Below are 120,147 nucleotides of genomic sequence, written 5' to 3'. Positions count from 1 at the left end.
AGAGAGTTGACCTTGGTTTGGTCAGCGACCATCACAGGTAAGAAGACAAGTAAATATTGAGCGTCCATAATGTTACCGTGTTATTGGAGTAGCCATGCATGTCGTGTTTCAGTTTATTGCAAAGACCAACGCATTGGATCAAGTATGCGATATTTTTTGATAAAAACGAAAAGTTTCACTTTTGCCAATATTTTCCCATTTATTTATCAACAACGTCGACGAATAACTAATTTTGTGTGAAAATGTGTCTATGCTTGTTTTCTGAATACACTATTTTCATCTGATAGTCTCGGTCATTGCACTCGGCAGTACCCCTTATGATGAAGAATAATAGGCCAAACGTTTGAATTGTGCCAAAACATTATGGTATGTTAATTACCTTTGTAGCCCAATGCAACTTTATCAGTTACTTGCTGGGAACGAGACATTGACATACTCATTTTTAGCGCAAAAGGCAAATTGTTAGGTGAGATATTGATTGCTAAATCTGTTTATTAGGGGCACGAAGAAAGTCAAAGTATAATTAATTACACTATCTTAACATAATTAACCACATCAAAAGGACAATGGGATTGCTTGCTTTTACATATAGCGATGAAAAGTGCACAATTACACGGTATTGTGAATCATAATACGTTTAGAATGCGAAGGGGAGGAGGAGGGGGGCGGGGGGCGGGGAGGGGGCTCTTGTGTGTATCTATACCTCAACAACCTCCATGAAGGAAAATAGGTCATTGTAATCTGACGAAATATCACAGTGTGATGATCCTAGTAACCAAATGCCATGACTGTTGTAAACCTGTTTAATCATTGTCACACAATGATACATTAATTTACTCTAACCTAGATGCATATCAAATTGACCGTAGATGAACGGAACTAATCAGCAACTAACATTTAATATATTAGACTCCAGCGATGTGTTAATTAAGTCATTGGCCGACTATATGGTATCCTGTGCAGGTATTAGCTTAGACACGTCGATGTACATACATGGTATTGCACCACCGGCGATGTTACGCCGTTCCAGGCGAGATTTTAATTAATCCATCGGAAACCAGCCTATGCCTGTAGGTTACGTTTCCCCCCTTCTTTACTGTTTGGAAAGATATCATTTATCTGGAAACCTAAACAATTGTAACTTGAAGAATGGATATTGTACTACAGCATGTTCCTGAATTGAATAAGATAAATACAAAAAAGTAAATAATAATTTGGAACTCAATAGCTAATAACGTTGTTTTCTTTTTTATTCTTTTATAAAGGCGCTAAAGTTATCATGGATTAGAAGGTTATACTCTAAAGCAAGTAAATGGCAACTAATCTTAGGCAGAAGTATTGATATAGGTATGTTAGCTAATTGCGGATCAGGATACATAAGAAAATGTGAAATGAAATGCAAAAACAAATTTTGGAAAGATGTGTTCAAATCTTGGGGATGCCTTAAAGAGGAAGAAGAGACATTTTTAGTAAATAGGAATTTTTCAATAATGAAAACACCCATCTGGTTTAATAAAAACTTAACAGTAAATAATAAAATGGTGTTTTATAAGAAATGGTATCAGAAGGGGATTTTTATAATCAATGATTTATTTAAATTGCCAAAATTAAATACTTTTTATACTTTTCAGGAATTTAAAGAAAAATACAATATCAATACCAACTTCCTTACATACCATGGTATAATAAACTCTATTAGGAAATACACTGCCCACAAGCATATAGAAAATGAAAATCTAACTTATCCATTAGTACCCATTCATTTAGAATTTTTTTTACAAATATTAAGGGCTCTAAAGACTTCTATAACATACTTTCTTTAAACAACAATATATCTACAGAAAAAAAGAAATGGAATATAATGTTTGAATTAGATGATGAAGTTACTAAAAGTTCTAAATTACAGTGGCTCCAATATAGAATAAACCAACATATATTAACCACTAATTCATATTTATTCAAAATCGGATTGACTGGTAGTCCAATCTGCTTCTTCTGTAAAACAGAATCAGAAACAATTGTACATCTATTATGGGAATGCAAAGAAGTACAGTCATTTTTTGATAACTTTGAATTTTTGCTAGATACGCTATTGATTCCATTTACTTTTAATAAAGAAACTTTCATTTTTGGCATGAGAAACAAGAAAAATATATATTATAAAACAGATAATCTTATATTACTCATTATCAAGCAGTACATCTATAGAACAAGATGTTTACAGCAAATTATATCAGTACAAGCACTGAAACTTACTATTAGAGATAATTACAATATTCAAAAATATGTTTTTATTGGTAAAGATAAGGGAAATATAGAAACATTTCATAATAGATGGAAAAAATGGGATAAACTTTTACAGACAACATCCAACTCTTGACAATACTTCTCAACAATTTTTTTTGTTTTTTATTTTGTATGTTATTAAGCACATTGCGATAATCTGTTATTATACGAAATGGCACCTCTCTCTCTCTCTCTCTCTCTCTCTCTCTCTCTCTCTTCTACATATTATGTACAAAAGTGTTTGCTTTTGTGTATGTTTGTGTGTGATGAGGGTGTGTGTGTGCGTTGATGTGTGTATTTGAAAGTGCAAAAGTCTATATTGTTGTGACTGCGAGTGTGTGTGAGAAAGAAAAAAAAATATTATGTTACACATATGTCATTGATTATGAATTGCACCTATGATGTGAATATTGCTGCTGCTGCTGCTGAAATGATAAAATTGTGAGTTTTATTGAGGGTGAATCAACATGATGATGATGCATGCTGATTGATGATGATGGTGGTGGTGAGGATGATGGTGATTGAATGATGATGATGATGATGATGATGGTGATTGAATGATGATGATGGTGATTGTGATGATGATGATGATGGTGATGATGATGATGATGATGATGATGATGATGAGTAGGATGATGATGATGATGATGATGATTGAATGATGATGATGATGTTGATGATGATGATGTTGATGATGACGGTGATTGAATGATGATGATGATGAGGATGATGATGATGATGATGACGATTGCTGTTTGATGAGGATTGATGATGGTGGTGGTGGTGAGAACGAGGATGATTATTGCAGATGAGGATGATGACTATTGAAGATGATTTGATGATGTGATGCTGATGATGATGATGATGATGATAATGATTGGATGGTGATGTTGATGATAAGGATGAGGAAGAGGATGATATGATGAGGATGATGAGGATGAAGATGAGTGTGAGTAGTTAGGATAATTGTTAAAAGATTATGGCAGTAGTGTGCAGGTGATATATTAAAATTATTGACTGTTAATGATATATGTGTTTTTGGAAAATAAAAAAAATTATAAAAAAAAAAATAACGTTGTGTCGTCTTTGTCGTCTTTGATACCATCATTGTCGAGTGTCGCCATTGGTAACGTCTTTGCCATTTTTTGTACCGTCTTGCCGCCTTTACCGTCTTTGGTACTGCCTTTACTACCAACTTTGGTACTGTCTTTGATACCGTCTTTGGTACCGTCTTGGCCGGTTTTTTAACCGCCTTTGTCGCATTTTTCATCTTTGGTACCGTCTTTACCGTCTTTAATACCGACTTTGGTGTCGTTTTTGCTGTCTGTGATATACGTCTTTGTCGTTTTCGTTATAGAATTTACCGTCTTTGTTTTTTCCTAAGCCTGCGATTTTACCGCCAAATACCTTTCAAGAAAGGTTTGGCAAAATTCAAATGGTGTTGCGTTGCAAAAAAATTGTCTGCAATGTTTTGGTGTCCTTTTGAGTCTACACCATTTTAATATTGCATTGCGAATTAAGTGTTATCAAAACAGTCGATATTTTATTTCGGCGTGGACAATGTTACTTGGCTGGTGCACGTGCGTGCGTTAAATCTGTTAATACCCCGCTAGAATGAATTAAATAAATCAACACTCTACTCTCTAAATCACTTTTTTATTGCATACGGCCCATCGCCAATGATTTTCACGACCAAACAGCACTAGAGAAGGACGCCCAATAAAAGAAACAAAACTCATCATGCTGAAAAATTCTAAAAACAAAGCAATTATGGAAATCCAACTGGTTGAAAAACTGATCATACTTATTATAAAGGTCTACAAATATAAATCAGGAAATTTGTTGATCGGAGGGGACACAGAACTCCATCACTTACTATAAAAAAAAAACGGGCGTGTAGACTGGTCGACCGGTGAATTATATCATAACACTATACCAAACCGTATATTGTCACCATTAACGGCTATAGGAAACCAGACCAAAGTCCAACCACACTGTGTATACAACTAATGATATACATGATGGAATGACAACTATGTCGGGGGGACGTAAAAGGTCCTAATATCTTCGAGGTAATAGCGCGACACATTTGGCTGACATTTATATCCACCGTATCGTAATTTGATGGCGATAATGAGTTCATAATATACAGGAGCCTGATCGATAAAAAGGCATGCAACTATAGTATGTTTTTTCTTTGATATAATACTATGGTTCCCTATGACGGATTTGGAAGGAGGCCCAGAGGTCCGATTACACCACACATTCCCAATCTCTAAAGTATGTCCTTCAGTAACAAATAGTCACGTGTCTGATCTTAATGGTGTCTATCGGTTTCATTATTAATCCCCAAACAGCAGTATTTGAGCTGAAAAAGGACTATTGCATTAGAAAAAAATTCTGCTTCCTCCGTTTGGCTTTCAACATAGTATGTCTCCTTCATGATTATTTAGATTTAATGCACTTCATATCAAATATAATGATCTTTTTTTTTTATTTTTCTTAGAAAATTTTAGAACACTACAGACTAGAAGCTTACGAAGTTGTCAAGGCTATGTGAAATTTGTGAATATGTCATAAACAAAAATGTCATGGGAAACTAATTTTTATTTGTTTTTAATGATACTCCCTAAACACGACAAACAATTGTTCTGTGCCTTCTTAATATGTTCATACAGTGATACATATTTTTTCAAAATAGTATACACGTTATTGTAACGGGCTGAATTCTAAAATGTCTAGGCATTTATTTTGATTAGAACTCTATACTGATACTTTTGATAAAAAGGACAAATAGGTTTCAATAGTAGTAGTGGGTATTTCAATAAAATATTGAAGTGATATAATTATGTCGAAATTGTAAATTTATTGATTGTTATTAGATAAAGACAAACTTATTCAATATATTATTGTCTACATGTATTAAAATTCGATTTGTTTGTATCTTATTATGACGTCTTATGTTTGCTGACGACAGTAAGTTTTTAAGTGTGTAAGAACGTTGTCTGAGTGCGAGCAGCTACAGAGCGACATATATAGAGTGTATGAATGGTGCTTAAGTTGTGGAAAATGGAAGGCAGTGTGAAGAAGTGCTGCCAGGTCATTTTTACAAATAAAAAGTGTATCGATTTTAATTACAGTATGAATGGGGAGAACCTGAAGAATGGAACGTGTGTGAAAGATCTTGGTTGATGGTTGACCTCTACGATGAGTTTTACCACACACATTAGACATACTGCTACCAAGTCCATGCGAATGCTTCGGTTTTATCAAGCGTACATGTAAACATTTTACTCAAGTGTCTGTTTTAAGGTCTTTATATATAAGTCTCGTGAGGAGCCAGCTAGAATACTGTTGTCAGATCTGGTCTCCTCACCAAACCTCTTCTTATCCACCAGATCGAAGCTGTTCAGCGCACGTTTTAGAAATTTTTATGTTTTAAGGCACATGTCGACTTCAATTCAATGTCTTACGCTGAAGTTTGTATTTTAATCTGCTGAGCCTGGAACATAGGCGAGCATTTTTAGACCCTGTTTTTCCTTTTCAAATGTGTAAATAGTGTAATTGACTATCCTTATTAAGTTGAGCAAATGTGTCTTTCAGTACCTGCTCGTAATCTACGATCATCTCGTTCCGTTCAGTTTTACTGTCAGAGAAGTCGCATAAATGTTAGAAAGCATAGTGTTTTAAACAGGATTCAATGTAATTTTAAATCTTTTGAGCTTCTTTCAGACTGTGATATGTTTTATTTGTCTCATGCTATGTTCAAAGAACGACTAAAGAATACTGTTTTCCACTAGCTTAATATAGTGTAAATATAAGTCTGTGTTTCATGCATAACTGACTGTGATATCTTATACTTATGTTGTATTTGTTATCCATTCTGTAAGTGGACCCTCGGGTCTGTAGAATTGGAAATAAATAAATAAACAAAATAAATAAATAATTATGCTGTGAACGCCTGCGCTCCATGTCAGACTGCACCAGCCTCTACACTCTGCTACAGTTGGGTGGTATATATAATTGAGGATAATACGTGTTAACAATACAAAGGACAACAAATTGGTGTAATGGTTAGTAAATCAATTGAATATCTATTATCCTATTATAACTGAATAGGTTAAACATACTCCTCAATATATAGAAATCTGCATTTGATGCGCATCACACATTTACTAGACACTACACATTGGACCTGATTAATGAGATGGTTTAAAGGGACATTCTTCATTTGAATAAGGTGTATGTTGCCAAAATGAAACTTAATGGTAAATATGTAATTTTCCCAGGAAGTAAAAATCATAATCTTTAAATCAAAACGGCAATTTTGTCCTCAAGGGAAACCAAAATGCTTCAAACACCAAATCATAAAAATTCTTGATTCGATCAGAAGTATTACTAATAACCGCAAAGGCAGACGGTATTTGTGTACGAAACGTCCCTTTTCTGTACATTTCGGCGATACTTTTATTACTGGTAGGCACACAAACTCATACAATCCTCATTCGGGCATATATTTTATCAATAGGAAATTTGCACGTTTCTGATGTCCGAGCGAAGGAATGGCCCTTTTATAGATTTTTTGTCATATACGAATTATACTAATTTACGTTGTATGTTCAGATACTTTATCTCGATGGTACTTTAGTCTGTTTGTATGTACTTGGTATAATTGATTTTTAAAATGTTCAGGATCAATGAAGTCGTGAGATTAACATTCACAAGGAAACTACGTGACAATGTTGCGAAAAGTGATCTGCATTCAGACAACACACTATCCTAAAGTGGGCCACGGAAACCGACACAAAATTATCCAATTTGTCAAAATGTCAATAGAACGGAAATGTATTAATCTAGACTTGCAACCATGCAGCAATGAATGACCGACTTATGATTTACGTCAATTATCATTAACATAAAACACATAAAAAAGCGGATTACAGGCATGTGTAACAGCTGTTGTTCCATTGCTCGAGCGGACGTGGAACAAAAGCGTGCTATAGGATACCGATATTGTCCAATCAAAATATATGTTACATTATATTATTGATGTCGTCGGTGAGTTAGATTGTAATTGTAGGCACATCTACAGGGGATAACGAACAGCATGTGTTGAAGTCTAGTACTCATTCACACAGAAACAAGGTGGACGAGACTACGGGGGTGGTACAGCTACTGTCAGATGGTTTCTGTAGTTTAAATGTAAAGATTGTTATACTGTATTAACATTGGATAAAACAAAAGCGATATGAGTTGCAAAAAGAAGCGTCGTTTGAATGTCTTAGCAGAAAGGTTACGTCCAGGTCTAAGCGAATCCGAAAGGAAATTTTTGGACGCTGCTGAGCTTGGTGATGAAGCCGTTGTGAGAAAGGTCCTAGAAAATGACGTCGTATCCCCTGATTGTGAGGACTCGCTGGGACGAACCGGCCTTGACCTTGCAATTTCATCTGGTAAAGAATCACTTGTTGTTTTCTTAGTTGGTAAGGTGTCCGGACCTAAAGTTCACCAAGGTCTTCTTTGTGCTGTTGGCAACAATAGGACAGAGCTCTGTGAAATTCTCTTACGTCATCAGATATATCGACGTCGCACTGTTGAATCCGATGTTCACCTTTATATGGACGAACCCGAGGAGTTACAAAACAGTAAACCACCGGAAATAGTGGAAAAGGATATAGAAACTCAGGGAGTTTCGAAAGTGGACAAGATGTTAAAAGAAGCACTAATGAGAGCGGCTATTAAGAATAACTTTCAGGTTGTACAAATGATAATGTTGAGGGCTGTTTCGTTAGAGATTCCCCATGACTACTTTTGTTCTTGTCGACAGTGTATAGACGATAGAGAGGGCGATTACATGGTATTCTGTAACAATCGTCTAGATACATTTAGGGCCCTGGCCAGTCCCGCCTACATCTCCCTGACGGAGGAGGATCCGATCATCGCATGCTTTCATCTCAGTAAAGGCTTCAAACGGCTTCAGATGATTGAGACAGAAAATCAGGTAGGGTTGTGCGTAGAGTTTTGTTAATTTAACTTCTTTCGTGTGAGATATATTTTGCAGGTGTACTAGGTATTGAAGAAAGCGAGATTATGCCAAGGTGCCTTAATGAAATCCTTCGTGATTAAATCGTTACATGAATAATGTTCACAGTTTCATAGTAGCTAATCATACATCGTAGCTTATCAATTTATAACATTGTGTTTTTACTGAAACAAATATCGTGATTTATATAGGAAAACTTTTCTGTATTCACGAGTTCTAAATTTTCGCGGTTTGATTTCATATCCTGTCAAAAGGTTATGTGTTTTCAAGACTAGGGGAAAAGAATTCTAACACTCGTGTCATAAAATCTGAAATATCAACTAATTGAAGATCTAACACATTAACCATACAGCTGTTTTTTAAAGGTCATATTGCAGTCTTGTTTTTGTCTCTTCATCATACATTGTATCTCATTCTGACATGACGTGTTCTACCCTTCTCTCTGCAGGGATTAACCTAAACAACCATTCTCATGTTAATTTCTGTAGATAATCCAAAATTATCATAAACTTGTCTCTTCCTACTTTGTATCACACCAATGTTTCCAACCAATTCGAGAGTACCAAATGGTTAAATTTCAGCAACAGTTGCTGTGTGTTAGTTTATTTATCTAGCATCACGACCCTCTAAAGAAGTCTTCATACAGTACCGCTCGCGATGTCGTGTTGTGTATAATTATTGTAGTAATGTTATATAATAAGTTAATTGCTGCATATAATTGCTTGGAAGTGGAGGTACTCTATCATGATCCAATACTTGCATCTATAACAATTCGCAATGACGAGTTTCTAATTGACATTTTGATCTGCAATTCAACGCGCAAAAAAGAACATTACAACTTATCCCTGTAAACGTCATTAACAGCTACCTTATGTTATAATAAGCATCTAGATAATTTCTCTAAACAAACACCGTATGCACATTTGTGTAAGCCTGGATCATGTTCAGAGACTGAAGCTTGTTTGTTGTAGCTAAAATAGCCACAGCTGGTCAACTACTGGGAGATGACCAGTGACTGAAAATAATGACTTCCTAATCTCATAATGTAGAGCCAGCCTCATATTAGTTAACCATACATATAGATTCACACACTATTGTATCAAAACAATTAAAATGTTAAAAGGACAAAAGGGGAAAAACCCATCTTACACAAATGTATTTATTTCCATGAAATAAATTATATTTGTGTAAGCCAGGATCATGTTCAGAGACTGAGGCTTGTTTGTTGCAAAAAGTTGACTCGCAAAGACAACAAAAAGTATATTGTTGTTAAAAGGTCATTTATTGAATGACTGATGAACTCTTGCGGGTCCACAATATATCATTATTCAACATGAATAATGTTTGATGTTATGGAAAAAACAGAGTGTATTTACTGAATATAATGATGTAGCAACAAAGATGGGGAACAAATGATGGCACCGATGATAAGCATTAGATACATGCAATGGACATGCAGTACATGTAGATGAATGTTCATCATCACCCCATACATTTGTATCTCATAAAATCCCGTATCGCAATACCAACATATTATATTATTCTAACATAACTTATTGACTTTACATAACAATGGGATTAGATAGTTTCTCAAACTTATCATTGTCTTCTCCGGTAAAATAGACATCATGTAATATAAAATTCACGTGATGGTAGAATAGATGCCATAAATGTGCAATATTCATAATCATGAATCAAACATTAATTTCTTTTTCCCCAAAAATATATCCATGCAGTAATCGAAATTGGTCTTCTCTCTATCGACCTCTGTCCGTTTGCTGTATCGTAATATTGTACAACGTATCATTATGCGTTGTACCGCAATACTAGTTTCTATAATGTTTGCCTTTCAACAGAAAACGTACCAGGAGCTAGACGAGCAATGCCAAACCTTTACCCTTGGTCTGATGGACAACTGTCGGTCTTCAGACGATGTCAAGTGTATCTTGTCCGGAGTCAGTGCCAGGACGGCGTTCTCTGACGATGAAGATGATGGAAACGATAAATCATTTCAGCTCAACAAGGACGATAGTTTCCCCCTTCTTTCTCTAGCAATGCGTATGGAACAAAAAAAGGTAATACAATCTAGATAATCAAATGGATGATTATAGCAGTATATTGATAGCTGTTGTATTAATAAACGTTTGTAATTTATTAAGTTGACCCAAGTAAGAACAAGTCGATTAATAATTTTAATGGTGATTGTTAGCGCAATATTGGCAGGATTATTTTTAATCTAAAACCGTAAATATTTTGTTTCATTATTTTCATTTTTTAGGCTGTATTGTTGGAAGTATCGCATACGTCTGTGTACATTGCATGGTTCGTAAGAGGCGTCCAACTTTGGGATATAATCTCTCTTCTTCGTTCCAAACAATGATCTTCCCTGTATCTCTCTTAGCGCTGTTTCACTTTTGGTTGGTCACGTTTTCGGAAACCATGCATTGAATGTTTGAAAATTACCATTACATTCCGTTTTTCCGTTTTCTAGTTAATCTAAAATGAGAAATGGAATAGGAACCGTTTTCTCCGGGTCTCTATGGATGTACATGAAAAGATCACAACCAGTATAGGACTTTTTTTTGTATGACGTTTTGGTTGCTACGCAGACATTTGACCAGTGAAGTGTACGAAACTTTAATCAAATCAAAAGATATATTCGGATAAACTATAACAGTATGTACATTGATACGGTAAAAATTGTACAGGTCGATTCGGATATACTATAACAGTATGTACATGTACATTAATGCGGTAAAAAAAAAGTGTACAGGTCGATTCGGCTCCACTTTGTTAAGAATGATTTGAATTTTGCCAGACATATTGTATAATTCAACATAATCCCCTTCAATATCTAACTATCTACACACTTTTGCCAGCTGTGTTTGAGGGCCCCAATGCCACTTTTATAGAACTCATTTTCTTGGCTGTCCAGAAAGTCATCCACTGCATGTATGACGTCATCATCGGATTGAAAGTTGATGCCTGAAATAGCTGTTTTCAGTTTTGGAAATAGATGAAAGTCTGATGAAGCGAGATCAGGTGAATAAGGCGGATGCTCAATCAATTTAAAGCTACAATCGTTAATGGCGGCCATGGCCATGACAGACTTGTGAACAGGAGCATTGTCCTGATAAAATAACACACCTTTAGTGAGCTTTCCGCGGCGCTTAAGTTTACTATTTTCCTGTAACTGCCTCAGAAGTCAAGCATAGCATGTGCCATTGATTGTTTGTCCCTTTTGGAGATAATCTATCGGCAGAATACTATCTACATCCCAGAAAACCAAGGCCATATCCTGTCAAGCTGATGGAACAGTCTCACTTCTTTGGCGGGGTAGAGCCAGGGTGCTTCCATTGTTTCGATTGTTGCTGGCCTCTGGGGTAAAATGATGGACCCAGGTTTCATCCATAGTGACAAATCTCTGAAGAAAGTTGGCAGGATCTTCCTCAAAAGGGTTAAGATTAGCATGCGATAATATGCGCCTGGTGTCCTTCTGATCAACTGTCAGAAGTCTTGGTACCCATTTTGCCAAAAACTTTTTCATTGCAAGATTGGAATATACTCTTTTCTGTGAAATGCCAACTCTACTGGCTATATAACTTTCTATGACTCGTCTGTCACTTATAACAATGTCATGAATTTTATTGACCATTTCTGGGGTTGCAACATTGACAGGCCTTCCAGGGCGGGAGTTATACTGAAGGCTCTGTCAGCCGCGCTTAAAATCCACCACCCACCTTTTCACTATAGCATATGAAGGGGAATTTGTCCCTGGTGTTGCTACCATATCATTATGGATATCCTTAGGTATTTAACCTTTAATTTGGGAATAATAGATCACTGCTCTTTCACCGATTTTGCCCATTTTGCACATTTAAGAGTGCTACCTCGTCGATATAAACTAACCAAATGAGACCAGTCCTATGGTACGCGGCCCTATATAGTCAGAGAATAGTAGGACATCCTTGAGTACCTCCTTCAATATGAGGCTAACAACATATCAATCAGTCCTCGTGTGTTACAATACGGGATACCTACTAGTATATAGCAGACTGTGAAATGATTGTAGATACTGCATTGTATTGTTTACTCTAAATGCCACTTTCATTAAGGACGACTTTTGGCCAGACTTACTACTGTTTACATGGTGACATGGTGCCCTTTGCGTAAAGACATGTACTCCGGATGTACATAATTATCGGATGATGTGAAATACAATATCCTTGGAATAGGTCAAAATTGTAATGTTAAACTTCACTTACTCGAATTTCCCTTTAATGAATTTTGTGCGTCTACCTCTGTATACGTTGTAGTTTTTAGACATGTCTTGATATCTCTATAAATGTAGTTTTTAGACATGTCTTACTATCTCTGTAAACGTTGTAGTTATAAGACATGTCTTACTATCTCTGTAAACGTTGTAGTTATAAGACATGTCTTACTATCTCTATAAACGTTGTAGTTATAAGACATGTCTTACTATCTCTGTAAACGTTGTAGTTTTAGACATATCTTGCTATCTCTGTAAACGTTGTAGTTTTAGACATGTCTTACTATCTCTGTAAACGTTGTATTTTTAGACATGTCTTACTATCTCTGTAAACGTTGTAGTTTTTAGACATGTCTTGCTATCTCTGTAAACGTTGTAGTTTTTAGACATGTATTGTTATCTCTGTAACCGATAACGTTTTTACACGTCTTGCTATCTCTGTAAACGATTAAGTTTTTACACATGTTTTGCTTCCCTTTCTAGATACTGTATATATTTAAGTGATTATCTTATTTTCACGCCCTGAAATTTGATAAACAATTTACATTGCAGCATAATACTCATGTTGATGGTATTGGTTTACCATGATTAGATTGTTCCTTTTTTATTTTGTTGGCATAATAATGATTTAGAAATAGACTATACAATAGACTAAAACATAATGATTAACTTGAATACATATTTTTATGATGCCATACCACACAGTGAAACAAAATCTAGATTGTACTATTATGATGAAACCGCAAAAAGATGCTTATTATATTTGTACACTCCGGTTTGTTGTTTGATCGCCTAGATAATATACAAGTAATATATGTATGTAAGTGAAGTAATAAGTATGCTTATTGTCACTCTGATATATTTTTGTTGTCTTATCAAAGTGTTGGTTCTGTAACGTTAGCATTGCTTTCTCTGCAGTTCGTGGGACACGTGAAATGTCAAGCTCAGGTCTCCGAGCTCTGGTTCAGTGGACTACAGATGCTTCGCTTACTTAACAGGTTTGAGTATCTGATGCTGGCAATACCCCTCGGGATCCTCCTCCTCCCGATACTCTCCCTCGTCTACGTTGTGGCGCCGTGGAGCAAGGTAAACACACACCAACCTACTATTTAATTATATTGTTACATACCGATGATACGTCAAAATTTGTTTAAAAGACAAAAAGATATTAACACATTAAATAAAATTAGAGTTAGTTCTACAGTGGAACGAAAATGAGTTATATTGAAGCATAATGCTGTTTCGTCCTTCTAGGACTCGTCAGTGATGTTAGGGATACCATACAGCCATTTCGTCCTTCCAGGACTCGTCAGAGATGCTAATAGCCTAAAGTGTTGTTGATAGGAGGAGACCAACAGTTACCAAATTCTGGATGATAATGTGTAAAAGACCCATAATTCCACATATTTTTGTAATCTTCAATATTACGGTTCAAAAATACAATTTTTAAATGAGTAACTATATTTTATCTAATTAAAATATGATAAACAACGTACAGAATCGTCATCCGGTAACTTGTTAGATGACATTTTATGAAGCAATTACATAACATTGATAAAAAATAAACTACTTTATATATTAAGGGCCGTTACATATCCTAATCCTTACATTTAGCCTAAGTGGGATTGCAAATTATAGTTCGAGTTTTCCGGTGACACTCATCCGCACTTTGCACTTTCGAAAATGCCAAAGAAATGGTTTTTACTGTTATACGGTATAATAGTATATATTTCATTCCACTTTTATCAGTCTAGAGGGGCCGGGTGGCCGAGTGGTTAAGGTGTCTCGACACTTTATCACTAGCCCTCCACTTCTGGGTTGCGAGTTCGATACCTACGTGGGTTAGTTGCCAGGTACTGACCGTAGGTCGGTGGTTTTTCTCCGGGCACTCCGGCTTTCCTCCGCCTCCAAAACCTGGCACATCCTTAAATGGCCCTGGCTATTAATAGGACGTTAAACAAAACAAACCAAAACCAAAAGAATCAGTCTACACAAGCCCCTCTAGTTCACTGTACAGTACACAGATACAAATATCCAATTAAGTGCTGGTCTTGTTTCACGAGTGTCCTCGACAGAAAAGTGTTATTGGTGTTAAGGTTGGAATCGTAGTTAGTCGACCTCTGTAAGTTCTGTAATGATTTCCTATGTTAAATATGTTGTGAAAAAATGTTCGTAAAAGTGGGTTAAAAAATCCTGCGAAAGAGATTTAATCTATGCCTGATGTATGTGTTGAACGTCATATCTTCTATCAAAACCATATTTCGATTTAAAACATTTGGGTGGTTTGAGGTATAAATTCAAATATTGGCTCTTTTGGATATTGCCTTTGTTGATAAAGAAACATGCCCTACCCTTGACTTTAATATATATAACATATATATTTAGGAGACCATTGCTATCAGATCGGATGGTTGTCGATTTTTTTTTCATTCATGTTAACGATCACGGTACGTTTACTTACAGGTGACAGTACTGTTAGACACACCTTTAATGCGATTCCTGAGTTACACCTGTTCCTACCTCTCGTTTCTGATTGTCATTTGTCTGTGTAAACTCAAGTTTAACACTGTGTGGCTCACCATTGCCTGTGACGAAACTGACCGCCTTGCCTACATTCTGATTGGCCTGGTGTTTCTGTGGATCCTTGGTAAGTGAGCTCTAGCTTGAAGAAACAGATATCGGTAGGTCAAACATCTTTATCATAATGACAAAAGGCATTGCATAACTAAATATGTATATCATCAAGTAGTTGAGAGTGAGAATCATAACGAAGATACAGTGCAGAAGATAAGGTAGATGACACTGTCGATGGTAAGGTGGATGATGAGATAGATGGTAATGAAGACGGCAATGTAGATTCTCATGATTTTTAGATGACAGTGTTGCTGATTCAGTAGATGACATGTAAGATGATAATGAAGATGAAAATGTAGATATATACCTGTCTATGCTATCTCGATTGACACATTACTTTCCAGTGTCCTAGCTTGACCACATGATTTTGTCGGGGAACCCCCTCTGTTTAGCGTTGATAATATCACCTGTATATTTTAAAAATAAGACAGTCAGCTTGTAAACGGGAACACAATGCATCCGGAGACCCAGTATGTCAACACCTGTTTTTTTACGTCGGATTCGGTTACGGATGTGGCAGATGTTATTTGAAAACTCAAGATCAATTTTCAATTATTAAAAAGTGCTATTTATCCTCAGCATTATACCAAATCATATGTGTAAGCAACAGGTATGGATAACATACGTACGCTTTTTCTTCGTTTGTCAATAAACACTTACCGACAAGGCAGCAGATTATGGTCATCGTCTAGATAGGCGCGGCTTGATTGAACATGTTGCATCTGCTATACATGTTGCTTCCCTAGCGAAATTCTAGTTATTCATTTTATCCGTTTGGCCATCTTTTGTTTTGTAACCGACGATGTAACCCTTTTCAACCGCAGCCGACTCACTTGGAAGCTCGCGACCATATTTGTATTAAGCAAACATTACATATATAATTTAAGTGAAATCCAATTGTCATTGCTCATAAGGTGATACACGTGATATATATGGAAGGGGGGATGGAACAAAACTGTTTTTCAACGTGATGTTGCGTTAATGTATCCATGCTTTTATTTTTACGAAGGATTGATTTGGGAAGAAGTTAAACAGATATACCGTGCCGGTGCACAAGACTATCTCCTTTCCATTTGGAACCTTGTCGATTCGTTCATGCTGACGTTCCTGTTTGCCTCATTCACGCTTGATGTGGTATTGCCCATCCGGATACGGCAGATGATTCACCATTATCAACCGACCATGAACACTTCCGGTTATCTCCTGAACATGACGATGCTACCTCTTTGTTACTCTAGTGGCGTCTACAATATGTCGACCTCATACGACTGCCAGGCTCCTGCCACGCTGGCAATGATGGGTAAGTCATGCATGATCGCCACACAAGTGATACAATTGCGAAGTTGTAGTTGGGCTGTTTCTTTATGTAGAGTCGAGATCTTATTGTGTAGTTTGAGTTGACGTGTTACATTTTGCATTTTGCGATGAAGCTGTTAAATATGCTGTGTGGTATAGTGCCGCTGTGGTATATTTTACATTGTGCGCTGACAGTATACAACTTGTTGTACTCTGTGTACTTTACATTATGGCTGTGGTATGTTTTTGATGTTTTGTTGACGCTGCAGGACATTTTGTATTAAGTGATGACGCTGTAGAATATTTATTGTGTTCCTCTGGCGTTTATTGATGACGCTGTAGAATATTTGTACGTTCCTCTGACGTTTATTGATGACGCTGTAGAACATTTAGTGCGTTCCTCTGACGTTTATTGATGACATTGTAGAATATTTGGTGCGTTCCTCTGACGTTTATTGATGACGATGTAGAATATTTGGTGCGTTCCTCTGACGGTTATTGATGACGCTGTAGAATATTTGGTGCGTTCCTCTGACGTTTATTGATGACGCTGTAGAATATTTAGTGCGTTCCTCTGACGTTTATTGATGACACTGTAGAATATTTGGTGCGTTCCTCTGACGTTTATTGATGACGCTGTAGAATATTTGGTGCGTTCCTCTGACGGTTATTGATGACGATGTAGAATATTTAGTGCGTTCCTCTGACGTTTATTGATGACGCTGTATAATATTTAGTGCGTTCCTCTGACGTTTATTGATGACGCTGTATAATATTTAGTGCGTTCATCTGACGCTACGTGATGATTCTGTAGAATCTGTAGAATATTTGGTGCGTTCCTTTGACGCTTAAGTGTATATTGTATTGAGTGATGACTGAGATAGTTTGTGTGTAATGTTGACTCTATGGTATATATAGTATTTTGCACTGAAGTTGAATTATGTTTTGAGGGAAAAAACGATTTTACAAACAAACTGAGTAATTACTGTATATAAAGTTAAGAACAGATTTAAATTGTCTGACGTATACTAAATGACACTATTGCAGCTGAGTTAGGGGATGGCATGTTAGGGTTTCGTAATTTCTAAAATGTCTAAGCTTCTATTAGATTCTTTTTACGTCATTGTGATTCCAAATATTCTATCAATTCAGTTTTCCCCATAAAGAAATATAACTGTACATAAACATGTATCTGTTGATATTGTCCCACTACATATGTAAGTCTTTGTAAACAGTCCAATACGTGATGTACGTGATCATCCCGTTTTCGTAATATTGATGAAATATTCTATTTTAGCCGAGTGGTCTCCTGTCTGGGTACCAGATCCGGAATTTCTGTCCGATGTCCTTTTCTCTGCTGGAATCATCCTTAGTATCAGTCGCATATCCTTTATTATGCCGGCCAATGAGACGTTTGGAACTATGCTGGTATCTTTCCAGAGGACATTCTTTGATCTCGTCAAGTTGTTCGCAATGTTTGTCCTTATTCTGCTGGCATTCACCTGCGGAATCGCTGGCCTCTACGCCGCGCATGCGTGCCAGACAGAAAGTTTTAAAGGGTTAGTAACCTTATGTCACTAAATCTATTCTTGTGACTATACGTCTTGTTGATCTTTATTTCATATCAACAAAAAAAAGCATGGTAGTGACATTCCTGCTTTCAAAACATTTTTATTTACAGGTCACCTTTGCCATCACCCCAAGTCTTAGCAACAACAAACACTTTGGAAGAATTCTATCATTACATATATGCATGTCTCTATCCAGCTATTCGCCGTTCGATTTTGGCGACAACGGCATTAGGTCTTGATTTAATTTTCATTTGATTAAATGACTGTTAAAAGGTTGCATATCCCTTGCTAGAACGGTCCGGTCAGGTCTTTAAAGGGCATCTTTATTCAGCCTCTTAATATGTTTGTAAATTTTCATTCATAAAAAATCAGCTGAGAGTGTACAATTAGAGAGGCCAGCCATATATAACCATGACTTTTTCATAGCATATTTATGTTTGTCAAAGAGTAGAGAGAGGAGGATTTTGGGATGTGCAGAAGTAGTTTTTAATAACCTTCACTTTTAATCATGTGCCCATGTGTTTGATACTTAATAGCACAAGTATATGTATAATTCCTGGAGCAGCAAGTTATTGTATACATCCTATGCACGATATTTTCCTTTAACAGGTTCACCGGGACATTATTCCTTTTAGTGTGGTCATTGCTAGGATTCGGTCCCGGAGAAGCACCAGACCTGCACTATGACGCTCCTATGACATCACTAACGAACAACCCTTCTCGTGGCACGTTAGTGGTTGCCCTTGGTTACATTCTGTACGGAATCTATGTGTTTGCGGCGCTTGTTGTACTCATGAATCTCCTCATCGCTGTAATGTCTAACACGTTCCAGGAAATCCAGGTCAGTGATCAAATGTCAAGGACGAATAAACGAATCAAAAAGTCCTCTCATTAACAGTTTGAAGTACATGTAGCAATTGAGCTCTCTCTTTCCATATATATGAGTTCACTTTATATAATGTGAATATGGATATCTTGTTGGACAGGATAATTAATTTCAGATTCACGTGATTTGACCAATCTTAATGTAAAGGTAGATTAATTTGCCAATACATTTTTCATTGTAAATGCCCATGAATTTCATGATACATGTATTAACATCAGATATAGGGCTTAATTCATGCATCTTTCGCGGATTTAATGTTGATGCACCTGTCCTGGCAATTAAGTTTTTACCGTTTTCACATTCCAACATTTTTAAACTATGCGTACTTTGTATATGCTTGGAATACATGTCGGCCTTTCATAGTTCGACAGCAGTTGGACATACCACGTGAAGGTATTTCACGATGATGAGTCAGGCCTCGTGACTCAATCGTGGTATTCTGCTTCCTGTTTGCAAATTCATATATGTGGTCCATCGGTCCTTTACAGTAAGCGGGAAAATGATCTCAAACAAAACTATGCAGCGTCATAATAGAGTCTTTGTTAGGCTTCACCATACATATACAGATGTACTTGGCAGGTATATTGATTAATGGGCCATTTAAAGTACAGTCAGTTCAGTTACTGCATCTCAACTGTTACATGGAATGTGACATATACAGTACTCGTTTTACCTATATGGAGTCATATTTCCTGTACAGACGGCAGAAGAGAAGTAAGGTCGGAGAGATAATACGAGAGCATTTAGTTATTAATAATGGGACATATTGCAGCATATCGCGACACCTGTTTACAGTCAATATTTTAGTTAATCTTTAGAGTCAATGAGAGTTATCGCCCTTAGCACGTGGTTCATAAATGAGTAGAGCATAAAGTGGTAAAATTTATGACTTTTACTATATTGTGGGGTGTGCGATTACTAACATACCAATACTTTCATTTCACGAAATGTATTTTGTCGTTAATGTGTATAGATTTAGATTATAGAAGTATATGTAAGCCTTAAAGCCACATACTCCCGAAGTTGAGCTTTTTACAGTTTTCGGACTTTCAGAAACTGAAAGAAAATGTGTATATATGAAAGTATACGGGGAATTCCCAAAAATAATAACTGTTGCAGCCGGACCATGTTTCTCTGAAAATTAGTCCCACAATGCAACGGCTGGTTTTTACAGTCCAAAATGGCGGAACGCCGAAAGCGTGGAACTGCGAAAACGCAGACAGATTCTGGCAAAATTTTGCCGGACGTCTTAGATTGCTGGTTAGCTTTTGAACATTGTCAACTTCACCGATCTAAAATTTTATCGATGTTTTGTTGTATGCATATTGCTACATTTTAAAAGTAAGTATTTAAATGTAAACTATGTTTGTTTATTTTGTTCAGTTATTACGCGAATATTCTGTTAATATGTTTAAACGAAAGCAAAGTTCACGTATGCTCGATATGTAAACAACGGCAATGTGCGTAGTTTATGTGCAGTGCACGTTGTTAAACCCTCGTTCTCGGCTCCGTGACAAATCTCGCGATAAATATAAATGCGGCAAGTTATTTTTATACACTGATGTCTCAAGGACTCCCCCGGTCAAGCTTCCAGGCCAGTGGTCATTTCAATATTAGGAGAGCGTGAATGAGCATCTTGGATTGCCATTATTACATATGTGCACCTAGAATTTTAGGTTGTTTTGGAGTATGTGGCTTTAAACATTCAAATGTTCATATATGCTTTTATTGATTGATGTGAAGTAGCCTTTCTTAAAGCCTTTTTAAAAATAAATCTACATAATATGAAAAAAAAAGTATGTAATTCTATTTCCCACAGGACGAAAGAGATGTGGAATGGAAGTTTGTAAGAACAGAATTGTGGCTGACGTTTATAGAGCCCGGATGTTGCGTTGCTCCGCCATTCAATGTTATACCAACTCCGCGTGATTTCTGTAAATTAGTCACCTCAATGAAAAAATTCTTCCGTCGACTTTTCCGGAGGTGTCATAAACCTGTACGGAGGAGTACAAAAAGAGAACGCTCGCTTAAGGTAAACATTATACCACGAAGTGAACACAGTATATTTTATTGTTCTAGAAGGATCTTATTCATAGAACACAACACTAAAGTTCGAGATGCGCTCAGAGCTTATACTTACTATTTGAGTTATTCATCTTTTATAGCCATCTAAAGATGAGTTTAGCTGATTTGTAAGGGACTTGGGCGTCCTACCGATTAAAGGAATCAGTGGAAATAAAAGTACACTATTTTATTACGTTAGTCTGGCAGCTGTATCAAGTAGCTATATCTTCCATGTTTTAAGTCTGTGATGTAGATTTTGTTGATTGTACTGCATTACGCTGTACTTATCAATCGTTGGTCAGCTCAGTGAAAAATCCCCGTTTCGTTGATGTCACGCTATAATTGGAAAGCGATCAGCTTAACCCTTTCAGAATAAGAACTCTTCAATTTAGAGGGTAAATGTCATAAAAGTACACATAAAGAATATTGATACGCCAATGAGGGCGTTCAGACCACGTGATAAATAGTGGTCCGACAAGTCTTTAGTGTTTTAAACGAGTGTAACCAGTAAATCAATGGGTTTCGTTTTTTTTTTGTTTTTTTTGTTTATATATATAGCTTAGAAACACAAATGACGAAGGAAGACAACTTTTTGACGCGTGCCCTGACCGGGCCTCGAACTCACGATCTACGGCACCCAATCGCCTAGCCAGAAATACCCACAGCCTATACCGCTGCGCCACATCGGCGTTGTTAAAAAAGAACGTTTCAATGGCACAGTGATGGTCGGCCCGATACCCTGACATGATCATTGTGGAAGTCGTCTATAAGATGATATAGAATACCTGGATCGCAATGTATTTACATACATGGATACGAATTGTACATATATTATATATATTTCTCTCGGTACAACCGCGACAGGAAATTCAAATCTTTATCTTCGGATCACCAACACATAGTGTATATGATACATTGTGCTAATAAATAGATATAGCTTAGAAACACAAATGACGAAGGAAGACAACTTTTTGACTCGTGCCCTGACCGGGCCTCGAACTCACGATCTACGGCACCCAATCGCCTAGCCAGAAATATCCGCAGCCTATATATATATATATATATAAACAGTTCAGGTGTGCGTAGCATGTAATTTGTGCGACAGCAAGCTTAAAAGAGTATCGACCTACGAGTGATAAGTGTAGCGTAGTGTAGACTGGCCACCAACCCCTCAGTTGTATCTTTTGAAATTATTGCTCAGCTCAATTGTCTTTTTTTCTAGATATTCTCCTCCTAGAGTCAAAAATCATCAAGCTCAATTCTATGTTTAATTTCGATATTCTAGAGACAGGAGCCAGTCTAAGCGTAGTACAATCAATCGTGGATAGCCAACGATGTACTGTCACTTCATCGGTCATATACAAAACATTCAAACCTTGTTATCTCGAACTCTGAAGACCTGCTTAAATCGAAGTAAAAAATAAGTTGCAACAGTAAAACAGAATCTACATTTATATAGAATATACTCGGTTACCTCGAATATTCGGGATAACTCCGAATTTTAATGACCCTGCTGAACTCAAGATAACGGGGTTCGACTATCAATCCTTGTAATAATCCAAGGAACGTCTGTTTGCTTGGATCCTGTACCTATATTATACAAGGCCGTCGTTGTTACTTACGAGATCCTTAATACATATACACGTATATTAGTAATCGTTTTAAAGATGAAATTTAAGATACTATTTTAAATGTACTTCCTGCTTGTGTTTGATACATTGATCAATTAAAGTCTAATGTTCTTCCCCATAGAAACTACAGGAAAAGATTGAACTAGAAGAAGCTCAGTGTACCGCCCGTCAGGTAAGTCCTGTTTGTCTTTTAAACTGTTATGTAGTATATGTTACCACGTGATTTATCCTCGATGTACCGCCCGTCAGGTAAGCCCCGCTTGTCTTTAAACTGTTATGTGGTATATGTTACCACGTAATTTATCCTCGGTGTACCGCCCGTCAGGTAAGTCTTGTTTGTCTTTTAAACTGTTATGTAGTATATGTTACCACGTAATTTATCCTCGGTGTACCACCCGTGAGGTAAGTCCCGTTTGTCTTTAAACTGTTATATAGTATATGTTACCACGTAATTTATCCTCGGTGTACCACCCGTCAGGTAAGTCCCGCTTGTCTTTAAACTGTTATATAATATATGTTACCACGTAATTTATCCTCGGTGTACCACCCGTCAGGTAAGTCCCGCTTGTCTTTAAACTGTTATATAGTACATATGTTACCACGTAATTTATCCTCGGTGTACCACCCGTCAGGTAAGTCCCGCTTGTCTTTAAACTGTTATATAGTATATGTTACCACGTAATTTATCCTCGGTGTACCGCCCGTCAGGTAAGCCCCGCTTGTCTTTAAACTGTTATATAGTATATGTTACCACGTAATTTATCCTCGGTGTACCACCCGTCAGGTAAGTCCCGCTTGTCTTTAAACTGTTATTTAGTATATGTTACCACGTAATTTATCCTCGGTGTACCACCCGTCAGGTAAGTCCCGCTTGTCTTAAAAACTGTTATGTGGTATATGTTACCACGTAATTTATCCTCGGTGTACCACCCGTCAGGTAAGTCTTTTGTTTGTCTTTTAAACTGTTATGTAGTATATGTTACCACGTAATTTATCCTCGATGTACCACCCGTCAGGTATGTCCCGCTTGTCTTTAAACTGTTATATAGTATATGTTACCACGTAATTTATCCTCGGTGTACCGCCCGTCAGGTAAGTCCCGCTTGTCTTTAAACTGTTATGTGGTATATGTTACCACGTAATTTATCCTCGGTGTACCACCCGTCAGGTAAGTCCCGCTTGTCTTTAAACTGTTATATAGTACATATGTTACCACGTAATTTATCCTCGGTGTACCACCCGTCAGGTAAGTCCCGCTTGTCTTTAAACTGTTATATAGTATATGTTACCACGTAATTTATCCTCGGTGTACCACCCGTCAGGTAAGTCCCGCTTGTCTTTAAACTGTTATGTGGTATATGCTATCACGTAATTAATCCCTGATATTCCACGGGTTGCGGTTACTTTAGCTCTCTGCACCTCCGTAATTTGTCGTGGCGAAATCGAAGGGACATAGCTGGCTATTTAATTGTTGTCAGAAAAAAGCCCAATTGCCTTGCTGATGTATTTCGTTTGAAAGTCCCAGAGGAGTGACAACCTAATCCATAATCTGAAATTCGTTTCGTAACAAAGATCAAACTAATGGTATTATTTTTATCAACAATATGGTGGTGATTGAGCCTTCAATCTTGTCGTGGAATATCCCTGGGAGAGTGAACGTAACATATAACGCATGGAGGATGCTGCTGGATTCTACCCTTCATATCATGGATCACACATTTTCCCCTTCGCATGCTGATCATGCTTTGCAAAGGGATCTAACACTCATTTCATGCTATATTACTCATTTTTCCTCAGCTTTCAAATCTCCTTGAATATCATGAGAAAATCTGTACAATTGTAGGATTTGAAAAAAACATCACTTTTTTGGAATTCCAATTGGGAAGTTCAGTAAAATCGAAATCGGCCAAAATGTCCATCGATTAGGTTTTTGTTCTGGTAACAGCCATATGTTGTAATTTCTTGTCGTCTTACATTATTTACATGTCACTGGTAGCATGATACTTGGTTCAATAACTTTGTAGCAAAAGCTGGCTGATGTAATATACCACTGGTGTCAAAGATTGGTATGGAAAAACCAGACAAGTATGATAACATTTGAAATGTTTGCAATAGAAATGACAGCTCAGTTTGGGTCTCGTTAATAACCATATATTTAATTTGACTGTACATGATACTAGAAATCCAAAGAGTGCCGTACAAATGCTACTTGGTACAGCAGAAACAACTTGCTTTAATACATCTAATGCACATGTATGAAATTTTTGGAAAAATCTTTTTATCATTATTATTATCTCTTAATAGGTTTTTGGTTCTCCTTACACCAGTATTATATTGTCTAGAATTCTGCATCGGGTTTTGGGTTGACACAACATGAAAGCTTAACAAACAAATCAATACAATACCTTCTAATGACGAAGGTTTCCTCTTGCTGTTTATAGGGCGTTGGGTGCAATGTTTTATATGTATCTGAAGCAGTGATTTGTTCACGCCGTGTTGACATCATGCCTTATCACAACACGCACCCAACAACACGTGTTTTATGACTCTAGTCAACACTAACTAGTTTATGACGTATCTAAGCAGACATCAATATATGTAGTATGTTTTGTATTGGGTATAATCTACGTTATAATAAAAAAAAAAACGCCACAATTGCCAATGCAATGATATTGGTATATTTACATTTGAACCGCATGCTTCCTATGTAAGTAAAGCAATTATCGTTGCCTGTTATATTGTCGTGAACTAAAATGAATATGAATGAGGACGTGGGATTATGGCAAGTCACGTTTGACTCTCGTTTTGACGAGAATCTGTAGAAAACGTAATGCCTGCATTTAATCCCATTGGCACTTGTAAAATAATGGTTTCTCTAAATCGACTGTTCATTGTATCATCTACAATACGTCAATGAAAATAAGTTTATCGTGTAAAAACATTTAACGTACCAATCCAGGAAACCGTTCACTAATACGAATTAATTTTATTAGACAGAGAGTAGATAAAACCAGTAACAATGGATTCTAACATATGTATACGACGCCCCCTGTGTATTGTAACGTAGTAAAGTATCTGGAAATAAATCCGTATACATTGTTTCTTAAGCATGGCAAAACATAGTTTTACTGCATTGCACGCTGAATCAGTGCATCAATCCTTCCTTTCCGAAACAGCAGGCAAATATACACAACTTAATATCGTGTTCAAACGTGCAGTAACGAAGTATTCAGCCGGACTAAAGGATTAGGCTAAATTAGGTATAGATCGATTTTTCGCTATCACGAACATATCTTGCACCATAAAAACCGACTGATTTAATATTGCTATTAGTCCAACTACCACGTCCATGTTCATTTGTTACTATGTATAAAGAGACGGCTTCAGTCGAAGAGCTTGTTTGTTTGTTTAAGTGTATAAGGAATTTATAAGTTTGTTGGAATGTACAATGTATTTGAATAAATTTTGCTTGTTAAAGTTGGGTTAAGTGTGTATTGCATTTGTTTCCATTTGTTTGTTATAGTTAATGATGCGATGGCATACTTTTATGTTTTTATTGTTTATAACAGCTTGCTTGTACTTGCATTGTACGTTTTTGTATTTATAAATTTCCGGAAGTAGGTATTGTCAACAAGATAAGGAACTAGAGAAATAAATCTACAGACAGACTTCATTCGTGATCGTCTAGATGTATGTGGATGTAAATAGGACTTAAAGGGGCATTCCTTCATTCGCACATTAGAAACATGCACAATTTCTATTGATGAAATCTTCGTCCGAACGATGATTACATGAGTGTTTGTGCCTACATGTAATGCAATTTTCGTCGAAATAGAAATGCGTATCTTATACAAATACCGTATGTCTTTGTGGTGATTAGCAATACTACGGGTCGAATTAAGAATTTCCATGACTTAATACTCGAAGAACTATGGTTTATCTTGAGAGTAAAAGTACATGTTTTCCAGTAAGTTTAATTTTGACGACCTCAACTTTATACAATCGTCTGAATGTCCCTTTAATAAGTCAGGGGAAATGGGACTAATTTGTGATTATATTCAGGGCTAAATATCGACAAAAACACTATGGTATTGACAAAACTAGCCGCATTCTCTGTAATATTGGAGAGGAAAGCACGTGTTACTGCAGCAATGAATTAACACAATAACCATCAATCAATGAAATATGCAAATATACTGTGATTAATAAATGAGCGGAAAGCGCTTTTTGATGTTTTTTCTTCAATATTTTCTTGACTAACATCCTAATTTCGGACTTGACTAAGAAGGTCAAATCATATCTGAAATACTTTGACATCAATTATTCATCATACTGAACATCTTATCAATTCATATTAATAATATTCACTTACGACATTTACACGGTCCCTGTAGACAAAGCGTTGTTAATATTGGGTTGTTGACCTCTATCCCTAACAGAATGTGATGTGTACACTGGTCAGAAGATACATCCTGGAATCTGAGAGGGAGAAGATGGAGGAGGGAGAAGGTATAGTCCATACATGATCTGTTAATAAAACGAACTCATACAATGTTAATGCTTGTTGAGGATAATCTCAACTATGGAGCGCGATTTAGTTACGTATACACGTTCTCTGAAAATAAATAAATAATTATAATAGATGAATCGATGTTAATAATCAGTGTATTTCGGTAATATTGGCGGGGATCAAATTTCGCTGTATTCCCGGTCATTAAACACATCGCAAAATATAAATATAGAAATAAATTCGAAATGAATACAATACATATATAAGTGTTCACTATAGAATGTTAACATGGCGGGTTTGCACGAAATCCAATATCCGTCAAATTGATTCGACTGTGACAACCGCGAAATATTAACCCCTCAAAATTTTACAAATTTACAGTATTTTGAAATCTAAAACCATTGAGGTCGAATTTGTGACAAGGTAATGCTCTCTAAATCAGCGCTAAGTTTGATAATCAACAGGTATTTCTTGTTGGTTATGTTTTTCTAAACGAATGTCAATTCTTACAAATGTAATTTTCATAGGTATTGTCTCTTCTGTTTGATCACGTCTGAGCACGTACATCTTTACCTTGAATCCTAAATGGCAATGCATTATTCATCCTTTCAGAACTTTTTAATCGGATTACATTCAATCCATTGTATATAATCCGTGCGGTATAGCCCGGGCCATAGATTTGTGATCTGAATTCGCGTACATTCATCAAAGACTAAATTATCTATATTTCCCTATTGTCATTTTTGTGGCAGATGCTGCAGAAGATAAACTAAGGCGCTTGATAGAAAATGTCGCTAGCAAGCTTGACGAGAGAATTGATTACATAGACACCCATCTACAGAACGTCGCTGATAGTGTGAACAACGTTCAGAAAGGCGGAATGAACATACAAACCATGCAGAAATCTGAAATCGACCTCACCCAAACTGTAAGTCAAACACTCGGGTTTCTGATAAGTTGTGACCAATGTGGTGCTTATATATCATATTTGTACAATTGCGTTACGAAATTGCAGTAGAAACACATTTGTTTTCCTTTCATATCCTATTGCGATGTTCAAAATCCATAACCCTTTTTTTTGTAGAATGACATCAATGAAATTGATTTTTTTCCCTCTCCTTTTCAATACATTATACATTTATAATGCCTTCCATTTCTTCGATTTATATGTATACTATATATCTGAAATTGATTTAACAGTTACAATTATAAAAAAAAATCATCTTTTCTTTTAATACTTTAATAAATGTTTATCCATTTATTATTTTTTTTTTTTTTTTTTGTGTACTCAAAGTTTAGCCCATAATCAAATTTTCACATATTACCGCAAAAATGAATTGGCTCACTAACAATGCTCTTCTTAGAAAACAATATACAGAAACTCATTATCACAATCATAATTTAGGGAAGGCATTCAACGTGAATAGCGCTAAGATAAGATATATTTACGTATATAGTTTGTAGCAACTGGGTTTTTTTTGGGGGGGGGGGGGGGGGGGGGGGGTTTAATGTTTTTTTTTTATTTTGATGTGTTGTTATCGTATCTACATTTTGTTCGTTTGGAATATAGTCTTAAAATATCATCTATATGATTTAGTTTAAAGGGTCCTATATCTATAGAGTAAGGAGTTTTTGGTCCTATATCTATAGAGTCAGGAGGTTTTTTTGTTTTTTGTTTTTTGTTTTTTGTTGTTTTTTTTTTTGCCTATACCTGTAAAGTCAGAAGTTGTTTCTATCCTATATCTATAGAGTCAGGAGTTTTTTCTGTTCTATATATAGAGAGTCAGGAGTTTTCTAAATCCTATATCTATCGAGTCAGGAGTTGTTACTGTCCTATATCTATAGTCTGGAGTTTTTTCTGTTCTATATAGAGAGAGCCAGGAGTTTTCTAAATCCTATATCTATTTAGTCAGGAGTTGTTTCTATCCTATATGTATTGAGTCAGGAGTTGTTACTGTCCTATATCTATAGTCTGGAGTTGTTACTGTCCTATATCTATAGTCTGGAGTTGTTACTGTCCTATATCTATTGAGTCAGGAGTTGTTACTGTCCTATATATATAGTCTGGATTTTTTTCTGTCCAAATCTATAGAGTCGGAGTTATTCCTTTCCTATAAATCTAGAGTTAGATTTTTTTAAGTATATCTACAGAATTATTGGTTTTTACTTTCCTATATCTATAGAGTCAGGAGTTATTCCTTTCCTATATCTCTGGAGTTAGATTTTTTTAAGTATATCTACAGAGTTTTTGGTTTTTACTCTCCTATATCTTTAGAATCAGGAGTTATTCCTTTCCTATATCTCTAGAGTTAGATTTTTTAAGTATATCTACAGAGTGATTGGTTTTTACTCTCATATATCTATATAATAAAGTGTTGTTACTGGTACACTGTACAGTGACGTGTACTGACTCCTCTATGGTAACACTGTTACAGCTAATCGACACTCACGAAGGCTACCAGAAGATGGTCCGTGAGATGTGGGAGGACGGGAAATCTTTCCGTGATTCGAAGATGGAGGCAATCCGTGCCATGAGAGAAGAACGTCTGAAACTGATCGAGGATATGAAGGCAGCGGAGGCCCAGTCTCTAGAGGACAATATCATTGACGCTTACGATGAAGCCGACTATATCCCGAGGACGACAATTAACTGATCCAGTACACTTCTGTATTGAAGAAGAATAATTTTCCAGATCCCTTGAAAGATTTCAGATAAACAGCATATTGTTACATCTTGTATGAAAATAGCACAAACTCGTGTCCAGATGTTAACGTTATTTTTTCCCAGAAATGAAATGTATTATAATCATTTAGATTCAAGCCAAGGAGATACTGCTTCTCACGGATTGTTACTTTCGGGGATGTTCCAGTTCTGAAAATCACAAAAAAACATGGATTACGCTGAGAAATTATGCTCGACCTAAAACAGTGAATGAATCGAAGAATTAATTAAGGGATTACAGAAAGACGAAGAGTTTTTAGAATGCAGACGCTAGGATCATATTATATGATTAAAGTGACATCAGTGACAAACTGTCCTTTCTATTGATAATTTCCAAATATTTTATATGATGTTTTATTACATTTATACGAACAGAACGCTATACTTTATATAATTTTCGGTAATACATAACTGTAGTTCTAGTCTGTTAAGCTATTAAGTTAGTTGTTAATTGGTATACAATGCAGGAGGTAAATACCGGGAAACGTATAAAAAGTGGAAATGATTTGTACCTATATCAACGACTGGAAGCGAAGGGCATCACGCGACGACTTAGGATGACCCTCGACTGGAATCACCCTTTCCTTAGGTGAAATCAGATGTATATTAATAATAACCCCATATTTAAAATGTAATCTATGTATAGACTATTGCAATGTATCTAAGATCATATTGCTTAGCCTAAGAGTAAATGTTGGATTTTTTCCTTGCGTCGAAAAATCTTTGACTTGAGGCCAGCAAAACAGAGGGCTATATATATACATAATGGAACAATTGCCAACAATATCCGTCTTACTCTTTGTATTGTTTATTGTTAAATATACATGTTATATATATATTATCGTTGCCAGAGCGTGGATGTCTCGACAATTGGACCGATCATACTTAGTGTCTCGTTCGTCGTTATTACCTCATTGCATATTGATGAAATTGTATCGATTTTAGGTTGATACATAGTGCATCATACAAACACATATGCGTAATGCTGTCCTTATAAGTATGAATCTTACTTACTTAACAAAAATTGCAATCCATATTAGACTTAAATTGACCACCCTGTCAGCCCGGATAGAAGCGTAATATGGAGGAAACTAAAACACCAGGAGAAAACCCACGTGATCGGTCATGTGACCTCGGTACTATTTCAATCAGGGAATCGAACAACGATCGCATTGGTGAGTACATTACCACTGTGCTACACAATCACTCTAAACCCAAGACATATAGATCAATATATAGATAGATATAATAAGTCACGAATAAGGCTTATATCAAATGTACCGTTATGATCTGGCATATATATGCAATTTTAATATATTCTATGAGACATTTTTTCGTATTTATCATCTACCGTGACAGATATAGTCACCATGGGGTCAAAAATGGGATTTGATATCTAATATCAATTACAGTTTCATAACTTAATGTTTCATGGTAATGAAATCACACACGACTAGGATTATGAATGTGCTACTCAGTGGGAGTGTAATGTTTAAGTTATCGTCTGGAAAAAATGCTGACAAAGAGTTATCCTGTGGTTATGTAAATGTATTAGTGTGTGTATCAGACATTACACCACCAAACACATACTCTAAAATCCCGTTATCTGAGTCTGGTAAAATTGTACACATGACTCCACAAATGTAATTAATATAAGTACCATACATCTCTATTTACTTTTGACAGACACACAAACCTGCATGTCCTATAACACATTGTATACGTTCTGATTGGAGGAAAACCACACGACATCGCCGCAGTACGCAACATATTAATTGTCATTAACTCCATCTGTCGTAAACTGTGTTTTTTATAAATTTGAAACGAATGACATTATCGCGCTTCACTATGTCTGCTGTAATTTACGAACTAATCCTTGTTTTAAAATCAATAAAATGTGTTTATTGTCTCAGTGTTTGTCTGGTGCTACAAACATTGATTGTATTACTACACGAAACATCCATTCAAGGTCTGCATAAGAACATTTTCTTTGTACAAACAATAAAAATAGTTCAAACTTACAAACTCTCTTTAGTAAAGAACAGTCATAGTTACTTTGAGTGAGGTAATGTTAATACACCACATACAATAATAACACACATAGTAATATACTGACATATTAACCGAACTATAAGTCACACTCAAAATCCATAAAATGAAAGGAAAATGTAAACATATATATTGACATGGAGACTCATGAAAAAGTAAAAGAAACAGATCAGGTGTTCCGATAGAGTGAGCGTCTTCTATTTCAATGACAACACTCAAATCAAAGTTAAGATAGAATCTCAAATGAAATTTAGGGTGGTTACAATGAAGCCAATAGAAATATAAACAAGCACGTCTGACTTCATATGACATACCTCTCCGCTGAAAGATTATTTCGTTGTTTTATATGGAATTATAGCAAAACGTCATGAAGTACTGTTTTGCTGGAATCGTTCAAGATAATCAAATTACCACAGAACATGCAAATGAATAGTGCCTTTCAATATTAATTTAGTAACCGATAGAAAATATGGCGAATGATTAATGTGTGTGTAACTCGTATATCTGTTACCAGGGTTACGTGTCTCATTCGTATATGTGTCACAAAGGTAATGTGTCTCACCCGTATATTTGTTACCAAGGTAATGTGTCTCAACCGTATATCTATTACCAGGAAAATAAAATTTTCCGTATATGTAAATTTGTTACCAAGGTAATGTGTTTTACCCGCATATCTATTACCAAGGTGATGTTTCTCATCCGTAAATCTGTTACCAAGGTAATGTTTCTCATCCATATATCTGTTACCAAGGTAATGTTTCTCATCCGTATATCTGTTACCAAGGTGATGTTTCTCATCCATATATCTGTTACCAAGGTAATGCTTCTCATCCATATATCTGTTACCAAGGTGATGTTTCTCATCCGTATATCTGTTACCAAGGTAATGTTTCTCATCCATATATCTGTTACCAAGGTGATGTTTCTCATCCATATATCTGTTACCAAGGTAATGCTTCTCATCCATATATCTGTTACCAAGGTGATGTTTCTCATCCGTAAATATGTTACCAAGGTAATGTGTTTCACCCGTATATATGTTTCCAAGGTAATGTGTTTCACCCTTAACTATATCTGTTACCAAGGTAATGTGTTTCAGCCGTATATCCGATCTAAATTTTTATATATTAAAGAGGAGATCCACCAATTGATATTTTTTCTTTTGATTAAGACGTTACAATATAGGATAAATTACAGAATGCAAATCCTGAAATAAGATGCCGAATCATAGTTATATTGTGCACAGGACTTCACGAAACAGTTATATCTATAAACTGAACTATTCCCTACCGTTCCAGTTTTGCCATACGATGCACCATATAAGACAATCAGTCAGCTTTCATTTTTATTGTACATGCACTACCTTTCATGACTATGTAATGAATTAGGTCTGTATAGTACAAAAACATACACGCGAAAAACACCTTTTACATATAATGAATATGAAAAGCACCATACAGCAGTTTTGTTCTTCTAGGACTCATCAGTGATGCTAGGGACTAAAACAGAGGAAATCCATACAAAAATGTAAAAGGCGGATCTTTATACTGTATAGAAGTTAAATTTCAAGGGGCCAACAATTCTCATTTATCCCAATTGGACCTAGGGGAATTAAACCTCCGCGAAATATATTGGCCTTAAGTTCCTTTGTTCAACAGGACATTACATTAAAGCTTGCGTAATATAATGATTGCGGCTAACATGGTATAGAAAGGAAATTAGTTCAGGCCACAATACTTTTTTTATTATCATTAATTATCGTTTCGTTTAATACAGATAGAGTTGTGTGGTAGTTCAGCAGGGATGTCCAAGACCAACACAAAGGACTAAACACAACTAAGCGAAGTCGAGGAATATAGAAATATAAATGATTTAATCATCCTGTTCTGGAGCTTTGAGTTAAGTATGAATTTCTCCTTTTTGTTTATTTATATAATTAGACGCCACATATAGGAACAGCAGTCGAAGTTTTTTTTTTTTTTTTTTTTTTTTTAGTTTTCATAGAAAGAAAGGTCGTTACATAAAGTCGTTAGTTCTCATATAAGGAAAGGTCGTTACATAAAGTCGTTAGTTCTCATATAAGGAAAGGTCGTTACATAAAGTCGTTAGTTCTCATATAAGGAAAGGTCGTCACATAAACTCGTTAGAAATCCCACATAAGGAATGGTCGACAGGCCAAGCCATTAGTTCCCATATCAGGAAGGATCAATGCATCATATCATTAGTCCCCATACATATATATTGAAGGGTCGATACGTCACGGCATTACTTCCCATGTCGGGAAGGATCGACACATCAATTAGTTACTTCCCAAGTAAGGTAGGGTCGACACATCAAATCGTTAGTTCTCTCGTGTAAGGAAGGGTCGTCACATCAAATCTTAGTTCTCTCATGTAAGGAAGGGTCGGCACATCAAGTCGTTAGTTCTCTCATGTAAGGAAAGGTCGACACATCAAGTCGTTAGTTACCATATAAGGAAAGGTCGACACATCAAGTCGTTAGTTACCATATAAGGAAAGGTCGACACATCAAGTCGTTAGTTGCCATATAAGGAAAGGTCGACACATCAAGTCGTTAGTTGCCATATAAGGAAAGGTCGACACATCAAGTCGTTAGTTCTCACAAGTAAGGAAGGGTCGGCACATCAAATCGTTAGTTCTCACAAGTAAGGAATGGTCGACACATCAAATCGTTAGTTCTCTCAAATATGGAATGGCCGACACATCAAATCGTTAGTTCTCTCAAGTATAGAAAGGTCGACACATCAAACCGTTAGTTTTCTCAAGTATGGAAGGGTCGACACATCAAACCGTTAGTTCTCATATAAGGAAGGGTCGGCACATCAAATCGTTAGTTGCCAAGTAAGGAAGGGTCGACACATCAAACCGTTAGTTCTCTCAAGTATAGAAAGGTCGACACATCAAACCGTTAGTTCTCATATAAGGAAGGGTCGGCACATCAAGTCGTTAGTTGCCATATAAGGAAAGGTCGACACATCAAGTCGTTAGTTCTCACAAGTAAGGAAGGGTCGGCACATCAAGTCGTTAGTTCTCATGTAAGGAAGGGTCGATACATCAAATCGTTAGTTCTCTCAATTAAGGAAAGGTCGTCACATCAAATCGTTAGTTGCCATATAAGGGAGGGTCGACACATCAAATCGTTAGTTGCCATATAAGTAAAGGTCGACACATCAAATCGTTAGCTGCCATATAAGGAAGGGTCGACACATCGAGTCGTTATTTCTCCAACATAAGGAAAGATCGCTGTTTTAAGTCGTAAATGCCCATATAGGGAAGTATCGCCTTATTTAGTCGTTAGTTCACTTATAAGGATATATCTAAACGACAATTAGTCACTTAACATATTAGGAAGGGTCGTCATATCAATCATTTCGATCAGAAAACTGTTTTAGACCTCAACTATCTTAGACATGCTTGTTTTCGAGAAAATTCATTTGAATTCTGCATATGTTCCTTCACTCGAGATGTTCTGGAAAATCTCCACCCATCAGCCGACTAGACACACGAGCGTTTGTGTCAACCCTCGATCGATACGGTGGAGTTGGCCTTTCACAGAGACATCTCTACAGACCTAAGAAAAATAAATGCTAAATTTCCAGTGTATCAATCTCGAGTGGGAACTGGTTCAGGGTGGCTGACATGAACCAGCTGTGATCATGGTGTTTTGTTGTGTTCCATTCCATTTGTTCATCCTCCGTTTTTGATACATTGCTACTGAAAACCTGTACGGAATATACGGATTTGGATCGGTTGTGAGATTTATATATATATCGACTATCGGATATCTGTCGGCAGATCTCCAAAAAATGATTGCTCCTGAAAAAGTGTGATAAGTGAGGCGGTGTGACATTCGGGGATTGTGTGTTTATCTTAGTAAGCTGTTTGGTGGCAAAAGGAAAACGTTTTAATCATTAATGACTTAGGATTTCACCATTAACGAAGCTTTGTTTGAAGACTTACCTAAGGAGCTTTCAACTAATTTAGTAAAAACACATTTTATAATAGTTCTAGGATTGCTTTGGTGCAATATGATACACGAATTATCGTGACGATACAAGGACACGGATAGTGAGAAACATTTGTTTAAGCGACTGACCGTTCCTAAATCAAAGGTAAGCCACACTACACTGATTAACCTTATACACCGCCTATAATGAACATCTTTGTTTGTCTGCCACGCAGCATCTTGAAAATTGAGCGTTTTAAAATCAATTGCTTTTCGTATCAATTTCAATTGGTCAGCACTTTAGTGCGATAGTATCCTGCTTTTAATGTATAGATAGCTATGCTGCAGCAGGACGGACTGATACAGATTAGTTCATGTCTTCAGTCGGACTCTACAGAACGGATTGTATGAAGACACATAAAAAGGCGCGATATTATATTCATGGTTTGATTAAGTCTCCTTGGCGGTGTCAAGCGGGTTCGATTGAAAATTCTCCGAGGAGACATCTGGGAGGGAGGAATGCGTTGAGGAAATCCATACTATCTCGGGATTTTTGATTGTGAGAGTGTAGCTGTCTCGTGAAACCGCATCAAATCTGCTATACTAATTCCAACTTTTTTTCATTATATAAAATATACCGGGTGCATTGACAATTGATTTATCTAATTGGCTCGTAGTACAGGATTTAATGTGACATATCATCAATTTTATACAATTTAATATATAGAAAGTGCAATGTCGAAGATAATAAACATTTTTTTCTATGTATCTGAACATTTGTGGCATTTTGACGGAGTGTACATTAATAAAATACATTCTATTGACGGACATGGACGTTATGGAGGTTATAACTATTGTAAATGTATGATAGTAACTTACATAGCACTCTGGTTTGGCTATAGTCTACCACAATAATGACAGAGTTACGACAGGTGACGAGCCAGGGGAGTCGTGCCCATTAGATATAGTGGTTTCCTAGACATAACTCGCTATTGTGGAATATCACCACCAGCCATATCTACTCCTACAAATTATTATACACGTTATATAGCAGCTCCAGACTTGTATAGTCATTAATATCGTATTATCTCTCTACAGACATGATTGTATAGAGATTTATCAAATTGTTATAGTTAACTATATCGTGATCAAATGGTACTCCTAATGGTTACTCTCGCATGTATCACATGTAAATGTCATTGTCAAAGATATAGGGATCGTGTTACCCCAAAATATTTAAATGATTTATAGAGATAGGTTTATTCGGAACACATCGTGTTCAATTGAGTACTTATCGTTAATCAGAGCTAAGATATACCATCGGGACACCACACACATTACTATATAGTTCAGAAAGGGAATAAATAAGAATGATTAAGGATATGGTTTTGAATAGGGAGCCAATCATGGTGTCCAATTAAGTTAAATCACACATTAGATATAGGATTGACATAGATGTGAGTCTTCTTGTTGGTTATGTTAACATTTTCATGAAATTGTATAGCGCGTGCGCATAATACATCAAGTCATTGTCAAATTATTGCTTTCAAAGACAGGTAAAAATCACAGGAAACATCAGAAGAAGTAAATTATCAATGTAACATGACAGCTACCAATTTTCCTGGCTCTTTTTCAATTATATCCATACAAATCTATATTTTGCATTTTTTTGCTTTCGTTGTATCGATTTTGAGTTAGAATTACGGTTTCGTTTAAATGTCGCCCTTCCACAATATTTTTTTGCAGAATTTTTTCAAAAACCCTCACAAACAAGGATATACTTAGTTGTGCGATTTTGAGTTAGAATTACGGTTTCGTTTAAATGTCGCCCTTCTACATTTTTTTTTTTTTTTTTGCAGAACTGTTTTTTTAAAGTCTCACAAAAAAGGATATACTTAGTTGTGCGATTTTAGACGTCAAGGTTAAGTCTCAGATCGCAAAGCTGATATCTAACCAACTATGAGCTTAAGGATATCTAAGAACATCTAAAATGGTGATTAATTCATATTACATCCAGACAATTATCGTTTTACGGGAAAACATTTTCAGTTGAAGACAAATTTATAGGAATAATATGAGAATGGATTTTATCGGTTTTTTTATTGAGATCCTCCTTCGCCTCACAGGCATCAACGCTTTAAGCCCTTAGCATTACTGACGAGTCCTAGAATATAAAAAAACACAACGGTACGATGCTGGTTAAATCTTGTTTGGCTCTACACTATCAGCTCTCGGTTTGTATTGTAAGGTTCTAACACCTGTGGTGTTTTTGCCAAAGACTTTAAATTAGCTTACTTACCATATTGATGGCCGGTGTGTTCGAACATGTTTTATTACACATGGCCCTACGTGCGTGTAGACAAGAGGAGTTCTCTGTCAAATAGGCGTTTTTTCCTATGAGACAGAATAGGTTCGAGGTTCGAATTAGGTTAGTTTAGATTGAACTATGTTTCATTATAGTAACTTGGACATGTTCACCTGTCAGGCATTCCATTGATAAGTTAACAATCACAAGCGTCCTGTCATCATTCCATTGATAAGTTAACAATCACAAGCGTCCTGTCATCATTCCATTGATAAGTTAACAATCACAAGCGTCCTGTCATCATTCCATTGATAAGTTAACAATCACAAGCGTCCTGTCATCATTCCATTGATAAGTTAACAATCACAAGCGTCCTGTCATCATTCCATTGATAAGTTAACAATCACAAGCGTCCTGTCATCATTCCATTGATAAGTTAACAATCACAAGCGTCCTGTCATCCACATATCAACGAATACTACATGTACATCAACGACTATCAACTTGAGGTAACAAATCAATAAACATATATCTACTGTCAAAAGTTATAAGGAGTAGGGCGTTAAAATAGTTAGAAAACAATGTAAGATATGTGTGTGTCACATGATCTTGTGTTTGAGTCACGTGATCAGATGTCTAAGTGACATGATCAGATGTTTGAGTCACATTGTCACATTTGTGTGTCATATGATCAGATGTTTGTGTCAAATAATTCATTTTTTTTATTAAATCTCTCACATATATATACATGTATATATATATATTTAAAAAGAATAAAAACACACTGCTGTGTATATATATATATATATCTAACACAAACACCTAAATTGATAATCAATGCATGATTCTGACGATATCATTGAACGCTCACATACTTCACATAGAAGATTTGCATGCTTCCTCTAGAATATGTTTTATCTAAATATATACCAGAATATAAAGGAAATCGGTTACATCTACATTCAATCCTCTCAGAATAATAAAATAACTATAAGCCGCTGGTGATTCTAGGCGGAGGTAATAACAAGATCGTATTAAATCTCAAGTTGCCTATCAAAACTAGTATTGGCCAACGATATTGTAGAACTAGACGTTAACCCTACTAATCCTCGAATGGATGACTTTTGTTGAAGACAGACTCGAATAAAATCATGACGTCATGTCGACAGTCGGTACATTTTTATGTCTTATGAATACTCACATGAGAATTAGACTGCTCTTCGCTGTCTTTGGAACCGAGATCTCACTGAGAATGATCATGGATATTAGACATATTTTATAGTTAAAGCGGTATTTATGTGTGCGTGGATTCACAGAGATGATCACGAAAAATTAGGTCTCGTGTATAGCTATTTAAAGACCCATTATGGAGAGCTTTCAGATCAGCGATACAAATTATTGAAAATGACATATTACAAGTATGCATTGGTATGCTGCATTGTATAATATAACTAACTTGACAACTAAAATGAAAACATATGTTTTACTTAAGCATTATCTGTTTTATTTGACATTTATTTGCTGATAATGCCAACTGGACAAAGACAAATTTGATGAAGCACACTAGCCTTTGTCATGTGGCATTATCTGCCCATACCTACCAACTAAAAGCAGTTCAATGCTTATATTTACTACACGCGATTTAAAAAAAAACAATCACTTAATTAAAGGGATTCAAGTTTCCTCGCCATTCTCGGCTGTGAGCCTGTTAACAGCTCTAACATGTGGTTCCGCGTAAAAAATACTCCCAGACAAGAATATCAATGCAATAGAAATATTTAATGTACATTTTTAAATCAACATTATGAAAATACCAAAATTAACTGTCCATCTAGTTTACTTTAATTATTAATGCGCCGGTTGGCAGTTTATTAGATGTTAATGCTCAACTACTGTTGGTAAGGTTATATAGTGAAAATATCATACGAGTGGTTAATATTATTTTTAAAACGTATTACATTGAAAGTTTAGTCATATAACAACATTGTTCATTTAAGGATATACTTCAAGAAGCACATGTGCAGTACACACATTTACTCTTATGGTATCATACAGACTTACGATTCTTGATGGTCAAAGGCCAATGTGGTCAAGCGCAGTATTAAGGCCACTCCGCTATAAAGACCAATTGTACTCAGATCCACAGGGGGTCTTAATGAAGAGTTTCACTGAATATTCCGAATTCCAACCCTATGTGAAAAATACATGTGTTTGGACGTGAAGACATAAAGCACAATTAGAGACAGTACATAATTACAACGTTTAACTGATAGAAAAAATTCTAGTGTTTCTAGTGCTTTGTCGAAATGATAAATTACAAGTATGCATTTGTAAACGTTACAGTCTTGTAAAGGATAGTCAAAGTCGATCTAGCACATATTTAAGTAAAGAGGGGGAGACAGTCTAACCCTGAACTCAGTTGATTTGGTCAATATTGGATATTACATATTGTCAAAAGAATACCAAGCTTGTGTGTACATTCCGAAACAGTGTTGTTGCTAATTAGAAGCGCCAAGCGATTATAAAAGAAAGAACCCCTTGGGAAATATGTTATTGTGTTTTATAAAGTTAAGCAATCTAGGTCTAGTTTGAGAAATTACATTAAAACATGCAGTGATTTGTAATATAACGGAAGTTGAAAAATGCTCAAATAAACTTTTTTGTGTTTATATTGTTAGCTTCCATTGACAAAGATGACCATCACTGCTGTTTGTAAACGAGATTGCTACAATTTCTTGATGTTTTCATTACGTAAACATTCTAAGTGTAAAATGTATCTTCCTAAAGCAACTATATTTGGTGCATTGTTTTATTTTAACGATGAAATTGTTTTCGTTTTCAAAAGTCAAACTGATCAACGATTGTCTATTAAAACTGTGATGATTCCCATCTGGTCTTTGTGTACTTTACTTCTGGTGGAATGTAATTTGTACCAACACCACTGTACAAATTCCTCGCCTACAGTTACTGTATTTATTTGGTAGGAACATTTCTGATTGGAAACGCCTCTAGGTGTTATCTGTCTTTGGGCGCCTACAGATTTTTCTCCTCTGATTAGATACTCAGGCTATGTTAGACATACTCTCATTGGAGGATGATAAGGTTATAGAAACGGTTCCCGTACAGCTCCCTATGTAATGAATATAATACATTTTATAGTACATATGTCTTCAGAATGCTTTTACTTGAAATTAATCTCGAACAAAAGTTTTCCATCTTGAGCGTGTAATATCAGCGTATCAAACACTTTTAGAGTGTTGGGCGTACATTAATGATAGACTCAAAATTGATCATATCAATCAAAGCGAGATTGTAAAAGCCTACCATTAGAGGCCAGATACAATGACAACAGATGTAATGCGTATCAACATAAAACAATAGCATAGACACAGTGAGAATCACGTGACATAAAAAAAGATCGTTGTATCAATACGTTAGCTCTAAGACGAATTCAGTCTGCCAACAATGGAATGTATATCTGTTATGTACATGGCTAGTTACGCGAAATACTCTGCCACTTTTATACGAGTGCAGGTCACAGATCGATGTATCTATTTCAGTAAGGAAAAGTTCAAAAACACCCTAGGATACGGTTAACACTGTATATTACTGTAATTGCCTGTTCCTTTAGTTATATTTTTAAATTCTTTGAGTGACCATAATACAGGCTAGCTCGCGCTATTAAAATTGTACTATTGTAAAAGTGGAGCATACAAGTCACCTAACTGTCTCTCGCTCCTGTGAATCATGCGTAGAATTACCTTTTAGGGAGCAAGAGTTTTTCGCTAGTTCGAGAGTTCGAGAGTTTATTTATTAGCCACTATAAACTATAGGGCATTGAGATATGTCATTAAGGTGATAGATTGTGTGGGAGACTATAAGATTGCAAGTTTAAAGGGAGCTTATTTATAATACATATTAATAACTGAATAATTCTGTAACAATTAACTGTGTTGAATAAAATATGTTTCATGTATCTCTGTAATGCGATTGAAGTACTAGTCTAAACACTGCAACATAAGTCAATTTTAACGTACACCCACCGTACAAATAGAGGTTTAATCTGGACAATAGGTCAAATACTGGCTAAGTGACAATCTCAAATGAGAGTTAGGGTGGTGACAATGAAGTACAAAGCATATCAACAAGCATTGAGTCTATATGACATCATATCTCACAAAGAAATAGAATACTTCTTAATGTCGACCACACAACTTTTACATAGTGTCCATCAACCTGCATCTCGCAAACCTTGTACAACTACGCCGTCAAGTAACACATATTTTATATCACTGATGGCCATTTTTATCTAGAAAAAGCCACAACATTAGATAATATATAACCGTGGATTAGTTAGAGATTATAACAGTAAACCATGATTACAAAAGCAGATCTAGATTCTTCACTGGTAAGAACTGACATAGAGTCTTTCTCATTGAGATACGCTGTTAGAAAGCTTTTTGGCTCAGGGGATGATCAGTTTTGGAGAACGCTCTAAAGCTATAATTTCGCTGTTTTACATTATAAACATACATAGTTAACTAGCCTGATCAGATTAATCTTTGTGAGTCTTTTCCTGAGCGAGATATTATCGTCTTCATTATTGTATACTTATACAGTATTTTCGTGATGTAGCCTCTTTTTGAACGTTTGTCCATTTGTAGATGGTCATCACTGACCTCACTAATCATTCCCATAGCAACAACCATTGTTCAGTGGTTGACCATAATTCGAGCCATTTTGGGCTATTTCCTGGTAATTCTGACGATGTTTAACTCAACTGGGACTAGCAATGATCTGTTTATCACGGAGAGGCTATGTTTCTAGATTATTGTATTGATGATGGGTTCTCTCACGAAGACAGTATTCTGAAAAAGAAAATGATGCAGATGGATGCTTGGTAATTGCTATCTTGCTCAATCTTGTTGGTCGGGAGGAAACCGGCGTACCCGAAAATCCAACATGGTCAAACCGCTGATAACCCATAACGTTTCACGCAGTTAAATGGAATGAATTAGTGTGAAATCACATTCTCTCGTGGTTAGCCTGCTCGGTGGCGTTGCGCAGATTAAAATCAGTTCAGGCAGGGATCGGGCGGGGGCAGGTGTTTGAAAACTCATTATTGTATGAATTGATGGAGGTATGCGTAGACATTTAATGATTTCTTACTTTTGTGTGTGTGTGTGTGTGTGTTTATTGAACAGGTTGGTGTATTTAAAAGACTTTATTTTCTGTTGTTTTGTATTTCAATAATGAACATTTGCGTGATAAAGTTATCATCGGTTCGTTGTGGAACAGCATGTCTGGGTTTGTTGTTCAGTGCCACCTGGACGGTGGCTTATGGGAGATATCTTTTCACGTGCGATCGGGGACATCCTCAATGAACGACGGGTTCGATAACGCTGTTTTCCATACTGAAAAGTACAGATTGTGTATCGACTAGCTAGTACCAAACTACTAAGTACAGTGGATGGAATGAAGCCAATACAGATATCAGAGTGATTTATTCATGTTACTTATCTCAGAAGGTGCTTGTTTATTGTCATATATAACCTATCAGTCGAAGTTATACTGAGATGCTCGTCATTACTCGCGTGTTTAGTTTTTTTCCAAAACACGAAACGGAAATATACATGTATGCTGTGACGCCATGTAGTGTGATGCATCTTCAGCTTGAGAAATCAAAACGAAAGTATTTTCAGGAAGTGGTCAAGTCTATCATATCGAAATGTATGTAATGAAAACAAAAAGAACAAAGCTGACTGTGTGTGTAAGTACAGTCGATTTAGTTCCACGTAATCAGCAGGTTTTGTTTGGTTTGGTTTGGTGTGCTTGTTAAACGTTCTATCAACAGCTAAGTCATTTCAGGACGGTTTTCCCCATGTGAGAGATGCGTGCGTGTAGTGAGTGTGTATGTTTTGGGAGGCTGCGGTATGTTCGTGTCTTGCCGACATTATAGTGCCACCTCACTGAATCGTACTTCCAGACAACCAGCAGGATACCCCACCTCGTCACATTATACTAACAACAGGCGAACGGAACCTGTATTAGCCTATATAGCTTAAATAGATGTTTTACATAACATATAGTCCTTCCCGTTTTCATTTTTCATTATAGTAAATAGAGAGAGAAAAAAATGGGCGTTTCAATGACTTTAGATTACTAACTTATGGAGGATTCATAAGCTCTATTTCAATTACAGAAAATAAACGTCAACCTAACCAAACAGAGCTACACTCATAAATAAGCCTATCTGCTGTAGCAGTGCTCGCAACAGACAAAGCATTAGTAGACATTAAGCTAGATAGCAGTGCTATTTGATAGGGATATTAAAACACAAAAATCAATAGAAAATGAATATTCCCTCATAGATTTCCAGGTGACACATCGCTGATGTGGACTTGATTTAACTGAAGGGCGATATATCTATTCCTCGAAAATGTCGACATTGTATAGCCCCTGATGTTCAGGTGACACATCGAGGATGTGGACTGGATCTGACTGGGGGCGATCTGTCCTATTCCTAGAAAGTGTCGACATAGTTAGCCCCTGATGTGACTGGATCTGACTGGGGGGCGATCTGTCCTATTCCTAGAAAATGTCGACATTGTTAGCCCCTGACGTGACACATCGCGGATGTGACTGAATCTAGCTGACGGGCGATATGTCCTATTCCTAGAAAATGTCGACATTGTATAGCCCTGATGATTAGGGGGATGGCTTTAGACAGCCACAGAGGAAAGCATTTCAGGACATTAGTGTCGGTTTGACTAAGTACTCCTTCGAATAATAAAATGTTCTAAATGCCGTTCACCTAAATAACATTATCACATTATTACAAACGAAACCAATGTACCCTTCATTTACACAAACGCATATTCATTGTCATTTAGTTAACCTAAAACAAGTGTACCATATATCTGAACTAAAACAATATACCACAGAAAATATACATTAATGATAAAATCTGAAAGAATTTGCCATTACTACGAGTATTCACTTGACATACACAATATACCCTTCATATTACAAATATACAATCGATCAACTTAGAAACTATATACCATTGCTATGAGGGGGCCGCGGTGGCCGAGTGGTTAAGGTGTCCCGACACTTTAACACTAGCCCTCCACCTCTGGGTTGCAAGTTCGAAACCTACGTGGGGCAGTTGCCAGGTACTGACTTAGGCCGGTGGTTTTTCTCCTGGTACTCCGGCTTTCCTCCACCTCCAAAACCTGGCACGTCCTTAAATGACCCTGACTGTTAATAGGACGTTAAACAAAAAAGAAACCAAACCACCCATTGCTATGAACTACACAATACATGTATACTACAAATATAAACAATATACCCTGGTAATACTTGACACCCACACACCCTTGTGCTCCGATTCGGATATACTGCTTGCTTCCTAAAGGTTGCAAAAGAAAGTTGACAACCGAAAACAATGCATCATTGTTATGATTATACACGGTTTATCAAAACTTTAACGATAAACCATTGATATAAACAAAAACCATTAACATCAACTAAAACATTATTCCGTTGATGTTAACTAAAAACAAACATGTCGTGACGTCAATGGGGTATAACAAAACAGTTATCGACTGGGTTTTTGGCAACAAATGATTTGTTGGACCCTCCCACAAACTGTTGTCCTCGGCCTTCGGCCTTCAACAAATCATCTGTTGCCCGAAAACCCCAGTCAACAACTGTACACTTTTGATGTAAACTAAACAATATACGGTTGATGTAAATAAAAACGATCAATTAAAACAAAAACCTTTCATATAAATTAAAAGACCAATATAGCGTTAATGGACATTAAAATAATATACCTTTGACGTGAATAAAAACAAAAACCGTTTATGGAAATTAAAACAATATACTTTGGATGTTATTAAAAACCAATATACATTTGATGTGAATAAAATCAGTATTCTGTTTATTGAAATTAAAACAATATACTTTGGCGGTAGAAAAACCAATATACTATCTATTGAAATTAAAACAATATACCTTAGCGATAAATAAAACAATATACTGTTTATGGAAATTAAAACAGTGCTTTATTGATAAAATCTTAAACAAACTTCTGTTGATAAAGTTGATGTTAAACAAAACGATGTCGCTGATGGAAATTAAAATGAATTACCATTGATATAAATTAAAATAACATACCTTTGACGTAAATTAAAACATCGTACTAATAGTAAAATAAACGATAGGAGTAAAATAGACACTAGATATTGTCCCGATCACATTGTTAAGTTTATCTTACTATCAATCACTTAAGGGCAAAGAAACAAAAACATCCCCACATATCATACATCAGGTTTACAGCTCTCCCCCATAGGACATTACATGCTACAGTATACCAGCATCCGTTACAATTAGGTGAATAATGAATCTGTAGGGTGATGAAAGTACAGAGGTACCAGCCATGGAAAAACATTAGGAAAAAATCAATTATCAAAGTACACTGTATTTAAAAAGTGATCATGTGACAGAAGATAAGTACATTACGTACGTAGAATGAAAATAACAACGAAAAGAACATATCAAAGCATGTATATTGGAAAGAAAACCTATGTTAATAAAAGATTTGATGGTTTACTTTGTGTAAAAACATTGTATTATTGGTGAGCAGTTTAGGTGGTAAATTTCATGAACATTACAACCAGCCCCTAAATAGAGTGAAAAGCCAAAATAATGAATCTCCATTAACTTTAATCATTATGTTCTGTTACGATTAAGACCAGTTAGCTTTGTCTATGATATGGGATACTGTGGTTTATTTTGTTTAACATCCTATTAACAGCGAGCCTCATGTAAGAACGTGCCAGGTTTTGGAGGTGGAGAAAAGCCGTAGTACCCGGAGAAAAACTACCGGCGTACGGTCAGTACCTGGCAACTGCCCCATGTGGGTTTCGAACTCGCGGCCAAGAGTTAGAGGGCTAGTGATAAAGTGTCGGGACACCTTAACCACTCATAATAATACATACAGATATCTAGATAATAATACTTACGGATATATTGACAATAATTCATAAAGTACATGTATAATGTTATTTATATTAAATATTGTAATAATCTCTAATTTCACAAGACATATATTTTCACCATTTTTGCAGAGGAATCATTGTAAATTGAAATATCTAAAGATGATTTGTTCCGACGTGAGTATTTCAGGAGCAACAACTACTACTGAATTAACTGGAATATATTATATATGGAAATACGAATTCGCAAAATAATGAGTATGTACCTAACAAAAGACCAGATTTATAACTTACATACTAAGGATACGCTATTCGTGCGCAGACAGTTATACGGATTTACCCTCTAAGATATTTTAATTACACATTGCTCTTTTCTAGCATAGCAAAAATTCTATGTGGTTTAAGTTACCGTAAATGGAACAAAACAATGATCGATGGATTTATAATATTCTTCAAATAAGGCGCCATCCAACTTCTGATTGTTCTCCACACTCTATCATCATCATAAGATTCCATCGTCATAAAATTGGGGGATTGCTGTTATTACCTTTTTTTTTCCTTTTTTTCTTTTTTTAATTTTGTTTTTATGATCTTGAAAAAACGGATCATATTGTCAGATTTCATGTCCATGTAAACAGCAACAGGACTGATAATAAACTATATTGTCCATGCATATAGATTTTCAACTATTGACGTCTCCCATGCACCATGAGCTTCCTAACGACTGCAGGGAATATAAAGAGGAACTGTTATCATGAACATTCGGATAAACCATTCTGAGAAGCAAATTTTGAATTGAATTAAATTTTTAAATAAAAAAGACAGTATAATATATACTTACTGTTCCCTGAATGTCCATGGACTCGCAAATCGATTGCGACGAACGGGATATATACAAACCTGACAACCAGATCACCCGTTTTGCAGCATTTAAAAATGTTTCGGTGGAAAAAGAAGCTAGTTCGCATTTCTAATGATGTTGTAGTTCGCATTGGCAGTACAGTTGTCATTAAAGTATTCAGTGTCGTATATCGCTATGTCAACGTTATATATCGCGTTGTCAATGCTGTTGTATATCGCGTTAACGTTGTCAGTGTTGTTGTATATCGCTATGTCAGTGTTGTTGTATATCGCGTTGTCAATGTTGTTGTATATCGCGTTGTCAATGTTGTTGTATATCGCGTTGTCTGTGTTGTTGTATATCGCGTTGTCAGTGTTGTTGTATATCGCGTTGTCAATGTTGTTGTATATCGCGTTGTCTGTGTTGTTGTATATCGCGTTGTCAATGTTGTTGTATATCGCGTTGTCAATGTTGTTGTATATCGCGTTGTCTGTGTTGTTGTATATCGCGTTGTCAATGTTGTTGTATATCGCGTTGTCAGTGTTGTTGTATATCGCGTTGTCAGTGTTGTTGTATATCGCGTTGTCAGTGTTGTTGTATATCGCGTTGTCAGTGTTGTTGTATATCGCGTTGTCAGTGTTGTTGTATATCGCGTTGTCAATGTTGTTGTATATCGCGTTGTCAGTGGTGTTGTATATCGCGTTGTCAATGTTGTTGTATATCGCGTTGTCAATGTTGTTGTATATCGCGTTGTCAATGTTGTTGTATATCGCGTTGTCAATGTTGTTGTATATCGCGTTGTCAATGTTGTTGTATATCGCGTTGTCAATGTTGTATATCGCGTTGTCAATGTTGTTGTATATCGCGTTGTCAGTGTTGTTGTATATCGCGTTGTCAGTGTTGTTGTATATCGCGTTGTCAGTGTTGTTGTATATCGCGTTGTCAATGTTGTATATCGCGTTGTCAGTGTTGTTGTATATCGCGTTGTCAATGTTGTTGTATATCGCGTTGTCAGTGGTGTTGTATATCGCGTTGTCAGTGTTGTTGTATATCGCGTTGTCAATGTTGTTGTATATTGCGTTGTCAGTGGTGTTGTATATCGCGTTGTCAATATTGTTGTATATCGCGTTGTCAATGTTGTTGTATATCGCGTTGTCAGTGTTGTTGTATATCGCGTTGTCAGTGTTGTTGTATATCGCGTTGTCAGTGTTGTTGTATATCGCGTTGTCAGTGTTGTTGTATATCACGTTGTCAGTGTTGTTGTATATCGCGTTGTCAGTGTTGTTGTATATCGCGTTGTCAGTGTTGTTGTATATCGCGTTGTCTGTGTTGTTGTATATCGCGTTGTCAATGTTGTTGTATATCGCGTTGTCAGTGTTGTTGTATATCGCGTTGTCAATGTTGTTGTATATCGCGTTGTCAGTGTTGTTGTATATCGCGTTGTCAATGTTGTTGTATATCGCGTTGTCAATGTTGTTGTATATCGCGTTGTCAGTGTTGTTGTATATCGCGTTGTCAATATTGTTGTATATCGCGTTGTCAATGTTGTTGTATATCGCGTTGTCAATATTGTTGTATATCGCGTTGTCTGTGTTGTTGTATATCGCGTTGTCAGTGTTGTTGTATATCGCGTTGTCAGTGTTGTTGTATATCGCGTTGTCAATGTTGTTGTATATCGCGTTGTCAATGTTGTTGTATATCGCGTTGTCAGTGTTGTTGTATATCGCGTTGTCAGTGTTGTTGTATATCGCGTTGTCTGTGTTGTTGTATATGGCGTTGTCAATGTTGTTGTATATCGCGTTGTCTGTGTTGTTGTATATGGCGTTGTCAATGTTGTTGTATATCGCGTTGTCAATGTTGTTGTATATCGCTATGTCAGTGTTGTTGTATATGGCGTTGTCAATGTTGTTGTATATCGCGTTGTCAATGTTGTTGTATATCGCGTTGTCTGTGTTGTTGTATATGGCGTTGTCAATGTTGTTGTATATCGCGTTGTCAATGTTGTTGTATATCGCGTTGTCAATGTTGTTGTATATCGCGTTGTCTGTGTTGTTGTATATCGCGTTGTCAGTGTTGTTGTATATCGCTATGTCAGTGTTGTTGTATATCGCGTTGTCTGTGTTGTTGTATATTGCGTTGCCAATGGTATTGTGTATCGTTCTATATTGCGTTGTAAATACTGTTGTATTTTGCGCTTACAAAACCGGTTCAAAATTGCTTCGGCAATACCATTATAATCCACGCTGTTTATGGTATTGTTTGTCACTATGTCAAAGATTTTGTACTACCTGTTTGAGATGCTGTTGTATTTCACATTCAATTATTTGACCGCGTTGGACAATCACTGTGTTACGTCGCGTTGGACTATCACTGTTCTACGTCAAGTTGTTCTACCACTGTCTAACCAAGCGTTGGAAAATCGCCGTTTTACGTGGCTTAAGGCTACCACTGTCTTACCAAGCGTTGATCTACCACTGGTTTACGAAGTGTTGGTCTATCACTGGTTTACGTCACGTTGGACTATCACTGGTTTACGTCACGTTGGACTATCACTGGTTTGCGTCGCGTTGGACTATCACTGGTTTACGTCGCGTTGGACTATCACTGGTTAACGTCGCGTTGTACTATCACTGGTTTACGTCGCGTTGGACTATCACTGGTTTACGTCACGTTGATCTACCACTGGTTTACGTCGCGTTGGACTATCACTGGTTTACGTCGCGTTGGACTATCACTGGTTTACGTCGCGTTGATCTACCACTGGTTTACGTCGCGTTAATCTATCACTGGTTTACGTCGCGTTGATCTACCACTGGTTTACGTCGCGTTGGGCTATCACCGGTTTACGTCGCGTTGGACTATCACTGGTTTACGTCACGTTGGGCTATCACCGGTTTACGTCGCGTTGATCTACCACTGGTTTACGTCGCGTTGGACTATAACTGGTTTACGTCGCGTTGGACTATAACTGGTTTACGTCGCGTTGATCTATCACTGGTTTACGTCGCGTTGGACTACCACTGGTTTACGTCGCGTTGATCTACCACTGGTTTACGTCGCGTTGATCTATCACTGGTTTACGTCGCGTTGGACTATCACTGGTTTACGTCACGTTGGACTATCACTGGTTTACGTCGCGTTGTATCTATCACTGGTTTACGTCACGTTGGACTATCACTGGTTTACGTCGCGTTGGACTATCACTGGTTTACGTCACGTTGGACTATCACTGGTTTACGTCGCGTTCGGACTATCACTGGTTTACGTCGCGTTGGACTATCACTGGTTTACGTCGCGTTGGACTATCACTGGTTTACGTCGCGTTGATCTATCACTGGTTTACGTCGCGTTGGACTATCACTGGTTTACGTCACGTTGGACTATCACTGGTTTACGTCGCGTTGTACTATCACTGGTTTACGTCACGTTGGACTACCACTGGTTTACGTCGGGTTGGACTATCACTGGTTTACGTCACGTTGGACTATCACTGGTTTACGTCGCGTTCGGCTATCACTGGTTTACGTCGCGTTGGACTATCACTGGTTTACGTCGGGTTGGACTATCACTGGTTTACGTCGCGTTGGGCTATCACTGGTTTACGTCGCGTTGGACTATCACTGGTTTACGTCGCGTTGTACTATCACTGGTTTACGTCGCGTTGTACTATCACTGGTTTACGTCGCGTTGATCTACCACTGGTTTACGTCGCGTTGATCTACCACTGGTTTACGTCACGTTGGGCTATCACTGGTTGACGTCACGTTGGACTACCACTGGTTTACGTCACGTTGGACTATCACTGGTTTACGTCACGTTGGACTATCACTGGTTTACGTCACGTTGGACTACCACTAGTTTACGTCGCGTTGGACTATCACTGGTTTAGGTTGCGTTGGACTATCACTGGTTTACGTCGTGTTGGACTATCACTGGTTTACGTCGCGTTGGACTACCACTGGTTTACGTCACGTTGGACTATCACTGGTTTACGTCACGTTGGACTATCACTAGTTTACGTCGCGTTGGACTATCACTGGTTTAGGTTGCGTTGGACTATCACTGGTTTACGTCGTGTTGGACTATCACTGGTTTACGTCGCGTTGGACTATCACTGCCTTAGGTCGCGTTGGACCACCACTGCCTTAGGTCGCGTTGGTCGATCACTGTTATAACGTGGCGTTGGTCGATGGTCTTTATAACGTGGCGTTGGTCTGTCGCTGGTGTTTTGTACGTTGCGTTGTCAATGGTGTTGTAATTCATTTTGGTAAAAAATATAGGCACGCATAATAGTGTTAATGTATCACCTTAAACTAATTAAACTGTATCTCTCAACGTTATATATACCATAACTATCACTGCTTGATAGAAATATACCATTATGAATTCGTGTTTATTTCAAACAACCAGTCATATTCAACATAGCATTGTCAGGCTTCAGTATTCTGTTGTCAGTCTATTTTACATCCGACAATCTACACCATTTCATTATCAGGCGTTGTATGACTGTATGCATTCCCTTGACAATCGATCATTCTCTAAATACACATTAAATAGTTTGCATGGCTTTCTACATGCCGATGTTACGTATAAATTCAATATATAATCGTTCAGCTTCAGTATGAATCTCTTTATACCTTGACAAATGACGGTATTAACAAAACACAGTCAAACCTCGTTATCTCAAATTCAGTGTGAGTCATAACAAACTTCGAGATATCGCGAGTGTCCGATGTTATTTTAGATATAATCTTCAAGACAGGAAATTAATTTTTACTCCGACTTAGGCATATATGTCGAGTGTTCGAGATATCGTAGTCGGACAGTGTATATTTATCATAGTACTCCGCACATCGACTTGATAATCGAGCCTGCTCGACGTTCTATTGCTTTGTTTAGTATCAGTCTGTATACCCATTACCGGAATGTTATGTGTTGATGTAGTATGATGACTGTGGCCATCTCCTTGACAACCGAACATATACCCATCATAAATACCAATCAAACAGCAGGCATTCCCGCGGACATTAACATTTGAGTACACCGGTTTGTATCGACTGATATCGAAATGTGGTGATCATTGATTGTCTCTAATCCTTGTAGTGGTATGTTTGGAACATTGGCTATGTATAACGTGTAAGACATTTCTTTCATATTTGATTTAAATACCTGTTCATATTGAAAAGTTTAATTTCTGTGTACAATGAAGAATATGTCTTTTTTCTGACTAGTATACCTTTAATCCCTTGTACATGATATTACTACATCGTGGGTCATGTGACTGAACTCAAGGATACACAGCTATCTTGAAATGTGCTGATTATTAAAATCAATTTGATGAGCCAATATTTTTTAACTTTGATTAATGATTTTCCTTTGGTTGCATCGTCACCGGATATTGGCACATTTCATTTGTGACAACTAATGAATTCGTGTCTCATAGATACTTGTATAAAACATACCAAATCCAACATTCAGGCTTATTTGTATCTTAATTTGCAAAATGGTATCTAATCGTTACATTTCCTATATTGTTACACTATGTATTTAATTATTTACCCCCGTTTTATTGTCGTAACGCACGTGGATATGTATTATTAATCACGGTATTTCGTGACAATCATTAATCTTTTCAGTTTCATTTTTCAGAATCCCTCCAACCTTGCGATTCACCACGTGAGCACTTACGGAAAAACTCGACAAGAGCAGACTTAGAACAGGGTAAGCTTCCATAACACTGCCGGCACGCGTCACCATGGTGATAGATGGTGAGGAGGCCTACGACACTCACTGTTTAATGTAACATTGACGTTCTATACGGAGGTCAAAACAGTAGGGTTCAGTGGAGACTACTTAAATTATACAAAGTATGCTACACATATTTACATCAAACAGAGTGTGACCAAATATGGATATAACCTGTTTCAGCGATGTGTTTTACTTTTACAACCTTATAAATCTGCATTCAATTTAATGCCAATATAGAATTGTTCTCCGGCATGCAGTCTTATTTGGAGGTTCATAATTGAAACGTCTACTGTGTATGCTTCGTTTTTCATCATCTATAATGAAAGTTGGCTGTCTGTCAGTCACTGACAGAAGCTTTATAAAAACTTCAATTGCGTACATACGGACAACCGTATCTTCGGATCTTAATGGAAATGACATGTTGTCTGTTTGTTTTCTAATGAAACCATGTCGACATGGTTTTCAAAGATAACTGCTGTTTAGAAATGATGAAACAAAGAAACTGCACTCATTTGCGTTTGTGAAATATAATTACGACATTGCCAAACTTAATTTAACTTGGAAACATATAAAAATTACTCTACACCATTAGAAGTGTTTCTGAATCACAACTAACAGAAACGATTGATTTCAAGCTTAACAAAGTACACACAAACTAGATTTGAATCGTTGTAGTGGATTCGTCTTCCCGGAATCAGGACCGGCAGACTGAACATCAGATAATTGAACTCAACAAGTTTTGGTTTTGTAAATATTTTCAACGCAATGACGATTGTGAGGCCTTTACAACAATGACAGGGGTGTCTATGTCAACATGCCAGTCTTTCTTGTGGATGAAACAGAGACTTGACTTCATGACGATGTTCGCCTTCACTATTGGAAGGGAAATTGAGTCTGTTGTATCTAATTAACCACATCGCTATTTTCATACCAAACTTAGTTGTGACGTCAGTTGTTCCTCATACAAGTAAAACATTCTGATACAGGTGACATGTTGTGCTAATGACAAAGTGTAGACAGCCCTATTACGTAAATGTAGATACATTGACATCAAGCAACACCAGTTCTTTTTTCTAGTTCTATGGATTTATCCGAACATGTGACCATTAGAACCTGGCTGACTGATTGACAGGGAGCTGTATAAACAATTAACTGGCAATACTCCCCCGTGGTATGTATGCTGACATACACGCGCACTGCTTCACATTGTGCCGTTGATGTTTATCTGTATTTCAATTAATGAAACGTGAATTACTGACAATGACATTAAAACGCTGACGTGGAAGCTGTGTTATCGAATAGGCATCCTCCAGTGGATCGGTCATTGAAGAATGACTTCCCCGCTAGTCCCGTGTTTGATTAACCTTGACGGAATAGCTTTTGTCTCACGCGCCAAGAGGTGACCTTCCGGATTTGCCAGTAAAGGCTATCTATTGAATTGTTTTCTCGTCATCAAAAACTAGCTTCTTCGATTGTGTGCAAATTAGCTGTTCCTTAACAATTCCGCTGAATACGATTGGGGACATATGACGTGTTGATCTATTGCTGTCCACTGGACCTTAACTCTAGATATGGATGACATTTACATGTAAACTTGTGATGCGGAATAATTCGGTTGTGTTAATAGGAAGTCCAGCTGAAACAACGATTTCTACTTAAAACCGAGACTGTGGTCTCTTCACACCTTGGGTACAAATGTCGGGTTGTAGTTTAGATAGACAAATGCATCAGCCAAACACATTTCTTAACATAAACGGTGACCCTGTCGTTATAAATATAAGTGGGACGGTTTACCACCTCAAACGTGGAACCTTCCGCCGTCTTCCGCCATCTTGCTTAGAAAAGGCTATAAAAATAGAGAGCGACGTGCATGAAGAGTATTACATTGAGGGTCATGCCCAGTGTTTCAGCGCCATTTTATGGTATTTCACTCATGGAGAACTGCACATGCCTACTTCTGTCTGCCCGGCAGTCTTCAGCAGGGAACTACAATTCTGGAAGATCGACCCTAAACGATTATCGCGATGCTGCAACATGAGGTTCATATCATTCTTCTCCGACCAGGCGTTGCTGAAGTCAATGGAGGAGGTAGAAACAAAGAACGCCCTTATAGACAAAGGTATCCACCTTAGTAACACCAAGTGGGAGAGATTTAGGAAAAAGGTCTGGGACATTTTGGACGACCCGACATCCTCTACAACGGCGAAGGTAAGGTTTCATTCCTGGGATGTATGTTTGGATTGCATTCAATAATTTCAATCTTCATTAGTTAAATAACTTGTTGAGCAACTTTTTTTTTAATAGTATCTAAGAAAGATGAAATCTTGATGATGATTCCAAGTCCAATAGTAGGTTTTTTGGTTTTTGTTTTTTGTTTTTTTGAAAATGTAGCATAAAACTATCCAATAAATGAGGATTTGAACGAATAGCTGGCAAACACAGGCAATTATGCATTTAAATCAGTCATAGTAGCCGTTGCGTAGCCAGATGATACGAAATGCAGTATACAAACTAGTCTGCAATTTATATATATGCGGTCTATCGCAAGAAGGAAGACCTCAAAAGTAGATTTGTTTACAACTGGGTACCTAAGTGTATAACTTATCTTATCGTCACTGTAATATCTTACCTACGTGTATCAGTTCCCTGATGGTCACTGTAATATCTTACCTACGTGTATCGGTTCTCTGATTGTCACTGTTATATCTTACCTACGTGTATCAGTTCCCTGATTGTCACTGTTATATCTTACCTACGTGTATCAGTTCTCTGATTGTCACTGTGATATCTTACCTACGTGTATCAGTTCTCTGATTGTCACTGTTATATCTTACCTACGTGTATCAGTTCTCTGATTGTCACTGTTATATCTTACCTACGTGTATCAGTTCCCTGATTGTCACTGTAATATCTTACCTACGTGTATCAGTTCTCTGATTGTCACTGTAATATCTTACCTACGTGTATCAGTTCTCTGATTGTCACTGTAATATCTTACCTACGTGTATCAGTTCCATGGCTGTCACTGTAATATCTTACCTACGTGTATCAGTTCTCTGATTGTCACTGTAATATCTTACCTACGTGTATCAGTTCTATGATTGACACTGTAATATCTTACCTACGTGTATCAGTTCTCTGATTGTCACTGTAATATCTTACCTACGTGTATCAGTTCTCTGATTGTCAATGTAATATCTTACCTACGTGTATCAGTTCTCTGATTGTCACTGTAATATCTTACCTACGTGTATCAGTTCTCTGATTGTCACTGTAATATCTTACCTACGTGTATCAGTTCTCTGATTGTCACTGTAATATCTTACCTACGTGTATCAGTTCTCTGATTGTCACTGTATATCTTACCTACGTGTATCAGTTCTCTGATTGTCACTGTAATATCTTACCTACGTGTATCAGTTCTCTGATTGTCACTGTAATATCTTACCTACGTGTATCAGTTCTCTGATTGTCACTGTAATATCTTACCTACGTGTATCAGTTCTCTGATTGTCACTGTAATATCTTACCTACGTGTATCAGTTCTCTGATTGTCACTGTAATATCTTACCTACGTGTATCAGTTCTCTGATTGTCACTGTAATATCTTACCTACGTGTATCAGTTCTCTGATTGTCACTGTAATATCTTACCTACGTGTATCAGTTCTCTGATTGTCACTGTAATATCTTACCTACGTGTATCAGTTCTCTGATTGTCACTGTAATATCTTACCTACGTGTATCAGTTCTCTGATTGTCACTGTAATATCTTACCTACGTGTATCAGTTCTCTGATTGTCACTGTAATATCTTACCTACGTGTATCAGTTCTCTGATTGTCACTGTAATATCTTACCTACGTGTATCAGTTCTCTGATTGTCACTGTAATATCTTACCTACGTGTATCAGTTCTCTGATTGTCACTGTAATATCTTACCTACGTGTATCAGTTCTCTGATTGTCACTGTAATATCTTACCTACGTGTATCAGTTCTCTGATTGTCACTGTAATATCTTACCTACGTGTATCAGTTCTCTGATTGTCACTGTAATATCTTACCTACGTGTATCAGTTCTCTGATTGTCACTGTAATATCTTACCTACGTGTATCAGTTCTCTGATTGTCACTGTAATATCTTACCTACGTGTATCAGTTCTCTGATTGTCACTGTAATATCTTACCTACGTGTATCAGTTCTCTGATTGTCACTGTAATATCTTACCTACGTGTATCAGTTCTCTGATTGTCACTGTAATATCTTACCTACGTGTATCAGTTCTCTGATTGTCACTGTAATATCTTACCTACGTGTATCAGTTCTCTGATTGTCACTGTAATATCTTACCTACGTGTATCAGTTCTCTGATTGTCACTGTAATATCTTACCTACGTGTATCAGTTCTCTGATTGTCACTGTAATATCTTACCTACGTGTATCAGTTCTCTAATTGTCACTGTTATATCTTACCTACGTGTATCAGTTCTCTGGTTGTCACTGTAATATCTTACCTACGTGTATCAGTTCTCTGATTGTCACTGTAATATCTTACCTACGTGTATCAGTTCTCTGAGTGTCACTGTAATATCTTACCTACGTGTATCAGTTCTCTGATTGTCACTGTAATATCTTACCTACGTGTATCAGTTCTCTGATTGTCACTGTAATATCTTACCTACGTGTATCGGTTCTCTGATCGTCACTGTAATATCTTACCTACGTGTATCAGTTCCATGACTGTCACTGTAATTTCTTACTTTGTACTTGTGTTAACCGTTCTTTGTACTGTTTGCGGTGTACTTCAAGCTCGTGTTAACAGTACTTTGTACTTGTGTTTATACTTAGTACTTACGTTTGTACTTTTTAATTATGTTAACTTTGTACTTATCATTGTACTTGTGTTAACCTTACAAAACATTACTCTCTGCTCTACACAAATCGTACTCATACATGTACTCAAACCTTTCCTTTGCATTATACGCGTCTTCTTGGATCTTATCTGGAAGGCAGAGATAAATCCGTACACATGATTGATAGCTTACTTACAGTACATGTAGACGTCATCTTCGAATGAAAGCGAGGTTAATAGTCTGGCACTGGGTACGCTTGCGTGTCAATACATAATGCATGCATGAGCTTGCGAGAAAAGCCGTCTGATCGTAAATACTGGGCTGTTTTGTTTAAATATTTTTGGCAAGTGCATTCTTTTATATCCAAACATCCCTGAATATTTCATGAAGTGTTTTCGCAAGACTTACTTATGATTAAGTTAGTATTTATAAGATCGACATACCTATCTAAGGAAGCGTTGTTACCTTGACATATGTTAGATAAAAACATTGACGTGTGGTTAGATATAAAACATTGACGTGTGTTAGATAAAAACATTGACGTGTGTTAGACAAAACATTGATGTGTGTTAGATAAAACATCGATGTGTGTTAGATAAAACATTGATGTGTGTTAGATAAAAACATTGACATGTGCCATTTCTAAATTTACCTTTGACGTTTTATATATTTAGACTCTACGCATCCCTCTGTTGGCTTTGCGCCCATGCGTTGTCGTAATGCGCCTAAGTGATGTATTTATTCTTTCATTATTGATTTATTCGTCAAAGTGTTAGATAGAGATATGTGTAGCCATATTCGTCCCTATGCTTTCTTTGTTATACGCCCATGATTGGACTGCGTTGACTTCAGTTGACATAATAGATATCGACGTTCTGACCTGATGACCAAAGATATTAAGATTAGTCAGTGTCAATAATCAAAATCAAAAACGAAAAATATCAAACATCTAACCTTTGAATACCCCGGCACCATCAAAAGCGTTGCTAAAATTTGTTGTTATTCATGATGCAATTAGGCATTCCATAATGGACATATATCCGAAAGACTACAAAAAGAAGGTTATAAGGTAATTGCTCAATAGACAAAAGTGAGTTTAGTGAACCTCACTCTCAATGTCAACCTCTGTGATCGGGTCGTAAAATGTTCTCTCACTCCATCAGTAATTCTCCACCTTCGCGCTCTTCTGATACCGGCGCAGCACATTTTATGTTCTCCCTCATAACATTCATCCGAACATAACATAATTAAACTCAAATGAATAACACAAACATAAATGGGATAACAGCTCGTTGCTCATTTATTCACATAAAACAACAATGTCAACACCCTCTTACACATAACAAAAACAACCTATAACCCTGCTTACAGGCATATTACCTACGGCTATAATTACTCTATTTTCGAGCAAAAATGACAGGATAACTTTAAAGAAGAAACTATCCACGCAACAATAAATCAATGTACGTGGTTATGTGGTGAGCAACGAACTCGAAAGAGCGCACTATCCACGTGCGTGCCTTATATAGCCTTACATCACGTGATATCCACCCCGATGTCCACCAAGGTGCGCTATGCACACGAATACATATGTACTTAAGGAAACAACCGAATTTAATTTCATATACAGCAGCATGCAGCTAATCCGCCTTCACGCTCTTCTGATACCGGCGCAGCGCCACCTTATACAGCAGTATGCATGTTATCCACCTTCGCGCTCTTCAGATACCAGCGCAACGCAAACCTTTATACAGCGGCATGCCGCTTACCCGCCTTCGCGCACTTCTGATACCTCCATAGCGCCACCTTGTAGCCTTCGACTCCGTTAATCTTCTCCGCGGTATTAATGTACCTCCTAATTTTTTTTTTTAAAGGCATCCATTCTTAGACTTGGCTAGGATTCATGACAATCCATTCTTTTCATTTCTTTATGTTTTGATACCAAACATAATCATTTCATTTGGCGCCACGTTTCCTTACGCTCCACTGGGACACGATAAAATCGTAGTGAACCCGGATCTTAGATTGCATTTAAAAAGCACGTGTAATATCGGCTTTTGTGTTGAATTGTCAATATCAGTTAGAACGGTACACGTAATGTGTGTTGTCTGAAAAAAACTAGAAAATCGGCGCGTAAAATAGATTGTAGAAGTGGGGTGAGTGTGAATTACATGTAAAACATACAATGCGGGTGTGGATGAATTAATGACAAGGGAAAAAAACCTAATTCAATATAAACTTTGAAACAGATGACTGCGGGCTCTATAATCCAAGCGATAGCTTGTCTGAGGAATTATACGGGAATCAGATTCTATTTGGTGATGGAGAGGATTTGCGGTCAGCTAGAATGGCAGAGTTCGCACGGGAACATCATCCGTTTGATTAAGTAATATTCGACAAGATGTGCGAATACAAAATTACGGCTATCCACAAGGGATGTCCGATTTGATCGTTTTGGCAGACCCTGGTAGAATGATGGAGCGGCTAGACGGAGTACATGTATGTGTTTCTGGCCAAGGGTAATTAGACTGGCTAGTGGTCGGAGACTGGACAGTAGTCAGAGACTACAGAATGGTCAGAGGCTACAGCCTACTATTTAAGATAGCCAACTGCATTCTGAGTGTAATGCTAGTCTTATTAGAGTTGTTTTGAGTATTTATATACAAAGGCATATGTACAGAGTATCCCAGACGAGCTCAGTACCTTTATGACATTTGTGATTTACATGATAAACTTTTATCTCATATCGTAACTACACAGTTATGCATGACGTTAAATTGGTCCTCTATCATGTCCTACATGCAATAGAAAAATCTAGAAACAGGCGCTGAAATAAAACTCAACGAAATAGACAAACAGCAAGGCACAAAAACTGTTAAAATTTGTAGTTAGATACATTCACCTTACTCTTGTAGTACAGAATTATCATGAAAGATGGGTTGTTTTTTTTTTTTTTCTTTTTTTTTTTGTTTTTTTTTTGCTTTTGTTTACTAGTTACTTTAGATTAATATGAAGTAAAAATTGCTCTACCAATTATTTATGGAAGACAGAGGTTGTTTTTGCAAAGATAAGAGTGCTTTACTAGAGAAAGATAGATTGCATGTGCTATGATGTCACTTACTGATGGACCTACCACGTGACCTGTATCCCGGGATATCATTACACCTGGCCTTGTTTGGAAATGGTCCAGTACGATTATGGCGCTAGAATTTAGTCGTATTTCTCAACTTCTCACAGCAGATAGCTATAACTAACAAGGATACCGTACAATTTTTTCTCACTAGAAATACTTCCTTACTAAAACATATATGTAGTTATATATGCAGTATACCGAATTCTTTAAATATGTACTCAATGTTCTTTTGAAATGCAATATTGAAAATTCATTTTAAATTATAAAATTAAGTAAAAATATGAAGTTTATTTAATTATCTTTTGGTTATCCGCATTCAGGTTTTCGGCATTTCTGTTGATCTATGTCGAGTTTGGTTTTCGGTCGCCTCCTATCATTAACACAAAATGCCTTTATAACTGACGAGACTTGCACTAACAACATAATACCTTGGAGTTTTATATACCGCAGCAACATAGCCATGTCAAAGCGGTTCACAAAGACGAACAAACGGATGTATGGTGCAGAAATCTAATTCATTTTAGCTCTATATCTCTCATTTTTTTCCCCATAAAGCTGCTATTACATGGAATCTTTTGTACAATTCGTATATAACATCCATATACAATCAATTGTTTCGCCCTTCTATAAATCTTTGCTGAGTCTTAGAGCCAAAAGTTTGAAAATCATGAAAACTACTTTAGGAAAAATTGATATTGGTTTAATGGGATAAATATAGAAAGGGGAGGTCCAGTCACTTCATAATGTAATCAATTTGGTAATTAGTGATATTGTATAAAATAGTTTCTATCCCTCGTACCATTACTTGTCATTGTGTGCAGGATTCCGACACTGGGAAATGAAAGTTCATCATTGTTTTCTTACCTATCTTAATGTCAAGCAAGAGGACCATGGGATTATTAACAACTCAACTCTGTGACAGTTAGCAGCACTAGTATCTCTCTACACCACGCATCATAATACCTTTGAGATATACAGATTCTCTAGTTACTAAGGAAAAACAGTTCAGCGTTGACGTCATAAAACGTGAGTTCATCGAACTGTTAAGTATTGACTGTACGTATCCGCAAAATTTCTCGGAGATGACCGCCCCGGATAACTCATTGATGATCTCATAGACATGCGCATTAACTTACTTCCGCTCAAGATATATAATACGAACTTGATTGTAAATATAGTAATTCCGGAACTAAGGGTCGACATCATTAAATGATGACCCTGCATGTCCAGCGTTGTCCCAATGATTCAGGCCATCTATCTGCTAAGTATACTGCTAGGGGCGGATGATACTCCCTGCTATATGAAAATGCCAAATTACTCGGATCCGGCCCGATATATACATGTAGATAACGCATATAAATCGAAAGAACATATATCTGTACACTACCTTACCATTCCAATAAACATGAAATCAAACATTTATATGTAGTATAATCAGATTTCTACCTATGTGTCAGATTCCATTGGCATGTTTAAAATGCCCACTGTAAAAATTCACGTGATGTTATTCTCGTTGAAGTTATGCATTTTAGCCCGAGTGACGTGAAATCTCGCGAGACTTTACTCTGAGGTAGAAAAGAAAGTTGATGAATATATCTACCACAACCTGTGACAGCTGAGATACAGTACCTATGTAAGGTAGTATACAGATAATTGTTCTTCCTATATATGTACGCTTTTCGATAAACTCGTTACGTCTGAATAGTGAAAAACAATCTCAGACGTGCGCTCCCAGGCGATTTTAGAGTTTTCATGTAGCAAGAAATTATTACTATCATTCGCCCCTAGCGGGAAGATTGTCAGAATCATTGGGGCTATTCCAGCTGTACTATATAGCGCACAAATCACGCATTCTGTGAAAATTGAATGTTCCTCGACAATTGCTTGGAAGAGAAAAAATGTTGCGATTTCGCCGAAATATATTCAGTCATGTAGATATCAAGCTTGAAAAGTGCAAGTTTCGCCGAAATATATTCATTCATGTAGATGTCACTATGAAAAACGTTGTCAGCCTGATATGAATTACATTCGAGCCTTCCAAGGTACGGGAGATTAAGTATTTATGGCACAAGTTACAAATAAAGACGACATCAATCTAGTCAACACTGACAAAATACTCCTAATTATCCTCTTTATACGTTCGTAGCAAATAGTTTACATATGTTATATATGAAAAAAAATATGTGAACATTATAATATTTTTTTCATAAATAACTTCCTTCGTGGAAATAAGAAAATGGCAAAATGTAATAGCACCACTATTGAGAAGGTAAATTCCGGATTTCTCTTCCGGGTTTTGCTTGGTTTTTTTTTATTATTCTATGTCGTTTATCCGCTTATGACTGTGTGAAGCCATACTCTCTGTTCATTGCTCGCGTTAGATGGAATATCTAGAGATACATGAAGCCAAAGAGGATTTACGGATGACGCGAGCCAGCTGCGTGTCGGTTTCAATATCGATTACAATCAGAAATATACGACTTCTTTGAACAAACAATCTGTCTAGATGGTATTTCAGTTGACTTGACAGGGGGTGAAACACAGACTTTGGGTTTGTAAGTATGCCAAGAACGGTCATTATGGCTACTACGTATGTACATTATACGCGGAATGCCTCTCGATCGCTGGAAAATCGACCAGAATCCCGGGAAAATATGTCATGCTATGTCGTGTGAAGCAAGAGATATGATTTAGTAAGCCGATCAGGTTGTTTATCAGCATTTGACGAAGCAGATTAAATAATTTTATTGAGAGGCTCAGCAAATTTACGTTACTATGGAGAAAAGTATCAAGTACGGTAGCTGTTTTTTGTGGGGGGTTTTTTGTGGGGTTTTTTTGTGTTTTTTTTGTGTGTTTTTTTTTTTTTTTTTGTTAATTTTTTTATTCAAAACTCTGAAAATGAAGACTTATTTGACCATATAATGGCATATTTCTGCAACGGTGTTCATAAAATCGTGTTGCAGTATCACGATTTTTTGTGATGCTTGTAGCTATTGCGACAGTAATATTATTTTGTTTTACTAATGTGACTTTTAATGAGCTAAATTAAGCTCATGTCGATATAATGAATCAATATCTCTATAATAATGATTTGACTAGACAGGTGGTAATTATTAATCTCGACATGTGTAAAAGTCGGGTTAGCTAAACAAAATTAACGACTTGTCGAAATAGTAATGTCAAAAAGTGTTACAGTAACGTAGCCTAAAATAACACGAAGATAGAGATGACCACGATGAGGAAATGATTAATTGATCTCCTTGTGAAGTATATATCACGTATCTCTTACAGAGAGTCTTTCATTATTATTATAGGGAAATGAACACGGGACACTTTAATAAATCCTATGTATTTTATATCCCTGTTTTATTCGATAATCAAACGCTAGACTTATCACCTTGCGCATACTGTCAGTTTCACTAAGCGAATTAATTGTCAAATAATTTCACATTCACGTTAAAACCATTTTGTTAGTTCTATGCTTCTGCAGAAAACAAAGTTGATGAGAATGAAGATAAGAGTCCCCTTTCATTATATTTTTCAACGATGCCGATTCTGACTAAGCTGAGATTTTGTAATGATATAAAGATAGACTCAATATCTATAATATTTATAAGCAATTATTCTCTAGCATGATTCACTCTCCATCTATAATGATGATTACAACAGAACACAGTCGTAGTAATTTACCAAATTATACTGCAATGCTTTTAATTATCAATCAAATACATATAACGTGTCACCATGTCCCAACCACGAGCATAGTTATTCAAAAGATGATTGGTTTAATTACTTCATTAGTGAAAATCTCAATTCCCCTTTCCTTCAAAATCTGTATGTTTGAACTCTTTAAAATTGGCCGGCACGAAGAGAATGATGTGTGTTATAGTTTTATACATTTTGATCAAGTTAGTTAATTTATAAGGATTTCAAAAATGTTGTTAAACTGTGACTTACCTGAATCCTTTTGAACAACTTGGACCATGTTTGCAAAAATTATTTTCTAACAAATCATGCAGTGTCATTAATGTGCAATGCACTCTGATATACATCGTAATAAAATGTATTTATTTCTTTATCAGATCCATCATATCCATGAAGCAACATGTTAATCCAATTATACAATATAGCAGCATTATAAACTAGTCAATATCTTTGGGATATATCGGTTATATACCTTGTAACTAGGTACTTAACAAAGTCGGTAAAAAGGTAGGCAAATTGGAGAACGGTTTAAATTGTGTTTGGCTACTCATATGAAATGAAATGTCAATATATTTTCTTGAATGAAAAGACGTTCTGGCTACTCAGACGCGAGCGTTAATACAGAATGTACAAATGTACAGCCAGAGGGGAGATACCACGTACAGGAGGTATTGTAAGGAAATACATTATTTACGTATTCAACTAATTTGGTTAATTAACAATACAATCAGAACACACAACTAATTAAAAAAAATATTGTAGAATGCGTACAACTATTGTTAATGTCCATGGGAATAGGGATGCGCTTTCAAGAGCAGCCAGTATCCTATGTAAGCCTGACAATGTTCGAGTATTTCAACATTGTAAATATGGCAGTGTGCTTTATGTGTTCCGATGGCGGCGTTGGGATGTTGTCCTATCTGACGCGGTTAACATTTCCACTTTCTCGTATGATAAAATGCGACAGCGAGCCCTGTGTTTGTATTCTCGCTCTCTCGCGTTTCGGTCGAAAGAACGAGAATTGAATGTTTGTCACCAACGGCGGACTATTGTGGCCTGAGTATAGCAACCTCACCGAAACCCTGGTGTGAGTTTGCGGAAGTCATGTGGCTTACGTATACATTAATCTAGATTGAATCCATATTCCGTCTACCAATATTTTAATTCCATATTGCAGAGAGGATGTAAATATCATGTGCAGCAGATACATTTACCGTGAGAACGTCGATAGTTTGTCCATCCACACAGAGCTGTAGGATTAGTTACGTTATTCTGAACCGGTTTCCAATATGGAGTGAATAAATACATGTAACTGTTTTTATTTTTAATCATGTTTAAGCAAATATAATTTCACACCAAGGTGTCACTGAAAATCTGTTATACAAATGTATCTGCAGTCAAAGGATTGTACAAAAGAAACAACAAATTAGCATCTTTATATATGGATTCAGCACATGTTCAACAATGATGGTAGATAAATATCCTTCAGCGGTTTTGTCCTTTATTAATCTTAGATAACTGCTAGGAAATGATGGCATTAAATAAACAATAAATAGTTTGTTTTAAAGGGTTGCTACAAAAAATCCTGGCGCCTATTTTCCTCCTCCTGTCGCTACAATACATACGAGAGTGGAAATCTTATTATTTGACAATTCTAATTTGCGGTAGAATGTTAAGCTCGAGTACAAGGAAAATCTGCCTAACTCATTCGCTATGACGTGTTACCGTTTTCCCTGGGGTTCTTCCGTCGCTACATTTACCCTATCGATCGAAGTCATTTTATCATACTTTGTTTTGTATCTTGTGACGTCAATGGATCAAGCACGCTTCCCACGACCACACGACCTCTGGGAAGGCTTAAATCGCATCGTGTAGGCTTCTACTCCTGATCCCGTTATATTAGATAGTCGACCCTGTCTTTTGTTATTTCAACGTTCCCCATTTCCCTTAAGCATTCTTGTGCTAATTGTTCATTTTCTCGCTGTCTACAGAAATACCAGCAACATGTTAGTAGCATATGTACTTTATATGCATGTAGAAATTTAAACAGGTGGTGTTATTTGAAAGGCTCATCATGAAAGTACATATATGTACACTGCCGCACCGTTTTTGTGTTGTATAATTCCATAACCTAACAAATATGATTAGATTAGTTCTTAAATGTGTACTTAACTGTAAACCATCCCTGTGAAAAGGTACTTTTTTTCTATGAAATGATTTATTATTACGCTGCTGTATCAGCCAATCAGAATCGATACAAACAGCGACGTCATTTTGTACTACCAGAGGGGCAGCAATGGGTGGTTGGTTAAGTTTTCCTGACAATTGATCACTAGCCCTCCACCTCTGGGTTGCGAGGTCGAAACCCACATTGCCTGATACTGACCGTAGGCCGGTGGTTTTTCTCCGGGTACTCCGGCTTTCCTCCACCTCCAAAACCTGGCACGTCCTTAAATAAACCTGGCTGTTAATAGGACGTTAAACAAGACAAACCAAACTAAACCAATTGTACTACCATTTAAAAAAAAAAGTAAGGAATACTAATGTATAAAACGAATATAACTCAAATCGATAGAAGATGACAGAATATAAGTTAAGGAAATATTAACAAAGCGGTAAATGAAAAACACATGTAAAATAAGACCTGGCAATCCAAAAGAGAAAGCGTCGCATGCTTGATTGTTGGCATCGACCAACAACCTTGTAAATGAGAGTCACAACTAACTGATATTAGGCCTTTTCGCATCTTCAACAACATCATCGGGCATAACAACGTGTATATATATCGTCGATATAAAAACAGCATATCTTCCAACGACGTTATGATGAAGACCTTGTTTTCCACATCAGCCTGTACTTTAAAAATATTTTATTCTATTTTATCTCGTTGTTTGTCTACATTTACCGCGGAAATCGTGATATCATTTGCAACCAACCCTTGTAAGTTTGTCATGATTATATTTTGACATTCTCTTTGGACTTGCGTTTAACAATTTTGTCTTGTGACTATAACATTTCAGAGTGATTTTGATTGAAAAATTACTCAGAGGAGGTCCTGTCATCCTTGTACCAAAAGAAATAAAACGAAAATAGACTACGGTGGCATATTTAAATTACAAACACATTTTGCAATGAAGCTCAGTAATTTCAGATAATTTTCGTGTACAACCAAGGCAAGGCTGGTTAGACGATGTTGGTATCAAAACCAAAGACCGATATTTCGGTAGAGTATGTGTATTATCATAGTATTGAGTAAATTCGCTGCAACGAACAAAAAATGAAAGAAGACCTCGGTTTATTTCTATTGTATTCTATTATTCATATTATCTTACAAGTTTAACATTCGATATATCAATGATCTAAAATTGTGTTTTTATTATTCCAAGATTTCGTTTTGTCAATTACTCTGCATTGTTGCCATTGGAGTACTGACTGTTATGTACAGAACAACCCTGCTACTGATGTTACCGATAAAAAGCCTTGTATGATATAGACTATCAATCGTAACCTTTTTATATTTCACTGCATTATGAAATCTGGAATGTATCTATAAAAAAAACTCGTTATAAATTGCTTCCAAACTTTCCATTTAGATATGACATCAGAAATAATACATCATCTTGGCGCCAGATCTGCATGTGTGTTTTTTGTTTTTGTTTTTATTAGAAAACCAGGATATTTCTGCTGCTCGTGCTTCAAGCTCGTCAAAATGATAAGCAATTTTGTTGTACTTTGAATTTCAGTTATGCGTCCTCTGTCAATATCATCGCACCTTACCCCACGTTTTTGAGATAATGTTTTGTTGGGAGATTCCAGAGGAGAGAAATATATCATGAAGAAACAGAAAATATTGTACCAACACACGCAAGTGATTACTACATTTAATTTGAATGTTATTTAAATGAAAGATTATTGTATGTCAAAAATAACATCTAAGTTATCATTTAGCCCTTCTGTGACTCGTCAGTCTGATCAAAAGCTTAAAGAAACCGAAACTTTTTCTTTCTTTTTAATGACTTCACAATGCATTTTTATGTCTGAATTAGTCCTAGTTATCGCGATTCTTTTGAAAATGGACAATTTTAACAAATCCTGCTGGTTGAAGTTAAATGTGTTCTTATTACTCTGTTACTACACGGATAACACGATTATCGATTATAATTTAATGCTTGCACTATTTTTGCGAAAGGTTATCATTATATTGTTTATTGATGATAAAAATAGAAATAATTCTCGAATTTGTGAAATACTGAATATAAACTAATAGTTGAATTGTAAAAAAGGAAAAGTAGCGCCGTGAACCTTGGGAGAGATCGATCCATTTCTAGCAAATTCTGCATTAGTTCAACGCTTATAGTTTGGCTCCACGAATCCTACTACTGTTCTCAAGAGTCTGATTGAGCCTGATGTGATCTAATTAGATCGTTTTTTCTAAAGGAAACTGACATTATTAGATCTATAGTATATTCCATACAACTTTATCCTGGCCTTATCACGTCACAGTAACACTGGCATTGTTCCATTCTTTTCACTGTCCCCATTCAATGTAAATTCGTGATGTCTTTGTAATTGTACTGAACAGCCGACAGCGGCTCCCGATTCGGCCATTCACCATGACAAGTTAGATTTGTTTATCATTTTATTTGAAAAAGAACAGTTATATCAGAAGCGTAGTCAGCTGTACGATACTCCTCACATTAAGTTAATACAGGAAGTAAGAGATATACTTACTTACATTGTCAGATATTTCGGGACTACGGTAGGACTTCATTCAATATACACATCAAATGGTTGAAGCAACTGTCTTTCTTCCGTAGCGTGTTCTTAGTTTATCGATTATTTGTTGAAAACGTTAATCAAAGGTGTGTCTTTTACGTTTATTTAGAATATATAGCCAATGTAATTTTCTCATACATATTGTTTGTTTTATATCTTAAAAATAAACATAGATATCTTTCTAATTGAACATTGAGATATTTGTTGATAATTTCACCCCACCATATATGTATGTACAAGTATATATGCAAGTTTGAATCTTTGGTTTTTAATCTGGAATGAGTTTTGTTACCTGTCGCATTGGTTTGTTTGTGCACTTTTCACAAAATTACACGATGGATTTTTCGGTATACAATAACATTTATGGATACGCCTTACGATCAAATTATTGGTTTCTAGCCTGGTTCTTATTTTGAGAGCGTGACATTATATTGGTTTGACTGAGGTATTTATGGTCAAAGTCGTCGCTACTGCAGAAAACGCATTATGCTTCCAGACCAGGGTTATTATCTTTATATCATTTAAATAGTCCAGGTTCAAGTTTCTCTGTTAATTTTTTCATCGTTTAACCTCTTGAGAGTTCAAACGACGGCGTTGTCTTAACAAGTCGGTGTTATCTTGCTGTTTTCGACATTGAGGATGGCATTATTCAATCAAGGGTATACTAAAGTCAAATGGCTTGGGTGACAGACATCTGGAATTAAATCATAGAACATTTATTGTTGAGGGTGTATGTATGTGTTCAGTTGTGTTATGTCTTCCAGACGTTTGTATCAGTCGCGTTGAACGCTTCCGTCTGTCTATGGTAAAGTAGACACGGTGTCAACGAGTGCATCTGATATGTACGTATGTTGCGGTATACATAATTGATGTCATTGTACTATTTGTGGGAGTGGGAACGACGTACAGTTGCTACGTTGATGCATGTTCTTGTTTCTACTAGGTTTCACATCAACATTGATCACGTTCATTTCGAATTCCTAAGCAAAATGAATAGTAAACGTCACTCAATCCACTCAATCCAAATCAAATGTCAACGTTTACGTATTACAGTGCACAGGTTGTGTTGGGTGGTATTATTGCATGATGTGTTAATTGTTTCGAAACGTTTTTACACGACTAAGTCGGGATGAAAACATAATGATGTTGTGCATTTTCTTTATCTTTATTGTCATCATATTTGTAAGTTCCAATAATGCAGTTACTATATCTACTGACAATTGATAACACCCCCAGCTGTGAGAGGTTACACAAGGAGTGGTTTTAATTTGTGGTAAACGATTCAACTCGAGTAATAAAAAATGGAACATGTTCTTTAAACCTCGAATCATTTGTCACTTTGAAAAACAGCTAAGAGTCAGCTTATAACCCTCCACATCAAACAACCACGAGTGGTGCTATCTGTTTCTCAACAACAAAATGCCGGAAACCAAATCGAACATGACGTGCATTGAATAATTAACATGCATTTGCTTACAATGTTTAAAGTTGCACACAGTCAGTTTATATTCACAAATTCTGTCTCTTTCACTTCAAAGTTTCAAATCCATTCATTCTGAATCGACAGCATGCCAAATGTGTCTGAGTTGGACGTGCTTGAACTTGTAATCATACTGTCAGTATATGCAAAACACCAACCCGATATCGCATGTGCGTTATGTCATCTGTTTGACAAATATAACATTTTCACTTCGCTCCGCCTCAATGAAACTAGATAACTCAGATTACTTCATTTCCCGCTGAATACTTTGGGTCGCGCGCTTCTGTTCTGAAAGACGAATAACTTTTCTTCCTTCGTGTAAATACACTGTTGGCATTGGCGATCTAGTTTTGTACCGCCTCAAACTTGAATGCATTTTCATTTTGTGAACGGTTAAACAAATGCCAGTGTAATAAAATAAAATGGTACATGAACTGCTTTGCAGTTCTCTTCATTTGCACGAGGTTAACTTCCCTTTATCAATTCATGCAACCAACAAAATTGACAATCAACCCTTAAATAAAAACTCCGGTAATCGCCAACGTTGTTGTTATATAATATGGTCAGCTCGTTCAACCAGTTGTGTCAGAGTGCACTTACACAACCTAACATCGGAACAGACACAATATATACATTTTTTACAGAATTTGAATATATGCATCAACAATGTTTAATCGGACAAATGCCGTTCTCAAATACGAGAATCTAAGATCATGTGGCACAAGCCATAAAGCTGTTTAGAGCAACCGATAACACAGATTATAATATGCCTCTGTGTCTGTACTTTTGTAGCAGTGTGTGGTGCAGGTACATTATCACAAGTACGGTAATCCTTTAACGTATAGGATCTGTGGTATTTCCCCTAAATCTTCACGTGTTTTAATTTCATCACAACGACACATGTAGAATATCACTACGACATTTTTAATATGGCTGGAGTGTTTCCTTAATTTTCATTGACCAATTCCCGTTTTCCTCACATGTACACATTATTGAGTAGACCTGTTTGTGCTAAAAATAGCCCAGCTGCGAAATTCCAAAGGCATTGCCGACTTGTTCGTGCTATTGCTTCCAATAACGTGTTAATGGTGAAAACAAACGATTGTTCGGCATCACTTTGTTTATAATATGGCAGACTAGATACCCCAACAACGTTTCGCTACAATAAACGAAGAGAAAGATATGTTGAAGAAAAAAGACTTGTTGAACACACGGAAAAGTACTATAGGTGCAACAAGACTATTCTGGCCATATTTAAGTTTCAAAGGTCAGTCTGCATGCCGACATTGAAAATTTTAGTCAACATGATTTGGACAGGATTGAGCCACTGAATTTTTTCATTCATTTTAGTTGGCCATATTACAAAACAGTTTGTGTTCGGTGTACATGAGACGTTACTGACCTGCGGCCTCGATGAACAAACCCTTGACCAGGTCCTTATAGTCTCATGTACACCTCCACAAAAGGCAATAATTGTACAATGTAGAATATCACTACGACATAATGTGGAATGAGAGAGGTGACAATGTCCAATATTACCTTATGTAATACGTTTATGACAATAAAAACAAAACAATGTAAGGTATTTTTAATTTATCTATTCACCTTCAAAGTCATCTCTCTGAAAAAGAGATGCAGTTTTCAGATTAATGTCGCAGATCCTATGACCTTGAAGTAGCAATGCTGTTTATCTTACTTCTTTAGAAATTGTGCTTAGACTGTATTAATTATTATTGTTTTAAGTTAAATTTACGGATATTTTATAGTTTACAACTATGGTTCATTGTAATTGTAATTGAACAGTAGTTTCATGAATGATTTACAAAAGCAACCCAGAGGTGGAAGACTAGTGTTTAAGTGTCGGGACACCTTAACCACTCGGCCACCGCGGCCCCAGAGTTCGAAAACTACGTGGGGCAGTTGCCAGGTACTGACTGTATGCCGGTGGTTTTTCTCCGGGTACTCCGTCTATCCTCAACCTCCTAAACCAGGCACGTCCTTAAATGACCCTGGCTGTTAATAGGACGTTAAACCAAAACAAACCAAAATTTACAAAAGACATACTGCTGAACATGATCCTACAAATATGAATCATAATATATTATATTGCAAATGATATTTAACTGTCAAATATCTAAATATTTCCTGTAACCTAATCTTATTATGACCTTAAGAATGTTGGAAAATAGATACAAATAATTCCTTATATATCAATTATGTTAAATATAAACTCCATCATACGTACGTTTGGTCCATCTAGGAATCGTCAGTGAAGCTAAGGGTCAAAGTGTGGGAATCCAGAAACGAGGGCGAACTAAGCAGATGTTCAAATATTGTAGGGAATACATTAACCCATCAATTTCGTAATGTATGGGAATGCTATTTTAGACGAACATGCAATGCAGATGTATATTCTAAATTGGTGCAGCATGAGGAACAGTGGCCTACTTCCTGGACTTAATGTCAATCAGTTGAATTGACCAACCAGTGATATAAAACGTATTTCCTCTCTTTTTTTCATCCCTAAATATTTGCAAATATTCACTATATATTTATTTCCTCTGACATTTTGTAACATGTGTTACCTGGTCCAAAACAAATTTTTAACATGACTCTGTATATTACTGATATAATTGTATTTATCATGTATATAGACTAGGAAGCAGGATCAGATATAAATGGTGTTAAAATGGAAACTGCATCATGTTTAATTTTACGTTGATTTTGAGAACAAGTTGGACAACACACATTCTAGCCCCGGGCTAAAGCTATCGACACGTTCCGTCTCCTTTCTCCGACAAACTTATTTCAGCACCATCTGCTTTTGTATCAAACCTTTTTAAAACGGCCATAAACTAAAATTGCCATGTCATTATTTCTATGCTTAAATGTCCCAACATGATTATAAAAGTCACCGAGAAATACTTGTAATTAACACTTTGACCCAGATGAGAGAAAATGGTAATCACCCTTCTTATTCCCCAAAGCTTCGTCTGTTCTCTATGACTCCACATTGACGAAAATAGCACTGTAAAAATAGATGATCGTAAAATGTTGATATATCCATGTGTTTGGTTTGGAAGTCAAATATTAAACCTGGCCTACCCTTCAATTAAATTCCATTGTCACCACATGGAAATGTCAACATATTGGGAAGGTGAAAGCATATGTAAGCATCCTTCCTTTCTATATACCGAGAGTGTTTTTCTTTTCTGACGGGATATTTAAGAAACTATATTTAATTATATAAATTCCACATTCATACAGGTGTAGCTTGAGTGGATTTCGAGACTTGTATCCCTTAGTTAGAAATGCGTGTTGTTGTATTGATGAAAGTGTTTTATCAAATCATAAAAAGAAATAATTGTTGTCTTGTGTATATTGGTGTGTCCAAAATGTATAGTTTATGTAGCATGAACGTTTTGATCTAGTGTTGGAGTATTGTGAGGGATAATGCTTGAGTACCTACATTGTATATTGAAATTGTGATTTTATGCTCATCTTTGTAAATCATTTAGACTGCAAAAGCGTGTTTGCTTTTATTTGTGAACGTAGCAAGTATGTGTGGGGAAAGCTGACAGGCAGTTTAGTTATATAGTTGAAAGTTTGTTGTTATTCATGTATGTAGTTTGGAAGTTTGTTTTATTCTGTGGTCCTATTTATTTTTCAGTAGCTGTGTATTTTCATGTATGTTAATGAATAAAACAGAGCATGTTTTGTGTCTAATACCTCCTGTTTTTTTACTACAATGTATGTACTTTTAAATGAACTAAATTGGGTTGAATGTAAAATTGAACATGTAACAATAATGTAATTCTATAAGTGTAACATTAGTAATAAGTTATATTTTAATTACTATTCACTCTAGCAAAAGGAAGATTAGATGTGCAAGAATCTTATGTCACCGGTGTAAATTACGTTTTAGTAAGGAGAAGTGTTCCATTCTTGCAAAAGGATTTATTCATTATAAAAACGATGAGAACGACCAGTCGGAAAGTCCGATACAAGTGGAAATGGAGCATATCAATAAAGCTTCTTCAAAGAATTCTATAGAAAAAAATTATGAAGTTGGCAATATAATGTACTAGGAATATTTCATTGTGTCTTCGTATTACGACAAATACAGATCATTCTTATGGCTAACATTTTGATATCTACTAACTTGTGCTGTGCACCCGTATAAGCTACCTTCATTCATGAGGACACTAAATATGTACCAAAAAGAAAGACATTATTCATCGGAAATTAATTTCTTCTGTAATGTTTTACAAATGAGCAAACAATCTGAGGAACTTCTGTGGACATTTCAAATTGTGGTGTTAAACTCAACATAAATAAACTAGCTGCAGCAAACCACCATACAATGTCGTAAGAACGCATTATCCCTCGTACACCAATAAAACTTGCTTTCCGCAGACCATATACCACTCTGCACAGACAAACTCTCATCACCAAATCTCGGAGACCCGTACAACCTTAACAGTCTGGACTTCCCATTTCTATATCTCGAACTCTGGTATGTTGCACAATTGTCTCAGCAGAGAAAATGTAACCCGCCCGAGTGGAAATTTGCCTGTCTTATATAAAAAATAGTTGAAAGTTTCAACTTAGATTTCATAAATACAATATATGTGATAAATAGAATCTTACATTTGTTGCTATAAAATATGAAATTTACTAAACTTGTTAAAAATACTCATATGCCACTCGCCTAAAGGCTCGTGGCATATACAATTATTGAACTGGTTTAATAAATTCTATATTACATAGCCATGAGTGTAAGATTCTCTTTTTTAACACTGAGTCAAGTCTGTTTTGAGTTCCCTGACTTCCCGTTTAACCACACTTTCGGCCCCTAACATTGTATTCAGTATTTGGTCATAGTACAAGTACATGATGGCAATACATAAGAAATGTAACCAATGTTGCATTACCAAAGTGACCTCATTGGGAAAACATGGCTAATGAATATGGAAATATATTCTAAGAAATTTACATTTTAATATAAAAAATGATCATTGTCCTTAGACATTCTTACCACTATGAAAAAAAGTTCAATGTGACGGTATATCTCCCCACATAGTGTTTCATACTGTCTTTACAGAAAGTGGAAGAGCTTTTAACTGTAATTTGGAAGTTGTTTTGGTAGAACCGTCGTTGTGTTGTATGCTATACCCCTATTAAAGCCCTCCATACATAAGCAGTACTTTCAACCAAGGCTTTACTGTTATGCTACGACTCATTATTCTGCTTCCAACGTGAGTCTGCTGGACAAATCGTTAGTAACCTTGGTTTTATATCTCTCGCGCACGCCACCGCACGTGACCTTCTGTCCAGCGAAATCATCCGTGCAAGGAAGGATTTTTTCATCTGCGTATATCTTTGTAACAATCCCTTCTGTTGTCGTTGGCTAATGTAACATATATGAGGCTGACATGTGTGTTGTTATAGAAACATGTCGGCTAAACCGAGGGTTATTCTGTAATGGTGATACCCTTAATCTCAATGGACATATGAATAAAAATAAAAGAATAGAAAAAATGGTATGTTTCATGTTTATTATGAAACTTTTTGTGTTTTTGTATCGTCAATTCCATTCCAGAGGAAAATCTAACCAGAATAATGGTTTCATTATCTGATAGCACTGCCGGCACAATGCATATCTGTAGTATGTTTCCCCTTTGATCCAAAATAAGTAAAATTGCGATAAAGTTACGAGCTTCTGTCTAGTTAAATGTCGTTGCATTGATATACATATCTAAGCAATTAATCCAAGTAGCCGATATGCAGAAAGAGTCAAATGCATCATACCTTTAAAAGGCGCTATCGGGCGGATGTGGAACAGCTTGTTTTGATTAATAAGATCTTTGTATTGAATGTGAACAGTAGGATGCAATATGCAGTCGGTAAATACACATTCACAATATTATCTATTTCCCGTGTGCAACCGTAGGTTTATTAACGTTGTGTCATTGACACAAACATATGGATTGGTTTGGAGAGTCATGAACAAGTACGAGACGGAACAGGTGCTTCGCAAGAGTAAGCGTCTTTGGTTTCATCGATGACACCTGCCTACAAACCTTTGTCAAATCCGAGTTTAGTCACAATCTTAAATCAGAGTTATTGTGGTGACGACTGAACCACTAGGAATATCTACAAGTATCAAACACGTCTAAATCTATATCGTGTAAGCAAATGTGGTCATTATGTCCATCGAAAAACGTTCCCATGGTCATCATCATTTGCATCTCACGAATCATTGTGTTGTTTTATCTCCGTCAGTAGACGACATGTCACAGAATGCATTCATTGTTTAAATTCGATATGTTCTGTGTCTGTCGCCCTTTTTGTTATAAAATTTTGTCCCAGATCATTTCTATCCATACATACTAGAAATGTATTAGTGCCTACCTTTCTTGATTTCATGCAGTTATATAACACAATCATATTGAATACAGTATTGTGCATACATATAATATATTATTTGTTATATGTTGTAGGCCTACGTTGGTATCTCGGCCTGCTTCATCATAATTTCAATATTTGTGCTATGTGCTAGTACACATCCCGCCTTCCAGAGAGAACTGGAGATATCTGAATGGAAGGAGTACTACAAGAGTGAACCTGGGAAATTTGACGAAATGTTCGAAAACAAGAAAGTTGCCGTTGCCAAACCGACACTCCCACCGGAAAGGTCTGGAAACTCCGACAGCCCAAATACTAAAGTACGTGACAAAACAGGAAGTGACGAATCTCAATCCCGAGAGATTTCAGGAAGTGCACAAACCCCGATTCGGGAGAAACGTGACAGCCACGATGCCGAACAAACAGGAAATAAAACAATGTTGACTAATCAAATAACAAATTTTAATAAATCCTTGCCAACGAATTTACATTCTCGGTACCACTTTCTCGACATAGTCGATTATGTGATGGTGACATATTTTTCGCTCGAGTTTGCGCTCCGTTTGCTCTTCTGTCCCGTAAAAAGACGATTCTTTAAATCTATTTTAAATATTGTTGATATCGTCGCTTTATCGTCCGAATGTCTTATAATGATATTTGAAACAATTTTCCCGAAGGAACGATTCACAAGTTTTTCTTTACTTGATATTGTAGAATGTATACAGATTGCTCGAGTTTTTCGATTATTTCGTCTTATCAAAAACTTCATAGGGTTCCGTGTACTTGTGTATTCCATAAAAGCCAGTTTTGCTAATATGATGTTAATGGTCTTCCTGCTAATGGTGGCTGCGTTAATATTTTCAACCTCCGTATTTTACCTCGACCGGGACCAGTTTCCATCGATACCAGACGCCATCTGGTGGGCTATCATTACCATGACAACAGTTGGCTACGGCGATATGCACCCTGGGAATATGGCGGGTAAAATAATAGGCTGTCTTTGCGCAGTTTCCGGTGTGTTTGTATTAGCCGTTCTTATCCCCGTTCTTGTTACTAACTTTCTACTATTTATCGGTTTCGCTCGCATTCCACAAAGAGATAAGGACGGACTTGCGTCTATGGTGAGGAAAGAATACGAAATAAGAGAATTCCATAACACCAAGGCAAAGGTCAGAGTTCAACTCTCGTGCCCATAGCGAGAATCGGTAACACCTTCTGGTGTCAGGGAATATGCAAATGAAAGCTGTAACGAAATAAATACCAAGTGGTTATTATATGTCATGTCGTCTTCATTGGCCTAAATTTAATTTATATCTTGTAGATAACTTAAATAATTCGCAAGTTTTGATGTTAACATCACGTTCACCGTATAAAAATATAAGTTTGAAAAAATGTACAAGAAAATGTATTGTACGAGTATGTGATGTTAAAGGTGTACTGTTCGTTAGCTGGACACATATATATCGGTACACGTGTACTTTACCTCATATTCAAACAGGTCAAGGTCACTCGTAACTAAAATATATATGACGGGAATGACTACAAGTGTTTTAGGATAATTTCATAAAGCATATCACGACTGCTCCTTAGAGATGACGGGAGAAATGTAAGATTACAGTGTGTTTTCGAGAGATTGTCGCAAGTGCCTACAGTTGTTTTGGTAGTCGCGTGACCTTGACCTTGTAATTGTTGAACAGTTGTATCGAGATGACAAAACTGGAGATTCATCTGCATATTTCCTCCGTGTTTTAACATTGTTTTATCAAATATCTTCTTATCAGGTATGCAATTTCAATTTTAACAATTTTAGATGTTGTCTTTTTAATACTGTTTACATGTACATTTGTATGTGGGAACGGATCCAGGATAATGATTGGTTGAGACGCCGAATTGAATAAGTTTGTGTCAATTTTCCGTCGCAATAATAACAAATATTAAATCGTTTCATTCGCTCAAAGGCACAAATGGCAATAAGTGCCTCTAAAACAAGATGAAAAATAATTTGGAACCACTCTCCTGGATCCGTGTCCGATATCGTGGAGTTTGGTATAGTATTATATGTTATGTAGAACCTATCAATTGTATCGTTAGAAACCAAACTACGCTGCAGCCACGTTCACAAAATATTGGTCAATATTGGAATGTGGCAGAACATAAGGATATAATTAGTATTGAACCTTGTTTTCATGACTACAACAGAACCTCATTAGACCGGACAAATACATGTTCAGCGAAACCCTATTTAGACATGAACATGTGCGTTATTCTGGAAGAACACTGTAGACACCAAGAAATATGGATCGCACATATTCGAACGATAGTTTTTCCTTAATCCGAATGTACACATTCGAATATCATCAGCCAAAACTAAAGAGTTAGATAACTTAATTCAGAATAGAAATTAAAGATCCGAAATGCACAATATGACCTATTTGATAAGGACAAATAGAAGAGATAAGTTGCTCCGAATATAAGACGAAACTTTGTTGCTTCGGAGATCTCGGAGGTTCAGACAAATCAGGTAGAAACGCGTTTGGCCGTACATACAGACAAAATATCACTATCTATTAAAAACTGCAAAGAATCGTTTACTTTACGATACTATAATTTTTTTGTCTGATGATAATATATATCTGTTTTACTCGGCCGTATAACAAGAATACTTGTAAATATCGAAGTGTACAGGTGATCTTATTCAGAAGGATTTCCGGTATTTACCTTCTAACCGCATTCGAATCTTGGGGTTTTAAAATCTACACCTTATCAAATGTAGATGTACATTTTCAGATGGATGTGCCTCGGCAATCCGATAACACGAGTATTGGACGAATACCGGGCAGAGAACATGCAAAAGGCCATATTCAGCCATTTTTATAAATATTTAAATGTGAAATTTTATTGGGATGGGAGGACAAGCCTAGAGCATATACTATATTTAATTTATCTCCCGTTTTATACTTGTAGTGAACCAACGTGACAGTTTTTTATTACGTAGTTTAATAGTCATACATTTTCTTTGAACTGAGCTGCTTTATAATAAATCAAGGCAAACTTCGGGTTAATAAATACCCATATTGACCTCAGAACATGCCAATAAATGTATAGCATTACATTGTGTACAATGTTATGTTTTCAAAGGGCCAGACCCCGGTAACTATATGTATTATACAAGTGCATTTTCTCTAACAAGTGCTCAGTTTACTATATATGCAATTATCTTCTCTGATTGTACATAAATGTAATACAATTAAAACATCTCAAAAATCTTTAAGGTATTTTTTTTAATTTTCATTTTGTTATTAAAAACAATGGAATGAAACAAATGACATTCAGTTTCCTTCATTTACCTAAGACTTTCATATAGAAAACTTTTATTCATATTATCACAGACAAAACACCAAATTGAATATCATACATATTAATTCCCAATTCCTCATAAACCAGCTAATTATAGTTGACTTAACACAGACCAAATACAGCACTTTATCCTGCAACTGCCACCGCATTGTCGGAATACACCCACCGTATATATTTTTGCTGTATACGGCAGTGACGGAAAACAGCTGTATTTTGGAATCTTAGCACGTGCGTCAGTTCGACTGACCTATTTCAAAGTGAAACTACGTTTGAAAGGCGAACATATTTCTGTCATTTTTGACACCGTTTCACTTCAAAATGATTATTTTTTATTAATATTTTATGACTGTTGCAGGATAAATAGAATACATGGTCAGTGTCTTAAAATATAAGCTGTATTTTTGGCTCGGGACAGAAAGACAAAAGTGGCTCGCTAAGGCTCGCCACTTTTGTCTTTCTTTACCCTCGCCAAAATACAGCTTATATTTAAAGACACTGACCATGTATTCTCTATGTATAGACAAGTACATTCAGACTTTAAACTCTCATCACTATCAGAGACTCACACACCAGAAACAAACTTATATATACATGTATTCCATTAATCTCCCATTTCTATATCCTACATTCTCACAAAACATATAAACAAAACATCTTTATAGCATCACATGTTATTTACAAAATTCTTACAGATTCAATAGCACATCCGTCATAAGGGTTTATATAATCAATCTTAGTGTAAAAGTGTAAAACATTTATATATCTCATAAAAACAGCTCAGAGATTTGTGGAGGCACCCCAGAAATATATAAAAAAAAATCCTCGTTTTGCATAAAAAAAAACATGTATTTCATTAAAACACATCAGAAATTAGATAAAACAATACTCCTTAAATCCTATTCATTAAAACACATTACAGACTCATTAAACATTTAATACATATCTGAGACTAGCAATAACACCCCTATCAGATTCATCTCAACGCACACCTGGTATATTTAATACATACATTATCATGAAAATCGTTGAAACACATTACGGGCTCCTTAGCGCACTTCATAGCAGACTGAAAATCACTATATCAGTAAAAAAAATCTCAGAAAACAAAACATGCATTCATTAAAAAAGCACCAAAGCTTAAGAGCAGTTCGTTAACTCATATATGGCATATTGCTTATCACAAATGAGCTTAATATGGCAAAATAAATTCAAAAGTAAATGGCTGTCGTTATTCTAGCGATTCTTTGTTTGTTTTTGTTTTTGTTTACCTTAACGTACTTATTGATATACGGAACAAGAAAATCAAACATGGTAATTTTCAAAATGCAATTGTACTGATAATAAGTTTTTAAACCAATTCATAACGGCGCGAATTGATTTAATGAACGATATACACATGTAAACTTGTACATTTACAGTGTATGGCATGTGCTTAATTTCCTTTAAATTTAAAATACTTTATTACAATAACGATAGTTTTTATTCCCAGCAACAGCATCATTTACGACCGAATATTTCAATCTACTGTCATACATTAAAACACACCTGGTGGGGAACGTCAATCAAACAAACGTTCAGACTACTACTATTTCACAGTTTAAAAAAAAATGTAATTAATAAACAACTTAGATTATTTACCATTAACATTTCATACGAATTAACGACATACAGAGATTGACAAATCCTATCATATATTTATGTTATTCTCAAAGACATTAACGGTTGGTCCAGATCATGGAATTACATATGTATAAAGACAACAAGTCAAAGTCCCTGGCGTCCTTGTTCAATTCTGAAGTTGGAGCGATACACTGGTCCCTGAGATGAACACTGGACCCTATCCGAGATAATTGTCACGAAACTGTATAACTATGAGAACTGGCCATATATATTGCACTGTTTGTCATCAGAACATAGTCCTGACTATCCTTGTCAAACTGGATGTTTGGACAAAGCACACATTACAGCCCCGGCTGTTGTCACAGCTATCCCCAGTAATAGTAAACACAGATTCCTTCGGCCCTGACATAAAGAAACATTAGATTAATTTATTTCTCATTATAAAACCAACTTTATGTATAGAACATACAACTGGTGGCCAACTCAATGGTCTACAGAACACAATTAATACACATTTTGTTCACTGCATTTATACATGAGAAGAGGCTTCAGCATTGACATACATGTATTTGATAAACTTATATAAATTTCTCAACTTTATTACATTTGTACAATTCATTACAAAAAACCCCTAAAACGTTCACTCTTTCACAGCTGTATTGACCGAGTAGACTTTATCGCCGAGTGCTTCATTCTGGACACGTCGCCAGGATTACATAGTGAAACGTATCCTTTCAGCTCTATCTATATATCTCATCTGCCAGTTCTCAATGTACAGTAATATTTTATCGAAATGCATATGATAAAGATAAATTGATAAATAATTCCACAGGAAAATAAATATCATCATGTTTGTATGTTATATATATGTTTTATATACTTCATTGTAAATGAAAGTAGATCTTATATTTATCAATATTTCATTCACACAAGATCCATACACTGTAACAATAAAACCGCTGTATATCCGAATTGCTGGCAATCGAGGACTGTTTTCATAAAATTCTACACAATTTTGTTACATATTTCATTCCTTTCATTTTTATGAATTTACTAGCATTATTCGAATGAAAAAGGGTTTGCTATATAACAATGAGACAAAAGTAGCAATTACTCTCAATAAAAAAAGATTATAATATAAAGGTATTCTATTTTCTACAATAACACTAATCCTATTTTCCCAACCACCAAAATAACAGAACGATTACCAATGTGTTCATATTAAAATTTAACTTGTTTTCCCGTTAATTTCCAACAATAAGACTTGCTACTATCAGACTTGACAGTTCCCACAAAAATACATTTCCCTCATGCTTAATATAATTCCCCGCGATGAAACAGACATCCATTGCCCATGCTCAATCGCGCACTTATCTCCTACAAGAAGATACCCCTTACCCGTCTATATCCGGCCTTACCTTGATTTCCCGGAAGAAGACCACACCAACTGAGGCGTTAATGACGATTGGCACAGTCGTCATTATTGGAAAGGAGACAGATTCCGATAGCGTGTCATTGACGAGAAACCATAGAGAGCTTGCTGTTCCCCACAGTAGTCCGGTCACAAGTCCAGGGAAGCTAGCTCGGGGGTAGACTCGAGGGATATTCCTCATCACAAGGCAGTACATGGAGAAATAAAATGTATTTCCGACGAATAGGCCACACATTGTGGCAAAAGCGTAGTCCATTCCTGTCCGAGTCATAAACAATATGTCAGTTTGTAGAGGTTAAAGAGATACAATGATTTCTATACACTGCAATAGTCTACAAAACATGTTGTCCATCAACACACCTTCAGGGAACATTTGACAGAACTCATTGTTTCAAGAACATGAAATTTAACTTTATAAATCTCATACCGTTGTCGATTGATTCAATAATACCCATATTTTCATATGAAATTCATATTTTTGGACTTCATTTTTTCCAATATCAAGTGAGAATGGATTTTCAGGTAATGGATTTTTGATACAATGTATTTGAACTCGACGATACATTGTTAGAACTACTACAAACACGAATAAAGAAACTTGCCAGTACAATATTACATTACAAGTGTAACACATAAGTAGCAGAATGCTTTACTAAAATTAGTACACAAGGTATACATTTCAAAATAACGAAGGTAAAATAACTCGTTTCCATTGCTGTCCTTGCCTTTTATATGGCTGCTGACATGACACATCCCGGGTTCAAGTATCAAGGAGTTTTTGAAGGAACGATTAGATGCAGAAAACTAATACCTCCAATACAGATAATATGACAAGCATACAAGATAGGTAACTCGGACACCTCGGGCAACAACACGTCTGCATGATCAACCACTGACAGAGAGTAAGGCTGCTGAGGAGACTTTTAGCTGACTAATAATGACCTGGGTTTTTTTCTATTTAGATAATATAATTCAAAGCAACAATGCGCGAAATGCTTCAAAATTATTTATGGAACTCAAGTCAAAATCATCCCTTGGGTTTGAATTACCATACGTCTACGTCACGTCTGCGCTTGATTTGATTAAGATGTACGTACCAAACTGACTGGAATGTTTATATGCCTGCTGGACGTAAATAGATGGTGTATACGTCTGGCCATACAACACTCCCGATACCACAGACATGGCGATTCCTCTACAACAGAATACAGGCATTTAATAGTCTTTTGGAAAAATCTTGAATATAACACTGATATGCAAAAATACCCCATTTACTAAAAGTTCATTTTAGATACGACAACATTACAATGGACTCCCTTAATTACGACAACATTACAATGGTCTCCTAAAATCACGACAACATTACAATGGTCTCCCTAAATCACGACAACATTACAATGGACTCCCTAAATTACGACAACATTACAATGGACTCCCTAAATTACGACAACATTACAATGGACTCCCTAAATTACGACAACATTACAATGGACTCCCTAAATTACGACAACATTACAATGGACTCCCTAAATTACGACAACATTACAATGGACTCCCTAAATTACGACAACATTACAATGGTCTCCTTAAATCACGACAACATTACAATGGACTCCCTAAATCACGACAACATTACAATGGACTCCCTAAATTACGACAACATTACAATGGACTCCTAAAATCATAACAACATTACAATGGTCTCCTAAAATCAATTAAGTCGTCTTCTGTTTCCTATTAATAATTAACTCTGAGAATGCAAACAAACAATCAACATCTTTTTTCCATTCCATTAGGACCAAGAAAGATGGAGATGAGAGATTAAGCGGTGAAGAATTTGTATCACAGAATTACGCTCCTCTCACCCAATCTGCCAATGGAAAATGATTTATGAATAAAGCAGTATTAAACATTGATAAAATCAAAATCGAAATTTTTAAAATATTTTATGATTGTGTGTTTAACAAATTAACTCACATTATTTTCTTCTTAATGGGAGGCAATTTGTCAACAAATATCGTCACTTCCTCTGTGCGTTTGGCAGTAGCGGGTAATAACAAGCACTCCTCTGACGGAGACATCGCAGACGTTGAGTTGTTAATGGGCTGTAATAAAACATACTAACATAAAACGGGGAAATTGTTGTCAGCAAAAATAAAAATACTTGAACACAATTAATTTCAATGGCATATACTCATAAACAGATAATATAACAAATCTGCGGGTATCAAGTTCAACGTTTTAGACTGAGGTTCCGATTTTATTGTTAAAAGGAACAGAAAATTCCTCAGCTTAAAATTTTTCACATGGAAGCACCACTGTATTTAAGGAAATCATCTTTGTTAAGGAATCTGCCTTAGTTCTGTAATGCATTCTTATGGAGAAAATAAGCTAAGGAATATTGATGAGACAGGGGTCTGGTCTCAATATGAACACAATGACATGTGTACATTGTTCGGTAAGGCTTAATTGTTTTTTTGTTTTTTGGGTTTTTTTTTTTTTCATTTTGTCAATACCAACAAATAACAACTTCATAATTATATAACATACTCTTGAATTTACTGTTCTTGAAAATGCTGTGTATGATTATGTACCCTACATGTATATCATAAATAAGTGTTAACCAGATACCACACGATAGATACTTACACTAAACGTATTGTATTGTCCAGCGCACACAGTTGGGGAGGTTGTCTGATCAGCCTTTTTTGCTTTGCGTATATCAGGTTTTAAGAACGAAAATATCACAGCACTGCGAAAACAAAACATACAATTAAATAATGTAAACAATACAAAAACACAAATTTTCGAGTTAAGTAAACAAATACCACTCCAGGAAGGCCATACACAAACAACTACAATAGCAAGTAAACAATAATTGTTTGGATTATAAACAAAGTTTCATTACAATGTTAACGCATATCAAATGCAATGCAAACACAGATTTATTGCAATGTAAACAAACATTCATTGCAATGTAAACAATCATTCATTGCAATGTAAACAAACAGTCATTGCAGTGTAAACACAGACTGACTGCAATGTAATCACAGACTAACTGCAATGTAAACAGACTGACTGTAATGTAAACACAGACTAACTGCAATGTTAACAGACTGACTGTAATGTAAACACAGACTGACTGTAATGTAAACATAGATTGACTGCACTGTAAACACAGACTGACTGCAATGTTAACATAGACTGACTGCAATGTTAACAGACTGACTGTAATGTAAACAGACTGACTGTAATGTAAACATAGACTGACTGTAATGTAAACATAGACTGACTGTAATGTAATCATAGACTGACTGCAATGTAAACAGACTGACTGTAATGTAAACAGACTGACTGTAATGTAAACACAGACTGACTGTAACGTAAACATAGACTGACTGTAACGTAAATATTCTGACTATAATGTAAACACAGACTGACTGTAACGTAAATATTCTGACTGTAATGTAAACACACTGACTGTAATGTAAACATAGATTGACTGCAATATAAGCATAGACTGACTGTAACGTAAACATAGACTGACTTCAATGTAAACACAGACTGACTGTAATGTAAACACAGACTGACTGCAATGTAAACACAGACTGACTGTAACGTAAACATAGACTGACTGTAATGTAAACACAGACTGACTGTAATGTAAACATAGATTGACTGTAATGTAAACATAGATTGACTGCAATGTAAACATAGATTGACTGCAATGTAAACATAGACTGACTGCAATGTAAACATAGACTGACTGCAATGTAAACATAGACTGACTGTAACGTAAACATAGACTGACTGTAATGTAAACACAGACTGACTGTAACGTAAACATAGACTGACTGTAACGTAAACACAGACTGACTGTAATGTAAACATAGTTTGACTGTAATGTAAACATAGATTGACTGTAATGTAAACATAGACTGACTGCAATGTAAACAGACTGACTGTAATGTAAACAGAGACTGACTGCAATTTAAACATAGACTGACTGTAATGTAAACATAGACTGACTGCAATGTAAACAGACTGACTGTAATGTAAACATAGACTGACTCTAATGTAAACACAGACTGACTGTAATGTAAACAGACTGACTGTAATGTAAACAGAGACTGACTGCAATGTAAACAGACTGACTGTAATGTATACACAGATTGACTGCAATGTAAACATAGACTGACTGCAATGTAAACATAGACTGACTGCAATGTAAAAACAGACTGACTGTAATGTAAAAATAGATTGACTGCAATGTAAACTCAGACTGACTGTAATGTAAACATAGATTGACTGCAATGTAAACACAGACTGACTATAATGTAAACATAGACTGACTGTAATGTAAACAGATTGGCTGTAATGTAAACATAGACTGACTTTAATGTAAACACAGACTGACTTTAATGTAAACATAGACTGACTGCAATGTAAACATAGACTGACTGTAATGTAAACATAGACTGACTGCAATGTAAACATAGATTGACTGCAATGTAAACATAGACTGACTGTAATGTAAACACAGACTGACTGTAATGTAAATATAGATTGACTGCAATGCACAACTAAATTTTCAAAATATTTCCAATTATTCATATCTAGTTTCTTGGCACGACTCAACAAGTAACTTGGATATTTGATTTTTTATCTCATTAATAGAAAAACAAATTTCAATACAGACAGTAAATTACCAACTAAATCTTACCTGGTAATACAGAAGATAACGCCTCCATAGTTGAGAAGTATAGAATCGGGCACTTCCTTCTGTATACCAAACAAACCGAACCTGTAACGAAAACTTCCGGAATCAATCATAATTATCTTCAACCTACAGTCACTGACGTTGATATGAGATTGGACATCGCATAGGAACTGAAACAGGTGTGAAAACTTGTATCTTAAAAATGTTGAAAAGTGTGATAGTTCCTATCGACCTCTAGTATCCCTAACGTTACATTCGATGAAGCAGAAGACGCTTGCTCTTTTGGAGCACCAGGGGTTAATTTCCTCGTACTTTTTTCTAAATGCTAACAAAACTCTTTTACCGTCAAGATTATCTTTCTTCAAAAATGAACTGCTAAACATCTATATAAATAAACAGATAAGATAAACGTAATTACTCTTTAAATTATTAATTGAATATTATAATACATGTATATATCGAATAAGTCCGAAAAAGAAAACATCACGCGAGCTATTTCCAGATATAACGTGACCATTAATCGTATCCACGAAATTTCAGAGGATGCGTTCATGAACGATCTGCAAGACAGAATAACTAATCGAGAACGCAACCAATTTACTTTGAAAATGGTAATCCCGGAAGTGACCGGTACCTACCTGCCTGTAGCCCAGCCACTCAACATGTTACAGATCCCCCACACACACATGCCTTGAGCCATACCCACCGCCTTCACGATCGGCACCATGAACAGATTGGCTAGAACATGTAACAACAAATCATTAGTTAGTTCGGGTCATAAGTGATACTGTGACAGGATTGTTCAAAAAAACATCATTTATAGGTCGTTAAGTTTTCGTTACTTTATTTTCATTAATTTATTTATCTTTACGATTATATCATTCCAACTCATTAGCAGTTGTTGTTGTTGTTGTTGTTATTGTTGTTGTTATTGTTGTTGTTGTTGTTGTTGTTTACACGAGTCTTCTTTCGCACACAGAATGACTGAGTAAAGCATTGGATAGAACGAATATTCATACCCTGTCTACACTACTCTCCGAGGGCGAAACCGTCCGTCCCTCCGTCCGTCCGTCGTATAAAGCTACGTTATCACAGCTCTAGACATTAGGGAGAAATACTCACATCCAACTCTACCATTTTGTTTCATGTGTTTATATATAGACACGTACCTGTGATCCATACAACGCCACCTAGCATCACGATCGGGTAAAAAGTAGCCTCGCTTCGGAATAGCTGGACGATGACGCCGATTAGGAGAGCTCCATGAGAAAACATGAGTTGGAAATATAAACCTGGTAAACAAATAAATACAATTACAGTTGTAGTTGAATTGTACCCGAGAACAAATCATATTACTTCGTCTAACAGGAATTAACACCTAGGTTAGTAATGTAGTGTTTGTCTATTTTATAGAGTTTATAACAACTATCATTGGATCTAAGGGGGGGCTATCTATGTACTTTCTTAAATTTATGCAATGCTTTCATTTTAAGTTAAGGAATTGGTATAAGGTTATGAGTATTAATGACATGCTCTCCATCTATATACAAAGAAGTTGTCACGAGTCAGAAACTGTACATATCCTAATTTGCTCGGGTTGAACATCAGCTATGAAAGGCTCGCATCCGTTGTGTTTTGTCGTTGTGACAAACACATCTGATGCGACAAAGATAGTATAGTTCTCTGGAAACCCTAGATTCATACTGCTGAAGAGAATGTCAGACGCAATACACTGCAATACCATATTGAATTCTCAAGATATAGGGCCATGTACGCATGATCAAGTCATCCTCGAGGAGAAGAATACACATTCTTCGTGAAAGGAACCAGAAGAAAGGGGAAACCGAGCAAAGAATGTATTGTTTTGAAAATCACCAGTACAGGTCGTCTCCAGTTTAGAAGTGTTCCTTTCCCCACTCAGTCTTTCCTTTCTAATCTCGAAGCGAAGAAGAGGTAAACCAAACTAAATTTCAATTATACTTTGAGATCCAGGAAGTCCAGAAAGCATTTCATGTCCCGAAATTCTACTTCACCTGTTATACCTTGACGGTATCCTTGGAACACAGTAGAGACTGTTAGACATCTACAAGGTATACTGAGTATTGAGAGACCACTTCAAAGCTTAATTTTTTATGAGTATTGTCAAAACATTCTCCAATTTTACATCGTCACGACGTCGCATTTTTAAGGTACATAAACCAGGTACTACTTCGATTGGGAGAAAACATGGCATCATACCAAAGTCACGGACATACAAGGTACGCTTCGTAAAGAGATTCTGGTACAGCATCAATAGCGGGAAGTGGTACATTAACGTCAATCCTTCTCTTCGTGTTACGGTAGAACCAATTCTTGTACTCTTACAAATATACAAATACTCTTACAAGTATATTTGCTGTTGAAATTGATGATTCTAAATACCTTCAGTTATACCTATTGTTCTATCGATCCCCTGACTACTCTTACAGAAATTAATGCTTAAATGCTAATCACAAGTTACGCCTATTTTTGTGTCCAACCCCTAGATATTGGCTTACATATAGTTTACATGTTGTCGAAATTGATGATTTACGTACAAAGGCTTCAAGTTGAACGAACTTACCATCTCCCGTCTCGAACCGTTTGATTGGCACCACCACATTCCCCAAAATTACGACGGCTGCAGCGGCGGAGATGTATCCCCAGCAAGGTGCTATGACGTCATCCGTCGCGGGGCTCAGTGTCGATTCGTTGAAGGGAAGTGTCGTCGTGTTCGAATACATGATGTAATTTGTTTTCTGTAAAAATAAATCCAAGGTCGTTTTAATTAACTTTACATAGTAGATAAATTATGACTTTTTACACATTAGTAAACACACACTTAAACAACTTTGATGTAACTTCTATTATGTGTTGCAAGTTTATATATATATGTATTAGACAATCGACAGGGATTCGTTACAAATGATATTATATATTATATATGAGATGGGTCACACAATAAGGATATAGAGAATACATGGACAGTGTCTTAAACTATAAGCTGTATTTTGGCGAGGGTTAGGAAAGACACTTTCACTTTATTTTCACTGCTCATCACTGCAGTGAAAATATCAGTTTTATTAGTTTGATCAATTTCTATATTTCTCTGGCAAACGAACCCCAGTGGCCAATCTAAATGGTTTTCATTTCTCCATTACGAGTTAATACACCGTAATATTATTATCATATCCCCTCGGGGGCTCCATAGATTTATGAAATAAGTGAGTTATTCGTTCAGCGGCCATGCTTTTAAAGGTATCGACATTTTCTTACCGTGACCTTTTCGTCGACGATCTTATATGCACTTAGCGTATAGTTTACGGGATACGTATATACGTACCGGGCCGTGAAGTTATGACGTCACAAAATGAACACTTATATAGGATATATGATATCTATAAACGTAATAAAGATAACAAATACGTGACCAGCTAATCCGGCTTATCTGTCTTTATTCGTGTTTACACCATCGTTACAGATAAGGTCATATGACGACGATGTATGCTGATGATGATGAGCATCCAAAGATTAGTATCGAAGCCTGCATTTAAGTACGACACTGTGTCACATCGCAAAAAGGTCAGCCATCTTACATCTAAACATCAAACACGGGACGGCAACTTCGGAAAATGAATTCAGTTGGGTTTGTCTTTTTCAGAGGACAGAACACCCCCAACCACCCCACAGCCTAACCCCCACCAACCCCCACCCCCACCCTCACACCCCCTCACACCCACCCCCACCCTCACACCGCCTCACACCCACCCCCACCCCCACCCCCTGTCTATTATATGCTCAACGTTGATGCGAAAAATGACGTTTACATTGCCCAAGATTTCCTCCTAAAATGAACCGGTTCCGAAACTTAGAGGCAGTCAAGAGACTTTTGCAGAATTTAGTTATTTCCATCCGTCTTCAAGTTGGGTCTGCAAGAATCCAAATTTAGGTCCCCTTGTCTTAACATTCACATGGACTTGATAATTTGTTACAATCTACATGAATTTGGACATTCCCATGTGTATTACTGTATATAGCACATTAACACCAAATACATGTAGACTGTAACATGTCTCATAATGTGTTATACTCACTAGGGAAGGTCGAAATACATGTAGACTGTAACTAATTATCAAGTCCATGTGTTTACATTCTCTCTTGTCTACTTTTCCGTCTTAACACCATATTTCATTCTTCATGTGACATTGGGAAATAGTTGGGCTGTTAAACCCTTGACAGAAGGCAGAGAAGAATTCCCTCTCGACATGACATACTGTACAAATAAAGTGTGTCTCTCGACATGACATACAACTGTACAAATATAGAGTGTGTGTCTCTCGACATGGCATACTGTACAAATATAGAGTGTGTCTCTCGACATGACATACTGTACACATATAGAGTGTGTGTCTCGACATGACATACTGTACAAATATAGAGTGTGTCTCTCGACATGACATACTGTACAAATATAGAGTGTGTGTCTCGACATGACATACTGTACAAATAAAGTGTGTCTCTCGACATGACATACTGTACAAATATAGAGTGTGTCTCTCGACATGACATACTGTACAAATATAAAGTGTGTCTCTCGACATGACATACTGTACAAATATAGAGTGTGTGTCTCTCGACATGACATACTGTACAAATAAAGTGTGTCTCTCGACATGACATACTGTACAAATATAGAGTGTGTCTCTCGACATGACATACTGTACAAATATAAAGTGTGTCTCTCGACGTGACATACTGTACAAATATAGAGTGTGTCTCTCGACATGACATACTGTATAAATATAGGGTGTGTGTCTCGACATGACATACTGTACAAATATAGAGTGTGTCTCTCGACATGACATACTGTACAAATATATGTTTGTGTCTCGACATGACATACTATATAAATGTAGAGTGTGTCTTTCGACGTGACATACTGTACAAATATTAAGTGTCTGTCTCTATCGACATGACATCTGTTGTATGGGGATGGTCTTAATAATATAAGTTGATATCACCTGCTTCGCAATTGTTGTAAAATGAATACAGTTTAAAATTCACGAAATACTGCACAAATACAGAGTGTGTGTATTTTGTCTATGAATGACACCTTTAACTTAGAGGTAGTTTAGCCCCACTGAGTGCATACATACATTTCTTTATTGAACAGTTGTCCAACTAAATTAGGCTGTTCTAAATTACCTGTTGTACAAATATGTTTACCACAATTGCAGATAAGATTTGCTCTATACCCAGTGAAAATAAGATTGCCTCACGGAACTATAAACATGTTACTTTCGATAGACTTGCATTGGCATCATACATATGAGGGTCTCACGTGCTTCATACGCACTCGTGCTTGTTTATTAAATCAATAGAAGGTTGGTACCTGGAAGCAATAATCAATGTAATACACACGTACACATGTGTAACAAAGCTCTATAGTAATATACTATAATAATTTACTGAGTACACCACGTGTGTGAGTAATGCTAGCTAGTCATTGTGTGTCCGACCCAAATGTATTCAATAGGGACCATCGAGGCGTGACCTATAGGGTTGGCCGCTTATATTGTTATTGACAAACATACATGTAAACTACACACGTACATACCTTACACAAAGTGGTAAATCTTTGATATCCCTTTGTGTTCGTTCCTGATCATTATATTGTGTTGTTTGAGACCTTGTCTACAACCAGTAGATGAAAACACACCGCTGGACAACCGTACCCAACAAACAGCTGACTGTCATTCACTACATGTATACACTTCCGGTATGGGCGTCACATGGGGGTTACACACATGTATGCGGTTATACTCAATATACGCGTGTGTGTGACTCACTCGCTTTCAGGCGCTGCAGCAGTGTATAGATATCCGTTCGGAATTTTAAGAGGAACCAATTTTATGGGAGTTCCGAATGTGAACTTCTGTCCAAGTCCATAATGTTTGATTTGTAAATGGATTTACAGTTTGTGAAATGTTCTTGGAACCAAACATCAACGTAGAATATGCACATCAATACGCACAATCGAGGTACGGCATACAACATTCAAGAGGGAATTTATATACGTGTTAGAATAGAAGATCAATAAAATTATTAAAATTCATTTATTATTTAAAAAAAAAAAAAAAAAAACAAGCAACTATTGGAAATGGTCCACACGAAACAAACATGTTACTTTATTCTTCAAATTACTTAACAAAAAAGCAAATCAATGTTTTGAAAAATAAAAATCTGAAAAAAAGAAAACCCCAAAATTGTTGTCAGCTATATCAATAAACTGCCTGTCGCATTTTGGGTACTCTTGTCAGCTTTTGGTGGGTTACGAGGATATGGGAAATGTTTTTTTATCGTCACACCCTCACTGAAAAGTGTTAAGAGTATAAGCTTGAGAACGCTGTGTGGTCGGCGCTTTGTGTGATCTTCCCTTCTGTTGTAATGAAAACTTTACACCAGGTAACTAGCGTGAAAAATATACTTGGACTTTCGGGCCGTTTATATAACACGTGTACGTTTACCTACCTCCATCAATTTCAATTAAGATAATAAAACAAATCTGCCGATTGCTGTTCGTTGTAGTTTTTTTCACTACACTGTATTTCAAGAGTTTTCGTGACATTGTTTCATATATTATGACGTCATAAATAACGTCATCATTAAGGTGAGGGAATCAAACATGGCGGCTGTGAAAATGAAAATGACGGCATTTTTCTATTCCGAAAAAAGGAGTGAAAGATAATTCAAAAACAGGAGCAAAATGGAAACACAAGAATCGCTACCATCGTTTCTGAGGACACGACGGATACGGACTTTTGTTTTATTTTTGACATGGATATGTATGGTAAGTACAAACAAACAAAAAACCAAGCGAAGAAATGATAGTAATTCTATCGTCATAAATGATTCATAATAATGTGCAGCTAGTATTGTTGAGATGGATACGTGTGTTCAGTATATGACATGGGTATATTTGGTGATCCTGTTGATATTAACGAAGCTCTCTCGTGGAAGTATTCAGGTTCACCTGGAAGGTGAGAAGTGTATCTCCAAGTGAATCGAACCTCTACCGAGGAGAACCTGCAAGTCGGAGATGTAAGCGGATAGAAGCGACATGCGTCCTCAAATCACCACTCATTTTATACAAAATCCTTTTACTTAGAAGATCACATGGCTTTAGTTCCAGCGAGTCTAGATAGCGTTAATACCAAATATATAACAGTAAGGAGAAATGAAAATGTTGACAGTCGTGTTTTGATTGGATGTTTTAAAGGTCATTAGAATATGACCCCTTGTGACAATCGTTAGTTTAAACATATTTTATTGTATCATAAATATACAAAGGGATCGGGCACAAGTTTTCCAACTTATATCCAACAATCGTTAGATCTTTATAACGTAGTGTTTGGTGATAATCTGTACATTAATCAGATTCAAACAAAAATGCTTAAGTACTTTGATGTGTTAATTTAAATGATGTTTAATGTTTGAACATTACCAAGTCATAATTCAATTGTCTTCCTTTTGTACATGCATTATTTAGGGAATGTTCCTGGAAATCATAGGGCCGACTCTCCAGGATCTCAAAGACCGGACCAACTCGGATTACGAGAGTCTATCGCAGGCAGTGTCCGGCCGAAGTATTGGGGCCGTCAGCGGATCCATCATTGGGGGAATCTTGATCGACAAACAGGGCCGTTACTGTGACCTTATCATTGGTTTTTGTCTTACGGCGGCGGCGGCCGCCACCATGGCCGTCCCACTTTCTACCAAGGTACATATCCATAGGAACCTAGTATGTTTGTGTTTGAGTATATCCCTTTTAATTTAATTGAACTTTATTTATTAGACAACTTATTTGAAGCACTATTAAGCGTTCCTGGTGTTTATGCAGAGTTACTTAAATAGCCGGAGAAACACCATAGTGATCGGACAGGTGATCACATAAAATGCATGTTCCTCTTCAAGCTAGATCAGGGAATCGAACCTCAGGTACCTATGTCGAAAAAGAAATGTTTTACAGTAGCAGTTGTTGGAGTGCAAATGGAATGTTAACGTATTTTATGAGAAATGAAAAGTATATGCTCCTGAAATGTCAACCTTCTCAGATGGATTATAAAATAACTTAACAATAATCATTTTTATGTTTCAAGATATTAAAACTGTTTTAAATCGTTGTAAACATAATACTCTAATGATGAGAGCATCATTACCCATATCCCCATTACCATACAAAAGTTTAAATGTACCTCTCGGAATTATCAGTAAAGTACCCCTCATAATTTATCATGGAATACTTAGCACACACTATAAGTAATGTAAATCTCGGAATTTATCAGTAAAGAACCTCTCGGAATTTATCATAGAACATGTCTCACCCAATATCAGTAAAATACTTCTCGGGATTTATCATAGAACTTGTCTCACCCAATATCAGTAAAATACCTCTCGGGATTTATCATAGAACATGTCTCACCCAATATCAGTAAAATACCTCTCGGGATTTATCATAGAACATGTCTCACCCAATATCAGTAAAATACCTCTCGGGATTTATCATAGAACATGTCTCACCCAATATCAGTAAAATACCTCTCGGGATTTATCATAGAACATGTCTCACCCAATATCAGTAAAATACCTCTCGGAATTTATCATAGAACATGTCTCACCCAATATCAGTAAAATACCTCTCGGAATTTATCATAGAACATGTCTCACCCAATATCAGTAAAATATCTCTCGGGATTTATCATAGAACCTGTCTCACCCAATATCAGTAAAATACCTCTCGGGATTTATCATAGAACATGTCTCACCCAATATCAGTAAAATATCTCTCGGGATTTATCATAGAACCTGTCTCACCCAATATCAGTAAAATACCTCTCGGAATTTATCATAGAACATGTCTCACCCAATATCAGTAGAACTCGGGATTTATCATAGAACCTGTCTCACCCAATATCAGTAAAATACCTCTCGGAATTTATCATAGAACATGTCTCACCCAATATCAGTAAAATACCTCTCGGGATATAGAACATGTCTCACCCAATATCGGTAAAATACCTCTCGGGATTTGTCATAGAACATGTCTCAACCAATGTCAGTAAAATACCTCTCGGGATTTATCATAGAACATGTCTCACCCAATATCAGTAGAACTCGGGATTTTCAGTAAAATACCTCTATGAATTTATCTTAGAACATGTCTCACCCAATATCAGTAAAATACCTCTCGGGATATAGAACATGTCTCACCCAATATCGGTAAAATACCTCTCGGGATTTGTCATAGAACATGTCTCAACCAATATCAGTAAAATACCTCTCGGGATTTATCATAGAACATGTCTCACCCAATATCAGTAGAACTCGGGATTTTCAGTAAAATACCTCTATGAATTTATCTTAGAACATGTCTCACCCAATATCAGTAAAATACCTCTCGGGATTTATCATAGAACATGTCTCACCCAATATCAGTAGAACTCGGGATTTATCATAGAACATGTCTCACCCAATGTCAGTAAAATACCTCTCGGGATTTATCATAGAACATGTCTCACCCAATATCAGTAGAATACCTTTCGGGATTTATCATAGAACATGTCTCACCCAATGTACTGTGTACATCGGTTAAGTACACTGTATTTTTGTCTCTACACAGGTATTATTAACAGGGGCTCTAATTATGGTCCAAGGTTTAGCTGAGCTCATTGTCAACGTAGGTACGTATTAATATATATATTGTTTAAAAGTCGTTCTACATGAAACTATATTCTCGTATTTATCCATTGAATAACTCATATATACCCTAGCTGATTTGTAGAAGACAAAATGGCAACAAGAACAAAAGAGACAAATGAACAACACTTTGCAGTAACTGACCACGGTAATAAGAATAACAAGACGAGATCAGTAAAATGACCCACCAACTCACTATAGACGCCAAAACGTTATATTTCATTTTTCGATTATCTGCTTTGCTATTTTTCTATATATATATTTTTTTCTTTAGTTTTTATTTATTTATTTTTTTCTTCTTAAATTTTATTTAATTTTTGTATTTGCATACGTATTTGAATCTGAAGAATGTAAACTGTTTTCTTTTTTAACTTTACCTTCAAATGGCTTTCCAAATTAAAGACATAGTGCAATTGTAACAATAAAACATTACATATATATGACACTTAGGTATAAGTAAATGTAAGTAATCGCCATAACGTAGGTGTATTATATGTAGTTCTACCTTAGATGACTTGATGGGTCGGCTTCACCAGAAGACGCTTACACTCCAAAACACCTGGTCCTATTTTCCATGTACTTTTTTCAATGATCTCCATACAAGTCGTGATTTTGTTAATGTTTTTCATTGCTTTATTCCTTTTTAGTTAGAATCACGATAGCGTTTGCGTTGACTTATTATGTTCATTGATTTCGATTGTATTTTCGACAATAAAAATATCCAACAACCTTGGCGATTAATACTCGTGTATTGTTTCGTGTTTCAGCCGGTAATACTACCATTCTGTACCTGTGGCGAGAGAAAGCCTCCGCGCCAATGCACATGCTTCACCTTGGATTCGGGATAGGATGTCTTCTAGTACCACTTGTGGCTAATCCGTTCCTACCACAAATGTCTTACCTACCTGACTGTGAAATAAACTCCAACCTCTCAGTAACAAACGTCACCGACACCAACTGTTCCATCAACAGTCTTGATTTTACAACAGTGTTTGAGGATTCTATGGTGGATTACGCGTACGCCATAGTAGCAATTCCAACAATGACCCTTGCAATGGTGTTTATGATTTTTCAATGTGTGTTCACACAAGTTCACGATGAGCGTGGGACAAGCATTAAGAAACGTGACTCGAGAGCCATGTTGAATCCTGCTACTTGTACTGACGGAGATTGCTGTTACGGAGTCCTATTGTTCTCTCTTGTATTCATCTACTTTCTCTTTACAGTAGGATTCGAAAGATTTTACACGAAGTTCATCCGTACATTTGCAGTAGACGAATTGAATTTCACCAAAGACGAAGGTAGTTATGTCAATACAGGTTTCTGGGTAACGTTCTCTCTTGGAAGATTTATTGGATTTGCAACTGGGAAATTCGTCTCGATTAGAATAATGATGATATGTGAAGTATGTGGTGTGTTTCTTAGTGCACTTGGCCTCTGTCTTGTCAGTATCTTCAACTTTGAACCGGAAGTGTCATTTTGGATCTTCTCTCTGTTGATTGGTCTATTCCTGGGACCCATGTGGCCAACCGGGATATACTGGACCGATTACCACGTGGAATTGACAGGGATGGGGATTACTCTCATCTGTCTGGCCGGCGGATGTGGGGGATTCTCGTGTGTAAGTATTATGGGATACATCTATGACGCAATAGGTCACGTGTGTTTTGTTTACGAGGCAATGGTGTGTGGACTTTTGGTATTTGTCATCGGTCTATGTCTGAACGTTGTCGGTATTCGACACGGGAGTCGATTTGATAAGGTAAAAGATGACAAAGCTGTCATGGAGGACAATATAGACAATAAAATCTAATAAGCATAGAAAGAATGGATGTTGTTTATTTGTTAACAGTCTAGATGATGTGACCGATTTAACCTTACAATGTACGTATAAACCAAATCAAGGGCGGAATATGAAATGAGTGAAAGTGAGTGAGAGTGGCTGAAACTTCTTTGCAGCATTATCTCCCAGACCCTTGGGAAACTTGTGTCTATTGCCACAAATCAAATCGTCTAACTATTACTTATAGTTGTCATTCATAACGTTATAATCTTGACACTGTCTTCCTCGCCTTTGGTATTTGGTTTCGGTATTCGCTCTCTAATTCATACAAGTTATTTATCTGCCTTATCCAAACCCTGTCTAATCAGAGAAGTAAGTATTAACATTGCCAGATTCTTGGAAAACGTTAGGCAACTTGTCAAATTTACAGTCAATTACAAATCCTCTCAATCAAAACTAAATAAGTTTAAACACAAACCTGCGACAGAAAAATATACGATAGTAATATTCAAATACATTTGTACACAGATCACAAAACATTCGATACCAGTATGGTAGCTGACTGTATCATAGTCTCTGAGGTAAAAGTTCGTCGGGATTAAACATATTCCTTTCCAAATATTTTAATTATCTGACCAATAATGTAAGTCCTGATAAAAACCTAGATACTAAGTAATGGGTCCACCAAGTATCAATAAGTGAAAATCAGTCTTTTTTTCGTGGCAAGTATTTACCATAGTTACATGATAAATCAGCCACAGAAGGAACGGTAATCTTTCGTTTGTACATGTTCAACCTAGTTCTAATATCAAAATACCTATTTGTTACCTTAAATGACATTTGAGAAGTGAGTACAAATTGCGTCGAATTAGGCGTACATAGGAAAGAATATATGTCCATCTAATACCAATATATCCGGGAAAACGGGCTTTTTATCACAGATTGCGTCGTCACAAATTGTGAGGTGAAACTCCATTATCGTTGCTGAATCAGACATTCTCTTATTCGCGTTACCGTGGTAACAATTTCATAATATGACTTTTTTCATCATAAATAAAAGTTTGAAGAAATATTCTACCTCAAAATTGTCTACATATCGGCATTTGTTCAATGCTTGTTTTGTTAGACCCACTTACATTGTGGAACAGTGAAAGTTAGGTCAGGACATCATACACACGCCTTCTTCAGCTAGCTAAAGGTCTTTTTACGCCAACCGACGACAAGAGGTCCTTCATAAGTTTCTCGCAGTGTAATTCATTGTTAGAGCAGCACCTACATGTACCGAGAGCTCGAGGCCTAACCCGTGGATGGTCGGGCACAGTGATACCACCTAATCGGGCCAACAAGCGTGATTAACATCAGTTTATACAAGTAGTAAATAGAGATTCCCCAACAAGCGAAGGTTGTTTATCATGTTTATGTAACTCTCGTTAGTTTATCTTCAAATAAAAAAAAAAGACACGAGCTTTGGCGTAAAAAGAACTTTAGCTAGCTGAAGTAGGCTTGTGCATGATGTTCTGTACCTAACTTTAGCGATATCTTAAGAATATCTTAAAGGGACTAAATGGCTAGAGATTTTTTTTTTTTTTTTTTTATGTGACATAATATAACTGACAATAATATGCACAAAGAGCTTACTACAGACACAGGTTAGCGAGTCTAGTCGATGGTTTTCAGGGCTGTACTTTGAGCGTTGTTTGTATATGGGAGACGCATGTGGTACTTTCTAGTCACATGGTAAAGAACCAGATTCAACTTATTAAATAGTATTGTTTATATAGGAGATATCTCATTTGTCGTTTCTTTCGGAAATTTTGGTTTTATACTGTCAGGTCTTGCAGCTTTTGTTGGATTCGGGTTCTGAAGTAGTATGTGTGATGTGACCGAGGATAAAGTAATTACATTATATTGTGGCATATTAAACCCCTGCTGGAATTTTTAGAATTTTTAATAGTGGTGAATATTGACAAGATATGTAAACTGTTTAGCTCTTCAGACTTTGACAGAGTGTCGCCTACTGGTCTGCCATCTTTTTGAGAGGAGACACACCATTATGTACCTCCTAGCTTTTCCTTGTCATTTCTATGAACATTAAAATTGGAGAGAAAAATTCAGATTCTTCAACGTTCGGGTATAGCAAAATTTCACTGACTCTGATAATATCTGGCTTTGTACTTTCTAGAATATTTTTAAAGAGGTGTTTCTTATTTTTGACTGGCTGAAAATTGATATTTAGGCGATTCTGGCGATAAACAAAACAAGCCACTAAATGTTATTTATTTATATTGTGTTAAAGTACAACTACATTTAACCGTACATACCTTTCACAGACCATCATTATCTGATTCGCCGTTTTGAAGACAAAGTAGAATTACTACTGCCAAAGCCATGTTTTTATCGAATATATTCTACTTTCGTTTCCTGCGGTTATCCCCCCCATCAGAAATCGATACTGAAGGTCGTCCACAATTATCGCTGCTATTGAGAATAGTGTTAACTGAAATGTTCACAATATTATCAGGATATTTGATTATTTCTTGCACATTTGCTATATGAACGCAGTACTACAAATGTTATCGCCCTACTCGGTAATGGAGGCTACTACTGGGTTCGGAAACTCCGTTCAATACATGAATCTTATTTGTAAACTTGATATTTTGACATGCATATATAGCTCACTTCCATCACCTGTAAAACAAAAGAAAGTCCATTACCAACTTTGAAAGGCAAAGGGAAATGAAACAGACATGTTGTGACGTCACGTCCGACAGGTTATCCAATATGGCAGGAGTAAACGCCTCCATGAAATTATATTAAATCCAGACATTTACTTTTGAAGTTTACACGGTATATGTGTGCACATGTGTAGAGTGGTTTTTTTTTTTCATGTGTATGTATATCGTTGGCCTACAGCATATGTGTACGGCTTTTGTACTTAACCACCGTTGCATCTCCGTTCCCGCCAAATTCGGCTGGGGCAAAAAGAGGCGGTATAACGGGGGACAACCGTATTAAAATAATCATATAGTGACAATTGATAAAACTATTGACATTTATTGAATAATACTGCACGGAATTCTATGGTTCTCCAATAACAATGAAATAACCTCAAACTCGTGTCGACCATGGCACAGTATATTTTCTATCACAGAAAATGAAAAGGAATGCTCGACATATTCAGAAGAAGAACAATTTTTATCAACTTAAAATGTCCTTTAGTAATACATAATCCTGCAATTTTTGAGGCAGTTCTAAAAGTTCGACCTTTTTATGTGGAACATGTCCAATAACACCCCGGATTTTGAATCTACACAGATTCTTGAGAGACCTTGGGTTACTAATCCGACTCTGGAACCAGTCTCTGAGCGTACTCTGGGCATCATTGCTCTCCGTAAGCCACCCTAAATGGTAACATCGGCATCCTGCTTCCACCAATAGTTCCACAGACCTCATTTTGTGGAATTTGTAGGCGAGGGTAATGGGCGTGACCTTCTTTGCTTCCTGTCCATTGTTCTCCACGCCCCAGGTTGTACTCGTCACATCTAGATCACAGTTGGCACCCAAAAGGACTTTTAAAGCGGGGATGTTGTTTTTTCTGATGGTATGGAATATTGGTGTTTCACCATTATGTACCACATCAGGACTCAGACCACAATTCATTAAGGACTGCAGACATTTAGCGCTCTCAGCGTTACGGCAAGGGTTGTACATGTCGAAACACAGATGTGCTGTTGTACAACCATAGTGCTGCATGCGCAAGTGCACATCCGCGCCTGCACTTGTGAGAACATCCCACGGCTTCATCACGGCCATGCTTGATGGCAATCATAAGAGGTGTCCTGCCTTCATTGTTATATACATTTAACTTTATATAATGGACGGTCAACAAATATTTCAAAATTTTAGTAGAAAATGCAGTTTCTTTTGGACTGCTGACCGCTACGTGAAGTGGTGTCTGACCGTTATTTCTGATAGTGTAATTAACGTCTGCACCTTCACTTATCAGGAATTTCACCAGACCGTCCCGGTTATTTCGTATAGCGTGCATTAGTGGAGTCTCTAGAAACACTGGATCTGGAGTGTCTATGGAAATTCCAAGCTTAACAAAATGGCGAACGACATCAGGAAAATTTCGCCCGACGGCTTGATGGAAGGCGCAGGCGATAAGGAAAGTGTCGCCTTCATTTTCCTTTAACAGGCGTGTGATCTCCTCCAGGTCCTGACTAATGATTGCATCTTCGATTCTGAAAAATAGAACCACCAAGAACAATGGAAACCTACGTAGTTGTAGTAAGATTTACATTATTACAACTTGTATTGAGTCAATATATGCCAAACTTGTGCACTCATCAACATAATGCAGTTAATATGTGTTCGGGGATTCTGGAAGATTGACAGGTTACATCTGTCCTCAATAAGTCATTGACAATTTTAGATAAATCCCGATCCGTAAAACAAATTAGGATCTTAGAAGAAATGCCGTAATAGTGGACGTTACACTCGTTAATGATATAACATGGTAATGGTCTCTAAACTATGTCACAGTCATTACAAAAACACAAATCCACATTTGCCGTACTAGCCCGTGTTACCGTAGAGAATGGACGTTACAACCGGTAATGATACCGCATTGTAATGTAATGAGATACGGGGTACAACGGAGCAGTCACCCATCTAAGTGATGACCACGCTCGGCGGTGCCTAAATCCCAGCACATAGACACGACCCGCACTGCCACAAAAGCTATTGGACTATGCAGCTAAAATGCCCATATCCACGAACCACATTTCCCCTTGATGATCTTCGTCGGGTTCAACCTGATATCGTCAGCTGGTACAACTGTCCTCTTGTTATGGCATTGCCCCTCCCTAGTCACCAACACTCCCCCAGAAACATTGTGTTCCCAACGCTGTCCGAGAGCACCCTACAGGATACCAGACCCGTCTGCAGCCACCAAATCATCAGTGGTAACTGTCACCCACAAACAGCTGACAAGGATCGACGTTGCTTACAGTAAAGTATTACATACATACAACATAGAGACCTTCAACCGCACCGTCACAACAGCGAGCTATCGGAGTACTTAGCTGAAATGCGTATAACATGAACTACCACATTAATATCATATGAAAGGCAGTATGTAATTAGAAAGCTAAGCAATACTAACGCCGCATTGAATCGGATGGTGCCTAAATCAAGCTTGTCACATAATCATATCTTACCCCGAAATGAAGGAACCACTTTTCGTCCTTGAAGTTCTTGCTACTTTCTTCATGTTCAGGGTTTTCTGTGCATCAGTCTGTCAAAGAAATACACTTAATATACATACTTATATATACATATGTTTTTAGATTGTATACAAGATTTATTTCTCTATCAACATGTTACAGAACCAACAAGATGGAGAGGGCGTGATAATCCGAACGTCTAGAATCTAGTATTAACAAATGAAGACAATGTGATAGGTGATCTTATATACAGTAGTCCCCTGGAAAAGAGTGATCATTGTGTACTAATGTATGTCATGCTAAAACAACACAAGAAACTTAAAGGAGGAAATGTTACAATAAGGCAAATTTTGTTAGAGCAAATGAGGAATTGTCAGAAATACATTGGAACCCATATCTTTCTAATACCGATGTTAACACAAAATGATCCTTGATACAAAACGTTTTAAACATGAAAGAAGATAAGAATGTACCAACTAAAATTTCCTACCCGGGACAAAAGAAACAGCATATTATTCAACTGGATAACGAAACCAAAGAGAAAATAAAAACTCAAGAACTCTTTAGCGCCAAACCAAGGACCCTATTATTCAAAGAGACTATAGAAGAGCATCAAACACTGTAAGAAAATGAAGGCGTTTTCGGAGGCATACTTGTTCGCAGACAACACGAGTTATCACCATTGAAAATGACCAAAAACTTCTTCAGGGAGATCTAAATCGAATAGAAAAATCGTGTGATTCATGGCTATTTAAACTTCACTCGGGAACTGTGTTCATATGCATCTAGGAAAAGCCACTATAAAGGATTTTACTTGCCATCTAATGATCTTGCGGATACAACTTTAAAGAAATCGGAAGCAGAAAAAGACCTAGGATAATAATTGATAGCAATCTTGAATTTTATAATCATATACCCGGGTATTTGAAAAAAAGAGCAAATATAATGATGGCGATTATAAGGAGCGTATTTGTAAATTTGGACAGAGAAACATTTCTTTTATTTTATAAATCATTAGTCAGAACTCATCTTGATTTCGAAAGCGCTATTAAGTTTCCATACAAAACAAAGTAAATTGAACAAATTCTTGACCTTATATTTGTTTACACCAAAGCCTGTACATTTCTGTTTGAAAAAATGTTCTCGATCATGTCCGACTAAAGCAAATTCATCCCTTTTAAGAGTTTCGAAGCGGCGCGTGAAAGAAATAGACTATTTACAGTAGGTATGATTTACAGGCACAGGCAACAGTTTGGTATGAGTTTTTGATGTACTAGAGTGCTCGTTTAGAAGTGAAGGAGGTTGTGGATGTTGTAGTGATGAGTTGGGAAGGGACCAGTGTTAGGTGGTATGAGTTGTGTGCGTGTATGGGAGTGTTGTGGTTACTGAGGTTGTGTGTAGTGTGGGATGTAGTGTTGTGGAGGTGGTGTGTGGGTATGAGGTGTGTAGTTCTGTGGTGAGTTTGGTGTGGGTATGGTGTGGGTGAGAGGTTGGGGTTATGGTGATGTGTGGGAGGTGAGTGTTGTGTGTGAGTGTTGTGTGATGGGTGTGGTGATGGTGTTTTTTTGTGGTGTAGAGTGTTGTGGTCTGGGTGTTGTGTGGGTGTGGGTAGTGGTGTGGTGTATGGTGTGTGGTGTATGGTGTGTGGTGTGTGGTGTGTGTATGGTGTGTGGTGTATGGTGTGTGGTGTGTGGTGTGTGGTGTATGGTGTGTGGTTGGGTTGTGGTGTATGGTGTTGTGGTGTGGTGTTGTGTATGAGTGTTGTGGTGTATGAGTGTTGTGGTGTATGGTGTTGTGGTGTATGCGTGTTGTGGTGTATGGTGTTGTGGTGTATGAGTGTTGTGGTGTATGAGTGTTGTGGTGTATGGTGTTGTGTGTATGAGTGTTGTGGTGTATGAGTGTTGTGGAGTGTGAGTGTTGTGGTGTATGAGTGTTGTGGTGTATGCGTGTTGTGGTGTATGCGTGTTGTGGTGTATGAGTGTTGTGGTGTGTGAGTGTTGTGGTGTATGAGTGTTGTGGTGTATGGGTGTTGTGGTGTACGGGTGTTGTGGTGGGTGTTGTGTGTTGGTGTTGTGGGTTGATGTTGTGGTTGAGTGTTGTGGATGTAGTGTTGTGGTGTATGAGTGTTGTGGTGCGTGTGTGGGTTGGTTTGTTGGTGTTGGTGTTGTGGTACTGGTGTGTTGGTGTTGGTGTTGTGATGAGTGTTGTGGTGTATGAGTGTTGTGGTGTGTGAGTGTTGTGGTGTATGAGTGTTGTAGTGTATGAGTGTTGTGGTGTATCAGTGTTGTGGTATACGAGTGTTGTGGTGTATGAGTGTTGTGGTATATGTGTGCTGTGGTGTGTGAGTGTTGTGGTGTATGAGTGTTGTGGTGTATGAGTGTTGTGGTGTATGAGTGTTGTGGTGTGTGAGTGTTGTGGAGTGTGAGTGTTGTGGTGTATGGGTGTTTGTGGAGTGTGAGTGTTGTGGTGTATGAGTGTTGTGGTGTGTGAGTGTTGTGGAGTGTGAGTGTTGTAGTGTATGGGTGTTGTGGTGTGTGAGTGTTGTGGTGTATGAGTGTTGTGGTGTATGAGTGTTGTGGTGTATGACTGTTGTACACAAACTGTAATGATTTGATTCATTTAAGATTACATAACATGTGTAAAGTTTAACTGATAAAAGACCGGATATGTATAGATACAGACAGAGAGGAAAATCAATATGGCACAGCGGCTGTACAGTAATCCCCTGTTATTAGTTATCGTTGTCTACTAATTATATATACAGTGTAACGAGGTCGCGGGCTTTTAATTGATCAATTGACATATTGTTATTATTGCAGTTGTTTTGTTTGAAAAAAAGACAATCTTGTGTTAGAAACCTGTAGGTATCGCAGGGTATGATTAATGTTACAGGTGTGCTATCTCAATTGTTTGGGAGACGTCTTCTAACAGATTAGAACTGTGACATAAGGAGCTCGAGTAAACATCTCGATAGAAATGTTAACATTGACTGTAGTACCTGATTATAATCAGGTACACGGGATTGTAAGTGACTGGATACATGTAGTTGACAAAGGGGATAAAAAGACTGGTTTTATAGTTCAGAAACAGAGGGAGGAGGAAAACCCCTCGTTACACATGACAATGCCTCCGGGCAAACGAAACCACGAGGTCAGACATGTAGTCATAATAGACATATTGTATAAACAGTATAATATATATATAACGATCACTGTGTGTATGTAGCAACTTTGTGGTATGTGTATTGATACTGTGAATAAACAATGTCTGCTATCAACTATTATGCGAACTTTCACGCCTTGCTGTGTTACAACACATAAATATATATACGTGTACAGTTTTACACCGCACGTGCATACATGTACACAACTATACATACATGTATAACGTCAATAAGAGAGTTCTTTTGTTATCTTACTCAAAACGGAAGCATGTCTCCGAGCTTCGATCTAATCTAGTAATGCTGTTGGTCGTAAACGAAAGTAAACCACTCACCTCTAGTGTAAAATAAGCTGATCATGAATAGAGCCACTTCGATGTCAGTCAATACGACCTCTATACAAAATGTAGCTTACATGCTGGTAATTCTACATATAGGCCTACATTCTGATAAGGAGATCTCTCCGATATGATCAATACTTACACAAATTGGCCACGCCCATCTAAACCCGCTCGGCCAGGCCTATAATCCCGACTTGACCTGATATACATAGATGCTAGTTACGCAATGTAACAAAATTCCCCTTCTTGGTCCGGATATCTATATTTACTTCCTATAAATGGGAGGTAACTGTGACTGAAAAATAAGTGCTGATATATCGTGGTAGCACACCACTAAATTTAATCTCTCTGCTGCAGTATAATGGTACTGTTGTTTTCGATATGTTTGATATGCTTAAAATAATCTATTTACCATTTGAATATGTTGAAATCGATTTGAATACAGTAAATGAATAATTGCTTAATTTTTATCACTGTAAATTTCTCAAATTTTGACAGCCGCTATGTATGTCTTTGGTTTAAACAGTATTTATTACCGAAATATTTCAATACATGGGTCAATATATATACAACAATTAGATACAGGGGTCTGCCAACAAGAGTACTCTCTTATCTTAAGTCATTCCGCTACAGCAAATGATTTGCAAATGTGACATACAAATTAGTTAGGCTAATATATATAAAAATACAATAAAACATTAAGATCATATAACAAGACTGACTAGAATCATTATGGAAATATTGATATGTGGATGTCTTTTTGATTAGCATGGTTTAGGGTAACTGTAAGAGTATTAAAATACAGATTTCTGAATTAATTCAAACCCCAAACAAACGGTTTGCCATCCTCGACAGTCGTATACAGTACATTTCCAATCTAATACGTGATTTCTCGGAATTCAGTGACGTAGGTTTATTTATATTTGGTGACAATTCAGCTGCTATGTCCTGGATAGCAGTCAGGTAACTTATACACATGTAAATAGTATCTATTAATCATACGCATTGTTTTCTTGAATTGCTCTCGGTGACAATTACCTATACCCAGGCGCTTAGCTAGACCAATCTAACTGTGTAAACCCAGGCGAGGGGCGGTGCCCTGGTAGGGGTTTCAGGGGAGCGAAGCCCCCTCACAAAAAAATTGCTTTAAAGATTTAATAAAAGTCTGAAATTGTTTTACGAGACAGTTATTTAACGATATCTTTATTCTCAATCAGGCTGATCTATATGTGTCCCGTATAAACTGTTAATGTTCATCTAGTTCCAGAGTTTAAACAATCGTCTGTCTAAATAAAAGATATTTGTTCTGTTCTTTTTTTTTGTTGCAAAAATGTCTAATACAATGTCCGAAACAACAGGAATTTTTCCAGCTTCTAGAGCTATTATTAGACTGCTTTTCAGTCGCTTATTCTTCTTGCTTAGATTCGAACAAGGTGTCGATCTTCTGCACATTTGTGGAAGCCTTCTTCATTTTGAATAAATACACGTGTCAACATTATACAATAGGAAACATGATATTGATAGTAATAGACAAAACATGACGTGTTTGATATTCCGAAATGTACTATATCTTTTAAAGTACATTCATGATTTAATCAGAAACATACATGTTTCAGATTGTATATGGTAGACTATTACAAATTTAGTTATTTATGACAAGAAAATGTTGTCATGATCATTAGTTTTATTTCCTTTGATGGGTAATTGAATTATTGGTCCCTGACACACACGGTCGGAATTTTTACGTGTAAGCCCCGGCTTTTATACGAGAGGTGTAGAAAACGTTTGTCGACATATTGTAAGAGTTATCTTTCTTGTGCTATGAAAGAAATCGGAGAAATTATAACCGTGCCTTCAGCTAGCAACACTTACATTGTATACATGCTGTATTTCTAAATCACACACGGCACAGTGCAATACATGGAAAAGAATTTGGATAAAGAAATGTTCAGCAAGTTGTATAGATGATGCCATACAAACGTTCTTGCGACATAATACTCCAAACTACCATTTAGTTGGCATTAGCTTAGTAATTGTCCTTAACCCAACTGCATCGATAGGATGTAAAACAATCTATAACCAACATTTCGGAAGTTTCTATGTCAATTCAATTAAATTAAGTTTATTTCCAAATATTTACCATTGTATGGCACTGCCACTATATAACCCTACCAATTCAGTTGCGAGTTCACCAGCTTATGAACTGCCAACTGAAAATTTGAATTTGAAAATTTCAAAAAAAAATCGCACGACAAATAGAAAATTGCAGATGGTAAATATAAGCATTGAACGGCTTTCAGTTGGCATTCATAGTCAATATGAATGCCAACTGAAAGCCTTCCAATGCTTAAATGTAGCACAACATATAGGAATTACATGATACATAAACGTACATTACAATTCATTTGAACAAGATGGCGGAGAATTATAATTCATACCATCACACACATGTATATAACACACTCTCAAAAGCAAACAAAATAACGAAACTTGACAAATGCTTGCTAACCCAATTCAGTTATTGAGTAGAGATATTCTTTTGTACGAAGTCAAAAAGTCCCTCTCTCGCCCCAATACCATCGCCCTAGACAATACAATATCATACCGTACAGTACGATAGGCCTACTTCTTACAATCTCCGACCATGCTATTCTTACAGACACCGGAATAAGTGATATACAGACATTATAGGAAGAAAACATGAACGTTCTCGATTTTTGTGAGGTGTGATGCATGCTCAAAGAGAGTAAAAAAGGTAGAAAATGTACAAATTGGACCCTTCCGGACTTTCTGAAATCAGGGGGCTCACATGTACATAATGCATTAGCGATAATTTCAACAAACCTCATACTTCCGCAAAAATGTATTATTCTACATCTTATGTATATACAATTGACCTCACACAGAAACCAGGAACATATTTTATGTTTTGTTTAATAAGGATTTATCTATAACTGTAAATTTTAAACATTAACGATCGTATGCGAGACCATTCTGCTCAAACGATGTGTACTCATCAAGATGTCCAACTATCACATGTGATTAAAGACATGACATGTAATGTAGAAAGCAAATAAGAAGAAAACCTCCAATTCTCCATGGGTACCTACATGTCTACATGATGGGCATAACATTCTTTTTGTAGTTTACAGTAAGAGAATAGTTTTACTGGATGTCTTTGCCAGTATGTTTCAGTGAGCTAGCAGTATAAAGTCGACACCAGTTCCACACTACAGTTATACAAACATACACACTCTTACACAACACACATGCATTTTGCACGTAGATGACGCCGACCTTAAACGACCTACCTTGTTGACAGGACGCTAGACAATACAAAGTCAGACCAAACCAGAACGATTTACTATAACATTAGGTAAAACAGTCCTTCCCACAAGCGTGTAAGAAATCAAAGATATGCACATTACTATCAAATTCACATTTAATGACGCAATAATCTTCCTACCACAATTCCTGATTGTTGCATGTTTTACTAATTTCGTTAGATAAGAAGTTCATAAAACATTTGAATAATCAATTTTACGTATAAACATGCGCTATCTCTTTCAAAGTGCAAGAAAGGTTCTTTAAATGTTTCCTTCAAATTGGGAAGGCTTCATGTTTTTCTTTTGCAATGATTGAACCATTTAAATGGAAAGGTGCCAGATTCAATTATTTATATAGCGCGACGAGAAATGCAAAATGCCGACATTAACCTCCCCCGGTGCTTCTTTCAATTTTAAAGATTTTTTCCCTACTGCTGTCATGAGAACATGCCACCCCAGAACTTACCCACACTGCACTTTAAAATTCGATAATCTGACAGGTTCAATAAAACAGATTATAAAACAATTTTCCAATCCAATATATTATTGCTGTGTAAATGCTAAATGTATTCCGATCATTTAGAGGTGTTCCGAGGTTATCTCAGGTTGAACTCATTAGGGTACAAGCGTGGTCGGCGGCGTCACAGAAACGTTTTGCAGGCACTAACTTAACTGAAGCAGTTAAAATCTCCTATGTGAAGTTAATTTAGCTGAAAATTTCTATCATCTTGGATTTTATTTCTTTGCAACTCATGAATTAACGTTACCAAAACTGTCTTTGATCTAGCTACAATAATCTTTATATGGCGAAAATATGTTTAACGGTTTGTTAGTAATGTATATGTTTTCTTGTATATTACAAAGGATTTTCCCCATGCCGGGTAATGTGAAATTCAATACCGGAAAAAGTGCTTCTAATGGCGCGAATATTTGTAGGGACCCCGAGGATATGATTTAACCTAAGTTTACATATAATAGGCTATTATAACTTTACTATCGTATGCGACAAACGCTAGAGCGAATCCGATTACTGATGCAAATGGCCGCTGTATGTGAAAGTGATAGGATGCAGTGTTGCTGGTGTGGGATGGAAGTGCTCAAATGATCCGTTTAAATATGTAAAACTCCGGCTGTAATGGCCCATTGTAGTTTGATATGATTTTGAATGTTAAAAATCACACGGTTTAACCCCAGCTCTTACTCCTTCGTGTGTGTGGCGCCAAAACCGACTAATGGCTATGATCGTCGAAAATGTAAATATGCTTATTCGAAAAATATAATCGTGTTTTGAAATCATAGCACGGGATTCCAAGCGTAAAATTAAAATCGACACTATGCAGATATTAAGATGGTATAAATAGTCAGCTGTAGATTATATATATGTATCTAAGAAGACGAAATCCAGCCCCATTCCATGAATCAAACAAATTCCCATCTATTCATTAAAGGCTATTTTTCCGTTAAATATATGGCCAAAAATTTAATTTATGCGTGTTTTAAGCGATGAATCCACCCTTTCAGTTAAGGGCGAAAAAGACACAAGAAAGGATTGGACATTTTTCGTTTAACTATCAATATAAACTTAGGTTTAGCAATATATTTAATGTTTTTCATTATATTGACTGTATTTGTGTAATAGTGGTTTAGTATTTGTCATTATATTGAATGTATTTGTATATTGTTGGTTTAATGATTGTCACTATATTGAATGTACATTTGTATTTGTATATTAGTGGTTTAGTATTTGTCATTATATTGAATATATTTGTATAGTAGTTGTTTAATTATTGTCATTATATTGAATATATTTGTATATTTTTGGTTGAATGTTTGATATTATATTGAATGTATTTGTATATTTGTGGTTTAATATTTGTCATTCCATGCATTTGTGGCTGGTATCCATAGCAAACTATTTTACGAACGACATAAGTTAATATAGCCGAAACGTTATATGTCAAATAATTAATATAAAATGTATCATACAGTTATATCCTCCTTCTAGGACTCGTCAGTGACACTAAAGACCAAAAGTGTTGATCCCAGGAGGGACGTTAGAAGAATCAAAATAGGCTAAAACAATCATCACAAAAGATGTGAATTGCACAAACCCTCTAATTCTAGATATTGATAAATCGTTTCAATCTTTCTCGAGCAAAGACGTATGGTACATTCAATAATTTAATCAGTAAATATCTTTGTGTTTCATTTTTTATTTTTTTGTTTTTTGCAAGATATTTCTGCAGTCAATCATGCGTAATACAAAGCAATGATTCGTCTCCCTTACTTTCTTCAATTTCAGTGCAGGACTGGAGAAGAGTGAAAATCTATTTCTATCTTTGTTTTCCATATTTACTACCTAGAAGATTTATCGCAACATGTCTTGTTTGGATGATGAATATGACACAAGTGAAAAAATAAAGTTTTAGGGATTTTTGCAAAGCTAACTGTTATTATGTGAAACTCAGGTTTCCGAAGTTTCCAAATTCTATTGCTTGAAAGGAATTTGTTGTGCTATTAAGAAACCTGTTGTTAAATATTATAAATACTTTAACTACAATTGTTGCTTTGAAATAACAATAAATATTGAATTGAATAATATTGTTGTATAATAATGAGACATTTAGGCTCCATTGATACAATTATATGCATGTGTACTAGTGTGTTATTTGTTTTTAAAACAAGAGTCAGAGTAGGTTTATATCTACATACACACTGTATACTGTATGTCACAATTAAAAACGTTTCCTTGACGATTGATTTGTGGTTGAAGCTGTTATATGACATTGTTATTATTGACATGCTAAATTTTGTGTTTTAAAATTTCTACATTTATACATTTGCAGGCCTTTGAAAATGAGTAAGGTACGCATCTTCCTGAAATGAACATTTTGATAAAAGTGAAAAAGGGTCCTATATTGGTAGTTAAAAACGTATCAAGTGAATTGTATTACTATCCCATTTCATTCGACGGAATCAACCCGTGATGTTTTAGAGTTATTCCTAACGCAGCAAAGTCTGCCAGTTTCTGTATGTATTTAGTGTTAATGCGTCCCTGATCGCAAAGACGATGTTTGGACATTTATTCAATATTATAATAATAAATGTATTTTTCATGGGAATGTGAATCAAATAATGCCGATTTCGTGTTTTGCAGTGAAATCTTCACTTCATTGTTAAGTTCGTGAATTCAGGACATTTAAATTTCGTATGCTATTTTCAGAGGACAGATATCACAATAATCATTTCAGTATCAGAACTTAAAATTAAAAACTATAGAACGGGAAGACGATCTGGAGTTCGTCGCAAGGGAAGGCTTTGTCAGCAATGTTATGTTTAGTTTAAACATATTTATTGTCAAAATATAGCCACGGGATTAGACACAAGTTACAACAACTTATTAACGCCTTCTCCCAACATATATACAGTGTATTACAAGGCATAGTTACATTTACATGCATGATGACAAAAATGATATGATATACGGTTTACCAAATAAACTGATCTAATTACAATATTCAAAACCTATTACTGGATTTGATAAAACATTGCACATATCTAAAGATATTTCTATGAAGGAAAGTTGTGAGTTTCCATTTAACATAACTTATAAACATAACAGTTATGTACAGAAAATGCTGCCATTGGCAATTTTGTATTTAGCTGTGTATAAGATTTACTAAATATGTCGTCATTAAGAGCTGTTTTTTTTTAGCTGTGTATAAGATTTACTAAATATGTCGTCATTAAGAGCTGTTTGTACATATTAAGGTTAAAAAGTCGTTTGTGAAGCAATGATTTGTATGTCGTCATCAAAAGATGTTTGTACATATTAAGGTTAAAAAGTCGTTTGTGAAGCAATGATTTGTATGTCGTCATCAAAAGATGTTTGTACATATTAAGGTTAAAAAGTCGTTTGTGAAGCAATGATTTGACAGTCTGCTGTCAGCCATCGTAATCCTACCCAGTCGTGCTTGTGTCCACGGTAAAGAATTGTGCAAAAGGTACAGAAGAAGACAGATAAATAAACAAATGAATAAATACTTAGTATAACATTAAGATGTTATTATATTATTGTTTAAATGCTAGTTATTCTTTATCAAATGTATGGTGATAATACTACTTATTGATATTATATAAAGTCGTACATTGATAACATACTTCAACAGTCTCTATATATAAATGCGAAATTCCATTAAATACTAGGTATCATTGGAAATATAGCGTTTACAGTAACAACAGATGTAAGAAGTGAAGATATGTACTAAACAATATCTAAATTATCAGCTGGTATCAACAATTAGTCATATTTTTTGTTCTTGGTTTTTTGGGGTTTTCTTTTTTTGAGGGGGGGGGGGATTATTTTTTGTTTTTTCCCCATTTTGGAATTTACATCAATGAACTTCACGAGTACAAACAGTGAGGAGTAACACATACGTACATATTCGTAACTAATTAATCTGAAGCTCGCGTTAAGTCAAAACATATTTGGGCGGTGGTTTTAAAAGGTAAACGGGAAAAGAGCTGACAAATATGTAGTGTCTGTAAATCATTTTATTGTGATCCCTTTTCGTAACAATATGACAATAGCAATGCGTACAGTTTACGTTTGATTCTGTACTGCATGTGGTAATAAAATGTATCAAAATATATTTATCAGTCAACATTTTATCAACAAAAATATATCAAAACATTTATCAATAAAAAGTATCAACAAAAATATATATATATCCACAAAAAGGTATCAAAACAATTATCAACAAAAAATATTTTAAAAATGTATTTATAAAATATATCAACAAAAATTTATCAAAATATTTATCAACAAAAAATTATCAACAAAAATATCAATAGTATCAAGAAAAATGTGTCAACAAAAAAGTCATCCAACCAAGCATTTATTAAAGGGTTCGCTGTTTGCAGATTACTTTGTTAAAATATACAACAAGAACACATGAAAATATTTCATCTTCACAGAAATTTTGAAAATGCACTTTAACTGTTGGAAGCCTTATCTTCCATTGTCGGAGCTCCGTCAGATGATGAAAATCAACAGATCCTCCATAAACTCCTATCAATGTGGTCATGTAAAATTGCGACGCATCTTTTCAATTAGAATGCGATCTGATCCCGTTTTAAGTACCCTGAAATGGTGTATTTGATGGGTATTAAAGAAACAGGTACATATCGAATCAGCGACTGTCGCCTTTCGGCCCACTAAAACGTCATAAACTATTTATTGCCGAATATTTTGTATATATAAAATCATAACCAATCGTAAATAAATGGACCGGAAATACGAACAAGCCGAGAATTTATCCAATCTTTATCAGTCTCGTTAGCTTTAAACTATTTAATCAGCAAAGATATTGGTATCAAAATATTATAAAATCAGTTTTTCAATGAAATTATCAATTTCTTATTCTTAATACTATCTTACAGTGTACAGGTTTTAAAGATTTCAAGGACGATTTTTTTGTTTTACATCATATTTTATTGTTCTAAATGTGATTGCAAGCTTGCTATACGTTTGGTAAGAATGGGCCTTGTTATTGGTGAGGCATTTCTTGCCTGGGCTGTGTACGCTACTGGGGAGAGAGTAATCGCTATGTCTAAATCACTCTTTAATGGTTCACTATGGATAGCGATGAGATCAAACGACCGAACCGTCCCGTCCACTTGTGGCCTTTGTCACGCCGATAATACGGATGAACATGAAGTCTACATAAAAATGTATCGTGTCAGGATTAAAACCAATTTTATCTGTAAGCTTTTTTTACAAGATCAGTTTTTGTCGTTTCGATTTGTATGTGGACTGCGAAATGTTCTTTTACCTGTACCGTGGAATTGCTGATTGTCGATAAAGCAGCACACTTGGAAATACACTCGAGTCGCGTTAAGCCCGGGACATTGTCATTTTATGCTGAGTGCGTTCCAGTTTCCAGTATATACACCCATACACTTAACTTACGCGAGGCCACGCTCGAAGCTCGAGACAACTCCAACTAGTCCACCCTTTGCACTTTACATCACTTGAAGATACTGATTGCAATTTCCCTGATTTGTTGATGTTTTTATTCTGTGCCTAATTTCGGAAAATTAGCCAATAGAAATTCTATGTTTCCTTGTAACCTTTGGTGCTATTGTGATTGAATTCATATCCTAAATAGTGGAGATAAAGAATCTCTGTATTCACGGCACCGTCAAAATATTTCATCTTCACCATATAATAATTGTAATAAAGGATCAACGCATATTAATTTTGATCTACTAGCTGTACAGTCAATGGTTAAGAGGCTGAGAAGATAAGATTGGAAACTGTTCCATGTAGCCAGTGACCTTTTGCCAATTTCAAACCAAGCGTCGTGTCATTATTTCAACCGGGCCTCCAAATCTTAAAATGATTAATAAAAAATGGACAGGTGTGGTCGTATACCCATTTCTCTAGATTGCAATTACAATGACAATTACAATTGTTTAATCTCATAAACAGCTGGATTGCGTAACTAGCGTCCCTAGGATTGCTTTAATAGATTCCGGAGACGATTAACTGACTATTTGTTTCATATCTTATCATTTATCGTGTCATTGTATGCTATTTAATTGGATACAAGAAATTAACAATGCTCAGTGCTGCAATTATAAAGTCTCAAGAACAATAAAATCATGCATGTAAAGGTCGAATAGGATATCTGATTAGTGGATGTGTATTTTGTGTCGATCCACAATACAGTCGAACCTCATTATCTCGAATATCTTCGATTCCGAGTATTCGAGGTAACCGGGTATATTTTATATATCAACTATATGAACTGAATTTGTACTTAGAGTTAATCAGGTCTTCGAGTTATCAGAGTTTGAGATACTGAAGTTTTACAGTATCTTTCTTTTAGTTAGGTCATCTATATAATTCCTCATCTGTGTTGGCGCTTATGTTTGTTTGCTTAATTGTTGTTTTTGGGGGGTTTTGTCTGATATTTGGTTGTTTATTATTTATTTTCCCATTTTGTCATTTTCACATTAAGGATGGCGTCATGGTACAATGTATTTATATTTTGCAATGTAGGTTTTTTTGTTGTTTTTTTTTTCTTGTGTTTTATGTTTCGCTTTATTTTCATTTTCTTTTCTGGTTGACACCTATTTTATTCCTTGTATTATATGCGTATTTTCATATTTTATAATAACAAATTAATTAATCAAAAGTAAAATTTATCTTGAGTCTATGTC

The 120,147-nt window shown here is 36.3% G+C and overlaps 6 protein-coding genes across 7 annotated transcripts; 3 read left to right on the top strand and 3 right to left on the bottom strand.

Moving 5' to 3' along the window:
* The first annotated feature begins 7,457 nt into the window (after positions 1–7,457).
* Positions 7,458–31,820, top strand: LOC117314627 (short transient receptor potential channel 3-like). Its single transcript, XM_033868707.1, has 12 exons — positions 7,458–8,284; positions 10,183–10,401; positions 13,518–13,685; positions 15,063–15,246; positions 16,243–16,533; positions 17,827–18,088; positions 18,710–18,941; positions 20,806–21,018; positions 22,803–22,853; positions 27,121–27,190; positions 27,944–28,119; positions 29,627–31,820. Exons 1-12 carry the CDS (start codon positions 7,535–7,537, stop codon positions 29,843–29,845), a joined length of 2,835 nt encoding a protein of 944 aa, XP_033724598.1. The 5' UTR covers positions 7,458–7,534; the 3' UTR covers positions 29,846–31,820.
* Positions 31,821–55,519: 23,699 nt separating this feature from the next.
* Positions 55,520–81,450, top strand: LOC117344651 (potassium voltage-gated channel protein egl-36-like). Its single transcript, XM_033907478.1, has 2 exons — positions 55,520–56,032; positions 78,275–81,450. Exons 1-2 carry the CDS (start codon positions 55,520–55,522, stop codon positions 79,373–79,375), a joined length of 1,614 nt encoding a protein of 537 aa, XP_033763369.1. The 3' UTR covers positions 79,376–81,450.
* Positions 81,451–81,951: 501 nt separating this feature from the next.
* Positions 81,952–95,130, bottom strand: LOC117345180 (transmembrane protein 144-like). Its single transcript, XM_033908185.1, has 10 exons — positions 94,944–95,130; positions 91,911–92,085; positions 90,478–90,600; positions 89,947–90,046; positions 89,312–89,392; positions 87,238–87,340; positions 86,566–86,693; positions 85,686–85,783; positions 84,575–84,846; positions 81,952–83,558 (listed from the first exon to the last, which is right to left on the bottom strand). The coding sequence occupies exons 2-10, from the start codon at positions 92,068–92,070 to the stop codon at positions 83,469–83,471; spliced, it is 1,155 nt and encodes a 384-aa protein (XP_033764076.1). The 5' UTR covers positions 92,071–92,085; positions 94,944–95,130; the 3' UTR covers positions 81,952–83,468.
* Positions 95,131–95,987: 857 nt separating this feature from the next.
* On the top strand, positions 95,988–100,940 carry LOC117344587 (sodium-dependent glucose transporter 1A-like). Its single transcript, XM_033907388.1, has 4 exons — positions 95,988–96,176; positions 96,876–97,106; positions 99,006–99,066; positions 99,850–100,940. The coding sequence occupies exons 1-4, from the start codon at positions 96,093–96,095 to the stop codon at positions 100,893–100,895; spliced, it is 1,422 nt and encodes a 473-aa protein (XP_033763279.1). The 5' UTR covers positions 95,988–96,092; the 3' UTR covers positions 100,896–100,940.
* A 2,963-nt stretch (positions 100,941–103,903) lies between these two features.
* On the bottom strand, positions 103,904–109,871 carry LOC117345205 (serine/threonine-protein phosphatase 6 regulatory ankyrin repeat subunit B-like). Of its 2 annotated transcripts, none has more exons than XM_033908217.1 (3): positions 109,737–109,871; positions 106,088–106,164; positions 103,904–105,109 (listed from the first exon to the last, which is right to left on the bottom strand). In XM_033908217.1, exons 2-3 carry the CDS (start codon positions 106,138–106,140, stop codon positions 104,557–104,559), a joined length of 606 nt encoding a protein of 201 aa, XP_033764108.1. In that variant the 5' UTR covers positions 106,141–106,164; positions 109,737–109,871; the 3' UTR covers positions 103,904–104,556. The 2 variants fall into 2 exon arrangements, with proteins under 2 accessions (XP_033764108.1, XP_033764110.1); XM_033908219.1 differs by lacking the exon at positions 109,737–109,871 and adding an exon at positions 109,589–109,730.
* LOC117344650 lies at positions 104,064–104,525 on the bottom strand. The gene has a single exon (XM_033907477.1). The coding sequence runs from the start codon at positions 104,523–104,525 to the stop codon at positions 104,064–104,066; it is 462 nt and encodes a 153-aa protein (XP_033763368.1).
* Positions 109,872–120,147: the final 10,276 nt, after the last annotated feature.

The sequence above is a fragment of the Pecten maximus genome, chromosome 16, assembly GCF_902652985.1.
Source record: "Pecten maximus chromosome 16, xPecMax1.1, whole genome shotgun sequence".
NCBI lineage: Eukaryota > Metazoa > Mollusca > Bivalvia > Pectinida > Pectinidae > Pecten > Pecten maximus.
Note: the sequence above shows the minus strand (reverse complement) of the source record. Positions and strands in the feature narration are given on the sequence as shown.

Coding starts and splice junctions, on each gene's coding strand:
- LOC117345180 (XM_033908185.1), bottom strand. CDS start 92,070: ATGTATTCGAACACGACGACACTTCCCTTCAACGAATCGACACTGAGC. Junction 90,601..91,910: donor ACGGTTCGAGACGGGAGATG/GTAAGTTCGTTC, acceptor TTTGTTTACCAG/GTTTATATTTCCAACTCATG. Junction 84,847..85,685: donor TAAACATTCCAGTCAGTTTG/GTACGTACATCT, acceptor TGACTCGGACAG/GAATGGACTACGCTTTTGCC.
- LOC117344651 (XM_033907478.1), top strand. CDS start 55,520: ATGTCGGGTTGTAGTTTAGATAGACAAATGCATCAGCCAAACACATTT. Junction 56,033..78,274: donor CATCCTCTACAACGGCGAAG/GTAAGGTTTCAT, acceptor TATATGTTGTAG/GCCTACGTTGGTATCTCGGC.
- LOC117344650 (XM_033907477.1), bottom strand. CDS start 104,525: ATGAATTGTGGTCTGAGTCCTGATGTGGTACATAATGGTGAAACACCA.
- LOC117314627 (XM_033868707.1), top strand. CDS start 7,535: ATGAGTTGCAAAAAGAAGCGTCGTTTGAATGTCTTAGCAGAAAGGTTA. Junction 10,402..13,517: donor TGCGTATGGAACAAAAAAAG/GTAATACAATCT, acceptor CTTTCTCTGCAG/TTCGTGGGACACGTGAAATG. Junction 28,120..29,626: donor AAATCGACCTCACCCAAACT/GTAAGTCAAACA, acceptor ACACTGTTACAG/CTAATCGACACTCACGAAGG.
- LOC117344587 (XM_033907388.1), top strand. CDS start 96,093: ATGGAAACACAAGAATCGCTACCATCGTTTCTGAGGACACGACGGATA. Junction 96,177..96,875: donor TTTTGACATGGATATGTATG/GTAAGTACAAAC, acceptor TGCATTATTTAG/GGAATGTTCCTGGAAATCAT. Junction 97,107..99,005: donor CCGTCCCACTTTCTACCAAG/GTACATATCCAT, acceptor GTCTCTACACAG/GTATTATTAACAGGGGCTCT.
- LOC117345205 (XM_033908217.1), bottom strand. CDS start 106,140: ATGAAGAAAGTAGCAAGAACTTCAAGGACGAAAAGTGGTTCCTTCATT. Junction 105,110..106,087: donor AGTGGTTCCTTCATTTCGGG/GTAAGATATGAT, acceptor TCTATTTTTCAG/AATCGAAGATGCAATCATTA.